The sequence below is a fragment of the Lithobates pipiens genome, unplaced genomic scaffold (genome assembly GCF_037356315.1).
Source record: "Lithobates pipiens isolate NorthernLeopardFrog02 unplaced genomic scaffold, aLitPip1_a1.2 Scaffold_16, whole genome shotgun sequence".
NCBI lineage: Eukaryota > Metazoa > Chordata > Amphibia > Anura > Ranidae > Lithobates > Lithobates pipiens.
The window spans coordinates 84223253-84365108 of NW_027507748.1; the positions used below are offsets into that span (position 1 = coordinate 84223253).

General features: G+C 43.9%; 2 protein-coding genes across 3 annotated transcripts; both read right to left on the reverse strand.

The window, feature by feature from the left end:
- Positions 1 to 2843: 2843 nt before the first annotated feature.
- Positions 2844 to 112793, reverse strand: LOC143981890 (multidrug resistance-associated protein 1-like). 2 transcript variants are annotated; one of them, XM_077480070.1, is made up of 28 exons: positions 112725 to 112793; positions 97549 to 97610; positions 92988 to 93123; positions 91394 to 91521; positions 87745 to 87922; positions 80222 to 80476; positions 77018 to 77083; positions 76237 to 76374; positions 72967 to 73113; positions 65899 to 65983; positions 56246 to 56312; positions 53281 to 53407; positions 47885 to 48061; positions 45164 to 45331; positions 42492 to 42669; positions 35956 to 36031; positions 23429 to 23489; positions 20988 to 21207; positions 17657 to 17811; positions 15897 to 16052; positions 14834 to 15033; positions 13569 to 13695; positions 10341 to 10442; positions 10104 to 10247; positions 8295 to 8453; positions 6561 to 6727; positions 5126 to 5320; positions 2844 to 3937 (listed from the first exon to the last, which is right to left on the reverse strand). In XM_077480070.1, the coding sequence occupies exons 1-28, from the start codon at positions 112770 to 112772 to the stop codon at positions 3814 to 3816; spliced, it is 3846 nt and encodes a 1281-aa protein (XP_077336196.1). In that variant the 5' UTR covers positions 112773 to 112793; the 3' UTR covers positions 2844 to 3813. The 2 variants fall into 2 exon arrangements, with proteins under 2 accessions (XP_077336196.1, XP_077336195.1); XM_077480069.1 differs by lacking the exon at positions 112725 to 112793 and adding an exon at positions 111844 to 112135.
- A 10929-nt stretch (positions 112794 to 123722) lies between these two features.
- RBM11 (RNA binding motif protein 11) lies at positions 123723 to 133491 on the reverse strand. The gene is made up of 5 exons (XM_077480071.1): positions 133343 to 133491; positions 128914 to 129076; positions 127955 to 128033; positions 127080 to 127176; positions 123723 to 124752 (listed from the first exon to the last, which is right to left on the reverse strand). The coding sequence occupies exons 1-5, from the start codon at positions 133436 to 133438 to the stop codon at positions 124408 to 124410; spliced, it is 780 nt and encodes a 259-aa protein (XP_077336197.1). The 5' UTR covers positions 133439 to 133491; the 3' UTR covers positions 123723 to 124407.
- Between the last annotated feature and the right edge of the window lie 8365 nt (positions 133492 to 141856).

The window sequence follows — 141856 nt, forward strand, 5'->3', positions numbered from 1 at the left end:
GACTTTCCCCATCATTACACAGGAATCCCTTCCCCATACTGCCCCCATCATTACACAGGACCCTCATCCCTCCTAGCAGTCTCATCTTGGTAGTGTCCAGAGGATGTCAGGCAAAAACCAGACATACCCTGCCGAACCCTCCGGCAAAGAAGCTCTTCAGCGGGGTGATCTGCAGCTTGTTGGACATAGTGAGGAAAAGGGGACAGTGGGACTGACAGTTGCTCCCCCAACATTCAATTCTGCCCTCATCTCCTGGCTAATAGCCAAATCCACTGAACTATCTGTGAGCAGCATGGGCTCAAGGGGCAGCTGCCTTGGGCCTTACAATAATGACTAGGCAGCTACCCCTTTTGCCCCCCCCCCCCCCCCCCATTAAAGATGGCCCTGGTTGTCACCAGAACCAGTCTCCTCATTTGAAAATTTCCCATCTATTCCTGTTCTGGTGACAACCTAAAACTGGGGATTTTACTTAATTATTCCTGATAACAGTAAAGAGGACAAGTGGGGTTAATCTCATTCATAGGGGCATAGGCAGTGATAAAAACCTAACAGGTGTGCTAATTTCTCTCCACTCTATCCACAAAAAAAAAATTAACACACAGTATCTGGCATTGGCAGTACACATTGAAACACTGACAAGTTCTGTAGAAAAGATAATTTATTGCCATTTTAACAAATGATTTTGTTTGCAGTGACAAATCCCTGAGACAAAGAAAAAAAAATATTTGGGAGTGTTCTTGTTTTGGCCCACACATTACCATACAATTATATCCAGTAATAATTGCTGCATAGATAATGAGCAGACATTTTAAATGCAATGTACAGCAGCGGTACAATTGACACCACCTTATTCCAGGCAGCTACACACTAGTGTAGTACACTCAATTCTCAGTGCCATTTACATACAAGTAGCATATGTGGAGAACAGTGCTGGAGTATACATTTTAATATACATTTTAAAATAGTTTCTATTTCTAGATTTAACCATGTATATTCAGACATGTGCATTGGGGATGTTGTAATTCCTGTATGAGAACACACACAGTACAACGGATGTACCTGCAATAGCATGTCAATAGAGGTCATATTGAATACTATTTCAGGACATATGCAGCCTACAATACATTTCGGGGCCCATTCTCACCATATGTACTGTGAAGTCTTGCCCAAAGCATTCCCAGGGCATAGACAAGGTAATTTGCCTATTAGCCCTAGAAGTTCAGTTAACACCACTGCACTGAAAAAAAATAGAGCTGCACTACTTTTTGTATAATAGATTGTTGTGGTGCAGTACATCACAGCAGGTGAATAAAGATAAATTAAATATCATTCTTTTGACATTTCAATAAAGTTTGGGGAAAAAATAAAAAAATAAGTAACAGTATGATTAATCATTTACAACGCAGCAGCCCGGCTCCCTTCACAGTGCAAACCTGCGGCTGCTGGTGTGTACATGTTCCAATTCCCCTTTTATTTGTAACTGTTGTATTTCCTAAGGAGCTGTAATTGTGTGCAACCATTTTTGAGATCTACAAATCCCTGGCAGACGGCACAGTTCTCAACCGCCATAGCAGCAGCACGATTTGTTTAAGCACATTGGTTAAAGCACATCCCCAGCCAGCTTATTGGACAATTAAAAGGAAGGCAGCACACTGATGAGATATTCACTAAGAAGAACTCATTACCAAAATGATATACCTTAGTTATAGCAATGTAGAAAATAGTTTTGTCTGTATTATATAAAATGATGCAATGTAATAATACATTTAAAAAAAATGTTTTATTACATTTGCAAATGATGCAAGCATATACTATAAATGGTTTTGCAATAAAAAAGTAAGAACAGGATGTTGCTTGCCCCACCTAAAAGTACCATTTCAATTCTGGTTAGATGCCTGATGGGCGAGTCCCTTATTGGCTATGCTGCTTGCCTAGTGACTCTGCCACTCAAAAAACAATCAGATGTCATCTGTCCAGACACTTGCACTACTAGAGGTCTTATGGTGACTATATATATATATATATATATATATATATATATATATATATATATATATATATATATATATATATATATATACGGTACTTCAATAAATGCTGGGTTTCGATTATGATCGATAGCTTTTAATAAGAATTGGTCACCCATTTGATCAATATGGGGAAGTAGATTTCAATGGATAGCTAACATATGATTTTAACTTACAATTGTAAGTTATCAACCACATCTCTGCTTCCTCCGTGTAATCTCATAACCTGATCAATTGTTATACAATTGTAGTCATAAAAAAAAAAAAAGTACCTCTGTGGCAAAGGGATCAATAATTTTCTGCCCTGGCCATTTGAATTAGTTTGAGTAAATCTGATCTAAAATTTAGTCTAAAAGCAATCAAAAGGGCAGTTATGGTTTTTGGATTGCGGATTTGATCGAATCGCAAATTGATTGGCAAAAAAAAAAAATTTAAGTGTGTGGCCACTATTATGGTTCTATTTCACTAGAGTTCAAATAGTGATTTTTCAAAAAATATTATATATATATATATATATATAAAAAATACATGAGCAGATTTTGTATTACTGCCATCAGATAATGGTAGTGTTATCTTTAACATATTTTCATCATGAAAACACATTACTGCCTGGATGGCAGTTCTTTGTATTGGTAAAAATGATCCAGGCACCTGAGCAGATCTCAGTGGAGCAGCATACTAGTAGTACACCGTTTGGAGTGTTTGGAGGTGGAGAAGAAGGAATTTGGGGGGGGGGGGGGGGGGTGCATGAAGAATGCCGCTTTCAAGTACTTAAAAAAAAAGTTTACTTTTAACATTCAATTTTGGAGTAAACCACACTCAGAAGTTCATTAGTTCATGAAAAATTCTCCATTCTGCTCCTTTTCACTTCTCTCGCCACTGTGGTTAAAAATTACCAGCAATTTAACTCTAATAATTAGAAAATAGAACAAACGTTCCTAAAACCAAAGGCTTCAAACAAAATTCTACTAGTGCATGACCAGCTTTAGTCTCCTCTGCAATAAAGGCATCTTCCTTTCTGCCCTATAAAAGATGCTTTAGAATATGCACTTAACTGGGTATGAAGAGCACAGTGTACATTCTTAGCACATCTTGGCGTGAGGAGTTAAGTCATCCTGGCCCAGCCAATCAAGATGGCCAAAGACCTTGAAATTAGAGGCAGCTGGAGAGAGGATGTTGGTGCCAGTCAGGGAGCTCCTAGATGTTGCATCGCTGGGGAGGAGAGGAGTATTGAAGGGTTGAGATCCACTCAAAAGAAGAATCTGGCAATGGCAGAATTTGTGTTTCTCTAGGTACAGTTTTTTCTATGCATGGAGCAGGGTGGCAAATAAGGATCGGCACACACTATGCTGATCAGTTAAGTTTTGTGTTTTGCTCCTTCTCCTCTGGATTCCTTTGGGCTGTTAGAAATCTCCCAGCAAGACTAGCTCCGTCCTCTTGAAGTATCACTGGGATCTCTTGGTTTTATGGTGAGCTGTAGTTCAAATGGTCTGTTCTGGAGACCCAGAACCACCAAAGTCCACCATCACCTGGGTTTCACTTTAAAAGCTTTCCCCTATGACGCTATGAGATGCCATGGAAACAGACCAACATAAAAAATGTAAAGGAATGATATAAACTGAACATAGGAGGAAGGTATTAGGTTCGGCTGGTGTAGAACGAATTGTTCCAGTGTTTATGCTTTTGTGTACCAGAGAAGGAAGCAGATAAAAAAAGCCAGTGCCTGTACAGGGAACATTGTGATCTCTTATGATGTACTGCGTAACAACAATCTCCCATATATCATTTACTGCTCTATGTTCGGGAGTATCCCAGCCTCTGCCACCATCCTGAAGAAGATCCCTTTCTTCTGTATCAGTCGCTGGGGCTCATCAAACTCCACAACTCTGCCTGCTTCCAGAACGAGCACCCTGAAGGAAATAGGATCTTATTAAAGTAAATGTATAATGTCTTCCATTATTAATTATGGTCACAACTAAAAAAAATGGATTTTAAAAATGTTTTCACTTTAAGTTTATTACACAATGCTATATATGATAAATAGGCCAGGGGGTTAAGCTTTATGCTCCTCTAAATGTTTTTTCCAGGCTCTTACATTGATGTAAAGGCCGATATTTACACACATGGAAGTAATACAGATTGGAGCCTCTTATCTGGGGCTGCAGTAAAGCAGGAGAGGATCATAACCTCAGGAGCTGTTATGGGGGATACTGGCAGCCCAGCCCCTCAGTTTGTCCTAGGACAGAAGCCATGTATTAGAATCACTGACAGCTTTTGCATCCCAAATACAGATGCAAGATGTTCTACGTGAAGGTGAACTTATCATTTGAGTGCTAAATGTTCTCATTGGACAGGTTTACGTGGCAATATTTGGGCTCTTCTAGAAAAATTAAAGCAAAGAAATAATCAGAGGCTGACCATAGCTATCAGTTGATTGGCTTTGTTTTCTAAACTACAGTAGATATTGACAGCTGGAATATGGGTGGCTGCCGTGTACCACACAGACTTTAATAATCAGTGGTTTTCTAAATAAACGAGACCCCTAGGGGGAGATTTGCTTAAACCGGAGAGTGCAAAATCTGGTGCAGCTTTTCATAAAAACCAATCAGCTTCCAGGTTTTGTCAAAGCTTAATTGAACAAGCTGAAGTTATTAGCCGATTGGCTACCATGCACAGCTGCACCAGATTTTGCACTCTCCAGTTTTAGTAAATTAACCCTATAGTGTATAAGAATGTTTAGTTTAAAAGGATAAGCATATTCAGGAAGCTAACATGGTACACATCCACCAGTCGCTTATGACAGACGGCAGCGGTGGACCCCCCCCCCCCCAGCCCCCCCGAAACACTCTGAAAAGAACATGGCCATTGGGGGCTCCTCCTGCCTGCCATGTCATTCATTCACAGAGTCCTGTGAAAACTACAAGGTCTGGCAGCCTTTGCAGCTGTCGGTTTACCTGCAAAAAGATGGGCATTTATTTTTATGTTTTTTTTGTTTGTTTTTTAAAAGGTGAATGTATCCTTTAATTCTGATTGGTAAAATTTTCCAGCAAAGGCTGCGCTGACAATTGCTACTTTGTTTTCTTTAATAAAAGACTTACCTTTCACTGTCCATGACGGTGTGCAATCTGTGCGCTATGGTCAGTACAGTGCAATCAATGAATGCATTTCTAATGGTGCTCTGAACCAGATTATCTGTTTCCATATCAATAGAGGCTGTTGCTTCATCTAGAACCAGAATCTTGGTTTTTCGGAGTAAGGCTCGAGCAAGACAGATCAGCTGTCTCTGTCCAACACTGCAATACAAACATTATGATTTACAGCTAATCTCAGAGCATGAAAATACATCCACATTTAAACTACATATACAAGATGTTATACCTTATAAAAGCACTTGTAATTCTGTACAACCGCTTTCGTAAACCAAGCACCCTTTTCAGACAGCACCTTGACCTCCAGTGCAGCAGAACTTGGTCAAGGATACTGGCTCAAAACACTCTGAGCTTGCTTCTAGGGCCATGAACGGGTAACGCTTTATTGCAGTCAGACATACTGCCAAACGTCCCGCCCTGAGGCCACCCTCAAGTCAGAGTGTTTATCGGGAATCAGAATTCTTTATTAATCCCAAAGGGAAATTATTGAAGTAGTGTTAGTAGCGTGTCTGACTGCAATAAAGTTTATTTTACATCAGTGAAATCAGCGTGTGGCCCATTGGTCTCCTGATATTTAGTGCATGGAGCAAGAACATACTTGTAGGCAAGCACCAGAGATACCTTGGACAATGCGGATGATATGGGCACTTGGAGTGGTATTATCCTTCATTGCCTTCTACTCAATGGAGATTTTTTACTTTGATAAGGAAGAAGTTCACAATCAGTGTCAATATTCCCTATGCATAAAATGTTCTGACACAGTTGTAGGCAGGTGCAGTCTGTTCTCTCTACTGTAGGTGGTGCTAGACTGCAGCGACACTGCAATCGAAGGGGAATTCGAGAGGCACATGGTTCCTCTATGGTTTCCTGGGTCACTGGGGAAGCTATCCGATTGGATGCCATGTGACTCTGGCAGCCATTGTGAGTCAGGCAGAGCCTATTTAGGCCGCTGGCTCCCAGGCTTGGTGCGCAGTTTGCATGTGGGTAGTGTAGGGACAGGTCACCTGTCTGGTAGGGACAGTGATTAGCGGCAGGTAGAGGTTCCTGACAAGTAGGAAAAGGATAGGGACACACAACTCTTCCTGGAGTCATCCCGTTTTTGGTACGGACCAACCAAGCTGCATTCCGCCCCTCAAGAGAGATGTCAGCACATCTGAGACTTGCTCTGCTACATGTAAAATTGTTCAATACTTTATTATAATCTTCCATTTCATTGGATTAGGAAGTTCCCTGATGGAAAGCACTCAAGTACAGTAGTTACTCAGAAATTTCTTTCTGTGCGAGCTGGTGAAGAGCTCCAACTCTACAGCAGAGAGGTAAGACAGTGCCAGTGCAGTAAAGCTCTACATACCCTCTACTGCCCTATATAGATCACAGTGTGTACCTGAGGTTCTCTCCTCCCTCGGAGATGTCATGGTAGAGTTTCTTGGAAAGAGATTGCACAAAGTCCTTCAGATGGCACATGTCCAGAGCATTCCAGAGCTCCATATCAGAATGTTTGTCTAACGGATCCAGGTTCATCCGGAGCGTTCCTGAAAATAAAACTGGATCCTGGAAGCAACAAGCACTCAGTCAAATATAATCCAGAACGAAAATCATAAAACAGAAAATGTACTGAAAATAACTGATAGAATCTTAAGCCATCATTTGAATATTAAAACTGATTAGGCTTGGCCTAAATGGTATGTTTGAACTCGTCCCACGAAAAGATTATTGTTGAACTATTCACTAAATTCTATGGAAATATTCACACCATATCCACTTCCACAGTCCTGTGTAAAGGACACTTGGACTGAAAGCATGAGTGCTGCAATTGCTAAACTCCTGAGAATACCTGCTGCCTGGCTGTCCCAGGGCTTCCATACTTTCTGGATGGTGTTTGACAGAAGGGGGGTCATGATGTACTTTGGGGTAGGTTACCATATTTTAAAGTTTAACCCCAGCCTTACCTATATTTCAGTTGCACAGGTTCCTCTCCTGGACTAAAATAGCTTACTCTGATTTCACTGCACACTATGAAATTCTCACAGTGTGCTTCAGGAGCTGCAGCAAGTCATTTAGAGGCTGCTTCTTTTTCATTTAGGATAGTCTGCATGCAAATGCAATCTGCCTAGGAACACCCACTCATTCAGACTGATGTCCACCCAGTAAGACATTATGCATCAGTGCTGAGGGCTCCTGAAGGGAAGGTTATTATTGATTATGGAGGCAGGGTACTGTGACTTTTCATGAAGTACTAAACAGCACTCACAGTCCCGCCCCCTTCCACCAGCTATGATCTGCTTGCTTTACATAGAGAAGCACAAAGACCCAGTGTTAGGGTGCTGATTAAAGGGGAAGGAGGAACTGGGGAAGGAAAACCATAGGAAGTATTAAGGTGGGAAGGCATGTGTCCCAAAGTCTACCTAAAGCCCAAATGTTTCTTTAGTTTAAGACCAAATATGAAATAGCTAAATCCATCCCTGTTGGGTTTTATTTCTCCCTCACCTCCTGTACTGGTGAAAACTGCCAAATGTTTGATTATTCGTCCCTTTGTGGACCAGTAGAGGACGGATGTCTCCAGGAGGGGACAAAGAGCAAAAACTTGACAATGGTTCCAACAATTCTAACACCATCCAAAACTGAAAAGAAAAGTTTTGAGAAGTCTGGTCGGCTAATCTAATTCCCCCCAGAGATTACTGTTCCCTATATTCTAGTAGAAAACAGGCAGGATGCAAATAATGAGATTTCTAAAAACCAATATAGAAAAATACTAAACTGCAACCAATAGCAATTCAAATTGTTTTATGGCAGTTAAAGCGAAACTAAACCCTAACCTTTTCCGCCAAGGAAGCTGCCATCTTTGCCTGTTTGATCTGCAACTGCCATGATGCTGCACATGTTATCAGTTATGACACCAGACATTTGACAGTTTGGTTGACATTACAAGCAAATGTGACAGCGATTCTGGGAATGTAACTGTTTTTTGAAGCTTCTAAATCGTGGGTTTAGTTCCGCTTTAAGAAACGGAATACCAACATCCATCTGGTCTCTATACTGTTTATTCTTCAATTTTTTTTCCTTGTGCCGATTGTCTGTTTAATATAAGATCACATCTATCTTTTTATCATAGACTCACCTGTGGTATAATATTAAATTTGCTCCTTAAATCATGGAGACCGATAGTAGCTATGTCAATTCCATCCACCACAATCTTGCCTCCTGCCCTCTCCACAACACGGAATAAGCAGTTTGTGAGTGTAGATTTCCCAGCTCCTGTTCTCCCAACAATACCAAGCTGAAAAAGAAAACACGTTCAATGATCTCTAACGTTACAATGGCATTGAAAAGCCTAAGACAGACAGTAATGAAGAGAAACTTGCACATTCATAAAGAATAGAATAGCAAGAGCATTCCATATGAAACTGGAGAGCCCATTGGCAGCACCTAGTAATATCCAAATGCCCTCTCATTACTGTCACCCCCCCTCCCCCCAATCTCACTTTTGACAATTATAATCTAACTATACAATCTCTGTGCAATCTCCTTTAAATTTACAGAAATTATGTAATATAAGGCTCTACCTAAACTGTCCAATCATTGTATATCCAGTCAGCAGGCTCCTAAACTACATTGTTGTTGGTATATCTAAAAAGAGATTGTAATGTCTAAGAAAGCGATCCCCAACCTTGTATGGCACCAGAGACCAGTTTCACAGCCATCAATTTTCCCAGGGACCGGGGGGGGGGGGGGGTGCTTGGGGTCGGCAGGACTATTTATGAAGTCTGTCCTCAGCCCACCTTTACAGCACAGACCCCCCTTTGTATCAGTGTCCTCAGTTCCCCTTCACATCACAGCCCCCCCCCCCTACATCACAGTGCCCATTTAATATAATGGGGACTGCTCTGTAAAGGGGGCACTGTAATGTAAAGGGGACCGCACTGTAATGATTAGAGTTCCGTCCCCTTTATTTTACAGTGCCCCTAGCAATTGCAGCCTCCTCCATTGCAGTGCTTGTGCAGTCAGCCCCCCCTCCCCCCTTCCTATCTAACATGACACTTTCCCATCTTATCTGGCTCCCCCGCATAGGACACTTAACTTTGGCAAGGCAAAGGCTGTGATTAGTCCATGTGTCCTCTTCCGACTCCCCTGCCCGTCTGACGATGTCATCCCATCAGCAGGGCAGGAGGAGGGAGGAGCTCTCCATTTTGATCTGCAGCTCCTCCTGCCCCCTGCCCTGCTGATTGGATGACATCAGCCAGGTGGGTGGAGGAGCCAGGAAAGGACACACAGGCATGGCCACAAAGCAGGAGGAGAGCAGCAACTGCGGTCTGTGATAGCCCCGCAGTCACCGCTCATCTCCTTCTGTGCAGCCCTGTCATCAACAGGTGTGGAATGGCACCACTCCACGGCCTGAGGGTTGGGGACCCCTGGTCTAAGTGCGCTTTGCCAGAAAGGAGGCATACTGTGTTAGGTAAAGAGCTCTATAAGTTTTGGTTGGGGGCATTATGTGTAGAAGAGGGGTTATAAGAATTGAGGGTTTCATGTAATGGGGTGAGAATGGTAGTTGCTGGGGGCCATAGGATTTGGGATGCTAGAGCTGATGCAGGAGGTGTGGGATTGACATTCTCTGCCCTGGCTATCATTCCTTATTAGAGCCCAGGTGACTCAGATTATGCTGCTGAAATGATTCTTAATAAAAATGGAAGGGGCTCAGGATTACAATTCAAAATTGCCCTAAAAGTTCACAGGGTCACAGTTAATAGTTGTGACTATTCATTTTTTTGAGTGTGTTTTGCTACAGATAGTGCCACTTTCTCTGGTGCACAGTACAATTTGTGCATCTCCAAGCATGACTAATGAACCACCAATCTTATATTCAAGTATCATTTTGGTGAATGATATCCCCAGTAATAAACTCATTTGAGATAAAAGGCCTTCCAATCACCTTCTCTGTAGTGCGCAGCTGGAAAGTGACATCTCGGAGAGCCAAGTCATAGTCTTCCCGATATCTGGCCTGGTAGTTGGTGAATTCAATCACTCCTTTGTCTGGCCACTCCAAGGGCGGTCTTCTAGCAATAACCCAGGGGGCCTAGAACCAAACAAATATTCATCTATTGAACTCAATTCATTTGAACAAATTCATATATCTTTTCTACACTACAGCAGAGGAGAGATCACTTACCTCTTTCTCCATGTCTTCATATTCACAAACACGTTCTATGGCTACTCCGTTGGTCTCAATCTCACAGGCTTTACGTACCCAGAAATTTAACGTCTGTGTGATCTGTATAGAAGAAGGAAAATTAAGGCATCTATTGAAAGGAAAAATAGTTTGTATTGTCTGTGGTGTACATATTTTTTTTCTCCAAAAGTCTGTCTGAAATCGGACCTGGAATGGTGAATGGAGATACACCGGACTCCTGCTGTGAGCCGCTGCATTCTCAAGTGTGAACCCAGCCTTGAGCTTTGACAAAACAAAAAACCCAGAAGCTGATTTTGCACTCTTCAGTTTTCGTAAATCCACCCCATAGGTTTGTGTAAAGGAAGCATAAAAGTGCACTATTATGCAGCTCTGCAAAGCAGAATGCCGAGCCTCACGCCGGTACAGCTACAAAATGGGGTAGATGGGATTTGCCCATATGCCCGAAGTGTCAAGTACACCAAGGAATGGAGTTGCCCAAAACTAGTGAGATACTGGCAGGAAGTCATCCAAACTTCAAATATATTTCAGGTTCAACTTGATTTAACGCCAGTTACGTGCATTCTAGGTGGACTGACAGAAGAACTTTACTCCCCGACTACGTATATGGCCCTGGTTAGATTACTGCAAGATATTGGTTATCCTCTCATACCTACCTGTCAGCAGTAGATACAACAGGTTTATATATTAAAGGGAATAGAATACATACCTTCACAAGGATACCCCTAATAAATGTAAAAATAAATTGTAAGTGGCTCCCCCTCAGCTCATACTTACTAGACTACAAACGAGAGCGTCATGTCCAGTTTTAGATGAGGTGTCAAATGGACAGGCAGATTGGTGCATTATGTATTTAGGTACAGAGGAGATACATACACTGGGAGAGTTTAGGGGTGAGGGAACGAAACAAAATAGAAAATTCCTTTTATTGTTATTAGTGATGTTTGTTTGGATTTTACTGTTACTCTACCTGAGGTGCAGAATCCACTGTCGAGTTGGTGTGGACTCTATGCTAACAAGTTAAATACTTTGAGACAAACAAATCTTTGATTGTCTACCCATTTTGTATGGAGTCTATACTCGATTGTGTTTTATACCTTTGTACAAAACTTTTTTTTTTTTTTCATAAAAAAAAAAAAAAAACAAAAAAAAAAAAAGAGAGAATGCTGAGCCTGCACAAGCAATAAACAAATATGGTTGCCCCCATTTGCATATAGATTCACAAATTATATACGGAAACAAGGCATTTGAAGACAGTAATCTCCAATCGCTGACCTATAATAAGGCTTACCTATAGGTCCTGTAAATATCTCCTAGACGTGCGCCATTTAGGAGATTACTGTATATGCAGCTGATGTCATCAGCACATGTGCACCCGGGCCGTTCCTTCAGAGTCCTGTACCGTAAACAGCGCTCCCCCACGCATGCGCAGGAGCGATTTCATCCCTGCTCCAGCCTGTCACACAGCCGGAAGTCCGTGGGCCCGGAAAGGAAGATGAATGAAGATGGAAGTAACCTCCAGCAGTGACAGCACATCACTGGAAGGATTTGATTTCAGGTAAGTGTCACATAATGTGCTAGTATGTAACGCTTGCATGCATTATGGCTTTGCCTTGCAGGTCCAAAAAAAAAAAAAATAATTCACCCAGCAGTTTACTAGCACTTTAACATGCATGCATACGCAATGCATGCATTATGGCTTTGCCTAGCAGGTCCAAAAAAAAAAAAAGTCACCCAGCAGTTTACTAGCACTTTAATATGCATTAAAAATTGACATCTAAAACAAAATCAATGACAATTGTATACATCATCATTGAAGATTGTTGACCGTTACATATATCTGGAGAATTTCAACTGGAAATCAGTACAATGCTTTCTGATATAGATTAGCATTTCAGCATTAGCAAGACAATAAGACCAAAATGCAGCTATGCCCCAGCAACCAATCAAGTCCTTAAGGATATAAAAATGGAATTTAGCCCACTGTTAAAGGGAAACGGCAAAACGTTTCTTAGTTTTTCTAAACCAGTCTGTCTCGGATATTACATTCAAAGTGGTGCTCGTTCACAGTGGCAATGCAGGTGGAGGAGGAAGTCAGAGGAACCTAGTACCTCTATAGTTTCCTTAATGACAGAGAGGCAGTGAATGGAGGCTGGCACCCCATGCGACCTTGGCTGCCATCTTGGGTCAGGTAGAGTCTATTTAAGACCTGGGCTCCGGGTTTACCATGCATTTCATGTGTGGCTAGAATGGGTACAGGTCCCCCATCTGTCAAGAGCAATGCTTAGTGTCAAGGAGAGGTTCCAAATGAGTAGGGAAATTGCCAGGAAAAACCATCCTTCATTCAGCCCCTCGAAACAGATGCTGTCGGCATACCTGAGACCTTCTGCTACTTTTCACTGTTACTACCTCTGAGTGCTCCCGGTCGGGTGACTTCCCGCCAGGATTGTTGTATATTGCTGAACTTTATTTTCAATATAGTTTAATTTTCTGTAAATGGACACTGAGTGTCTTGCCACTGCACCACACTGATCCAACCCACAGGTGAAACGCATAAGAATGGGTGGTCCACAGACTTGGCTTTGTAGAATCAGGATAGATACAAGGGAGGCTCAGACAAGCTTCACTGCAGTATTGAAAGATATGAGTGGAGTGTCAGTGCTGAGGCTATAACGTCCAATAAAAAGCCATAAGATCAAAAATCCGGCAACCAAAGCTTTGTTATTGAACTTTATTACTTACAGCAATTGCAACATCATTAGAAATCGAATGCTTAATTTTAGCATAGTTTTTAATGATGTTGCAATTTCTGTAAGTGCTCTTATAAAGGTCCATAACGAAGAAGCTTGGGTTGCCGGCTTTTTGATCTTATGGGTAGAAGTTTTGATGGTCATGGTTTCATCGGCTCTTTCTCAGTCCAGGACCTGATCTCTGGGAGACAATGTGAGCATAGCTTTAGAGTGGAGGATGTTTCCCTATCACCACATTAACCTCACCACATACAGTGAGGAAAGTAGTGAGCTACTGAGGCTAAGCTCACAGTTCACCTTTAAGTACAGGATAACAGAAAGGCTAGAGAATGCTTGGATCTTGCTTTTACTTTCAAAAACCTTTTACAGTCAATGGACACCTTTAGTTTCCATGCTATAATATATTTTTATCACTGTTCAGATGAATCCCCTTCAAACTAAATATATTACCTGTACTTACATTTAGAGCATAGGTGATGGACAATCCCACAGTTCCAGAGGTAATTTCATCACTGCCTTGAATGGCAAACAAAGCAGCAAAGAAAACCATCAGGTTCCCCAGAAATTCCAATCTCACCGCAAGCCACCTATTGACAAACGATGAAACAAAAATTAGTCTAAGGAAAAAGATCCAGTCAGGGCATTGATAAAGGGTCAGTTCATCGTTACCAATTGGTCTGTGGGAGAAAGAAAGCCCCATTGTTGGTGTCAGTGAGAGAAATAGAGCCCCATTGTTGGTGTCAGTGGGAGAAAGAAAGCCCCATTGTTGGTGTCAGTGAGAGAAATAGAGCCCCATTGTTGGTGTCAGTGGGAGAAATAGAGCCCCATTGTTGGTGTCAGTGGGAGAAATAGAGCCCCATTGTTGGTGTCAGTGGGAGAAATAGAGCCCCATTGTTGGTGTCAGTGGGAGAAATAGAGCCCCAATGTTGGCATCAGTAGCAGGAACATTGCCCCAATGTTGGTGTACGTGGGAGGAATAGTGTCTTGTATCAGTGGAAGGAAAATTGCCCAAAGGGCCAGATAAAAGCAAAGAGCAGCATCCGGCCCGGGGGACTGCAGTTTGGAGACCACTGCTCTAGTGTATGTCCAGCTTTAGACATTGCATTTCAAGAGAAGTTAATTTTGAGTCAACTATCAGTTCATCCAAAAAAGCAAATTCTAAGAAAAAAAAAAGTCAGATGAACAATCTTTTCTCATGTCTACTTTTTCCCACCTTATAATAATTGAATGATTGTTCACAATGCAGAAACATATTTACTTGATTGGAAGCATCATTGTGAAATTACCTGACAATATCAAACGTGATTTTTTTTGTTAAAAGAAATCATGATGTCAGAGAATAATGTGACTGTCAACATAACTAAATATACAACGGTCCAAGTCTGTAAGAAGTCCTAAGCCCCGTACACACGGGCCAAATATTGGGTGGTATCAACCAGTTCAAGAGGACTCAGGCAATATTCGGCACGTGTACCACAGGCAGTCCAGCTTCCATCGAAGGGGCAGGACCGAAAAGCTCTGCCAATCGGCATCTGATCAGTAAAGTGTCAGCCTCAGATAATAGCAAAAACCTGATGGAGTACTAAGAAAAAGTCTTGACTGAACACGCACACCTTAAGACATCTAAGGAGTTTCAGACCTTTTTGTCTGACAGGTGGATGCTGCATACACACCCAAGTAGTCATGGAAGGTGAATGCACATTATATCATACCACTCTGTAGTACCTGTTAGAAATTACATTATTGTAGTAGCAGACCAAATTTTCATTCACCGCATCCTTGTTCTGTCCGATGAACCTCTCCTGATGCCCGTAGGCTCTGATAGTCGAAGCCCCTGACAATGTCTCGCTGAAGTGTGAGATGACTGGAGAACGAGAAGCCCCATCGAGTCTGCGGATTTGTCGTGAGCTGGCGATATAATATCTCTGAACACAGGAGAGATCAAACATCAGTGAACTTTCCAATCTGTATATTAAAAAAGAATTAAAGCCTAAGACCCCTTTCACACTGGGGCAGGAGCGGCATTGGCGATAAAACTGCGCTATTTTAGCGCTGCTTTACCGTAGTTTTAGCGGCTTTATAGAAAGGGTTAAAACCACTGCAAATCGCTGCTACGAGACAGTACTTCCATTTAATGAGAATTGTCCCTTGTGCTGAAGGCTGCTCTGTCATTTTCTTCTTCATAAATGAAGGCTGCTCTTTTAAATGGCCATAGACTAATTTGATTCTTGGCTGGTTCAGCAGGGACTGGCAGAGATTTGAACCATGTATGGGCAGGCTGATTGTACTCAAGTTGATTGGATGTTACATGCAATTATTGCTAGCGGCTATTCTAGCAACTAGCAGTAATCACTGTGTTCTCCCGGCGGGGCCAGCTCGAACGTACCAGCACCTGAAGATAATGGCTGGGGGGTTTGGTGGGGGGCAGAGGACTTCGGATTTCACCTAAGAGCAGACAGCAGTAAAGATGAGCTCAGATGGGTTTGGGATAAATGATTCCAGCACAGAATCTGCTGCAGTCTTTACTAAATCAAATAGTCATGTTCTTGCGGAACATCTAAAATTTGGAATCTAAGGTGCTCTGTGACTTGACAGTTAGAAGTGAAATATAAATTGAATAAATCCCTTTTGTTAGAGCTATAGAGGTTGGGCAGAGTCAAGGAAGACAGGTTGTCACAGAGGTCCATTGACTTTCAGATATCATTGGGTTTGTTGCTGCCACGCAATTTATCTTTAATTTAAAAAAAATACAGCTCACCTTATTTTTTACTGGGTGACAAATAGTTACCTGGATGAGAAGGTATAAAAATCCTAGGGGAACAATAGGCACCAAGAACAGCGGGGTGGCACACACAATGACCAGTATAGTGCCCAGCACATCCAGCATACAGTTCAACCATGTCCGTAAATAGTAATGAAAGCGCTCATCTATCATATATATGTCCTAAAAATAAAAGGAGGATAGAAGTTACAGGAAATATCAGAAATAATGTAGAAAAAAAAAAACTTAAATCCAGTTTTTGTATAAATTTTGCATTAAGATCCTCTTACAAGCTGCTTAGTCCGCGGTAATTACTTACAGGTGTGGTCTCTATCCCCATCTTTTTTCTCCAGTATTACCTGGCTTACACCCCGATTGGTGAGTCAGCAATTAGAGGACCGCAGTGTATCTCTGCAACCAGAGTCGCAGCCTTCACATGATAGTGCAGTGTTTCTCAACTCCAGTCCTCAAGGCGCCCCAACAGGTCATGTTTTCAGCTTTTCCATTATTTTGAACAGGTGATTTGATCAGTTTCACTGCTTTAGTAATTACCACAGTAGTTTCATCTGAGGGAAATCCTGGAAACATGACCTGTTGGGGCGCCTTGAGGATTTGAGTCCGCCGGACTTTTCCACCGGATTGTTTGATCGTGTGTACGCGGCATGAAAGTGACAGAAATCTATGAACACTTTTTGCAACAGAAAATCTCCTCTCATTACATGGATTACAAATAAAACCACATGCAATGATACTACAATTCAGGAATGACCCCCAAAGTGGGCGTTACTCCCTTTCATCCTCATTATGGTCTATTTACACTATACTGACATTTTTGGAAAATAAAAAATAAATAAAAAATTGCTGTGAAAGAGGTCGGCGAGCGATTTCACCCAGCAACAGCTACCCAAAACTATTATCGGATTTTGGAGGACTGCCCCTTTAACAAAAATACATGAAGCAATTCAGAATATTTCAGTAGTGTTGCTTGCTGTGATATTTGTTTCCTAATATAGTGTACACATGGTGAGATACTCCGATGGGAAATGTTTGATGTGATCTTGTTGTCGGAAAGTCTGACCGTGTGTATGCTCCAGCGAACATTTTCTGTCGGACTTTCCACACACAAATGTTTCAGAGCAGGTTCTCAAATTTTCCGCCAACAAAACTTGTTGTCGGAAAGTTAGATCTTGTGTACACAAGTCCGTTGCACAAAACTTCACGCATCAAGTTCAAGAATCAAGCAGAAGGAGCCGCACTGGCCATTGAACTTCCTTTCTCGGCTTTTCGTACGTCTTATACATCACCACGTTCTCACGTTCGGAATTTTTGGCCAACATTTGTGTGACCGTGTGCATGCAAGACAAGTATGAGCCAACATCCTTTGGAAAAAAATCCACGGTTTTGTTGTCAGAAATGTTGACAGCATTAGACGCAAGTTTAGAAGCCGCAGCCTGTTTTATGTGCTACATCTAAAAAAACTTTTTTTGTCTTTGCCCATCCTGCTTTGATATTATTATTATGAATAAGCCATGATATCACCATGGCTGACACATAGCACAGAAGGAGAATCTCCTACTTCTTGGGACTCATGAACATCAGTGGCTACATGCAGCTCAACTCCTTAAGGCAGTATTCAACCCAAAAGCAAACTTTATATTGCAGCTCAACAATCCTTAAAATGTGATGGTTGCATTTTTTTTTTTTTTTTTAAGTATAATGTTTTTTCATGAACTTCAATCATATTAGAATAAATGGTTGGGTGGGGTATAACTCTGCCCAGGACTTACCTTAGTGAACCGATTTAATGCTTGACCCATGGGTGTCGTTTCAAAAAACTGAAGAGGTAGGTGTAAGATATTGTCTAACATCTGGTTGTGGAGTGAGCGAGAGGCGCAGATTGTTCCTCTTGTGATCACATACGCACCATAGCAGACAAAAACACCTAAAGCCATCACATAAAATGGAAAATGGTTATGGAACATTTACAATGCCACAAGAGACAAACATTTCTATTTTTAATTACCTGATAGTGTGTATGGGGCTTTAGAGTGACAAACTATCAGATTTTCTGCAGATTTTTCCCTTCAGATTTACCAAAACCATATAATATGAGGTCAAGCCTTAGGAGTTTCAATTTGTATGCAATCAGGCAGGCCCTTCCACTACATGGCTTTGGTAAATCTGAAGATAAAAATCAGCAGAAAATCTGATAGTGTGTATGGGGCTTTAGGCTGCGGTGCAAATTCCAAAAGGGTCCTGTGCATTTTTGGGTCAGGTTTCTGGTACCAATTCAGGCAAAAATGTGGACCTGAATTGCACCAGAGCCAGTGAACAGAAACGCACTGGACCCCACGGCCGCACATGTGAACCCGGCCTAAAGGGCTTTTATACTCAGCAAGAAAGTAGAACATTTCCTTCACCAACGGACCAATGCCAAACAGCAGGAGGGCCTGGGGGGATGAACACATTTCCAAATAGGTTTCCAAAGCCTGATCCATGAGCATGCCAGGGGCATCTGAACTACTTTTTAACACTCATTACCTGGCACTGAGCCATCTACAGTATATTCTGCACACATTTCTTCAATATTTCCAATTACACCTATTTTAAAGGTTGCTTTGCCAGCTAACAATGGCATACACTTAGTTTGTCAACAATGAACATTCCACTGTGCATAAATGTGTTACCATTACACACAAATTTTGTAGCACTCTCCTAGTTAGTGTAGGTTGTTAGGTAAATTTTAGTTCAGCTCCTCTAATCAGTGGAGCAGGGGTTAGTTGTTTTGGTCTGCTCAATGTTTCACAGGCTGCTGATCTGATTACTTCCACCTGCATGCCAGAGGATTCTAGAAAACAAAACAAACAAACAAACACACACACAAACACAAGTGTAGAAAGGCGCCTCTGGATGCAGTAGTTTAGAAATACCGCTTTTAATAATAGATGTAGATTAGCTCACATTTGTAGAAGCATGGTATAATACAGTGACGCATCCCGAGTCCTAAGCAGTATGGATTCCTTGCTGACAACTGACATCTTCCGGCAGATGGAGGACCCCGGTGCCCTATCATATTGTGTCCCCCATCGGATAGTGTCCGCTGTGTACTGTGCATGCGCAGTACACAGCACACACAGATTCCGAAAATAGCCGAAGATGAACGGCGCCTGTGCCATGAGTACAGGTTCTAGCCCCACCATCCAAGTGGACATAGAGTTAGAATAAAAAGAGCCGAGCGCAGCGAGGCCAAGCCCAAAGCATGGCGAGCGAAGCAAGCCCACGAGGGGCCCTCTAATATCGGCAGCCCTATGTCCACTTGGATGGTGGGGCTACCACCTCAGCGCATGGCGCAGGCACCGTACATCTTCTGAGATTTTCGGAAGCTCCTTCTGCTCCGTACTGCACAAGAGCTGCGCCTGCACAGTACGGGGCAGGCAGTATCTGATGGCCGGACTCTATATGCCAGAACACTGGCTCCAGAAAGTGTCCTCAGAGCGAGGCGTGGAACGCACAGGACAGCTTGCTGTGGACGGATGACGTCAAAGCTGGACACGTTTCGAGAGTGTGCGCACTTGGCGATGTAAGAAAGTCGCGCTCCTTTGTCAACAGATTCAAATAGAAACACCATGACTAGACTTTATAGAGGGCTGACCTGGGAAGGTGGGCAGGGTCATGTAACAAGCAAGATATAAGGAGTGTGTATATAAAAACCAAACACCACAATATGAAGCTAAAAACTAAGCGATTATAAAAAAACAGGGCACTTAAAAAAACAATCATATAAGCGGTTCTGGAGATCTGATCTGATTATCATATATAATATAATGTTACCAAAAAAAAAACAAAAAAAAAAAAAAATAACACCCCACACATGGCAGGGGTGATGTGGAAAAAAAAAAAAAATACGTGGCCGGGGTGACATGGGAAAAAAAAAAAAAAAGTAAATGAAAACATGAGATTAAAGCTAAAAAAAAAAAATCATATTTAAGAACAATGAGACTAGGATGTAGTAAATACTACTAAAAACAACCAATAGAAGCGAGAGATAATGCCAAAAGGGTAAAAGCTAATACAAAGGAATATAATACATTTTATATTTTCATAAAATGGTAGAAATTTTGATTCATTTGTTAATTCCGCCAGACGAGAGAACGTCTAAATTATAAAGCCAGAATGTTTCTCTCACACAGCTTTTTAAAATGTTCTGCTGCTGGGAGAGAGTTAGAGATTTGCTTAATCACCCAGACCTGCAGGCCAACCGTAGAATGTTGATGAGCTTGAAAAAATAAATAAAAAAAAAGTGTCTAGGGGCACTATGCGGATTGGTACCACCTTCAATCGCTCTCCTATGTTCTCCGAATCTGACCCTGAGGGCTTGAATAGTCCGGCCTACATAAACTAGGCCTCATGGACAGCTGAGCCCATAAACAAAATCTGAAGAGCAATTGTAAAAGTTCTTCAATTCATAAGTTTTCCCTTTCGTGGTAAAGGACTTTTGACCATGCTGAACGTTTTTGCATAGGGGCTTGCGGCACTGAAACATCCCGGCCAATGGGATAAGAACAGGCTTTTCAGAGGGGTTACATCTAGATTTAATTTTACTAGGAGCCATTTTTGTTTTCAGATTAAGCGCCCTACGGTATGTAACCCTCGGTCTCTCTGGAATGAACGGTTTAAATAATGGATCCTGCAATAGGATGCTCCAATGTCTGTTTGAAGTTACAATGAAAGGTAGTGATAAACCGTGCAGTATAATTATCTGGTTCACGGGATACTTTAGGAGGTGTTCCTTTTTAGATGGTATTGGAAGGCTTGATCAACGTGAGCTTCAGGATAATCTTTATCTTTAAACTTCCTTTTCAGTAACAAACTCTGATAAACATAGTCGCTCTCTCGTACAGTTCTGTCCTTGATTGTTACTGAGCCATCAAGGAGGAGGAAATGTTCTGTGCCTGGCTGCGTGTGCACTAAGTTTGGGGAAAAGGGACAGTCCTAGCCAGTGGTTCCTTCGGGGTGAGCTACATTATAGTGAATATATTTTTTTAAATAACAAAATTGTTAAAATTTACAGCCAACAATAAATTGCACATAATAAAAAAAAAATGATAATGCCTTCACCTTGTAAAAACCCCAGAAGTCCATAGATCCCCAGCCGATTGTTCCTCTGGTCGACCCATTCTGCTGTATCTTTTACTTGCTTGGCCTCTGTTGTCCATCTACTCAGCCACACGTTTTGTCCTATAGCCATAGCATTCTGTCCTATGTAAGCTACTATTGTGAAGGTCACCCAGAACCATCCAAAAGCATGAAGGTATTTCATCACCACTGACATTTTCATCTAGAAAACCAAACAACTATTAACAATTGAACTAGATATAGAGGAGCTAAGAAAAGCAATATTTGCATTTAAATGGCAGGATGACATTGTGTCTAAGACGCTTTAGAATTCCAATATGCCTTCAGACAAGAAATGTCACTGTTGAGGAAAGATTCATGTACTAGTTGTAGACAGGTTGATTAATCTGGGGCCCTACACCAACTGGGCTTGGAGTGCACTTCCTCCTCGCCACTGCACCTGTCAGCAGGGCAGCGGGAACAGTGACGGCTGGTCCATAAGGGGCACCGCCCCCCTAATTTCCATGTGTGGCCCCCTAATCTTTTGCCTGAGGCTCGAATTGGCTTTAAAAGGGTTGGGCTCGGGGGCACAGAGCACTGCACCCCGAGCCCACCCACTTGTGACATTAGTAGATCAGGTATTTGCTATTGTCTTCCGGCTTCTCCTCCTGGCCAATCATAACAGGAAGTGAGTCTTGAGACTGGATTGACCAGGAGAAAAAGCCGGGGAAGCCGAAACCTGGATGGGGTAAGTGCAGACCTGGCAGGGGGTTGTTTGCTGGCAATTTCAGGGGGATAAATGGGGAGTACTTGGAATGGTCAGGGGTGGGTGGTGGGGTCCCCCAGGGTTTTGTCCTGGGACCAATCCTGTTTAATTTATTCATAAACGACCTGGAGGATGGGGTGAACAGCTCAATCTCTATTTGCAGACAACACTAATCTAAGCAGGGCAATAACTTCTCCGCAGGATGTGGAAAGCTTGCAAGGAGATCTGAACAAATTAATGGGGTGGGCAACTACATGACAAATGAGGTTTAATGTAAAATAAATGTAAAATAATGCATTTGGGTGTCAAAATAAATGCAATCTACTCACTAGGGGGAGAACCTCTGGGGAAATCTTGGATGGAAAAGGACCTGGGGGTCCTAGTAGATGATAGGCTCAGGAATGGCATGGAATCCCAAGCTGCTGATAACAAAGTAAACAGAATAATGGCATGTATTAAAAAGGGGATCAACTCCAGAGATAAAACGATAATTCTCCCATTCTACAAGCCACACCTGGAGTATGCTGTCCAGTTCTAAACACCAGTGCTCAGGAAGGATGTGCTGGAAATGGAGCGAGTACAAAGAAGGGCAACAAAGCTAATAAAGGGTCTGGAGGATATTAGTTATGAGGAAAGGTTGCGAGCACTGAACTTATTCTCTCTGGAGAAGAGACACTTGAGAGGGGATACGATTTCAATTTACAAATACCGTACTGGTGACCCCACAATAGAAATAAAACTTTTTTGTGGAAGGGAATTTAGGGGGCATCCTACCAACAGAACAGCCACACTCCTTCATGTGCCTTGTGTGTGTGGATAAAGGAATTGTCTTTTTTATCAGTTAGCCTGTATGGTCATCTATAGTGAGAATTCTTAAAATGATTGGTGGAACCATTATTGACTAGTATACTAGTTCTAGTATAGCTGTGCTTTACAGGGATTGCACTGATTTCTTTTAATAAAATCACATAGCTGGTTATTTGCAGATTATTGGATTTTTCCCAGAGCCACAAGTGCAAAAAAAAAAAATTATATATATATATATATATATATATATATATATATATATTTATAATTTAAAGTCATAGGAGTGATCCATTTACTTACCTCCATTCTCCGATATGACTCAATAGAGTGTATGATGTTTGTGTATATATTTATTATGGTGTATTTATATAGCGACAACAAATTATGGAGTGCTTTACAAATACAGCCACAGACACGTCAGTCCCTGCCCTCAGGGAGCTTACAAACTAAGGCAGTGGTCTGCAAACTGCAGCCCCATGGCCAGATATGGCCCTTTGCTTGCCTTTATGTGGCCCTTGGGCATTATTCTTGACACTGACCCCAACAATGTGGTATAATTCTTGCCACTGACAAATAGGGCACTATTCTGCCCACTAACACCAAAAATTGGGCACTATTCTGCCCATTGACACAAACGATGGGGTACTTTTCTGCCCACTGACACCAATAAGGGGGAATAATTCCTCCCACTGACACCAATAATGGGCACTATTCCTCCCACTAACACCAATAATGAAGCACTGTTTATTCCCACTGGCCCCCCTAACCTTTGAACGACAGTAAACTGGCCCTTTGTTTAGAAAGTTTGGAGATCCCTGATCTAAGGTATTATATGGACTGCAGAAACGTGATCTGAAGATTCAACACTTACACTTCCTGTGGCCACCTTCTCTTTATTCATTCTTGAAACATTTGGCATCTCGAACACGGATCTGGTGAAGACATGGACACGTTTAGTTTCCCATAAACTGGATAAAACTTGTTAAACTACTAAGGATACAACACCCTACCTAAAATATATCTTTACCCAGTATTGGTTTGCTTCCCTTCTATTATCCCTTCCCTTCCATTTTGTGCCTTTTTAATTGTGACCCTTAGGCCTCAGGCACACTGGACGCTTTTACAGCAGCTGTTTTTTTGGCTTCAGACGTTTTTTTCTACAGTTAATAAACTCCACCATCATGTTAACCTATAAGTCCATGCACACATCAGCATTCCCCATCATGTTATCAGCAGTTTTTGGCTGGGGCATTTTTTGGCTTTAAAAAAAAACCCCAAAACTAGTGGGTTCTGAGAGGAGTTTATCAGCCATTTTCAGATGTAAGAATGCTCCAACGTCAAAAAACGATGATAAACGCTCAAAAACGTGGCTCACCAGCGGTTTTTGATCCATAAAAAAATAATAATAAAAAAATGCTAATGCAGAAAAGTGCTAATAAAGGCTAAAAACGCTATTGCAAAAACATTGAAAAACTCACTGCAAAGCTACTGGTGTTTATAACGTTATTTTAACATCCAATGTGCTTGAAGTCTTAAAGTGTTTGACTACTTCAATATAGGGCACATTCACCCCCTTCCTGCCCAGGTAAATTTTCAGCTTTCAGCGCTGTCACACTGAATGACAATTGAGCGGTCATGCAACACTGTACCAAATCAAATTTTTAGAATTTTGTTCACACAAATAGAGATTTATTTTGGTGGTATTTAATCGGCATTGGGTTTTTATTCTTTGCTAAATAAATAAAAAAAAGTAAAAAAAAAAAATAGGATTTTTATAACAGCTTACCTGTAAAATCCTTTTCTTGGAGTACATCATGGGACACAAAGCCATAGGCCGCGTACACACGCGGGGACTGTTCGGCCAACTTTGTCCGCTGAACAGTGTTTCGGCGGACAGTCCGCCCGTGTGTGGGCGTTCAGCGGACAGTTTCAGCGAACAGTCCGCTGAACAAGGTTTTTCGGAATTTCCGAAAAACTGTCCGCTGAAACCTTGTTTCAGCGAACAGTTCCCTCGTGTGTAGGCTTGTTCGACAAACTAAGTTCCGCGCATGCTCAGAAAGGATTTACACGGCGAAAGTTATAATGCAGTGTATAGGACGTCGTATTTTTCGTCCCGTCGTACGTGCCGTTCACGTCATCGCGCACGCTTTCAGCAAACTGTTCGTACGTCGTGTGTGGCCATGTCCGTCCATGCTAATTTTGAGCGGACTGTTTGCCGAAACTGTTTGACGGACAAAGTTGGCCGAACAGTCCCCGCGTGTGTACGCGGCCATAGTGTTTAACTATATAAGCCACCTTTAGTTAATGGACACTGGCACGCCCTAAGACAGGACGTTCACTCCCTATATAAACCCCTCCCATTACTAGGAGTACCTCCGTTTTGTAGCCAAGCATTACATGTGTAACCAAAATAGGGGAGGGACCGCCGTGTCACGATGTACTCCAAGAAAAGGATTTTACAGGTAAGCTGTTATAAAAAATCCTATTTTTTTATCGTACATCACAGGACACAGAGCCATAGTAATAACTATATGGGATGTCCCAGAGCAATGCTATCTTAGGGGAGGGAGACCAACAAAAAACAGAGCGCCATCAGACTTGAGGACTTATACTGCTGCCTGCAGCACACTGTGCCCAAAGGAAATATCCTCATGCCTTTTTACATCCACCTGATAGAATCTAGTGAATGTATGGACTGAAGACCAAGTTGCGGCCTTGCAGATTTGAGCCATGGAGGCTTGGTGATGTACTGCCCATGAAGCACTAATAGCCCTGGTAGAGTGCACCTTGATTTGAAAAGGTGGAATCTTCCTCTTTAAACCATAAGCTTGAACAATTACTTGCCCAATCCACTTAGAAATAGTAGGCTTTCGCTGCTGCCGGTCCTTTTCTGGGACCTTCAGGTAGCACAAACAAAAAAACATTTGTTTTTACAATCTGAGCAGTCGCTTTCAAGTAGATTATTACTGCTCTCACTACATCCAGTGACTCCTCCGTAGAACAGGGTTATGGAAAAAAACGAAGGCAGAACAATATCCTGATTTAGAGGAAAACCAGCCAGCTCTGATAAACTTCTTGCAGAAGATATGGCTACCAGAAAAACTAGCTTCCTTGTCAAAAGGACCAATGGAATATGTTGTATCAGCTCAAAAGGCCGTTTCTGTAATACTGACAGAACCAAATGCAAGTCCCAAGGGTTCAGGGGTGGCTTAATTGGTGGTACCAATAAGGCCAAGACCTGGCCTTTGATAGTAAGAGGTAACAGAAACAGCTGTCAGGCTTTATTGAAATCTATATAGGGTGATCGGTGCTTGTAACTCCCCCTCCGCACCGATCACCCTGACTGTCCAGGTATCGGGTGAAGCATTGGAACATTTGCCTGAGTACAAGTACTCGGGCAAATGCTCGGTATAGGTACCAATACTAATATCGGCACAATCCTACTATATATTGCACCGATTACTGTAAAAAGTTGAGTCTGCGGGACCCGCAGTCACACTCATGGAGCACGCGTCGGACGCACCCACAATGCTGCGTCTTAAAGACCATTAACCACTTAAGGACCGTGTCATGCTGATATAAATCGGCAGCATGGCACGGCTGGACATATCAATGTACGGGTACGTCACATTGATATGTCCAGCCGTGCCATGCTGTGGTTAATGTTATTAAGGAAGACTTTCCAGGTAGTTGACTGTGGTGACCAAGCTCTTGTCTAAGTGGGCTACTGACCTGTCTATCAAGAGCAGGTCATCTAGGTATGCAATAACTGTTCTACCATGAGCCCTTTGGAGACTGTAGAGAGCAGCCACCTGTCCCGAAATTCTTCCTGCCAGACACTTGAGAACTGCAGAAGTCTCTCCCCCTTCCACTTCCACAAGCCGGGGCGATCCTTCATAAAGAGGACTTAGCATTCTGCTTTTTAGGTTTCCTTCCCCAGGACTTCTTCTGTCCCTGAGGTTTACTCCTTGAACCTGATGCTCCCTGGAGATGGAGCCCATTTAAATGAAGGACGTTTATTCCTTTTCTTAATTGGCAAAAGGGTACTTTTTCCACATCAAATTTTCTGGATGTATTTATCCAAATCCTCTCCAAACAGCCGTTCACCGTGAAAAGGAAAATCGGGCAGGAATTGTTTACATGGTGCTTCGGCTGACCAATGTTTCAACCATAACATCCTACGCATATGCACGAGCCCAAGCGTAAGGAGTGAAGCCTGAAGAATAGACTCTCTAATAGCGTCAACAGCAAAGAATAATGCCCCTGGTAACTTGGCTAAATCCCGTGCCTGTTGATCAGGGATGACCTTGAGCACCTGTGTCAACTGGTTCATCACGGATTGACATACACCTATTGCCGCCACTGCAGGTTGAATCACTGAGCCTGCCAAAGAAAATGATTTTTTTTAACAGGAATTCCAATCTTTTATCGATTGGATCCTTAAGCATTTGAGCATCATCTACTGGACAGGTTCAATTATTATTCACAGCAGAAATAGCCACATCATTTGCCGGTATACTCCACTTTTTTGTGAATTTTTCAGTGTAAGTGTAGAGAACTTTTTAGGAGGGAAAAAACGCTTATCTGGGTGATCCCACTCAGAATACATAAGCTGTGCCAGCCATGAATGGACAGGAAAAGTGTGTTTCTCAGCCGACTCATTTAAGGGTCGCTTAAATGTGGAGCGAACCATTTCTGTTAGCGATTGTACCAGTAATTTTTCAGATTGTGAAGCTGAAAAAAGGTTCTTCCCCAATTGATTCCTCGGAGGAGTCATCAGCCTCCTCACAGTCCCCTGAGCGGGTCTCATCCTCTGCCGTCCACTGATCCTCCCCCGCCCACCCATCCTCCTCCGCCCATCCATCCTCTCCCACTCACCCATCCTCCTCCGCCCACTGATTCTCCCCCGCCCACCCATCCTCCTCCGCCCATCCATCCTCCTCCGCCCACTGATCCTCCCCCGCCTACCCATCCTCTGCTTCTGTCATAGAAGGGGACCTATGCCGTTTTCTTACATGCTGGAAAGATGCGGTTAAAGCCGTCAATTTTTCCTCCAACCGGACCAAGGCTGAGAAGAAAACATCCTTAGTAATGTAGACAGGGGCTGAAGTGTTGGAAACAGTAACAACACTTAACAAACCTGATGGCTCACCCTGATCAGCTATCCCTGAATCTTCATGGGGGGCGGCGTGGCTGAGGTGAGACTAAGGGCCTCGAAGCCTGAGGGAGATACCCTTGGTCCCCTCTTTGAGGCACTTCTGAAATGCATAGTCCTAAGCACAAATACTGAGGTACTTACAGGGGAAAACACACCCACTTCTGAGCAATAGTTCAGTAATTGTTACTGCTATTAAACACTCAGCCTGGTGCAGAGTAACTGCGCCTTGGGGCTTGCCTGTGCCCCACACTCATACGGCCAAGTGTGCGTCTGTGTCTCTCCGATAGTCTAAATGACACGGACAATGGAGCTTTTATAAACTAATCCGCCCTGCGCTGTGACGTCCGTGCTAAGCCACGCCCTGACTTCCTAAAAAAAAAAATGTAATTCCCGCCTGCACGGGAGGGAGACAAACAGGGGCACCACACTGATCTACTTCTGGGTCACATATGATCCCCCTGCCCCGGTGGATATGTCTGGAGTGGGGGGGCTGTCTTAATGTACAGGCACCTCTATGAACTGCCCCGAGGTCCTAGGTGCATGAAGGGGTCTTGAATCTTCCTCTCAGTCACTGTTCTGCCAACACTTCCCCTCGCTGTGCATGTCAGGTCAGTGATGTGTCTCTTATATCTCCAGACTCCAACTGTCTGTCCCTCCCCACCTCACTCTCTATCTGGTCCCGCTCTCCTTTCATCCTCACACAGATCCATCTCTGCCAGTGTCTTGTCAAATAGTGTCCCCTGTCGGATAGTGTCCGCTGTGTACTGAGCATGCGCAGTACACAGGACAAGCAGATTCCGAAAATATCCTTAGATGAACGGTGCCTGCGCCATGAGTCCAGGTTCAAGCCCCACCATCCAAGTGGAAATAGAGTTAGAATAAAAAGAGCCGAGCAAAGCGAGGCCGTGCCCGAAGCGTGGCGAGCAAAGCGAGCCCGCGAGGAGCCCTCTAATATGTGCAGCCCTATATCCACTTGGATGGTGGGGCTTATACCTGGACTCACGGCGCAGGCGGCGTTCATCTTCGGAGATTTTCCGAATCTCCTTGTGCTCCGTACTGCGCAAGCGCTGTGCCTGCGCAGTTCAGAGCGGACACTTTTCGATAGGCGGACTGTATCTGCCAGAACACCGGTCACACCGCTTCCCTCTCAGATCCTTGTTAACCCTTCGCTACCTTCTCCCAGCCCTGCTAATTTAGCCTCTTCCCTGGCTGACTGGAATTCTCTTCCTGACACTTTCCCAACAATAGTCACTCAACCAGTTCCCTCACTCCCCTCCCCCCTCCTCCCAGTCTTCTTCTCTGGAGGCACTTCACCTTTACACAGGTGTGTGCCCCCCCCCCCCCCCCATACACAAACATTGCAAAAAGCCAGAATCCATCCCTCTCCAGCCCCTTCACCTCCATCTATTTGCATCTCCTCCCCCTTCCCTAATGTCACCACAAATCCTCCTCCTTCTTCTGTATCCCTATACACACCTGGATCCCACAGTTTCACTCCAGTTCTCCTCTACCCACCCCCATCTCTTACCCACTGCCCCATTCCCCCACCCCCCATCTCTTACCCACTGCCCCATTCCCCCCACCCTCATCTCTTACCCACTGCCCCATTCCCCCATCCCCATCTCTTACCCACTGCCCCATTCCCCCACCCCATCTCGTACCCACCCCCATCTCTTACCCACTGCCCCATTCCCCCCACCCCCATCTCTTACCCACTGCCCCATTCCCCCCACCCCCATCTCTTACCCACTGCCCCATTCCGCCCACCCCCCATCTCTTACCCACTGCCCCATTCCCCCCACCCCCATCTCTTACCCACTGCCCCATTCCCCCCAACCCCCATCTCTTACCCACTGCCCCATTCCCCCCCATTCTTTTCAGGGGCTAAGGAAGAACCCCGAGGTGGGACATCTTATTACTGCTGCTTTTATGGGTGGGATGTGTACTGCGCCAATCACATGGGATGAATAGGAAGGGAGGGTCAGCAGGGATTGGCGCAGTACACATCCCACCCACATAAGCAGCAGCAGGAATAAGATGCTCCACCTCTGGGTTCTTCCTTAACCCCTGCAAAGTGCCAGAAGAGGGTCAGAAACTGTGCAGGAGAAGGTAAGGGGGGGGGGGGTCATTCCAGCCTGCCAGATTAGGTGGAATCTGTAACAGCAACTTCCCTCTCTGCTTGAGGAGACCATATGTGTGGTATACATTACTGCCCCTATACTGTACTCTCCTGCCCCCTGTACTGTGTCTGCTTACCTCCCCCTGTACTGTACCTCCCACCTCTGGACTGTACCCTCCTAACCACTATACTGTGCCTTCCTGCCCCCGTACTGTGCCCACTTGCTCCCCCTGTACTGTACCCTCCTGCAACCAATACTGTACCTTCATGCCCTATCCTTTACCCTCCTGACCCCATACTGTACCCCTACCCCTGTACTGTACCCTCATGCCCTAACCCTGCACTGTACCCTCCTGCCCCCCATATTGTACCCCTACCCCTTTACTGTACCCTCCTGCCCCCATATTTTGCCCCTACCCCTGTACTGTATGCTCCTGCCCCCCAGACTGTACCCTACACTGTACCCTCCCCCCCCATACTGTACCCCTAACCCTATAATGTACCTTCCTGCCCCCGTAATGTTCCTCCTGTATTGTACCTGCCAACCGCTGTACTGTGCCCACTTGCTCACCCTGTACTGTACCCTCCTAACCACTGTACTGTGTCCTCCCTCCCCCCTATACTGTACCTTCCTGCCCCCATGCTGGTCCCCCTGTATTGTACACCCCTAACCACTGTACTGTGCCCTCCTGCACACCGCACCCCCTTCCCCCATCCTGTACTGTACCCTCCTGTTCCACCTGTAATTTGGAAGTTTTGTTGTTTGTGTCTTCTAATAATGATTTAATGATTGTCCTGTATTTTTTGTTAAAATATTGTGGCCTGTTAGGTAGGCTGTATGGGGCCCCATGATATCTAACAGCAGCCCTGGGCATTGCAATGGGGGGGGGGGGGGGGGTGCAATCCACCAGTGAACACAAGCTGCTAAACTGTGACAAGAGAGAGGTGAGCTGAGGGATGTCAGCGTATCTCCCCTGCTCGCCTCCCTTTTTCCTGTCAGTAGTAAAAAGAGAGCGGTTCTCATCTTGTTCGCCCAGCTTGGTGCCCGGTTTGCTTCCCTCCCCATTGGCCACAGTGGTGGAGCATCTTGGGACATGTAGTCCCAGAACAATGTCAGCCCCATTGTTGTCCACAGGCAGCAGACTTCAGCCCCCAGCAAGCATTCTGCTGGGGGAAAGATTTTGAGCCTGAAACCCAGGAAGAAGCTGTGTGAGTGGGTGCTACAGGAAAGAGAGAGGACTGTGCTGGGGGAAGCCAGCGAGAGGGCCACGCTGTACATGCTCCACCAGCGAGAGCGCCACGCTGTACTTGCTCCACCTGCGAGAGGACCACGCTGCTGCCTAGCACCACCAGCAAGAGGGCCACGCTGCTGCCTACCACCACCAGAGTGACTGAGCCACTGCCAGGGTACAGACATACTACCTTACTGACCAGAGTCGCCCTGGGCAACCCAGAGTGAGTGAGCATCCAGCCAGAAGGTTCACTGTTGCAGTTACGCTGGGTCTGGTAAGAGGGCCTGTTGGTCATTATCCATTACTGCTCATAGGGACTGAGCAATTGGAAAGTGCCTAACCTGCTATGCTCTAGGCCTTATTGACCACTGCAAAACATATGCCAACAAGCTTCAATGCTGGGCTGCTGGCCCAAAAATAAGAGGGGGGGGGGGGGTATATATTATGTTTTGCCACACCAGGTGACACCAACCCTAGTGATGCCACTACTTGTGTTGCACACTGCACGAGCTTTGGTCTCAAATGCTCGGCAGCGCTGTAACAAATTCCTGTGAGACCGAACACTGATTCAATGCAGTTAAAGTGAATCAGTGTGACTTGTATCATAGAAGCTGCAAACCAGTCAAGGAGGCAGAACTTTGTTACAGTGGCCACCCAGGAGATTCAAATTCAAGCTCCGTGACAGCAGATCATTGCCTCTCTGTGTGATCCAGGGGCACTGGTAGGCTTGAATTGGTGGGCACTGGTAGGCTACATTTGATGCATTGATCTCTTGTATCATTTCCGCAGTCTCTGTCCATCTCTTGTAATATGTTTGCAGTTTCTGACATTTCTTGTATCATGTATGCAGTCTCTGACAATCTCTTGTAATAGGTTTGGAGTCTCTGACCATCTCTTGTATTATGTCTGCAGTCTCTGACCATCTCCAGGTAGTATGTCTGGGGGCTCTTTATAACAGACTCACTAACAGACACCCTCTCTGTGTCCATTAGAGAGACCCCCTCCAGGTCCCATTAGTGTACTCTCTTCCTGTATTTTGTTTAAGAAATCATGGGAGGATCCTAGGGTAACAATTACTCCTTAGGGGAGCATGTTTGAGTCATTGCCATAGAAATATTTGTAAAGGGGAGACGTTAGTAAGATTAGTAAGATGACCAGGCCCATGTGGGGGGCGCCAAAAATATTTCTGCACCCAGGCGTCTGTGACCCTGGGATCGGCCCTCTCCAAACCTCTTACCGGTGGCTAGGATGGATAGCTGGAGGAAGCCATGCAGCTTCTGCTGACACAGAGCAAAATCTGAAAGCATGGCAACAGGTACGTGCTCTTTACAGGCCTCCACTTACCTCAGACATCCCAACCTGCAAAAACTAATTTCAGGGAGGTGGTTAACTAATTTCAGGGAGGTGGCGCCTCGCGCCGCAACACTCCCCCCCTCCCCCGGCAAAATATTTTTTAAATTACCTTTTAATATGTTTCCACAGTGCTTCTAGGGAAGGGGGTGGGTGGTATGTGGCAGTGGATGGTGTCAGTAGTTTTTATTTTTAAAAATTGTTTTTTTTACAATTTAATATGTTTCTTAATTTTTTTTTTCGCAATGCTTTTTGGGGGGATGGGGTTGAAGCAGTGGACAGTGTTGGTAGGGCAGTTACACTTTTTAATTTTTTAGAATTTTTTAAACATTTTTTTAAATATTTTTTGGGGGGCTTTGGTGAGATGTCAGTATATACACTTGTTCATTTTTTTTACTTCAAAGCAGATATATAATCTCTGCTCTGAAATAAAGTAAAATACATAACAAATATATATGTGTGTGTGTGCGCGTGCATGTATATATGTATGTGTGTGCGCGTATATATATATATATATATATATATATATATATATATATATATATATATATATATATATATATATATACACACACATATACAGTATATATATTCTTAGGAAAACGGAGACTCAACACAAGAAGTGTGTTCTAACGTTTCAGAATTCTCCCATTAAAAACAATGCAATTTGGTCCACCACAAAATGGCCACCAGCCGGAGCCCTAATTACAAGGACAAATTGTTTAGTGTTGATGGGGATGCAAGGAGTGGAAGCTGTTTGCAGAGATGTCTGTGGGGACAGAGTCGGTCTTCACAGCTGTTCCCCGCACCGATCATTCCCAGGAGATCGGGAGACGCTTGCGGGTGTGCGGGAGCCGCTGCAGAAATGCGGAAGTCTCCTGCACCTTGCAGTAATACCTTATCCCATCGCAGGATTCTGTGGTACAACCAAACAGACCCAATCTTCACCCATCACGGCGGGCTCCGTTAAAAAACCTTCAAGGACTGGTGTCCCTTTTTATCGGGGTTCCACTGCCCTGGACCTGTATAGCACCCTGGCAGTAAGCTTTATGCCACTGCAATCTGACCAAAGCACTGAATCCCAGAGTCCAGCTCTCAAAGAGAAGCATTACAGGCAAAACCTTGTTTCTTCTGCCACAAGGCCCGGGTACCAACCACTTTGTCCTCAATGGCACTTTGGATTGTTCCGGTTGCAAAGGCTTACTCCAGGAATATTCCAGTGGAGCCTCTGCACAGCACATCTTTACTCGTAACCACCACCTAAGACACTGGTGAAAAAACTGAGATACTCCCAGTAATGGAAGGGTTATATAGGGAGTGAACTTCCTGTCTTAGGGTGTGTCCATCACCTAAAGGTGGCCTATAACCCATATAGTTATAACTATGGCTCTGTGTCCTGTGATGTATGATAAAGAAAGTTATGATAACGTTTTTATTTTTTGCTAAATCAATTAAAAAAGACCATAAATTATAAAAAAAAAAAAAAAAGTTTTTCTTTTGTTTCTGTTATAAAATTTAGCAAATAAAAATTCTTTCTTCATGCATTTAGGTCAAAATATATTCTGCTACATTGGGATTGGTTGTTTAAAGGGAAAGGAAAAATGCTCCCCTGCAGTGGGGCTGCCCCAGCACTGCAAGAGTTGCAGTAAATGCTCATTTATTTCTAAAGGGGCAGCAAAAAGCAGTTTTACTTACCGGTTTCTCCACTCCCCCAGAAGTCAGTGCTCCCCTCTGCTCCCTTACATTCCAACAGTGCACTGTCCCTCAGCATCCTCATGTCTACTGCAGGGCTATGGGCACTGCATTGGAATTGATTACATCAGAGCACCCGTGACTTCCAGAACATGGAGAAGCAGAGGCTGTGGAGACCAATCTTCAAGCCTGAAAGGAGCTTGCAGCAGAGGAGAATCAGGTAAGTTGAGCCCCTTTCACATGGTCCCCGATGAGCAGACGGATGACAGGCCTGTCTCCGCTCATTGTGCAGGGACGGACCTGTCAGAGCCCTGCTCTCTATGGGAAGATTGGATGAAGAGGGACAGCATGGATGTCAGCTGATCTTGTTGGATCGGATGGCAGGTGTTGGTGGTCATCCACCCGCTCGGCTCTGCTCAGCAGGTAATCAGCAGAAAGATCCCCTACTGAACAAAACAGAGTCTGCCCCATGTGATAAGGGCCTTACAGCAAAAACTGTTTTTTCCCTATTGGGATAAAGGTTTTAAATAAATAAAAGCTGATCAATTTGAGCACTCCTGCCAGTGTTAAAAGGTTTGTCTCACCCCTGTAACTGCAAAAGAGCATGTTCTGATAAAAAAAAACAAAAAAAAAAAAACAAAACAACGGACTTAGGGCCGGTTCACACAGCGAGCCGCGGCGAGGCGTCTCCGACTTACCTCGCCGCGACTTGCGGGGAGCTCAGCGGCGACTTGCAGAGGACTTCTGCATAGAAGTCAATGCAAGTCGCCCCCGAAGTCGCCCCGAAGTAGTACAGGAACCTTTTTTCTGAGTCGGAGCGACTCGAGTCGCTCCTCTCAGAACGGTTCCATAGTACTGAATGGGGGCGACTTGCGGGAGCGAGGCGAGGCGAGCCATGTCGCCTCGCCTCGCGTCGCAGTGTGAACCGGCCCTTAATGGCTGGATAACCAGATAAAACCAAAAACAAACCCTAAAAAAAGGAAAATAAATGTAGTCATCACATCTAAGAATTGATAAGGTGCAATATAGTAAATGTTTTCTTCTGGGTTTACTACTGCTTTAGCTGTTTGTATCAAACTATATTTCTACTTACATATTGGGGGTTATTTACGAAAGGCAAATCCACTTTGCACTAAAAGTGCACTTGGAAGTAAAGTCACTGTAGATCTGAGGGGGACACGCAAGGAAAATAAAAAACAGCATTTTAGCTTGCACATGATTGGATGATAAAATCAGCAGAGCTTCCTCCTTTTTTTTTTTCAGATCTACCCCTCAGATCTACAGCGACTGCACTTCTAAAGCTGCGTACACACAGGCGGACTGTATGGCCTACTTAGTCCGCCGAAACACATTTCAGCGGACAGTCCGCTCGTGTGTGGGCTTCAGCGGACTTTTTCAGCGTGCAGTCTGGCGTACTAAGTATTTCGGATTTTTTGAAATTCTGTCCGTCATACTTTGGTTCCAGCGGACAATCCGCTCGTCAGTAGGCTAGTTCGACGGACTAAGAATGGCGCATGCTCAGAAAGGATTTACACGGCGAAAGGTTGCATTACTGTGTATTGGACTTCCTATTTCTAGTCCTGTCGTACGTGCTGTACACGTCATCGCGCAAGCTTTCGACGGACTGTTTGTGCATCCGTGTGTGGTCAAGTCCGTTCATTCGAAAGTAGGACGGACTGTCCGTCGGATTGTATGACGGACTAAGTAGGCCATACAGTCCGCCCGTGTGTACGCGGCTTAAGTGCACTTGTAGTGCAAAGTGGATTTGCCTTTCATACATAATCCCCCCATTGTGTATTTATTTCTCTTGTAAATAAACTGGATTATCTTCCAGATGGAAGTCTTACCTGTCTTTTTGAGCCAGATTATCCGGGGCTTGCCTCTGATCGGTCTTGACATTTTTGGTTTCTTTTAGAAGATTTGCTAATAGAAAATTAATTTTTGTTATATAATGTATCTCGTTTAAATCAAAAAAACTCCAGCTAAAAAACATCAAGATAAAAATAAATAGCACATCAAAAATAAAACAAAACCAGCCTTGGCCCCTTTCGCACAGGGCGGAATCTGTTTTCATCAGGTTTGCTCAGCGGGGGATGTGTCCACTGATCCCTTGCTGAGCAGAGTGGAGCAGGCAGATAACCGGTCCGTGTCTGCTCCGCTTATGTAGAGCGGACACAGCCCGCTCTGCTCTATGGGCAGTCAGATGTAATCGCTAGCTTGGGTATTCTATGCAAAGTGAACTTTCACCACATTCCATTGTAAAGCGAACAGTTGCCTTTAGTAATTCAACCCCATTCACGGCTTCCTAAGTATGCCCCTATGTGATTTGACATGAATTTGATCCTACGCAATGGGGTTGAATTACTAAAGGCAACTGTTCACTTTACAATGGAATGTGGTGAAAGTTCACTTTGCATAGAATACCGGAGCACGTAGAAGGGAAAAAAAACTGTATGTTTGTTTGCACATGACTGGATGATGGAAGTCATCAGAGCTGCTTCTTTTTTTTACCAAGAGAAAAAAAGGGAAATTCCCTTAAAGTGAACAGCCTATTTGCTTTTTAGTAAATAAACCCCAATTTTTTGACTTTGGTGGGGAAAGGGGGTATTGCACATCCTTCAGTCTGCTACTGGATGGGTTTTAACTTGCTTTTTAGCTAAGCTGGAAGTGTTACTTGTTCATTATGGTACCCAGCAAACATTTATTGGAATCCTGGATAAATAGGTGAAGTGTTTCAATCCATGCAGAGTAGTCCCATTTAGATGGACATTAAAACAGGACATTTTTAAAAACAGCGATAATATAGGTACAAAACACATATACCTGTGAACTTATTAAAAATGAGAACTATAGTATCCAAAATGAGTATGAAAAGCATCACACATCAGCCATATGGACAGTCGTCAAATATACAACCCATAACCATGTTTAAAGTTAGCCAGTTAGGAGAGAGTGGGGGCGGGGTCTGAATGGATACACAGAGCTGTAGCTTGGCTCGGGTGCCCCCATAGCAAGCTGCTTGCTGTGGTGCCACCCAAAAGGCTTGTCTGCCTCCCCTCCACTGCCACATTTGGCACCTTTTGGGGGGTGGGGGGGGGAGGGGGTGACGACTCCTCTTCAATAACAAAAAACGTTCCAATACACTATGCATCTATATTAACCACTTAAGCCCCGGACCAATTTGCAGCCAAAGGACCAGGCCCCTTTTTGCGATTCGGCACTGCGTCGCTTTAACCGACAATTGCACGGTCGTGCGACGTGGCTTCCAAACAAAAATCAGCGTCCTTTTTTTCCCACAAATAAAGCTTTCTTTTGGTGGTATTTGATCACCTCTGCGGGTTTTATTTTTTGCGCTATAAACAAAAATAGAGCGACAATTTAGAAAAAAAATTCAATATTTTTACTTTTTGCTATAATAAATATCCCCAAAAAATATACCAGTATATAAAAAAAAATTTCCTCAGTTTAGGCCGATAAGTATTCTTCTACATATTTTTGGTAAAAAAAAAAAAAAAAATATCGCAATTTACGATTATTGATTAGTTTGCGCAAAAGTTATAGCGTTTACAAAATAGGGGATAGTTTTATAGCATTTTTTTTTTTTTTTTTTTTTTTACTAGTAATCTACCTGAAGCGGTTAAACACAGAATTCTTCATCATAACAGGACAGTCCATATATCTCTGCTCCGTATAGAGGTAGTGTAATGCCTTTTATATAATTATTCAATAAATTAAATAGTACTTGGCTCTATAATACAACAAACATGACCCAGCTGAATATACAACCAGTAATAATTGTGCAAACATAGTAATGAAGGAACAAAGACATAACAGGTTCCACCACTATCTCAGCATTGACAGTCATGGCCAGGGTTTGTTTTATTTTTTTAAAGCTAGATTTTTCACATTATCTTTTTATTCACTGTACAGCATTATAGAGAAAAGTTTAGATCAGATAATACACTATAGGGATAGCATAGTTGATGTCTAGTAACCATAGTTTAACTCTTACCAATATAAGGGTGCTGCACCACTGAAGATGTCAACAAATGTTTTTATTTTATTCCTCCCCCTTTCCCTCTTTCACAAATGCTAAAACTTGTAATTCTGTCTTCTGCCTTTTCTTTATTTTTTTTTGAACTGCAAAGCGGCATTTCTGGATTTCCAGCCTAGGCCGGACCTCAATACCTCCTCGGATAGCTACATCACAGCAATCCCAGGAGGTAGTGTAATAAGCTGCTATTGTGCGGCATATGTTGCACGCACGGAAATCCCACCGTGTGGGTGCATTTGTGCAGTCAGTCTCTAAATACCTACAGTGCCTTGAAAAAAGTATTTATACCCTTCGAAATTTTCCACATTTTGTCATTTTACAACCAAAAACATAAATTTATTTTTTGGGGATTTTATGTGATAGACCAACACAAAGTGGCACATAATTATGACGTGGAAGGAAAATAATAAATGGTTTTCATTTTTTTTTACAAATAAATATGTGAAAAGTGTGGTGTGCATTTGTATTCCACCCCCGAGTCAATACTTTGTAGAACCACCTTTTGCTCCAATTACAACTGCAAGTCTTTTTGGGGATGTCTCTACCAGCTTTGCACACCTAGAGAGTGAAAATTTTGCCCATTCTTCTTTGCAAAATAGCTCCATCTTGGTCAGATTGGACGTAGAGCGTCTTCTAACTTCTAACACACATGGATATGCTTTGATCTAAACCATTCCATTGTAGCTCTGGCTGGAAGTTTAGGGTTGTTGTCCTGCTGGAAGGTGAACCTTCGCCCCAGTCTCAGGTATTTTGCAGACTCTAACAGGTTTTCTTCTAAGATTGCCCTGTATTTGGCTCCATCCATCTTTCCATCAACTCTGATCAGCTTTCCTGTCCCTGCTGAAGAAAAGCATCCCCATAACATGATTCTGCCACCACCATGTTTCACAGTGGGGATGGTGTGTTCAGGGTGATGTGCAGTGTTAGTTTTCCGCCACACATAGAGTTTTGCTTTTAGGCCAAAAAGTTTAATTTTGGTCTCATCTGACCAGAGCACCTTCTTCCACATGTTTGCTGTGTCCCCCACATGGCTTCTCGCAAACTGCAAACTGGACTTCTTATCCACTTCCCGACCAGCGCACGACGATGTACGTCGACAGAATGGCACGGGCAGGCATATTGGCGTACATTTACGTCCAATATTCGATGCCGCCCTGCCATCGGGAGCGCGCCACCGGCGGCGCGCTCCCGCGCTGGTCGGGACCCCCGTGAGTCCGGTCGCGGGACCCGCAGACTCGATCGCCGCGGGCATCCCCGCGATCGTCTCACGGAGCGGCCGAATGGAGGAAATGCTGTATAAACAACATTTTTCCATTCTGCCTAGCAACTAGTGACGCTGATCTCTGCTCCATGTGATTGGAGCAGAGATCAGTGTACACTAAATGAAAGCCCAACCCCCCCACAGTTAGTAACACACCCCTAGGAACACTTAACCCCTACACTGCCACCCACTGGTTAACCCTTTCACTGCCAGTGTCATTTACACAGGATTCACTGCATTAATATAGCAGTGATTACTGTATAAATGACAATGGTCCCAAAAATGTGTCAAAAATGTCCGATGAGTCCCCGACAATGTCGCAGTCACAATAAAAATCGCAGATCGCCACCATTACTAGTAAAAAAAAAAAAATAATAAAAAATTATTAATAAAAATGCTATAAAACTATCCCTATTTTGTAAACACTATAACTTTTGCGCAAACCAATCAATAATCGCTTATTGCGATTTTTTTTACCAAAAATATGTAGAAGAATACGTATCGGCCTAAATTGAGGGAAAAAAATGTTTTTTTATATATTTTTGGGGGATATTTATTATAACAAAAAGTAAAAAATAATGCGTTTTTTTCAAAATTGTCGCTCTATTTTTGTTTATAGCGCAAAAAATAAAAACCGCAGGGGTGATCAAATACCACCAAAAGAAAGCTCTATTTGTGGGAAAAAAAGGACGTCAGTTTTGTTTGAGAGCCACGTCGCACGACCGCGCAATTGTCAGTTAAAGCGACGCAGTGCCGAATCGCAAAAAGTGGTCTGGTCTTTGACCAGCAAATTGGTCCGGTCTGAAAGTGGTTAAAGTGGAAGTAAACTCCCCTATCGTTTTCAGCCAAGGAAACTGCCATCTTTGCCTCTGTTTAATCTTCAACTGCTATGGTGCTGCACATGTGATTCGTTATGACACCAGCCATTGGATGGTTTGATAGTTTGGCTGAGAGCACAGCCAATGTGCAGTTAGCATTCCCGGCATACCTTTTTTTTTTTTAACAGATTTGTGGCATGCACGACTAATAGTTGTCCTGTGGACAGACTCTCCCATCTGAATTGTGGATCCCTTCAGCTCCTACAGAGTTACCATGGACCCCTTAGCTGCTTCTCTGATGAATGCTCTATTTGCCCGGCCTTTCAGTTTAGGTGGACGGCCATGTCTTGGTAGGTTTGCAGTTGTACCATACTCCTTCCACTTTTGCATGATGGATTGAACATTGCTCTGTGAGATGTTCAAAGCTTGGGATATTTTGATTTTTTTTTATAACCTAACCCTGCTTTACATTTCTCCACAACTTTATCCCTGACCTGTCTGGTATGTTCCTTGGCCTTCATGATGGTGTTTATTCATTAAGGTTCTCCATCAGACCTTTGAGGGCTTCATAGAACAGCTGTATTTATACTGAGATTAAATTACACACAGGTGGACTCTGGTTCCACTAGATTTTAGTTAGGGGTATCAGAGTAAAGGGGGCTGAATACAAATGCACACCACACTTTTCAGATATTTGTTTGTAAAAAATGTTGAAAACCATTTATCATTTTTCTTCTAATTCACAATTACGTGCCACTTTGTGTTGGTCTATCACATAAAATCCCAATAAAATACATTTACGTTTTTGGTTGTAACATGACAAAATGTGGAATATTTCAAGAGGTATGAATACTTTTCAAGGTACTGTACATTCATTCTGTGTGAACTAGCCAGCTAGGCTAGGCCTTTCCTCCAAGGGGAGAACCTGAATGCAGCCCTTCTACTACATTCTGGGTTTTCTCCTGGTCCAACCAACCACTAAGTCCCTCCCATTTTCTAAAAACCTCTCTCCACCTACAGTGGATGCCGCTGATATTGTGTCAATCTTGCCACTGTTAGCGGCGAGATTGACACCCGCGAGCCATGTCGCAGGAGCCAGCGCCGAGCTATGTCTCTCCTCCCACTCGCAGCCCCCAATACATTCCTATGGATGCGCGGCATCTCGTGGGGCTGAGAGCGCGAGAAGCACAGCTCGCATCGGTGATCCCATTGCGCTGGAAACACAATATCGGCGGCACTTACTGTACAAGGTGGGTTTCACAATGAAAGGGAAGTAACCCCTTCCTAAAAATATAGTAACACCATGTGTATCTACCTCATCAGAATTTCTATTTGCTTTAATTTGTACATCATAAATCTTTATCGTTCAAACCGGTCACAATTGCATTATTGGATGCCTGGCATATAGTGTGTATTCACAGTCGCAACTTAGAAAATATACACTGGGACTGTATGTATGTACACAGTATTGGGTAGCCTGCCTTTACATGCACATGAACTTTAAGGGCATCCCAGTCTTAGTCTGTAGGGTTCTGTATTGAGTTGGTCCACCCTTTGCAGTTATAACCAGCGATATCTCTTCTGGGAAGGCTGTCCACAAGGTTTAGGCATGTTTATGGGAATGTTTGACCATTATTCCAGAAGCGCATTTGTGAGGTCAGGCACTGATGTGGATGTGAAGGCCTGGCTCGCAGTCTCCACTCTAATTCATCCCAAAGGTGTTCTATCAGGTTGAGATCAGAATTCTGTGCAAGTCAGTCAAATTCCTCCACCCCAAACTCGCTCATCCATGTCTTTATGGACCTTGCTTTGTGCAGTGGTCCGAATATTTTGGTGGAGTGGGGATAATGGTGTGGGGTTGTTTTTCAGGGGTTGGGCTTGGCCCCTTAGTTCCAGTGAAGGGATTCTTAAGAGGAACGGAGACAGTTCTTGTCCAACATCAGTGCCTGACCTCACAAATGTGCTTCTGGAAGAATGGTCAAACATTCCCATAGACACACTCCTAAACCTTGTGGACAGCCTTCCCAGAAGAGTTGAAGCTGTTATAGCTGCAAAGGGTGGGCCAACTGAATATTGATCCCTATGGACTAAGACTGGGATGCTATTAAAGTTCATGTGTGTGTAAAGGCAGGCGTCCCAATATTTTGGACAACATAGTTTTACGTATGTATGTCACATAACTAAATTCTTCTTTGCCAAAGCAGAGAAAACATTGATCTTTGCCAGATAAAAATATATATCTGTACTTACAGGGTTTTTCATTTAGATTCTCCTGTGCCCCAGAGGTTTGGATTAAGTCTGCTAAGTCCTGCCGTTTGGAGATCAGGTCTGTATAATTGCCAGCCTGAGTTATCCTGCCATCTTCCATGACAATAATGACATCCACTAGAGGAAGAACGGTGAGGCTGTGTGTCACCAGGATCCTTGTCTACACAAAGACATTAGCTTCCAGTTAGCATTTAATACAAAGGAATACTGCAACAAATGAACATGACAACATTTTATACATACTATATAGCTAGAATTTGCATTTGACTGGCAGGATCACTTCCTCTGGGGCCTTTTAATAAAGGTGGAATAAAACAGCTGTCCTAGATTCACCCAGTAAGAGGCTCAGGCTACTGCTAGTAATCATAAATATAGAAGAGACCTAGAACTCCAATCTAATAGAAATGCAAATTCATGTTTTAAAATATTAAGCCTCTGACATAACCAACTGACATTTTTATCTTTATTCTATGTTTGTGTCCTGTCCATATATTGTGCACTGCATAGGCGTCGCCAGGGGGGGGGGGGGGGTGGCTATTGGGGCTGTAGCCCTGAAACTGAGGCTCATAGCTCAGAGTCTCTTGCCGCAGGGTCCCTGCCTAACCAGCGGGTCTAGGCTGCAGCGGGCAGGCTGCATTAAAGGTGGAGGAGAGACGAGCGGGCGGACGTGACATGTCTCTCCGCCCGCTCCACGTCACCACTCTTCCACCCTCACAGCCGGGCCACTTCAATGTGGAAGCGATGTGCAGCGGGGAGCAGAGAGATGACATCATCTCTCACTGCCCACCACACATCAGCGCTCTTCTGCCCTCACAGCGGGCCTCTTCAATGTCGGAAGTGCGGCGGGGAGCAGAGAGATTACATCATCTTTCACTGCCTGCCCTGCATCTCCGCTCTCCTGCTCTCACTAAATGGACCAGTGCTGCCAGCCTGCCACCAATGCAGCGACAATGAACATTTAGTGGTACTGGCTGGCATGGCAAGTGACAATCCACTTCAGTTGACAAGTGACAACCCACATCTTGTGGCAGGTGACGTGGCAAGTGACAATCTGCAAATGGTGGCAGGTGACGTTTCAATCTGCAAATGGTGGCAGGTGATGTGGCAAGTGACAATCCACATCTGGTGACGGTGGCAAGTTAAAAAGCTGCTTCTAGTGACAGGCGATGGTGGCAAGTGACATGCTGAATCTCGTGGCAGGAGATGTGGCAAGTGACACGCCCAGGGCTCCCACTGATTCTGCATTATGGCGAGTTGAACCACTTCTTTATATATTAGAATGTAACAATAGAAACGATGTGCTTCGATCACCATATCAACCATGGTGCCATGATGATTGAAATGCCAACACCAGCCTTTGCCTGTGAAAAATTGCCTACCACCGGCGTGTCGACAATGTCATGCATTTTAACCACTTACCGACCGCCCGCCGTGGTTTGACGGTGGCAGTATGGCTCCCCTGCGCAAATGTCCACAGCTGTACTGTGGCCGTTTTAAGGGGTATAGGGGGGCACGCATGCCCACCACGTCAATTAGGAGCTGATGCGCATGCCTGGTAGCCGTTATGTTTACCGGGCGTGATCGCTCCTGACAGAGCCAGAACGGGGAGTAGAGACAGATCGTGTGTTCCTAGTATTTACTCAGTCCCATCCCACCACAGTTAGAACACACACCGAGGGAACACATTTAACCCCTTGATCGCTCATAGTGTTATCCCCTTCCCTGCCAGTGACATGTATACAGTAGTCATTGGCTATTTATAGCTCTGATCGCTGTATAAATGTCAGTGGTCACAAAAAAGTGTCAAAAGTGTCTGATCTGTCTGCCAAAATGTCGCAGTCCCCCTAAAAATTGCTGATCGTCACCATTACTAGTAAAAAATAAAAATGCCATAAATTTATCCCCTATTTTGTAGATCCTATAACTTTCGCGCAAACCAATCAATATACGCTTATTGCGATTTTTTGGGTAAAAAAAATGTACAAGAATACATATTGGCCTAAACTGATGAAGAAATTCGTTTTTTTTTTTAAATTGGGGATATTTATTATAGCAAAAAGTACAAAATATTGTGTTTTTTTTTCAAAATTGACGCTCTTTTTTTGTTTATAGCGCAAAAAATAAAAGCCGCAGAGGTGATCAAATACCACCAAAAGAAAGCTCTATTTGTGGGAAAAAAATAACATTTTGTTTGGGTATAGCGTCACACGACCATGCAATTGTCAGTTAAAGCGACGCAGTGCCATATCGCAAAAAATGGCCTAGTCAGGAAGGGGGCAAATTGTTCTGGGGCTGAAGTAGTTAAAAATGTGTGCTGTCATTGAGAATGTTAATCAACTCTGTGCATTGGGGGGTCTCTAGGCCCCAGCAAGGTCTAAATCTAACCCTACACATGCAGCCCACCATTTAAATGCCCAGAGAGGGCAAACCTGGAAGAAGGTTGGGTGAAGATGGAAGCGCTGGGAGCAATGACAGCTCAGTGCTGGAGGGCTCTGTTTAAAAGGCAAGTCTGACATCATGTGCTAGCATGTGATACATAATAACACATTATGGCACAAACCTGCAGGGGGCCCTTTAAAAAAAAAAAAAAAAAAAAAAAAAAAAAAAAAGCATTACCGTTTTAATGTCTTAAACCAAATATCATTCTAACCAACCTTATTTTTCAGCAGCCCATTCTGTCCAATAACTTTATCAAACAGATGTTTCCCAACGTGAACATCCACAGCAGACAAGGGGTCATCTAACAGATAGATGTCTGCATTGCTATACACAGCTCTCGCCAGACTGACTCGCTGTTTCTGACCGCCGCTTAAGTTCACGCCCTGAATACATACAAAAGACAAAAGTACAGATACGTTATCACATTCTACAAGTTCCCAGAATCTTAATGCATTCTCTTATAACTGAAATTCAGTCTAATTTTTGCCATTACTGGCTCATACTAATTATATGTTTAAATGAAACACTACCATTTTCATAACATACCTTATTTTAGATCCTGTGATGTCATCACCGGTCTCTGTGCTTCCCTATGCAATGTCGGCAGACTATAGCTAAAGAAAGGGGCCTGCCAGGGTACTATACATAGCTTTCTGATATTATCAGAGCACTCTGCCCCACTATTCCTTCCTAGAGCTCTCAGTCCTGATGCAATCAGTTGGAATTATGGAAATATCAAACGGCTTTGCCAGTTAGATGTCAGTCTGGAGAAACGGGCATTCCTAAGCAGGGGGTATTTGAATGTAGACTGCCCTAGGTACTGCGCACATGTGATGATGAGCCTCCATGACTGAGAGAACTAAAATCCAATGAATGAAAGGGACAGCAAGGCTGCTATTGCTGATTGCTGCAGCTTTGAATGCACACTTTGAGAAGCTCACAGTGTGCAGAGAATATAAGATAGAAACAGCATATGTTCCCCCTTGACAGCAGCAGATGCCACCCCCCACCCTTCTTCCACAGACATTTGCAGAAGCCCCCTGCTAATCGACCTTGGTAGAACAAGTGTTTGGCAATTCTTTTTGCAAGCTGCTATTTTTTTCTCTAGGGTTAGAGGTAGATGTACATTAGAACTGCACAATTAATCACCAAGAATTGTTATCACAATCTTGACTAAAGTGTTTCACAATTCTTTCTATGCAAATAATTCTCTCTGCTCTTCTGAAGCCACAGCCCTCAAAAGAAAGAAAGAGAAAAACTGGGCAGTCTGCCAAGAATCAAAACATTCTTTATCAGTTGAACTCAAGTATAAACATTGTAACAATTTGTCAATGGAATAGACTTTGTGTGTAAGGCCTCTTTCACACGGGACAGATCCGTAATGATCCGCCCGTGATGATCCACTTGCTCAGCAGGAATCGCTACGTTTATCCCCGCTGAGCTGGCGAATGACAGGGCGGTCCCTGCACACTGTGCAGGGAGCGCCCTGTTAGCTCTCCGCTCTCCTCTATGGAGGATCGGATGAACACGGACCGTCTGTCCGTGTTCATCCGATCCGCTCTGCAGATGGATAGAAAACTAGGATTTTCTTCCGTCTGCAGAATCGGACCATTGCGGAGACAGACGATATCGGGTGTCTGCGGATGTTCATTGCTTTCTCAGCAATCATATTATAACTGAATGTTTAATTGCCATCTGATATGGATAGTATTTGGAATATAGTAGTAAGTGCGAGCGTTGTACTTACTACTATAGTCCAGATCAATATATGTCTATCGATGTGCTAGCTGCTATATAGAGATTATATATATATATATATATATATATATATATATATATATATATATATATATATATATATATATATATATATATATATATATATATATATATACACACACACACAATATATGGATAGTATTTAAAACTGAATTCCAGGAATTCAGTAACTTTTCAAAAAGTGCAGGCACATTATGAGTTAAATCCAATTAGGAGCATGTCACCTCTGGGACTTATCTCTAATACTTATATGTGACAGGTTTTTTTGCACTCCCGGCAGATACACTCAGAGCTGTGAGAGGACAGAAGCACACACAGCAGCTCTGCGTGCCCCGCCCCTCTGCTGCCTATTCACAGAAGCCTTTGTATTTAGTGAATTAATTCACACAATACAAAGTCTTCTGTGAATGGGCAGAAGGAGGGGAATGTTTGGCATGCACTTGAAGGAACTGAGTATACAGTGATCAGTGTCGGAGCTCTGGAAGTTATTCCCTGGGAGCACTAAACCGGTCAGATGTAAATAACATAATAAAACCCATATAATACAGCGCTATTCTCAAATTCAAATATTGAAAAAACCTAAAAAAATGGAAAATTGAAAATTAGGAAAAATTTGTGAAAAAAATAGATAAATATGTGCTTGGCAATGAGCGGTGTGGCCGTAGGAATATACCAGCTACTGGAACAGAGTGCTTAAAGGGATACATCCTCCATGCAGTTCAAGTCCAGAAGGAGTGATTTAACAGTGGCGATATTAGATCTCTGAGATGGGATCAGTGTAGCTGGTAAGCGTCAGTATTGTTGGTGGTGGAAAGCCCTTTCCTGCAACTTTGGTGACACTCTTTTCATTGGTGTGGTGTGACAAATCACGGTGGAGACGACAAGCAGAAATGTTGTCTAGTGGGAAATGGACTAATATCTTGAACATTTTGCATATTTATTTTTTGTCATTTTTCTGGATTTTTGGATTTATTTATTAATTATTTTTATATGTTTTTTGCACGATCAATTTATTTATATTTATAACACATAGGATTGAATCATTATAGCGCAGCTTTTTTGAAAAAATAAAAAAAGATGTAAATAACAGACATAAGTCTACGAGGCAGCAGGTGCCTCCTTGGACTTAACTCCATGGTATGCATGTATAGTCTCACCCTCTCTCCAATTTCAGTTTGGTCTCCATGTGGTAAGAGCTCCAGATCAGGAAGGAGGGCACAGGCTTCTAGGACTCTCTCATAATACGGTTTATTGAAGGCTTGTCCAAACAGAATGTTCTCCTCAAACAATGCATTCTGTATCCATGCTTGCTGCGATACATAGGCCACAGAGCCCTGTTTGTGGAGAAAAAGAAATATTGAACTGGAACATCACCACTAAGTGTACATCAAGTGTCTGACTTTCCCCATAGGAGAATACAGAATAATATGTAGACCAGGGGTGTTCAACCCATGGCCCGCATGTAGCACCAGAGAGTTTAACATATGGCCCGGGCCCGTCTGGAGGGACACTTGGGGATGCTGTGCAACCACAGCAGCCACAGTGGCCATCACAGACAAGCCCAGCCCTTGCACATCTGTAGGGACACCAGGGATGCCATGTAAGCGTGGCAGCCTGCAATGATGTCTGGAGGGATGCCAGGGCTGCCATGTTTGCAATAGCACCAGCAGCAGGGAACTCGGGGACCCCAGGTAAGTAAATGCTGCATGGCTGGATCTAGGGGGTGGTTGGGTGGGCTGTGCCATCCACACATCACATACATAGGCTACATTCACACTGGTGAATAGGGCTGGTGAGAATTGTAGCAGCGGTTTCTCCTGTGGCTCTCGGATGGTAGGTATGGCTGCCGGCCCCATTCACTATAATGACAGTTCGTTGGCTCTCTGCACAGCCAGCAATTACCTGCGGTGATCACAGATGTACTTTGTCTCTCTGCACAGCCGTGGGTAATCGTTGGATGTGCTGAGACCTGTGAATAGGTGCGGCTTCCTGAAAACTGTCATTATAGTGAACGGGGTCGGCGGCCACAACTACCAGCTGACAGTCGAAGGCGGAACTGCTCATCAGGTATCCTTATTGTTTAGCAAAAACAAATCAAATCTCACACTATCTTTATGTCCTCTTACTTTTATAATAAAAAATATTACAAAAAAGTTTTATTACTGAGGTACATTATCTATATCAGTGATCTTAACTTGTGATCTGCCCAGGGGCGCCCCGTGCATTGTGGGAGCATGGGCGCCACCAGGGCTCAAGTCCTACGGGAACGCATGGGAACAGAGTTCCTGTACTTTTTCCTCAACAGGAACTCATTTCCCGTTAGCAGCCGAGTCCTGCAAGACTTTGAAGTATGCAAGCTGTGTGGCAGGTGCTACACCAGCAGCCGCCGACACAGCTCGCAATAGTAAGTGGCGCACACCAGGGGTGGACTGACTATTCAGGCATTGCCAGTAGGGGGCCCCATGACAGCTTCCTCTTCGATCTACCTGTCAATCACAGCTAGCTGTTGGGTAGATCAGGTCCCTGCTGCTAAGAGATTGTATTTAGTCAGACCTCTCATGATGTGCTCCACGAAGCCAGCCCCTCCTGATTTTCTGTCTCCTCATCCCCCCCCCCCCCCCCAAGTCTCCTGCATACTTGCTCTGTGTGTCCCGCTGAATCCCCCCCTCCTCTATCTTCAGTGCCATATGATGAGAGAACCCAGAGGAGGAGCACAGCTATTCTGCTCACAGGACATGAAGGGAGAGAGGTGAGCTGAGGGAGGAACATCAGTTTGGGGTGGTAAGCTGAGCACAATACCTGACAAAGTTTAATGCCAGGAGGGAAGTTTATGTGGAAATATGTGAAGGTTTGGAATAGCAGCGAGTGTGTGGTGGAGCCCTGCAGAGTTTGCAGCCCCCCAAGCTAACATACATCTCCTAAGCAGGAACACATCACTATCTCCCTAAGCATTCTGTCCAGATAATGTGCAGTTAATTTATTACCTTTCCGTTTAACCCTGTGTTATCCAAACTCTGTTCAATGAAAAGTGTAAACTCACCACATGAACACTCTATATACAAAATAACATTCCCCAATAAAGATCAGAACATGATGTTCACATTTGCATGGAAGCACAATCGAATGAATGCTGATTATTCAGAGAATTACCGTATTTATTTTTATTGAGGATTGTTTTTTTTAATGTACTAACAGTTAAGCTTCATACACACAATACGAAAATTGGATGAAAAATACCACTTTTGAAGTGTTCGTGCATATGAGCGTATCATTTTTTTTTTGTTTTGGTGGGGGAGTGGATCTTGGGTGGGAGTTCCCACACTTTTTTCCCCAGGACTTGACCCTTGGGCGCCACCCCCCCCCCCCCAAATCCCTGTCACTGCCTCCCTATCCATGTGCCCGGCCCCTTTCAGGACGCTGGACACATGGAGTTGTATACTCCTGACATTATGGGTGGAAGCAAGTGGAATACAGGGGACAGTGGGTGGATGCTATAAGGGGTGGGGCTTATGAGACGTGGGAAGGGTCAACAAGGAACGGCAGGGTCTGGTGCCCCCCATCCTAAAATTTCACCAGCCGTCACTGGATCTGCCAGACTTTTTCTGCTCGGCAATCTTTTTGTTGTGTATTTTAAGTGCGGCCCAAGACAATTCCTCTTCTTCCACTGTGGCCCAGTAAGATCAAAAGGTTGGACATCCCTGACATAGACGTAACAGAACAATTTCAGGCATAGTATATTTTTACATTTTTCCAGCTTGGACCAATGTAGCTATTTATATACCATAACATGGACGATGCCTCGGAAAGCTGGAAATCACAACCACTACCCCAGTGATCTCCACCTGCTTCAAGTCATGTGCTGAGCAGCTTGATGCACTGTAAACTCGGAAGGTAGGCCGCTTGGCATGGGCACCATTCATAAAATGCTTTACAACGCAAAGTGTTCTCTAAGGCCGCGTACACACGCGCGGACTGTTTGCCCAACCTTGTTCGTCAAACAGTTTCGGCAAACAGTCCGCTCAAAATTTGCATGAGCGGACTTGCCCACACACGAGCGGACTGTTTCAGCAAACTGTTTGCCAAACAGTTCGCTCAACTTTTGAAATGAACGGACTCGCCCACGTAAGGAGGAGGCAAATCCACCCATTTCGAGCGCGTGTACAGGTAGGCGGGGCCCGCGAAGGAGACGTCGCGGGCTCCGCCGCCTGGAATGGGCTTAAAGGGGAACCCCAACGCCGAAAAAAATTGGCGTGGGGGTTCCCCCAAAGTCCACACCAGACCCTTGTCCGAGCACGCTACCCGGCCGGCCAGGAAAGGGGGGCGAGCGAGCGCGCCCCCCCTCCTGAGCCGTACCAGGCCGCGTGCCCTCAACATGGGGGGTGCCTTGGGGAAGGGGGGGCCGCGCGGCCCCCCCACCCCAAAGCACCTTGTCCCCATGTTGATGAGGACAAGGGCCTCTTCCCGACAACCCTGGCCGTTGGTTGTCGGGGTCTGCGGGCGGGGGGCTTATCGGAATCCGGGAGCCCCCTTTAAGAAGGGGGCCCCCGGATACCGGCCCCCCACCCTATGTGAATGAGTATGGGGTACAATGTACCCCTACCCATTCACCTGTGAAATAAAGTACAAAAAAAAACACAACACAGGGAAAAAATATTTTATTGCACAGCTCTGGGGGGTCTTCCGTCTTCGGGGGTCTTCTCGCCGGACTCCTCCGCTATCTGTGTGTAGCTCTTTTACTAGCGGAGGAGTCCGGCTTTCTTCCTCCCCGCCGCCGGCCTCTTCTCCCGACTTCGGGGGTCTTGTCCCCCTCTTCGGTTCTTCTGCCGGGCCACCGCGCCTTCTTGTAGCTCTTTTACAGGCGGTGGCCCGGTCTTCTGTCGCCGCTGCCTTCCGTTCTTCTGTCGCCGCCTTCGGTTCTTCTGCCGGGCCACCGCCTGTAAAAGAGCTACAAGAAGGCGCGGTGGCCCGGCAGAAGAACCGAAGGCGGCGACAGAAGAACGGAAGGCAGCGGCGACAGAAGACCGGGCCACCGCCTGTAAAAGAGCTTTTGTCTTCTGTCGCCGCTGTCGTCGCCGCCGCCGCCGCCTTCCGTTCTTGTTCTTCTTCTTGTTCTTCTTCTTCTTCCCCAGGAGATGTTGACTCGACGAGCTCTCCGGCCGGAATGCCAGAGCCGCGCTGTGCGGTCACTTATATAGTGACAATGGGGCGGTGTCACATGGTATATGTCACATGGGTTGGTCACATGGTGACCCCGCCCCCTCACGATGTCATAGTCCCCATGTGACATCAACCCATGTGACCAACCCATGTGACATATACCATGTGACACCGCCCCATTGTCACTATATAAGTGACCGCACAGCGCGGCTCTGGCATTCCGGCCGGAGAGCTCGTCGAGTCAACATCTCCAGGAGAAGAAGAAGAAGAACAAGAAGAAGAACAAGAACGGAAGGCGGCGGCGGCGGCGGCGACGACAGCGGCGACAGAAGACCGGGCCACCGCCTGTAAAAGAGCTACAAGAAGGCGCGGTGGCCCGGCAGAAGAACCGAAGAGGGGGACAAGACCCCCGAAGTCGGGAGAAGAGGCCGGCGGCGGGGAGGAAGAAAGCCGGACTCCTCCGCTAGTAAAAGAGCTACACACAGATAGCGGAGGAGTCCGGCGAGAAGACCCCCGAAGACGGAAGACCCCCCGGAGCTGTGCAATAAAATATTTTTTCCCCGTGTTGTGTTTTTTTTTGTACTTTATTTCACAGGTGAATGGGTAGGGGTACATTGTACCCCATACTCATTCACATAGGGTGGGGGGCCGGTATCCGGGGGCCCCCTTCTTAAAGGGGGCTCCCGGATTCCGATAAGCCCCCCGCCCGCAGACCCCGACAACCAACGGCCAGGGTTGTCGGGAAGAGGCCCTTGTCCTCATCAACATGGGGACAAGGTGCTTTGGGGTGGGGGGGGGGCCGCGCGGCCCCCCCTTCCCCAAGGCACCCCCCCATGTTGAGGGCACGCGGCCTGGTACGGCTCAGGAGGGGGGGCGCGCTCGCTCGCCCCCCTTTCCTGGCCGGCCGGGTAGCGTGCTCGGACAAGGGTCTGGTGTGGACTTTGGGGGAACCCCCACGCCGATTTTTTTCGGCGTTGGGGTTCCCCTTTAAGCCCATTCCAGGCGGCGGAGCCCGCGACGTCTCCTTCGCGGGCCCCGCCTACCTGTACACGCGCTCGAAATGGGCGGACTTTCCGAGCGGGAACAGTCCGCTCATTTCGAAAGTACAGCGGACAGGCCCACACACGGGCGGACTGTTCGCTCAAACACAGTTTCAGCGGACAGTTTTTCGGAATTTCCGAAAGACTTTGTCCGTCCAACTGTCCGCTGAAACTGTCCGCTGAAAGCCCACACACGAGCGGACTGTCCGCCCAAACACTGTTCAGCGGACAAGGTTGGGCGAACAGTCCGCCCGTGTGTACGCGGCCTAATTGAACATGGTGGAGTGCATAAATCCACCGCCCCGCCTCACCACCTAACATTGTAAATCACAGAAGTTATGTATTCATGGTCTTACTTTTCTCTGAATAGTCCCCTCCAATTTGTTCATCTCTCCTAGAATTGCAGAGAGCAAGGATGACTTTCCAGATCCAACTTGGCCAACAACAGCAACCAACGAGCCTTCTGGAATTTTTATGTGGAGACTAGGTAAACAAATAAATGGTACAATGTATTAGCATCACCATTAGGCCTCAGTAAGTACTGTATATGCTGTTTTAACCTGGACTTGGCATAGTTCACTATTAAGAGTTAGTAGGTGTATACAGTTGTATCCTGGACTTGGCACAATTTAGAGGAAATGGTTAAAAAACTATGCTTTTGAACATAGGAGCCTGAGCACAGCTAAGCATTTTGACTCAGTAAGTACTGTATATACCATTGCACCTTGGATTAGGCACATACCGGTTGTTCAACCGCCCCAAAGATGCTTCTAATGTCCCGCAAGCACACCGCCCAGGTGTGAAAGCACCCATTGCAGAAAATAGGATGCAGTTTTCAGTCGCTTTACAGGTGCTATTTCTAGCGCTAAAACGCCTGAAAACTGCCTTGGTGTGAAAGGGGTCTAACAATGAACTGTTGATATCCGCTTGCTCAGTGGGGATCGCTCCGTCGATCCTCGCTGAGCAGGAAGACAGGTCTGTCCCTACACACTGCGCAGGGATGGACCTGTCAGAGCGGCGCTCTCCCCTATGGGAGAACAGATGATGACGGACCGTGGTGCCCGTCATCATCCAATCTGATGACGGATGGAAAAGTAGGTTTTTCCTCCGTCACACTTTTTCGGATCGGAGCGGGTCACCGCTGACATCCGACGCTCCATAGAGGTCTATGGAGCATCCGTTCAGGTCCGCCTGAAAAACTGACAGGCGGACCTGAACGGATTGGCCATGTGAAAGAGCCCTTAGAAAGAAATAGTTAAATCTGTTTGTTTTTTTTTGTGATAAAAAAACAGTTGATATTTTTAGGAATTTAGAGCTGTCTTGTTTACTCAAGAGACTATTTAGCCCTCCCTGTTATTATCTTGTACTACAAGTCAATTAATGCCTATGATGTCAATAAGAAAACAGTGGAAATGTGCATAGGACAATAAGCATGGCTGAATCACTTAAAGCATTTGTTAACCTAAAAAAATTAATTGATTCTGTTCCTTTAAAGCATGTTATACAGCACAGTACTTGTGCTGGGAAATTTGGCCCCCTGTATCACCTACAAAACCTGGCTGGGCCTGCCAGTTTCTGCCCTCCCCTGTAAACTGACCACGGTGTATTATGGCTGCTGAGCCCTGACATCGTGGTCAGTTTACATGCCTATCTGCAGCTCTCCTGTGTCTCTCTCTGTCCTCCACCCCCCTCCCCACCCTGCCCGTCTGCTCCTGTGTCAGTGCCTGCCCCCTCACCTCCTGCTGCAAAAGTTACTTTAAATGTTTTATACCATTTTCTTTGTTTAATAATCCTCTGTGCCTCTGAGTCTCACGTGACCCACCACCTCTATCCTCCTTGCCTCCTAAATGACATCGGCACGGGTTTCTGGGCCCTGCCCACTGCAGCTGTCAGACAGGGAAAACAGAGAGGTGGCGGTTCACATGAGCGCCGAGTGGCACTCTGAGATAAGGTAAAGAACAGCTTATTTTTTTTAAAAAGAACAGACACAGGGGCACAAAGAATTATTAAACGGAGAGAATGGTATAAAGTGGCTTAACAACAACTTTAAGTTGTAAACATCAGACATAAAATATGAACAAAACATTACCCTGCAATGTGTGTACTTGTTGCAATTAAAAGCACCTAAAAACACTAATCACTTCTGACAAGTTTTCCTGACGCCAAGAGAAAAATGGTGACAGAGGAGGGACCTCCAGAAGATTGACAGCCTCAGCTCTGTCCCTATGATCTGTGAGGGGGGGGGGGGGGGAGTCTCTTCCCACCAATCAGCTCTTAGAGCTCTCCTCACTGAACTCTGCAGAGTGTGACTTTAGCTCTCCGCCCACTTTTATTTTCAGACAAGCTTAGAAATTCAGCACTTTGATTGGATGTAGAGAAGAAAAGACTGCAGATAGACTTGTACAGCTTATGTTAGGAAGGTTTGTTTCATCTCTGTGTAACACCTGAGGATAGCCCCCTCACTGGGTATTACAATCACTGTAAGGCAGCCATAGATGGATCAAAATTTGGCCAGTTCAACATACTGAAATTTTGATCCAACTAAGACCCCATACACACTATACAATTTTTGTTGTCAGATTTCCTTTAGAGTTACCAAAACCATGTAGTGCAAGCACCTTAATTGCATTCCTAAGGTTTGACCTCATATTATATGGTAGTGGTAAATTTGAAGGAAAAAAATCTACAGGAAATTGGATAGTGTGTATCCAGCTTAAGAGCAGGCTGGTTGTACAAAAGTCTCTCAATCGACTTCTGTGCAACCAGCTGGTTGAAAATTTTTTGCTCGATCAGTGCCACAGGCTGCAGCCAGCAATGCTGATGAGCGTTATCTGATGGGAGGAATGTCTCCAAACAAAAGTTCTGCAGGAGGGATTCCCCCATCCAACTCAAATGTGTGAATGAGGGAATCAACTTGTTTTCATTAGTTCAACCTTCTGGCAGAACAGAAGAAAACAAATCATGTATGGGTCTGTCTTAGTCCACAAAATGTCTGTATGTTTAGGTTTAACTGATAAGCCAAGCTCTCTGCCAGTCACCATTGTACTGGGGGGACTTCTATCCACAAAGATCCCAGATGGAGCGTGCTCCAGTACAAGACATCAAGGCATACACTGCATATATGTGGATAGCTGCCATAAATGGAAAAAGTGGTGTCAGTTTTAGAAAATCATGTCTGGCAGTTGACGAAAATGCAAAGGTAATTTTAAATTACATTTATTGATAAAAGGGCTTGAGTAACAATTACACTGTATATTATAGCCACTTTTTTAGGTAAAGAAGAATATTCCTTCTGCCAACAATGCATGACAATTTTCTTACTCTTTCAAGATGGGAGTACCATTTGTTTCCCACTGGAAGGAAGCAGCGCTAAATCCAACCGCATGATCTGTAATTATCAAAGATGGAAACAGCATACTTTATTAAAGAGAAAAAAAAAGAACCCAGACAAAATTCTTACTTTGCATATGTCATTAGGGCACATGCCAAAATCACCTAATCATATCACATCCTTATTATTGGTGTATTTTATGTGTGGCCCAAGACCATTCCTCTTCTTCCAATGTGGCCCAGGAAGGTAAAAAAGGTTTGGCACCCCTACATTAGAGCCTGGCTCCAAGTGAAGCAGGTAAATAAACTTTTGACAAAACATTTGTGCAAACTGTGTTGTCTGGCAAGAGTTTAGAAAATTTATTTAGAACATGGAACATGGATCCCTTGACAATCAACCAGACCAAGTCACCGAGCTCCAGCTTGGTCATGAACCCAGACTGCTGATTTTATAATAAACAAGCAGCAGTGCACTAAGGAGGTCTATTCTATGGTCACTCTTGTCATGTTCCCGGTCAGCATATGTGCACAGCAGCTGAATGGCTCTTAGTACTGGCCCTCCCTCTCCTTCCTTTAGTTGTATTTAAAACGCATGAACATTTTTAATAGATACATAATGTTGTGGAAATTTTATTATGTGTGTTTTATAGATTGTCATCTGTTGAATCTGGACCAGCGGTAAACCCGGCAGTATGAAAACCTGCTCATGGGCTTGGAGACGTGTTCTCTGTGTGTGTGGGTGTTTGCTTGTTTGTAAGTATCAAGCGCAATGTTAGAGAAGCATATTATATCTCTGTTGTGGCTACGATATCCCTTTTGGATACATATCTGCTTTAATAAGAGGACATTGATATCTGCCTTGTTAATATACCCGTACCATATATTGACAACGGCAGTAGCAATGTCCCCACAGATCTTCTCAAGCCTGTAAGAACAAGTAGAATGATCTTATTAGATACTGGTTACTCTAAGCAGTATTGAGTGGGCTCCATGCTGACCAAAGTAGTGGATGTGGCTGAGCAGGGGGTATTGTACATGTACAAGTGGATGAGACATGCACTTCTCCCTCCCACTCCTGTGGATGCCCTCCCCTTTAGTGTTATTTCCTGTGTGGTCATTTTGCATGGAGGATGCGATTGGCTGTTGGGACCATGACTTCCTGTTTGTCATTTCTTTTTGTTGGCCATGAATAAAAACCAAGTGGCTGTGCTCAGAAGAGGCAGTCGAGTGATGGAGCTAAGAACATGATGACGGTGACTATGTCTGTTTACTAGGGGAAATGTGGGAGACACAGGTTTATTGAGATGCATTATACTAAAATGCTGAAAGGGCACTTAGTAGCGCAGGAGACATGGTTTGCGCATAGTGTAAAGCAAAATCTCCACGTCAATAACTACATTAAAAAGGAAATATATTAATATATTTATGGGTTTCTGTTTTATTTGTTGGCTTCTCCATATTTATGAGATCTTTTCAAGTTCAGATGTTTTTAAATCGGCCACAAGAGGCAGTAGAGTAGATTAGCCACTATGGTTAATTGTCTCCATGCTTCATAACTATTGAGATAAGTTATCATCACAGGCAGTGCATTGTGCTTAGTGGGTTGATAACTCATAGATTTCCGTTGTATTAATGGTTAGTAGAGCAAAATCACTGTGTGCATTGTAAAGCAGGCAGCAGTACCTGCATATGTATTAAACAAATATTGCTCTCATCAAGTGCATATATCATTAAAAACTATACAAACAAACAAGGTTTTTAAAAGATTGATATCGCTTTTACATTAAGCTAAGAGCTTTTATATGCATAGTAGATATTATCAAAATCTGCAAAAATGTTTTGGCTTCAGGTGCACTTTAACCTCTTGTTGGCCACGGAACTCATATGTGGTGAGAGGGATTGTGGGCTTTTGCCCACATGATTGCAAATACAGCATGGGTCCATGGGGGCTGAGGTCCCTGTGCTGAAAGCACACTCCCTGCATACTTCCAGCACAGCGGCCGAGCTATCGGTGACACCGTGTCTTGACCATGTACCCACTGGGAAGGCCAATCTCAGTGATCATGTGATTTAGAAGTCTGTCCCACCTCTCAAGGTTTAAGACCCACCTAAATGGGCTGGTGGGAGGAGGTGGCAAGGGGTTAAAGGATAAGTGCAATTTTAAACAAGTGAGTTTATGTTTTTTTGCCACCCTCCTCTGACCCCCCCTTCTCCATCCACAGATGGCTACTTTTCCTGATCAGACACCTGCAACCTCTGGTGTCCGTTTACATCCAGTGCTGCAAGTCTCACTGTCTTGGCTGCACCTGTAGGCATGATCAGGACATTGAGACTTGTGCTACTGCATGTAAACAAACACCAGAGGTTTCAGCTGTCTGATCAGTATAAGTAGGCATCTGTGAATGGAAAGGTTGGGGTAGATTAGGTCGGAGGAAGGTGGCAAAAAGGAGAAGTTAAAAGGCCAGCGGCCCTTGGATAAATGTAAGTGTGCATCTGTAAAGGGGGAGAGATGGTTGGGTCAGGTCAACTAATAAGGCAAAACGAATAAACATTACTAAAATTGGAGCACTCAGAATCTGGTGCAGCTGTGTATAGTAGCCAATCAGCTTCTAACTTCAGCTTGTTCAGTTAAGCTTCGACTATAAAACCTGGAAGAAGACTGGATTCTGTGTAGAGCTGCACCAATTTTTGCACGTTCCTGTTTTAGTAAATCTCACCCAATACATCTTAAGTCGGACATACATGGATGGAAATGCAAGAACTGGCCGAATTCCAATCCATGTATGGGCTGGCTGTACATGTGGTGGTGTTGTGATAGGGCGGAGCTGGAAATCGTGACGTCACCAGAATGCGTGGCTGCCATAGGAATTATGGGGATTGCAGTTTATGTTGGCATTATTCTCCTTGGAGTCTTGTAAGTGTTTTTTTTTTATTATTTTTTTAAATGTTTATTCGGTTTTACAAACAAACAAAAATCACATAACATAGCCGGATAGCTTTACAGATACATAAATCTGCATAATAAAGCAGCCAACAATACAAGTACACCAGTTAAGCAATTCAACTTTGCAACCCTTGGGTGACAATCAGTTATAGTGGGTGAGACGAATGGTAAGAAATAACAAAAATAAAACAAACAGCAGCACAGTTAAAGGTTCAAGTCGTCAAGGAGGCTTGAAGTTAGCAGGATCTCCACATGAAAGTAGTTTAAGCCTACCCAGAGATCCAGTTAGGTTGTGTCGGAGATACCATTCCGTGTAGCGAAATGGTTGCATGGCCCTCTGAAGGTCAGAGTGTGGCAGTGTGGCCTCCATGTATTTGCGCCACCTCGCAAAAAAGTGGCGGGTAGGTTTAGGATTCCTGGTAATGGTATCCAGTCTCTCCAGGTAGAAGAGTGATTCAATGGCCTTTTGAACCATGGGTAGTGAAGGTGGTGTCTTGGAGATCCAGGTTTGCATAATGGTCCTGCGGGCAACAAGGAGGGCCAGTTGGGCCCATTGAGAAACTGGGGTCCAACTCTGGTCTCCCGACGGAGCGGTTTGAGGAACATAGCCAAAAAGGCAAAGCGCGATCTCTCTCGGAATCCGTTGGTGAGAGACAGAGCCAACATAGGTAGTCACTGCGGTCCAGAAGTTTTCAATGGCAGGACAGTCCCACAGACGATGTAGCAACGTGGGGTGAGGCTCAGAACACCAAGGACATATTTTCAAGTTACCATTATCCTTATCTAAGTACACAGGGTAATATGCTCTGTGAAGTATCTTGAATTGTGTCTCGCGCCATGTTTCAGAAAGGGTAAGTTTCCGTACTCGCCTGTATCCATCTAATATTTTATCTGGAATATCGTCATCTCGCAAAAGGGTTGCCCACTGCCGGAATGGGGTGAGATGATATTTGTCGGTTTGGTGTTGGATGAGATAGGAATAAAGGTTGGTTATCGAATATTCCCCGGAGGCCACTACGGTATCAATGAAAGACTTCTGAAAAGGGTCCGTCTGCAGACCACAATGGGAGCTCAAGTAAGCAATCAGCTGACCGTAGTAAAAAAGATGGGTCGGTGGAAGCGAAAATTCCTGAGATAGGACTGTGAACGATTTAAACTTGCGAGAACCAGTTTCATAAACAGCTTTGGTAGACGTGAGACCCCTTATTCTCCACTGCTCAAAGATTGCATGTAGGGTGGATGGGAGAAACATGGGATTCCCCTGAATAGGAATATGACTCGAGATGGAGGTCGGCAAGCCCAGTAGTTTGCGGGTCTCCCTCCAGGCAACGACAGTGTCTCTGATCAGCAGGTTAGATTTAAGATGAGGCGGCAATGCGTGCAGTTTGGAGTGAAGAATTGCTGCTAATGAGTACGGAGAAGCCATAGCTCCTTCCAGTCGTACATTGCAATACCTAGAGTTGCCCGATAACCAGTCCAGACCCTGACGTAATAGGCATGCAAGGTTATAAAAGCGAAGATTGGGCACCCCAGCCCCGCCGTCGGTCTTCGGGAGGCATAGTTTATGTAGAGCTATACGTGCTCTCTTACGAGACCACAGAAAGGCCGATAGTGCCTTGTATATTTTCTGGACGTCTGCGTGTTTTAGCAGAAGGGGTATAGTCTGCATGGGATATAGCAGTCTAGCAAATGATATCATTTTAAACAAATGGCATCTCCCGAAGAGCGAAATAGGCAGGGCTGTCCATAAATCTAATTCCTGTACAATTTTCGATATAAGTGGGGGGTAACTCAACCCATACAATGAGGTCGGTTCTCGTCCGATGTGTATGCCTAGGTACGTGATATGATGTTTGGCTATAGTGAATGGGGATTGATGTGTCCATTTATGGGACATTCTGGGGTTCAGGGGCAATATTTCACTCTTGTCAAAATTAACTCCTGAAATCCTGAGCAGTTTTGAAAAGTGGAAAGGATTCCCTGTAACTTGGCAAAGTCGGAGGCGGGATCAGTGGTGAACAACAGGATATCGTCCGCAAAAAGAGCGGATCGCAGCGTGTGCTGACCTATCGGTAGACCACTGATCCCATCCCCCGAATTAAGCCATCTAGATAGAGGTTCAATCGCTAGATTAAATAATAGCGGCGACAGTGGGCACCCCTGTCTGGTTCCCTTGGATAAAGGTATGGAATCTGACATGAAATCAGGGGTGACCAGTCGAGCTGTGGGGGAGGAGTACATCCGTTGTATAAATTGCATAAACTGGCCTTGAAAGCCAAATTGCTCTAGCACCCTGAACAACCAAGTTAGACTAACGTTATCGAAAGCTTTTTCCGCGTCTAAAGAAATTATTGCTACGTCTTGCGTGGGGTGGTTTTTGGCATAGTGAAGGGCCAATAGAACTTTACGAATATTAAGGGTAGCGGAACGTCCAGACACAAAACCTGATTGGGCCGGGTGGAGCAGCGAGGGGAGAAATTTGGCTAGTCTAGCAGCAATTATTTTGGATAAAATTTTTGCGTCCACATTAATAAGTGAAATCGGGCGATACGATCCAGGCATAGTGGGATCTTTACCTTTTTTTGAAATAAGTTTTATGTAAGCATGTCAACCCGTGGGCAAATAAGGCCCACCCTGCCACATGCCCGCATAAACATGTTGGAGGGTATCCGGTAGGTACTCCACTGTGGATTTGTAGAATTCCGCCGAGTAGCCATCCGGACCAGGCGCTTTGGCCGTGGACATGGACGAGATAGTATGTTTAATCTCCTCAAGAGTAATGGGGGCATTAAGGACAGTGAGGTGTTCGTCTTGCAGCGTCCGTAAATTAATGGTGGACAGAAAGGCGTCCGCAAAGTCCACGTTAGTCGAGTCAGCTTTGTATAGAGTAGAGTAATAGTTGGTGATAATGGCATTGATCCTATCTTTGTCTAAGGTCACTGAGCCGTCTACATCTCGCATGGAATGGATGCGAGTGGGTCTTCTGGGTCCCGCGCATAATATCGCAAGGAGTTTGCCTGATTTGTTCCCATATCTGTGAAAGCACAGTTTGGAGTAAGCCAGTTGAGCCAACTCCTGTTGCTCAGCCCAAAGGTCAAACGCCCTTTTGGCTTGAGTCCAGCTCTGAATATGCTCCAGCGTATGGTGCAGAAGCAGGCGCTCGTGAGCTGCATTAAGCATTTTACTAGTGGCTTCATACTGACTTCTATTGTGTTTTTTCAGTTGCGTGGTGTACGATATTATCCTGCCTCTCATGAAGGCTTTACCCGTTTCCCAAAACAAGTTAGGATCCGAGATATGTGCGCTATTGGTGGTCGTGTAATCAGTCCACGCAGTCCAAAGCATGTCTTGAAAGTCCGGGCTGTCGGCCAGATAGGAGGGAAACCTCCACATCTTCGGCCCTCATGGGGTTCCCGTGAGCAATAAATGCACTACCACCGAACTGTGGTCCGATATCCTGGCATCCAGTATGTCTGAATCCCTTATGAATGGCGTCAAGGCGGGTGAGGCAAAAAAATAATCTATGCGCGAAAAGGATTGGTGCGGTGGAGAGAAAAAGGTATATTCTTGGCTAGTCGGGTGTTGTAGTCGCCATATATCAGTGTAGTGTATGGATGTCAGGGCTTGGGCTAATGGAGTAGGTTTGGGCGCATTGGAAGTCAGAGGAGTCCCCCTACTGGTACCAGTCTTGGAACGGTCAGTTATGGTGGACATCACTGAGTTGAGGTCTCCTCCAACTAAATGATGTGAATCAGGGACGGCTAAAATCCATTGAACTACTTCCTGGTAGAAGGGCGTGCCCGGTGAGTTAGGGGCGTAAACATTGGTGATGGCCATGGGGGTTGAGTCAAGTAGCACCTGCACTGTCACCTTACGTCCCTCAGTGTCAGCTCTAACAGATACTATTTCATGCGAAAGGTGTTTATGTATTAATATGGCAACACCAGCCTTGCGTCCAGCAGCCGGTGAGCCATATACCTCACCAACCCATAATTTGCGTAGCCGTTGCAAGTCCTCCGTCGTGAGGTGAGTCTCCTGCAGTAAGGCTATGTCTGCTCGGAGGCGTTTCAAGTGCCTCAGTACAGCCATGCGTTTACACGGAGATCGAAGCCCCTTGACATTCCATGAGATAACTTTCACGTCACGTCCACCAGCGGTCGATGTAACAATAAAGTTAGCTGGGCAGAAATGCTAGTGGTCAGTGCAGGGACAGTCTTGCTGTGCTCAAGCGTCCCCGCGATCGTATGTCTCCATACATAGTCCTCAGTCCCCAAGGGGGTTATAGCTACATTAGGCATCTGTATCTGGTGTACAATGGTAAAAACTAGATAACTAAGCATAGATAAAAAACACAATGTGTGTGGAAACATCCTAACATATATGAACTTTCCTTTTTTCCACATGAGTCACAACTTTCAGACTCGGCTACCAGCCCCGTCCCGCCCCTCCCCTGGTGACAGTGAAGGGGCCATAAGGAGAGACATATTAAATCGGAGAAAAGGAATGAAAACAGAGATGATAAAAAGCTAAAACAAAAAATACACTGGGCAGCGGGAGAACCTAGTACCCCTACAGGAGTACATGACTGGGTTCGACGGGGGGGAGAAGCATGAGACCCCCACTCTAGGGAGGTCGTATATGCTAGTAACTAAGATCCACGTTCGTGGGGGATATGTAGAGGGTGAGTGAGCCGAGGTGAAAGCTGCGATCCCCACGTAGACAATATGCAAAACTTTTTAGCAAATAACAGTGTCAGTAAAAGTGGCAACAACAAGGCAACCTGTAATGGACATAGCCTCTGCTTATAGAAGCAAAAGCAAAAACAAAAGTAAAATTAGAAGCAAAAGTAAAAATCAAAAATCAAAGGAGGGCTGGCGTCATACTGCTGCCGTTGGGAGACCGGGCATCCCGACGGCAACCCTTCGGGTCCATAGTCTAGGTTGGTGACATCCAGAAGGATCGAATAGAGAGAGGGGGAGATCTCAAGTGAACGTAAAACCTCACCACATGTCTATCCCAGAGTCAGTGGAACGGAAAATTCGTCAGCGGTGACCCAAACGATCATCCTTGGGCGTGACTCTGATGTGCTTGTGCGGAGGGTTAGTGGGACTGCGGTGAGACTTAGAAGGCATAGCAGATTTGCTCCCGGAGTATGGAGAAGATGCGTCAGGCACGTTCGAATGTTCCATAGCAGAGCCCAGAGATTCAACGTATCGTTCGGCTTCTCCCGGCGTGGTGAAGGTGAGCTGATCCACTTCGTTAGTTTGGAGGCGTAGCGTGGCCGGATACGACAAGGAGAACTTGACACGAAGGTTGTAAAGGGCGGTGCACACCGGGGAGAAGGCCTTGCGTCTGTGCATAACGTCCACAGAATAGTCAGCAAAAAGGAGCAGTTTAACCCCATCGATCACTAACGAACGTGAGCTACGAAACTTTTCCATAATTGCCGTCTTGTCGGCGTAGTTTAGATACTTAACGATGACGTGCCGGGGCTTGGAGCGTGTTTCAGACGGCTGACCGATACGATGCGCCCGTTCGATCGTGCACGGCGTGCGGAGGCCCAGTTGTTCGGGGATCATTATGGCGCATAGAACTGAGAGTTGGGCCGAGGAAACCGATTCCGGAAGACCTATAATGCGGAGGTTGTTCCTCCTGGATCTATTCTCCAAATCGTCCAGTTTCTCCCAGATCTCTTTATGGGTGTGAAGGACCCTATTTAGCGCAGCAGACGCACCTGCAGATTAGTCTTCCAGGGCCGAGATACGATCCTCTGTCTGTTGGAGTCTCTGGGCCTGGGCCCGTACTTCCAGGTGAAGTTGCTCCAGCCCTCTGTTGACTGCCGCTTCTACGGTAGCTGCGAGTGTGGGACCCAGCAAGAGGACAACCGCATGTGCTATGCCCTCAGGCGACGCCGGGTCTGTCTGCAGTGGCGCCGCTGAATTCGGAGAGTCCGAAGGCAGTAGGGCCTGGTCTGGAAGGTGCGGCGCGGCCGCCATGTTGGCCGCGTGTGCCTCTTCCGCAGGAGGGAGCCCCGCCGAGGCTGCTTTAGCGTAGGATCGCTCTACGAAACGATCCATGAGGGGTCACCCGACTGCCGGTGAAGTATAGGTTCTCCCCGAGGCCCGTAGCAGTAATTAGGGCAGTATTTGCGAGGAGGGACGCGGGAGCTGAGGGTGATCACCTCCTCCTCATGTGGCACCGGAACCGGAAGTCTTTGTAAGTGTTTTTAACTGCGTTTAAATAAAATTACCACAATAATTTTACACCAGGCAATCACAACAGTGATAACTGGTTGCCATATGATTTCCTGATGAATGTGGGCTGTATATCTGAGCATACTGGTATTGGACCAATAGTTATATTGAGCGTGGTTTAACGCCTCAAGAGATTGAGAGTCAGACTATTTCTGGTAAGCACATACAGTATATATGCTTTGGTGTATGGAGCACTGGGTGTCCACTTATGAAAGTATCTGAAGAGCACAGATAGTGGAAAGAGGAATTTACAACTTTTGGAAACAAATTTTCACTGCTACATAAACTTTTCTAGTTTAACCTTTCACCAATGTATGGATTTTACATGATGGTTTATTTAAAGTGTATTCCTCTTTTCAGATGTCCTGCTTCACATTCAAATATAAGCAATGTAAAAAAAGACTAAAGCCTCTTCTACAAAATACTTCCTTTTAAAACGTACTTACTTCCTTTATAATTGGTTTCAATGTTTTCTGGGACGAGTTCTTCACCACAAAGAAAATTTTCCAATCGTACCAGAGAAACTTTAGTCTAGAAAATATAAGCAGTCATTTATTTATGAGACGTCTAGGAATGTGGTACATACAGATTACACCATACAAAAAGGCCGATTCATGACAATTACAGCTAATAGGAACCAGTCAGCTGTTTACTTCTATTTTCCAGAGAGATTCACAAACATGTTAGCCTAAATATCATTGGTTACCCTTTCCTCCAATGTCTGTAAATCAGTCATAACCAGATGTACACAGAAAGTTTGTAGTGATCTTTGAGGTCCACTTTAAGAAAATGTACTCCGCATGTCTAACGCTAGATACAGTATACACATACGCAATCTTCCAGCAATTTCCTTGGAGTGCACAAAGCAACCTATTGAACTAATAAGATCCCCAAGAGTTTATACTAAAATTGTGAAATGATTGACACTGTTGGAGGTGGATTGCTTTAAACGGTTTGCTCTTTCCCTGCAAACATAGTTTGGATGAAAGTGGTCAAACTGGTCTAGAAATTGCTGTGAATATGGCCAGCATTATATAATTGAAAATCTTGTTGCTTTCAGTCATTTTTACCAAAAAAAATATTTCCAGGTCTCAGTTTGTGAAGAAATGCTAAAGGTAAGAAAAAAGGGCAGCGCTGGGCTTTGGATCCACAACTACTTTGCATAGCGGTTCCTGGGAGGGCCGGGAAGCATTGTTCACCTGGATCTACGCAGAGTCCAGATCACAAAGCTCAAGGTTATGATGGAATGTCACTGAATATGCCCTAGAGCAGGGCTAGTAAAATAAAGAGGTCCGGTCAGTAAAATTTTCTTGGAGCAGAGGTACAAATGTTGTTTAAATTGCAGCCTCCACTTTTTTTTATCACAGTCCCCTTCTTACATCATTGTCTTCAGTTCACCCTGCACATCACAATCCCTTCACATCAGTGTCTCCCCGTTTATGTCATAGTTTCCCGGTCCACTTTAAAGTCCCTCCTCCCTTTAGTTCACAGTCCCCCTACGCGTCACAGTTCCTCTTTCATGTCAATGTAACCTACCCCCTTTAGCCCCCCTTTACAGCAGTGTCTTGAGCCCCCTTTATAGCAGTGTCCTGAGATCCCCTTTAAAAGAGTGTCCAGAGCCCCCTTTATAGCAGTGTCCTGAGATCCCCTTTAAAGGAGTGTCCAGAGCCCCCTTTATAACAGTGTCCTCCTTCCCCCTTTATAACAATGTCCTAAACCCCACTTTACAGCTGTGTCCTGAGCCTCGCTTTATAGCAGGTCAACCTTCCCTTTCATCTGACACGTTTCACACCACTATTAGCTATGATTAAGCACCGGTAAGTGGTGTGAAACGTGTCAACTTATTTTTATCCAAAGTTTGTATGGACTATGTTTTCAATAAAAGTATTTATTTGGAGTGCGGCCATCCGGACATTTTATGCTCACATGCATCTTGCATACTGAGCCGACACCCTACTTGCCAGGGGAGGTGTTAGTTTGGAAGTGCTACTTGGAGTGGTGCATCGCTTGCTTACACAGCAGGACTGGTGCAAGGATTTTTGACACCCTAGGCGAGACCTCATTTTGCCACCCCCCTTGACTCCACCCCCTTTACCCTGCCCATGTAGACCCCATCTTTTTAATAAAGCGCCCATAAAACGCAGCCCACCGGTGCCCATCAAATGCAGCCTCACCAGCGCCCATCAAATGCAGCCTCACCAGCGCCCATCAAATGCAGCCTCAGCAGTGCCCATCAAATGCAGCCTACCAGGGACCATCAATGAATGTTTGCTTGCTTCCTTTCACTTGGGAGTATAGTTGCAATGTGCGAAAAGAGCAGCGGCTGCCTGCTGAGACTTAGTTGCTTGCTGCAGAGAAAAGAGAGTAGGAACACCAGTGGCTAGACACCCTAGGCGGCTGCCTAGTTTGCCTAGTGGTAGCACCGGTAGCACCGGTAGCACCGGCCATAGTATGAAACCCTCAATGATTTTTTGTTTAACACACTGAGCACAGTAAAATAAACATTTCCCAGTAAATTATTTGCTAAAATTCCTACCCCAAAAAGAAAAAAAACTGATTGCTATAACTGCTTGTATAACTACAATGTGAGTTGGAGCTTGGCTTCAATTTGTTAGTGTCTAAATCTGCTTGTACATCAAACACTCTCCCCTCCCCGAGACTGACAAGGCTGCTATCCAAAAGTTGCCCCTGTGCTCCTTCATCCAGAGTGGAGGCATTTTAATACAGGTGTGTTACTGGACAGATCACCAGGTGAAAACAGAGGGGGAAAAGGCCTAAAAAAGAAAACAAATGCAGCCACCACATTTAATAGCAAGTGGCACCATAACACTTTTATTTTGTGTTTAATACTGCTTAATATCAGCTTCTGAAAGTTCTTTAAAAAAACTGGAGGTTTTATATCACTTTAAGGTGTACACCATATGTAAAAATGTATGCTACCAATGTTGTGTCTGCACATATTTGTTTGCTATACAAATCTTTATACCTACAGAAGCTGAATTTTACAATCATTGGACATGAATACACAGATTTTCTTGCCGTTTTTGCCTATATGATCATTAGTATATGCTGCATAAGTATTTGAGCACTTAAATGAAAAGTCACATGGGTTTGATGTAGTTTTTTTCTGGACATCAGTATATCCTCATGTCTCTGGGATCCAGGTTTGAATAGTAAATCATCAGTGCCCTGATTACAATAAAGACCCATGAGTGCCACCAATCAGTGCCCATTACTGGTGCCAGTCAGTGCTGCCTTTTAGTGCCCATCAATTTCCATCAGTGCTGATAGGTGCCACATCAGTGAAGGAGAAAAATTACTTATTTACAAAAGTTACTGACAGAAACCTTTTTTTTAAAAGTTTGACTTTTTTCTTTTTTTTTAGTAAATTTTTTTTTAACCACTTGCCGACCGCCTCACGCCGATGTACGTCGGCAGAATGGCACGGGCAGGCATAAGCACGTACATGTACGTGATTTGCCTCCCGCGGGTCGGGGGCCCGATCGGGCCCCCGCCCGGTGCCTGCGGCGGTCGGTTTTCGTTCGGGAGCGATCCCGGACGAGGGGACGGCCATTCATTCATGGCCACCCCCTCGCGATCGCTCCCGACGAATGGAAATCCCCGGTGACATCACTTCCTCTCCTGTAATGTAAACACAGGAGAGGAAGTGATGTATTCTCTCCTCCGTGTCGGTATTTTTCGTTCCGACACGGAGGAGAGCGGATCAGTGAGTTGCACCAACACATCCCACACACAGTAGAACATGCCAGGCACACTCACACCCCCCCTTTACCCCCCGATCACCCCCCCAATTACCCCTGCCCCCCCAGTCACAGTGACACCAATGTCATTTTTTTTTTTTTTTTTTTTTTTTTTTGCATTGGTGTCATTTGTGACTGTAATAACTGTTAGGGCAGTTAGGGTTAGCCCCCTTTAGTTCTAATGTACCCCCCTAACCCCCCCAATAAAGGTTTAACCCCGTGATCACCCCCCGTCGCCAGTGTCACTAAGGCTGGGTTCACATTGCAGCGGTTTATGAGAACGAATGTGATTCGCACCGCACTGCAGTGCAAATCACATCCGATCTCTGTGCGATTCGAGTTCAGCCATTCGCCGCACCCGCCGCACCCGCCACACCCGCCGCACCCGCCGCAAATTCGCACGGGACCCTTTTTTTGGCCCGCAGCAGAATCGGATCGCATGGGTGTTCACACCATGCGATCCGAGTTTGCAGATCGCACTGCGATATGCGAACTGATCTGGGGGTGTCAGTAACATTTCACTGACACTCCCAGCAGTTCGCATAGGGCAGTGTGAACTGCCGCCGGGAGGCATGCGATGCGGGAACCCGCCGCGGATTCGCGGCGTTTCCGCATCGCTCCAGTGTGAACCCAGCCTAATAAGCGATCATTTTTCTGATCGCCGTATTAGTGTCACAGGTGACGCTAGTTAGGCAGGTAGGTATTTAGGTTCGCCGCAGCTTTTTATAGCGCTAGGGACCCCCATATACTACCGCATAAAGCCCCCTGATTGCCCCCTAGTTAACCCTTTCACCAGTGATCACCATATAACTGTTACAGGTGACGCTGGTTGGTTAGTTATTTTTTTATAGTTTCAGGGCACCCGCCATTTATTACCTAATAAAGGTTTAACCCCCTGATCACCCGGCAGGTGTCATTTGTGACTAATAACTGTTAGGGCAGTTAGGGTTAGCCCCCTTTAGTTCTAAGGTACCCCCCTAACCCCCCCAATAAAGGTTTAACCCCGTGATCACCCCCCGTCGCCAGTGTCACTAAGGCTGGGTTCACATTGCAGCGGTTTATGAGAACGGATGTGATTCGCACCGCACTGCAGTGCAAATCACATCCGATCTCTGTGCGATTCGAGTTCAGCTATACAGATAGTATGGCTGAATTCGTGTCGCACCCGCCGCACCCGCCGCAAACTCGCACGGGACCCTTTTTTTGGTCCGCAGCAGAATCGGATCGCATGGGTGTTCACACCATGCGATCCAAGTTTGCAGATCGCACTGCGATATGCGAACTGATCTGGGGGTGTCATTAACATTTCACTGACACTCCCAGCAGTTCGCATAGGGCAGTGTGAACTGCCGCCGGGAGGCATGCGATGCGGGAACCCGCCGCGCATTCGTGGCGTTCCCGCATCGCTCCAGTGTGAACCCAGCCTAATAAGCGATCGTTTTTCTGATCGCTGTATTAGTGTCACAGGTGACGCTAGTTAGGCAGGTAGGTATTTAGGTTCGCCGCAGCTTTTTATAGCGCCAGGGACCCCCATATACTACCGCATAAAGCCCCCTGATTGCCCCCTAGTTAACCCTTTCACCAGTGATCACCATATAACTGTTACAGGTGACGCTGGTTGGTTAGTTATTTTTTTATAGTTTCAGGGCACCCGCCATTTATTACCTAGTCTCACTAGTGTACCCCTAAATTTAGGGGTGTCTACTTTCTAAAATGGGGTCATTTGGGGGGGGGGGGTTTGTGCCATCTTGGCATTTTATGGCCTTCAAAACTGTAACGCCCTTAGAAAGCCTGAAGGCGGTGCTTGGTTTTTGGGGCCCCGTACGCGGCTAGGCTCCCAAAAAGTCCCACATATGTGGTATCCCCGTACTCAGGAGAAGCAGCAGAATTTATTTTGGGGTGTCATTTCACATATGCCCATGGCATGCGTGAGCAATATATCATTTAGTGACAACTTTGTGAAAAAAAAAAAAAGTTTGTAATTTTCCCGCAACTTGTGGCAAAATATAAAATATTCCATGGACTCAACATGCCTCTCAGCAAATAGCTTGGGGTGTCTACTTTCTAAAATGGGGTCATTTGTGGGGGTTTTGTGCCATCTTGGCATTTTATGGCCTTCAAAACTGTAATAGGTAGTGAGAAGTGAACTCAAAAAATTACGCCCTTAGAAAGCCTGAAGGCGGTGCTTGGTTTTCGGGGCCCCGTACGCGGCTAGGCTCCCAAAAAGTCCCACATATGTGGTATCCCCGTACTCAGGAGAAGCAGCAGAATTTATTTTGGGGTGTCATTTCACATATGCCCATGGCATGCATGAGCAATATATCATTTAGTGACAACTTTGTGAAAAAAAAAAAAAAAAAAAAAAAGTTTGTAATTTTCCCGCAACTTGTGGCAAAATATAAAATATTCCATGGACTCAACATGCCTCTCAGCAAATAGCTTGGGGTGTCTACTTTCTAAAATGGGGTCATTTGTGGGGGTTTTGTGCCATCTTGGCATTTTATGGCCTTCAAAACTGTAATAGGTAGTGAGGCGTGAAATCAAAAATTTACGCCCTTAGAAAGCCTGAAGGCGGTGCTTGGTTTTCGGGGCCCTGTACGCGGCTAGGCTCCCAAAAAGTCCCACATATGTGGTATCCCCGTACTCAGGAGAAGCAGCAGAATTTATTTTGGGGTGTCATTTCACATACGCCCATAGCATGTGTGAGCAATATATCATTTAGTGACAACTTTGTGTAAAAAAAAAAAAAAAATTTTTTTTTTGTCATTATTCAATCGCTTGAGGCAAAAAAATAAAATATTCAATGGGCTCAACATGCCTCTTATCAATTTCCTTAGGGGGTCTACTTTCCAAAATGGGGTCATTTGGGGGGGTTTTGTACTGCCCTGTCATTTTAGCACCTCAAGAAATGAGATAGGCAGTCGTAAACTAAAAGCTGCGTAAATTCCAGAAAACGTACCTTAGTTTGTAGATGTGACAACTTTTGCGCAAACCAATAAATATACAATTATTGACTTTTTTTTTACCAAAGACATGTGGCTGAATACATTTTGGCCTAAATGTATGACTAAAATTGAGTTTATTGGATTTTTCTAATAACAAAAAGTAGAAAATATCATTTTTTTTCAAAATTTGCGGTCTTTTTACGTTTATATCGCAAAAAATAAAAATCGCAGAGGCAATCAAATACCATCAAAAGAAAGCTCTATTTGTGGGAAGAAAAGGACGCAAATTTTGTTTGGGTACAACATTGCATGACCGCGCAATTACCAGTTAAAGCAGCGCAGTGCCAAAGTGTAAAAAGACCTCTGGTCATTTACCAGCAAAATGGTCCGGTCTGAAAGTGGTTAAAACCCAGCCGTGATTAAATACCCCCAAAAGAAAGCGCTGTGTGAAGAAAATGATTTAAAATGAATATGGGTACAGTGTTGCATGACCACGCAATTGTCATTCAAAGTGCGACAGTGCTGAAAGCTGAAAAATGGCATGGGCAGGAAGGGCGTGAAAGCGCCAAGTATTGGGGTGGTTAAATAGCCTTTTAAATAAAAAAAAGGGGTGATATAGTAATGAGGGAGGCGTGGTCTACAGAAGAAAAACACGCCCTGTGATGCAGTAAGTGGTCACATGATGTTACAGGATATCAGGGCTCAGAATGCATTTTTTTAAATTTTGAACCGATAGTTGCCGATTCAAAGCTGCCATGGACTAGGCAAGTGAGAGAGATTTAATGCAAAGCAAAAGGAATATACTGACCTGCACTACTGATGAGATGACTGTAGGAAGATCAAACAATGGAAGTCGCAGGATGTTAAAGAGAGATATTGTTGTAAAAACCTTTGATGCCGTCAGAACGTTATCTTCATTGATCAGGAAATATACTCCAAATGTAGCAATGGAGACCTTGACAATAAAAGAAGGCAAACATTGTGTGTTATATAGATTGTATACCCTGTGAAAAATGTAGAAAAAAAAGAATCCTAATAAAGCTCGACTGTAAAATACATTAAAAATAATGTGATATTTGTAGAATTGCAGAAGAGGGGGGTTTCTTTGTATATTCAACTGTTAAAAAAAAAAAAAAAAATGTATTTCGTTCTGTATTAAGTAGGTGGGACATATGGGGGCAGAGGAGAACTCCGGGTTTACTTTCACATTAAAGTGTTACTAAACCCAGTAATATGAAAATAGTTCATGCTGGGGGGCAGGCAGGATCTAGGGGGCAAATCGGTCTGGCACCCCCATAAAGCAGCTGCACTGCTGCCAATATGACAATATCGCAGTGGTGTCCCTATGGGGGCGAGGTGCTGAGCAATCAGAATGCCTCTTCTGCTGAGAGTTACAGATGTAGGTGATGCCGTGGGGCTTTTAAATCCCTGGACTTGTGAAGCGGCGTCCTGACAGTGGGGGATTGCAGGACACTGGAACGGGGGACTGGGGAGGGTGTCCAGTGAACTTACACTTTAATGTCATGCTGAGAACCAAGGGAGGCAGAGGAGGGGAGGGCTGTGCTGTGTACACAGTGGATGATCCTCACTGCTCTCTACCTAGCACCCCCTCCATCAGTCCTCTTCATCTGACATTGACACTGCTGACATGGATCTCAGGGGATTCCTATCTGGGTGACCCGGGATGTGTCCCTCCATAGGAGAAGAATGTAGGATGCCTGGCTCTGGTATGTGCTGCCAGGGGCGTAACTATAGGGGGTGCAGCAGTTGCGACCGCAACTGGGCCCTGTGATGCAGGGGGCCCATGCAGCCCCCTCTACATATGGCCGGCAGCAGCATAGGCAGCTAGGGGTACCAGTGCACCATGCACAGGGGTGGCTGGAGGTGGAGGGTGACTAGCAGAGCTCCATGCTCAACTATCGCACTGGCTGCTCTTTAGTTGTGCATTCCCCGCATGACCTGTGTCCTCGGCCGGCTCCTTAGAGTACCCTTCTCCTGCTCTGCCCTCCCTGAGTCTGGCCCACACTGCACTGCATACTTCTCCCAGGTAAACAAATTTTAAGCACACAGATGCAGTGCAGCCCTATGAGAGCCCCCCGGAGGACACTGCAGGCTTTTCTGCCAGCCCCCCTCCTCCTCGTCATACACAGATGATGAAAGGTCTTTCTGGGAGATATCCTGATCGCCCGTCCAGCACACTGGATGGAGCCCAGACCAACATGGATGAGTGAGCCGCCTGCAGCTTGGTCATGGTGAGTGAGAGGACCCCATCCCCCACACACCATTACATACCCCCTCCATCTCCCCCTGGGGACAGGGACCCCTTCTCACGTGGGGACAGTAACTTAATCTGCCCTGGAGAAAAGGACCTCATCTCTTCTGGGGACGGGGACCCCATCCTGCCTAGGGCCAATGGGGCACTTAAAAATTTTAAAAAAATAATTAAAAAAAACTGCTGATACCAGTGGTGGAACTACAGGGCTCACAAAGGTCACACCTGTGACCACGCCCTGGAGTTCCACCGCCGGTCTCGGAGGGAAGGGCCCTGGCTGAGGTTCAGGGGGGCCCTTCATGGTTTCTTGCATCGGGGCCCTGAAGGTTCTAGTTACGCCACTGTGTGCTGCTATACTACGTGGGCTCTCCCCTGCCTATCATGAATAATACCCTGTGACCGACACCTCTCTGTTGGGATCTTCCAGGACTGGGAGTGATGGGAAAGTCATGATCCCATTCCCTCTCCCCTCCATCATCCTGGAGAAGAGTATAGGGAGGACTCAGCACACCTGCAGCCTTCCCCACACCGACCATGGCTGCAGCTATAGCTAACTCTCATATCCCACAGAAGATGCAGGCTAGGGAAGAAGCCAATCCGGAGAAAATCAGGTCAGTGTGTGACAGACTACTCACACGTTACACATCCTTCCATACTTCTGGCCCCCCATCCACCCTTCCCTCGTTCAGTTCATTCCTCCATCCATAAATCTGTCCATTTATTCACTCCTACTTCCATCCATCCATACATCCCTCCTTTCCTTTCTGATGACCATACAATTAGACTGTACAATCACCATAAAGCTGACCCAACACAAAAAAATAATAATTTGTCCCCCTCTTAATACGTACCTGGGTTGTATGTTGTTTGTATGTAAAAAGTAATAAAAAATTATTTGATTAAAAAAATAAAAATAAAAAAATCAGATTTGACATTCTCATTTAGATGTAAATTAGAGGGTGCAAAAGTTTAGTCAGGCCTAGGGCAGCACAAAACCTAAATACACCACTGCTGCTGGGCTGCATGCTCGGATATAGAGCTAATATGGATTTTGGGGGGATCCCATGCCATCTAAAAAAATTGCTGTGGGGTTCCTCTCAAAATGCATACCAGACCCAAAAGGACCCCACACATCTTGTTCAAGATTTTATTATTGCTGACAATTATTTTGTTTACATTCAGCTGTCAGCAGGAACCCCGCTGACAGCTGATGACTTATCGGTTGTTAATGACAAGACGGCCACCTGCTCCTTAACAACTAACAACTGGCTATTCACAGTTTGTTAAAGAGAAAAAAAACTGCATGCAAAAACGCATCAAAATTGCATGTTCTAAAACACAATACCTTGGAAAGCTGCATCATCAACCGCATAGATCCAAACCTAGCCTTACGCAGCCAATGCCTTTTTTATTGATCTAGGCACAGTAACCGATCAATCATCATAAATAGTCATCTTCTATTTTCTGGCTGGAGCCAAAGCCTGGTAAGGGAGAAAGTATTCTACATACTCAGAAGTGTAACGTGCATGCAGTGGCCGGGGAGCAGAGATGCTGCAGGTTTTTCGACATACAGATCATCAGAAAGGGAAGTATGTTACTGCTTCTTTTACAGGTGGCCTATTGAGTCAAAGTGACCCTAAGGTACCCGGGTAACTTTATGATATGGCTGGTGGCCATCAATTACGACACAGCAGTGCTTTCAGCCATGCCACAATAAATAAACCCACAAGTCTCTTTTTTATCAGTCATATTCAAATAGACATCCTTACAGCTACAATACAGTGACAACACAACAGTATGGCTTACCAGGAAAGGAATGCAAGTGAGTGTCAGCATAGAAAATGTGGTCAGATATCCAGAAGATTTTAGCACATCCATTTCCTTCTCCCTAATTTCACCGACTTTCCTCTGATAGGATGGCTCCCAGGCATACAGCTTCAGAATCTGAAAACATTGTACAGAATTCATATGAATACCATAACACGTAACAGAAGGCGGTACAAGAATCTATGGTGGGGAATTGGTCTTAACCTCTCCTCTGTTACTGTTTGACCACATGCACACTGTATTCTCTGGGACGTCTTTTCTCCTACAGAAGTTTAGCAGCAAAAAAAGTGTTTTGTTTATGTGCTTTAATGTGCATTCATGTATCTGCCGTTAAAGCATTCTATTGGCCAGAATTTGAATTTATTCTGGCCATTAGAATGTATTAGCGTGTAAGTGCACAAAAACGCGCCCAGCGACGCATGTTTGGGCACTTTTGAGCAATGTTTATGCTCAAATGCTCCTCTCCTGAATGTGGGTTTTTTTCTGCCTCTAGTGTGCACCTATAGTATACATGGGCACAAAGGCCAACAAAACAATCGTGAACGCCTGTAAAAAGCAGCGTTTTATTGTGCAAGTGTGCCTGGGCCCTTATTTTATTCTTTGAAAGACAATGCAATTTTTTTCTTTAAATAAAATATAGTTGAAATAAGGACATTTCACGGGAACCCTTTCAAGACAGTCTCAAGTGAGCGAAAAAGGGATCCCGCAAAGTCCCAAAACCATAGCCTGTGATGCCTATTTTCCTAAATGTTACACTTACCTTTATTCCATGCAGGATTTCATTCAGTAACTTGATGCGTAGATCTTTACTCTTCAAATGGCTTTTCTGTAAGGAGAGAAAAGATGTTATACCTGTAGATGTAATCTGAAACTAATTAGTAGCATTTGAAAACCACTAAAGGGTATGTTAAAGCGGAGTTCCACCCAAAAAATTAAACTTCCGCTTTAAGTACTTGTGACCCCTTGACATGCTGCATTTGATGTAATTTTTTATTTTTGTGGGGGGGGGGGGGGCTTTACCCAGTTTTGACAGGCACGAGATCCCACTTCCTCCCCTGGCTCCATGGCAGAAGGAAGTTCACCTCTCCCCCCTCCCTCCCTGCAATCTTCCAGCCAATCACAGCGCGACTTCATGCGCTCGCATCGCTGGACCGTGGCATGGGTGTCTGTTTATTAAAAGTCAGCAGCTACACTTTTTGTAGCTGCTGACTTTTAAATGGGTAGAACACCGCTTTAACCCAATGAGGAACTCTTTGCTCCCTTTTCCACTGTTAACTATATCATTAGAAAGTGTTTTGTTGTACAGGATCTGTTGGATGGGTACAACAAATACTGAATGTTGATTCTCCATATTATGAAGAGGAGGGGGAGGCGCCTGGTAGACCAAACACACTTCCTGCCTTGGGGTGACAACGCTGCTCCTTCATAAATGCAGTACAGAAAGTGAGAGTGTTGTCCTTTAGCCACCGCATCTGCACTCTTTTATTATATTTTTCTCCACGTTTGTGTCACCTGCGCTATATACTGTAAGTCTTAGTTCACTTTGTAGGGTGTGGGTCTTCAGGCCTAGCCTACAGAGTTCTAACTTCTAAGGGGAGGATGTGTGGCCCTTAGGTTTCTTCCTTCCCTGCCTTGGGGGGGGGGGGGGATCTCTTTGGGAGAGCCCCTCACCTTCTATTCGTTGGTTGGTTTCAGCTGACAATGAGGAGTGGGGTCTGCCGGGCATTTTAGCTAGGTGGACCTAAGTGTGCCTTGCTCCTGTCAGGCGTTTTCTGCCTTGGGGATCAGGGAAGGGTTCTTCCTCTTCAGGAAGGGACCATATGACACAACCTACGTGCACTTTTTTATGTGTATTCACATACACTTTTTGGTTATTTTTTGGTGTTTTGTTTTTGCACACCCCACCATGGGCTTGAAGCAAAAAACTAAATAGTGTTGTCACCCTAGGACAGGAAATGTGTTACTGGCAGGATCATCAGGTGAAATTAAAAGGGGAAAAAAGCCTGAAAAAAGAAAAATGGATGTAGCCATCACATCTAAGGACTGGTAAGCTTCAATAAATTAAAGAGGCCATAAAGGTTTTTTTTAAAAATAATTAAGTGATAAACATGTTATACTTACCTGCTCTGTGCAATGATATTCTAGGCTCCTCCTCTTCCCAGCGTGACACCATAGGAAGTCACTTCCACTGACACACACATCTTGGCCCCACCCTCCTGTTCCCCCCTCACAGGATCTTATTGACAGCAGCAGGGGGCAGTGAGGTAAGTATACAGAGGAGGTGAGTGAGTGATACAACTAGTGAGGCATATTTTACCATAATGCAGATAATACATATTAATGGTTGTAAACCCTTACATATACTCCTTAAAGTGACTGGCCTCAGGTGATACACAGATATGAAACAACTCCTCCTACATAAGTTGTACAGTGAGGGAAAAAGTATTTGATCCCTGATGATTTTGTACATTTGCCCACTGACAAAGAAATGATCAGTCTATAATTTTAATAGTAGGTTTATTTTAACAGTGAGAGACAGAACAACAACACAAATATTCAGAAAGACACATTTCAAACAAGTTATAAATTGATTTGCATTTTAATGAGTAAAATAAGTATTTGATCCCCTATCAATCAGCAAGATTACTGCCTCCCAGGTGTCATCTATACAGGCAACGAGCTGAGATTAGGAGCACTCCTAATCTCAGCTTCTTACCTGTATAAAAGACACCTATCCACAGAAGTAATCAATCAGATTCCAATCTCTCCACCCTGACCAAGACCAAAGAGCTGTCCAAGGATGTCAGGGACAAGATTGTAGACCTACACAAGGCTGGAATGGGCCATAAGACCACGCTAAGCAGCTTGGTAAGAGATTGACAACATTTGGTGCGATGATTTGCAAATGGAAGAAAAATGGAACACAAAATACCTGTCAATCTCTCTTGGTCTGGGGCTCCATGCAAGATCTCACCTTGTGGAGTTTCCATGAGAATGGTGAGGAATCTTGTCAATGATCTCAAGGCAGCTGGGACCATAGTCAACAAGAAAACAATTTGTAACACACTATCCCGTAAAGGACTGAAATCCTGCAGCGCCCACAGGGTCCCCCTGCTCAAAAAAGCACATGTACAGGCCCATCTGAAGTTTGCTAATCAACATCTGAATAATTCAGAGGAGAACTGGGTGAAAGTGTTGTGGTCAGAGGAGACCAAAATCAAGCTCTTTGGCATCAACTCCACTCGCCGTATTTGGAGGAGGAGGAATTCTGCCTATGACCCCAAGAACACCATCTCCACCGTCAAACATGGAGGTGGAAACATTATGCTTTGGGGGTGTTTTTCTGCTAAGGGGACAGGACAACTTCACAGCATCAAAGGGACAATGGACGGGGCCATGCACCATCAAGTGGCACAAAATCCCTCCTGGGATGTGTGCAAACCTGGTGGCCAACTACAAGAATTGTCTGACCTCAGTGATTGCCAACAAGGGTTTTGCCACCAAGAACTAAGTCATGTTTTGCGAAGGGGTCAAATATTTATTTCACTCATTAAAATGCAAATCAATTTATAAATTTTTTTTTTAAATGCATTTTTCTGGATTTTTGTTGTTGTTATTCTGTCTCTCAGTGTTAAAATAAACCTACGATTAAAATTATAGACTGATCATTTCTTTGTCAGTGGGAAACATACAAAATTTGCATGGGATCAAATAATTTTTTTTCTCTCACTGTACCTGTTTAAAGGGCTGTAGAGTAGAGATGGCTGCAGATAAAGTACAGAATGTATACAGCTTGTCTGATCTTTCAGAAAACAGGGAGTGGGGAGCTGAAGTTAGAGCTATACTCCGCAGAGCTCAGTGAGTATGCTCAACTGCAAGGGAACTATTTTTTTCAGCTTTAAAAGTTGCATGTTGTGTTGACACCAATCCAATAACCCTCCAAATAAATATATTTTTACAGTACCTTCAGCTGTTTCACTTTCCCGGCAATATAAGCATTCAAAGGTATGACCAGGATCAGCACAGCCACACCAGCCAGCACTGACGGCCCGAGCTCCTGCCACAGGAAGATGATGGCCATGAGGATCTGGAATGGGGCCGACCACAGCAGATTAATGTTCACTGTCAGGTCCATGAGCTGCTGGGCATCCGAAGACATCAAATTGACCAATTCCCCCGTTGTAAATTTCCTCCGAGTAGAGCTAGCCAAGTTTAAGGACTGGAAAGAAAGTTACAAAATATATCTTAACAAAACATCTCCAAAGAGTTAAAAAAAATTGTATTTAAAATGTCTGAAATGGAACACACCTCTACTAACTTCATTATATTAAACCAATGCAATTTTCTAAAAATAACTAGCTGGGAGATAAAGCATAGACTCATTTCCATGAGCAAATATTTGCTGTATTAATGCAATCTTTTTAATATTACTCACATTTTTTTTTACAAATTTCCAGTTCTTTTTTGTTCCTTTATTAAAATGGAACTAAAAGCAAAACTTTTTGTCCCCTTTCTAAAACTAGTAAGGGAGGGTTATAACCCCTGTCAGTTTATTTTGCCCTCTTTGCTCCATTGGGGAGATTTCCCTTCACTTCTTGTCCCATAGCCAAAACAGGAAAATGAGAGGAAATCTCTTCAAAGTAAAAGAATCCTGATGTGCCACCAGGGTCACCAGAACTGTCCCCATTGGAAGATTTCTCTTCTATTCCTGATCTGGGGACAACCCAAAATTTGGGATTTTCTTTCACTTCCACTTGCAGTGATAGCAATAAACAGGGGTTGTAATTTCTCTCAATTCTATCCAATGTTAAAAAAAAAAGTTTTGTTTTCAGTTATAATTTATGTATGTCTATATTAACATTTATTAATATTATACAGGTTTTATATAGCACCAACTGTTTGCAAAATGCTTAAAGAGGTAGTAAGCCCGCTGAAATGTTTTATTTTTTTTCATGCCTGCAAGGGAAAAGGCATAATGAGCTAGTATGCACGGCATACTAGCTCATTTTGAAATACTTACCTTAGAACGAGGCCCCGACATCTCACCCGATACACGCTGAAGGAGCTGGCTGACATGTTCCCTCTGCGTTTCTTCCGGATATCGCAGCTCCGGCGCTGTGAGTGGCGGCGTTTTCGTGCGAGAGATTTATTTCCGGCAGGGTCCGGCGTCTGCCGGGCTTCCAGCCGAGAAACACCTGTGCGCATGTGCCGCTGCAATCAGCGGCTCATTGCCAGGGGAATATCTCCTAAACCATACAGGTTTAGGAGATATTTTTTTTTAACCTACAGGTAAACCTTATTATAGACTTACCTGTAAGTAAAAGTGAAAAAAAAGACTATACAACCGCTTTAACAAAAAAAGGCAGACATTACAGTTACATTACAATTTAGTACAAGAGGAATCAGAGGACCCTGCTCGTTAGAGCTTACAATCTAAAAAGGAAGGGTCAATTTATATAATGCGTAATTTTGACATCATGCAATGATATTTTAGGTTATGGTTTATTCTGAGTTAAAAGCACCAACACCTGACTATAGGTGAATGTATTTATTTTTTATTTTTTACCACTAGATGGTGCTATACAGCACCCAGACTCAATCCCCCATGGTATTTCCTAGTCATTGATGAGAAAAGCTTGCTGGAATGGGTGTTAGAATACTGTTAAAACAGTATAGGCATAAAAAAACACCGCTTTTACAGGTGTTCAACATTTTTTTTTTTTAATTAAGCCTTTAAATGAATGTGTTAGCTTATATGACCATGCACATTTGGCATTTAGAGACATTAAAAAATGCACCAAAGATGCGCAAACTGTTGGCGCTATATAAATCCTGAATAATAAATAATAATATTTGGAGAAGAACTTATGAGCATGAATCATATATGTGCATAAACACTTGCATATGCATTTAATTTATTAATGTATTTATTACAATGCCTAGAATAAATGAATATTCTGGACAGTAGAAAGAATTTACGCTCATAAACTTCTTAATACCATATACTATTAAACGCACACCAATATATACATTTTTCTGCCATCTCTTGGTAGAATGATGCAGTGTAGATTGGCATATTTTAATATGCCCGGGTGCATGAATCCTATGGTGCCATAATATTAAAGCAATCAGAAAGCCCTCACTCTTATCAGTGCATAGGAAAATAAAACCTTCTTAAAGCATAAGTATTCATACGTCTCATTCCATCACATATCCCAAAAATAAGAGGGTTATTCCTCAGTTCAGGACAATGGCAGAACCACGTAAATCATTTCTTTCTGTTCCCGTGGCCAGATGGACATCCAGAACTGCTGATGTATAGTGCAAATATATCCTAATATTATAGAGCCATTTATTCCACTTTCATGCTGATCCTGTAGCAGATCCGGCTGGAAGGAAAACCGGACAATGTAGAACTCAGGCCTTTTCTGACACTTTTTGCTTTCATGTGAGAATCAGTATTTTTTTGCTAGAATATTACTTAGAACCCCAAACATTATACATTTTTTTTTAAAGCAGAGGCCCTAGAGAATATAAGTATGGGTGTTGCATTTTTTACGTCACACGGTATTTGCGCAGCAGTTTTTTCGAATGCAATTTTTTTTTTTGGACAAAAAAATAATTTTAAACGCACAAAAACCCAATAAAATACCCAAAATGTTTGGTAAAATACTGTAAAAAAAATTATGTTATGCCAATTTAATAGATACCAAACGTGTCCATAGGCAATGTTTTAAAACCCTTTACAGGTACCACTTTGGATTTATACAGGAGGTCTGGTACTAGAATTATTGCTCTACATCTGATGTTTTTGCGGTGATACCTCACATATGTGGTCCAATTGCTGTTTACATATGCATGTGGGAACTACATATGTGTGTGGGCACAGGGGTGCTTTAAAATTTGTATTATTTATCTTTTTTTTTTTTTTACACTGTCCCTTTAATTTTTTTATCACTTTTATTATCTCAGGGAATATACCATATTTCTTGTGATAGCACTAGGCAGTGAGAAATACTCTTTACTGTGAGATCTCTTAAAAAGCTTTGGACCATAACAGGAAAAACTGGAAGTGATGAGCTGCTCCTCGCTACTGTTTTCTCAGACCATAATCGGGGCCATTCCTGTCCATGGTCAGCCGGATCTATGGTCAGCCACCAGCTGCACACTCAGGTCTCCTGATGGGGCGGGAGAGCCGTGGAAGGTGGTGTGGGGCAGGAAAAGGTTGTAAAAGGAATTCAGCAGCTAATTAGCCGCTAGGATTGCTTTTACAAGAAAGCTGACTGCCGGCTGCAAAAGCAACACTACTCAAAGTCCAGCGAAGTACCGGTACGTCGCTGGTCGGCAAGTGGTTAACCTGCAGTACTAATTTCATTTACTTTTTGGGAGCACACTGTTGCCCTACAGTGAACCCATTACAAATCTGGGCAATTTGAATGGGGCACTCTTGGACAGCAGAACTGTCTAGAGAGGTTCCTGAAGCCAAAGGCACATTTTTAAGGCTAGCGATGCCAGAGAGGGTACGGGACCAACATGGGACAGGGACATGGAACTAAAATTCCTCTTTAAGGCCTTACATATTTTAAGAAGTTACAGAAACATCTTTTTAGGAAAAGTTGTAAAGTCTCATGGTTTTTCACCTTAATGCATTCAGGTGAAAAGCTGATCGTTCCAGTGGCGAGCACGAGCCCAGCAGCTCCAGCCACTGTATCTGTCCTCATTGGATAGATTGATAGCAGCAGGAGCCATTGGCTCCCACTGCTGTCAATCAAATCCAGTGACACAAGAGTGAGGGGTGGGGCCAAGTCCTGCTGTCTGTGTCAATGAATGTAGCAGCTGGACTTGTGAGCACGCCTGCACAGGTGCTCCCAGGGCAAGTGGCTCTCTGTGGGGGCACCCGATGAAGAGGAGGGGCCAGGGGCACCGCCGGGGGACCCAAGAAGAACAAACCTTTACAATCACTTTAACTAAATTAATAAAAGCTGATCATTTTAAGCACTCTGTCAGTGGTAAATGGTTTGTCTCAAACCCCTTACTGCCACTTTTGCTGTCAGTGCTACAGCCTGTCAGTGCTCAGACCATACGCTGCACACTGCATCAAATTGGTCTGCATGGCTGTCATCACAGAAGGAAGCCTCAAAACTTCACAAGAAAGCTCGCAAACAGTTTGCTGAAAACCAGCAGACTAAGGACATGTATAACTGGAACCATTACTGCATGCGCAGTACACAGGACACACAGATTATGAAAATATCCGAAGATGAACGGCACCTGCGCTGTGAGTCCAGGTTCTAGCCCCACCATCCAAGTGGACAGAGAGTTAGAATAAAAAGAGCCGAGCGCAGCGAGGCCATGCCGGAAGCTTGGCGAGCGAATCGAGCCCGCAAGGGGCCCTCTAATATTTGCAGCCCTATGTCCACTTGGATAGTGGGGCTAGCACCTTGACTCACGGCGCAGGCGCCTTTCATCTTCGGAGATTTTCCGAATCTCCTTCTGCTCCGTACTGCGCAAGCACTGCGCCTGCGCAGTACGGGGCGGACACTATCCGATGGACGGACGATATATGGCAGAACACCGGCACTGGGGAGCTACAGTTCATTGAGGGAACCATGAATGCCAATATATACTGTGACATACTGAAGCAGAACATGATCCCCTCCCTTCGGAGATTGGGCCACAGGACAGTATTCCAACATAATGAACCCAAACACACCTCCAAGACGAGTACTGCCTTGCTAAACAAGCTGAGGGACTGACCAAGCATGTCTCCAGACCTAAACCCTATTGAGAATCTGTGGGGCCTCCTCAAACGAAAGGTGGAGGAGCACAAGGTCTCTAATATTCACCAGCTCCGTAATGTCATCATGGAGGAGTGGAAGTGAACTCCATGCCCTCTAAGAGGATTAAAGAATTGCTGGAAAATAATGATGGCCACACAAAATTTTGACACTTTGTACATTTTCACTTAGGGGTGTACTCACTTTTGTTGCCAGTGGTTTAGACAATAATTGGCTGTGTGTTGAGTTATTTTGAGGGAACAGCAAATTTACACTGTTATACAAGCTGTACACTCACTAATCAGTACTATTACATTGTAGCAAAGTGTAATTTCTTCAGTGTTGTCACATGAAAAGATATAATAAAATATTTACAAAAATGTGAAGGGTGTATTCACTTTTGTGAGATACTGTATATATAATTTCTTTTTATTTTTTTGCCTTTAGTACCACTTTAAATTTAAAGTGAGCAGATGAATCAGGAATAAACAGACATACAATTAACAATTATACACCGATGACACCCAATTCTATCTGTGTACTCCTCACCTCACTCCTTCAGTCTCCTCTCACATTACTAACAGACATATCTGCATGGATGACGCACCACTTCCTTAAACTAAATATCTCTAAAACTGAGCTATTAATATTCTCCCTGCACATGCCCCTCTCCATGACTTCCATTAAGATCAACAATGCAACTATCAGGCCCTCCCCTCACGCCAGGGCACTAGGTGTAACCCTAGACTCTGACTTGTCATTTCAGCCTCAAATCCAATCGTTGTCAAAAGTTTGTAGAAATCACCTCCGTAACATCTCTAAAATTCGCCCATTTTTAACAAATGAAACCACCAAGCTCCTCATTCACTCCCTTGTTATCTCTCACCTTGACTATTGCAACTCCCTTCTCATTGGCCTGCCTCTCCATAGGCTCCACCCCTTTTCAGTCTATCATGAATGCTGCCAGACTTATCCACCTTACCAACCGCTCAGTGTCTGCCAACCCTCTCCTCCAATCCCTACACTGGCTCCCAATCACCCAGCGAATTAAATTCAAAATACTAACCACAACATGCAAAGCCATTCACAACTCTGCCCCGAGCTCCATCACCATTCTTGTCTCCAAATATCACCCAAATCGTCCCCTCCGCTCTACTCAAGACCTCCTACTCTGAAGATCTCTCGTCTCCTCCTCCCATGCTCTTCTCCAGGATTTCTCCAGGGCCTCTCCCATCCTCTGGAACTCGCTACCTCCACCTGTCCGGCTATCCTCTGCTCTTGCTACCTTCAGGCGATCCCTGAAAACTCATCTATTCAGGGAAGCCTATTGCGTTTTTAACTAATCTTTTACCACTTCCATCAGCTCATTGCCCACAGTTACAACCTTTTTGTACCAATTGCCCCACCCTATTGGATTGTAAGCGCTTCTGAGCAGGGCCCTCGTAATCCTCTTGTATTTTATTGTATTATAACTGTATTGTCTCACTTTTTATATTGTAAATCGCTGAGTAAAATGTTGGCGCTATATAAATCCTGTATAATAATAATAATAATGAGAAAAGGCAAATTTAGCATATTAGCTATACTTCCTTTTTAGTGATATACAATATTTATCTGGGTTTTTTTTACAGGGAAAGCTCAGGGTAACTTTTAACTCCAGCCCAAATGTAAAACAAACCGAATAGTAGCTCTTGTCGTTTTTTCAGCGGTCGGCAAGCCCAAGTTTGTGCAACCCTCAGTCAGGTACAATATTGGTATTGCCAAGCCCAGCATGTTATATAATTGTATTGCAATAAAAATACCACAAAACATTAATGATTAATTTCTATGTTAACTATCAGATGCAGTAGTCAGGAGTTTACAATGACTCGGTAACCTACATGGGCGTGTCACACTTCACTGAACCCTCTGAACCTTTTTAATGAGCTACCTTGTAGGTATTTACTTAATAATCTACAAAATAATTCAGAAATGGCCATGCACAAAGTACAATATATCAGATCAGGAATGTTTTGTTTGATTTATGAAAATAAATTAGTTGTTATTACATTTTGAATTGTCTTTATTAAAGACCAACTCCAGGCAGTGTGTATTTAAAAGTGGGGTATGCCTGTACTTGTGGGAAGTAAGGCCCAGGATTTGGGCCTCATGCACACAGACGTATAGCAGCTCCTGTGTGCTAAAGTGTAAAATCCCAGACGTTTACCTGTACATGCCTCATAGAGCCACCAATAAAAGTGAATGACTGTACTTAGCCATGCTGGGGTAAATGTCAATTGCTTCTGCACATAGAGAAACACTGTCAGTGCATGCGTGGGTCAACTCTGATCCTGAAACAATTGGCGTTTATCTGAACATTGCCACCCAGAGCCATTAACTTGTACTGGTGGCGGTACGAAGCAGAGGCTGCATCTGGGGATTCTATACTTTAGTAAACAGATGCTGCTACACATCCATATGAATAAGGCCTTAACAAGGCCTCTTTCTGAAAGTTCAAACTCACTCTTGCTGCCAGGGAGCAATTCTCTCTAGCCCACTGGACGTATCATAAGCAATTTCATTTATTGGTCTATGGCTGCAGAAACCGCTTGCATTGAAGGGTCTGAAGGTTCATACAGGAGGGTGAATATGAGAAATGGGAAAATGTCTTACAAATGTTTTGTTCAGCTTTTCTGTATCTGATATGCATTTGCATGTGTTTGCATTTTACCTTTTTATAGATCATTCCAATAAGAGATGTTTTACATTTTACTGCAGTCAGCATGTTGTAACGTTGGTATAGTTGTAGGATTATAGTTTGCAGAATTGTGACTATGAGAAGAGACACAGCAAACATATAGCCAGTCCTGGCATCCCCCGTCTGCTGCTCGCAGAAAGTTATCATCTGCCTGCAAGAGAAAAGACAATAAAATACTTAGCTGGTTGTGAACTCCAGGCAGAAGGTGATGGAAGAGCCTGGGCAATGCATGGAAGAGCGGGGCTTCTGGGCACAGCAAGGAAGAGTGGGGATCCTGGGCAAAGGATAGAAAAGTGGGGCTCCTGGGACACAGCAAGGAAGAGTGGGGCTCCCGGAACACAGCAAGGAAGAGTGGGGATCCTGGGCAAAGGATAGAAAAGTGGGGCTCCCGGAACACAGCGAGGAAGAGTGGGGCTCCCGGAACACAGCAAGGAAGAGTGGGGCTCCCAGGACACAGCAAGGGAGAGTGGGGCTCCCAGGACACAGCAAGGGAGAGTGGGGCTCCCAGGACACAGCAAGGGAGAGTGGGGATTTCGGGACACAGCAAGGGAGAGTGGGGATTTCGGGACACAGCAAGGGAGAGTGGGGATCCCGGGACACAGCAAGGGAGAGTGGGGATCCCGGGACACAGCAAGGGAGAGTGGGGATCCCGGGACACAGCAAGGGAGAGTGGGGATCCCGGGACACAGCAAGGGAGAGTGGGGATCCCGGGACACAGCGAGGGAGAGTGGGGCTCCAGGGCAATGCATACAAAAGGGGGTCCTGAGTGTTGCTGTGTAGGGGATTGCAAAGGCTTAATATCGGTATGAATTCAGTTACTTACACTAGTTACATTTAAAAAAAAAATGATACACACACACACACACACACACACACACACACACACACACTATATTCACTGCAGAATAATGTAATTGCTGCATTTAAATTACAGGGAATAATTGACTGCTTTATAAATAAGCTCCAACATAAAGGATTTATACACACAGGCATCGCCACTGTAGAAATGAACATATCCCGTCTTTATTCTATAAAATATCTGTATTATATGATTTTTGTTGCCCCTATAGGTCTCAGAATAATTTTAGTTGGCTTTCACTGTAATGTTTTTTTTCCTACATATCTCTGATTAAGGGGATAGTGGCTAAATACAGTCCTTGAATTGGTTAATCACACAATAAACCATTCAGGTCAAATAATGAGTCGGCCTTTCTTCCCCCCAGGCCAAGTTACAGTTGACATATAGAATTTTAATGAATAAAATGAGTCAGCATTTCTTCCTCTCTGGGCCACAAGCTGATCCAGTGATGGACTTGGGTACAACCACCATGTCAGATTTTTTCCATAGCAGACGGTCCCTGCCGCTGAACCAGCTGAATTCGGATTCATGTATAGCTGGCCTAACTTGTGGCCTAGAGAGGAAGAAATGCTGACTAATTTTATTCATTAAAATTCTTTAGGTCAACTGTAACTCAGCCTGGGGGGGGGGGAAGAAATGCCGACTCATGTTTTGACCTGTATGGCTTATTGTGTGATTAACCAATTCAAGGACTGTGATTAGCCGCTATCCCCTTAAGCAGAGATATGTCAGAAAAAAAACATTTCAGTGAAAGCCAACTAAACGTATCCTGAGACCTATAGAGGCAACAACATTCATATAATAAAGATATTTATAGAATAAAGATGGGGCGCTGATTTCTACAGGGGTGATGCCTGTGTGTATAAATACTGGATATTGGAGCTCATTTATAAAGCAGTCAATGTTACATTCACCAAACATTCACAGATAGTGAATCATTCCCTGTAATTTAAAACACACGCAGCAATTAAATTAATCTGCAGGGAATATTTGTTGAATGTCACATTTACTGATTTTTCTAAATATATCCCCAGAACTTGTTCCCAATGCAGTGTTTAAAAGCGGACCTTCAGTTATTTTTTTTAATCTTTCCATTTATTAAATCTTCTGCCCTTGTTGTTTTAACTTTGGATAGTAAAATAATTTTTTTCTGCCAGTAAATCCCTTATACAGCCCACTTTCTGTTTCTTGTCTGGTCATCAGCCTAGGCTTATGACATCATGCACAGCTCTCTCTCTCACTCTTGTGAGAGTTTGCCAGGAAGAGAGAGGGGGGGGGGGGTGAGTCATAAGAGGGCCAATGAGAGCTGCAGAGCTGGAGGTGTGCCTCTGTGTGTCTGTGTAAACCTAGGAAGTGAACAGGCAGCAGCTTCAGCAGCCCACAGTTGAAATGGATACAGCCAGACCCAGTGAAGGGAGATTTCTGAAGCATATTTGGCAAGTACAGAATCACAGTATATATAAAATAATATGCAAAGTGGTTGGAGGGAAGCTGTTTTTATTACATGACCAGACTGCAGTTCCAAGTTGGCTATACATGGATCGAAATTTGTTCAGTTCAGCAGGGACTGATCAAAAATTTAAATGTGTATATGGCCACTGATCTACCAACTTCTTTTCAACCACCCCATCAGATTTTATCTGCTCGATCAGCATTGCAGGCTATTATTATTATAGGAGATTTTTCTGAGTGGGTTTTAGTGGTGTCACTGGAGTTGGCGTCACCCGGTGCCACAAAACATGGTGTCACTCCCTTCCCTCCACCAACTATAGACCACCCTCCTTCAGTACATACCCCCCCTCTCCACTGTGTATAGACCCCCCCCCCCCTCAGTACAGACCCCCTCTCCACTAAGTATAGACTCCCCTCTACACTAAGTATAGACCACTCTCTTTAGTACAGAACCCCCTCCCTCAGTACACATCCCCCCTCCTCCAGTATAGACCCCCTCCCTCAGTACAGACCTCTCATCCACCAAGTATAGTCCCCCCTGTAGTACAGACCCCCTCCCTCAGTACAGACCCCCCCATCCACTAAGTATAGACCCCCCATCCAACGAGTCTAGTCTCGCCTCCATCAGTACAGAACCCCCCCCCCCTCCACTTAGTATAGACCCCCTCCCTCAATACAGACCCCCCTGCATCAATATAAACCCCCTCTTCAGTGCAGACCCCTTCTCCATTTTTTCTAGTAGGGAGGTGGGGGGGGGTCAGATGTGGGGCGCTTTGGGAGGGGAGAGGGCTTGTGCTCTTGTGGGAGGTTGGATTTCCAATCCAACCCCCACTTCTAGCATAGTCCTCTCCCCTCCCAAAGTGCCCCCCCCCCCCAGCACATATCCTCTTATCCCCCTCACAATCACACCTCCATCCTCGGTCACCGCCCCCCTCTATGTAGATGTAAACAGCCAAGGAGGGGGAGGCAGCTTCAGCCCACTCTGCTGTGTGATACAGCGGGCCAGCCGGTGAGAGACACAGATCAGTGTCTCAGTGGTGCGGTGTTAGCAGTTCAGCTGCTGACAGGTGTCACTCCTCTGGTGGGTGTCACCCTAGTGAGGCCCGCACCCCCATAGTGACACCACCCAACAGGCACTGAGCAGTGTGCCTGTTGGGCTGCATAGTTGTATCTAGATACCCAGTGCAACTTCTATAACAAGTTTAACATTTCTGTAATTTAAGCTCCACTTCAAAATGAGCCAATAACTGGATTAAGATAATTGGGGGGAAAAAAAATGAAACCTCATTTTATGAGTTCCAACTCACTCACTTTAAAATCTGAGGGCTGGTAAAGGCCAAGAGATCTGCCACTACTTTCATCAGAGCCACATAGATCAGAGAAAATCTGAAGGTGCTCCATAACGCTCTCAGTAATGACGGCTTTCTGGAACTGGAATCCTGGGAAAATAGCACAATGTAAACATTAATTTAGCATTGCATATTGGAATAAAGTGAGAGAAAACATCTTAAAAATAAAAATAAAATAAAAATAAAAAGCAAATATTCATATTTTATAAACATGCACAATAGTTTTCATTCTTGGACAATATGTCTTACCCATGCATTTTAATTTGATGATCATTTACATATTTAAAGAAGAACTATAATAATGGGAGAGAAGCGATACACATTCTTCAGTTCTTCTTGGTACACACAGTAATTGTGCAGTTTTTGAAGGAACTCAGCAGGTAGGTTGTTCATCTTTTGTCTTCTGTGGATGTCAGTTGCCTCATCCTTCCGTCTCTTCATGTGATCCCAGACGGACCTGGTGATTTTGAGATCAGGGCTTTTTGGGGACCAAACCATAACTTCCAGGACTCCTTGTTTTTTTTTTTTTTTTTTTTTTTACACTGAATATAGTTCTTAATGATATTGGCTGCAAGTTTGGGGTCATTGGTCTGCTGCAGAATTAATTTGGGGCCAATCACACACCTCCCTGATGGTATGACAAGATGGATAAGTATCTACCTGTATTTCTCAGTATTGAGGACACCAATGATCCTGACCAAATCTCCAACACCACTTGCAGAAACACAGCCTCAAACTTACAAAGAACCTCCACCATGCTTAACTGTTGCCTGTAGACACTCATTGTACCGCTCTCCATCCCCTCATGAACAAATTGCCTCCTGCTACAGCCATACTCGTCTGTTTCAAAATTTGGACTCATCATGGGCTCCAGAGTCCAGAGCCCCAGCTGCCATTTTCTGCACCCAATTCCTATGTTTTCATGCACAGGACATAAAAACAAGCCCAAGCGGTTTAACTATGCATGATAACATAAGAACTGGGGTGCAAAAAAAATGCAGCAGGTGCTCTGGACTGTGGAGTTAAAATCTGAAATATTTGTCTGTAGCAGGAGGCATTAAATAATTGACTTGTTCTTTCATACTTATATAGTGGCTTCCCCTGCTCCAGTTTTATACTTACCTGTCAACAATCTATCGAGATATCGAGTGCACATGCACCGAGTAGCAGGGTGTTACAGGGGGGGGGGGGTCAGATGCAGAACCTTTACCAGAGCTGGTCTTCTCGAGGTGTGAGAACTATGTCATTCGGTACACAGAAAACAGAGTGGTCCTCTGCAGTGGGCTTCAGTCGGCCCTCTTTAGGAGGCCTGTACCTATTAAAGATATAGGACTCCCATATTCCTGTAAGATTTGTTGGCCATTTTGACAGAGCTATTTTATAACTATATATACACAAATTGCATAACTAGTTCCAAATCTCATGAATGAGGACAGATAACATGTTCCTTATTAACCAGTAACTAGCTGTACTGGAAGGACAGAGCTGCAGTGCAGTTATTATGTCTTGTATATGGCCTATGGTAATTGTGATATGCAGAATTCCTTTTTTGTTACCTTCTTGCCTTGTGGCACTATTTCTTTCCTCCAGTTTTTTTCTATTGCAGGGTAAATAACATAAGACGAATCAGCTTCATTTAGCTCAATCAGATCTTCTCTTTCCAGTGGTTTCTTATAACCAAGTGTTATTATCCTATTAAAATATTAAAATAGAAATAATTAGGACATTATTATTACTTGGAGAGCCACCTACACATTTAAGAAGACAGATTAACGTGCATAGTGCAGTTATAGATATCAACTAGAAAAACTATTATATTTGAATCAAAGGGTCAGTTTGCCAGTTAGGACAAATAAAAAAGGGAAATTATAATCGTTTTCCGATTTATTTATTTATTTTTTTATATTTCCTATTTCTTTTTCTTTAAGTTGATGTTTTCGATTTCTTTTTATGAATTTGTATGATGTGTTATTTTACAAATCAGTACTGTGTATGCATGCCGATGTGTTTGCAAAGCATGCTGGGCTTTCTTATTACAAAGCCCAGTAATACCTTAAGGCTGAGCTCACACTATTGCGAATTGGATGCACACTTCTCAGCATCTAATTCGCATAGCAGGAGATTGTGACTGGCTCTCTATGGAGCCGGTTCACACATCTCCACAGCGGCTCTGGTGCGAATTGCACAGGAGTCCTGTGCGTCTTTTGGTCCATTTCAGGTCTGAATTAAGTCCAAAATCTGAAGTCGGACCTGAGATGGTGAATGTAGACGTACCGGACTCCTGCTGTGAGCCACTGCGTACTCCAGTGTGAACCCAGCCTTAGGCTCTTAAGACAGCCATCGATGGATCGAAATTTGGTCAGTTCAGCAAGGACCGGTTGAATATTGATTCATATATGGGCAGGCTGGTTGTACAGAAGTCAAACTCTCGATTGACTTCTGTACAACCAGCCTGTTGGAATATTTGTGCTCGATCATTGCCGCCAGCTATAGCCAGTGGTGCTGATTAGTGTATTCTGACAGCAGGGAGCTCTCCACACTGTAGAGAATACAATAGCTCCATGGGATGGATTCCCCCATCCGCATTGAATGTATGGATGGGGTGGAATCAATTCTTTCATTCAATTCTTTCATATGAACGAAAGAAAATTTAATCATGTATGGCCTGCCTTAGACTTTTTACTAAATTTACTAAAACTGCAGAGTGCAAAATCTGGTGCAGATGTGCATAGAAACCAATCAGCTTACAGTTTTTTTGGTCAAAGCTTAATTGAACAAGCTGAAGTTAGAAGCTGATTGGCTACCATATACATCTGCACCAGATTTTGCCCTCTCCAGTTTTAGTAAATCAACCCCACTGCGATAATCCACTAGATATAATGTTGTCCTCCTTGAGACACTGAGTTCTCTATCCTGCACTACTGTTGCTCTCGGAGACTTGCATGCCACCTGCTGACCGCAGATAGTAAATATTTATTTGCTATATTTCATGTTTACTGATTAAAGATAAATTTAAAAAAATATTATTACTGAACATCTTAAATAGAAGAAAAAAAATTAACATTCTACTGATTCTCTTTAGGAAATAGGATAAACATTTTTTTTTTTTAATTCCCGTGATTTCTCCCTATGCAGCATTCACAAAAATGATGCAACCCCAGATATTTTCCCCAAAATATAGTCAAATCCCTCAGACTTACTGTAACGCAGTGGGCTAGTTAAGCCTAAAAGCAAAGCTCTGTTTTAGTTTAGTTGTGTTCCTTTCAATGAAACACGACAACAGAGGCAGGAAAAATAGATTCTGTTTGTGCAAGTCATTAAAATAACATTAAGATAAGCCAGTCGGATGGCATTAGGAATTAGTGGTAGACACTCACACAATAAGAGAACAGATGTCATTCGGGACATACAAGGTATTAGTTGGGACCCTGGGGGTAAATGAGGAGGAGGCTTATTTTTTATTTTATTTACTTCACTTAAAAAAAAAAGAAAAACAACTTTTTTTTTCTCTGTAGCAACATATTACTTTAAATATCGGTCTAATGCTCAATGTTATCAACAACCTACCTATTCAGTTGCAGGAGCCCATATATCCCCAACATGCCATGTAACCACAATGCAGAGACTCACTCCTTTTTATGTGCATCATCCCTTTCCACTCTCTAAAAGTGGTCTTCAGTGGATGCTTTTCAGTGGCATTTGACAAGCAGCGGAGGGGCAATATGTTGCTTCCTCACTGCCTGTTTAAGCTGTGTAAATGCTAACCCACCACAGTTGCAGGGTTGCTACAGAATATGACATACAGTTTAATGTTTGCCGAGCGGCTGCATGTCTTTGTTTAGGTGGTTAGTCAGGGGGAGGTAAAACCATGGATCAAACTCCTGCTTTTATTACCCCCTGGCTACCCACCTAAATAAGGGCATGAAGTCATTCAGGGCTGTACACATACTGCGGGCACGATGTGTGCACAGTAAAACATTAAAAAACATGGTGTGTTTCTGAGGCAGAACAGTCATCAAAAGTGACCCATTTAAAAGGTGAATGGGGCCGCATTGCAATAGCATGTATAGTTGGGAGTGTGGTGATGCGGCATTTACAGAGTTAAAACAGGAGGTGATCTATTGCCTCTTTACCGCCTGTCAAACTCCACTTTTTATTTATTTATTTTCCGCATTTAACCATTTTCGGACCACCCACGTACATGTACTGTGGCAGGGCAGCCTGGGTGTGCAAAATCACGTACCTGTACGTGATTTTGTGCATGCGGTTTAGGGGGCACGCGCGCACTGCTCCCACTGCTATTGGACACAGCGGCAGCCAATCAGAAGGTCCGGGGGCTGCAATGGCTGCCGCGACCCACTGTTCGTTAATAGGAGAGACGGATGAGCGGTGTGCCAATGTAAACAAAGCAAACCGCTGATCTGTCAGGGAGGAAAAGCGAGAGATCATGTTTCAGCTAAGCTGAATTACGATCTCTCTTTTCCTCCAGTGAATCCACCCCCCCCCCCCCCACCACAGTTAGAAACACCTACCAGGGAACACATATAACCCCTTGATTATCCCCTAGTGTTAACCCCTTTGCTGCCAATGTCCTTTATACAGGGATCAGTGCATTCTTTTTTTTAGCACTGATCACTGTACTGGTGTCACTGGTCCCCAAAAAAAGTGTCTCTTAGTGTAAGATTTGTCCGCCGCAATGTCGCAACCCCCGAAAAAATAAAATCGCAGATCGCCGCCATTACCAGTAAAAGAAATAAAACAAAATAAAAGTCCCTAAATCTATTTTGTAGTTTGTAGATGCTATAACTTTTGCGCAACCAATCAATATACGCTTATTGGTATTTTTTTTTTTTTACCAAAAATATGTAGCTGAATACAAATTTGCCTAAGTTGATGAAGATCTGTGGGTCTCCACGGGGAGTGATATGATGCAGATGGAGGAGATGCTGGCAATATAAAGCTTAAAAATCTAAAGATAAAAGATATAAAGATAAAGCTTTGTGGTATGTCTGGATGGATTTTTCCACTTCCGACGCCCTTAAAGCTCTGTTATAAAATATAAAATTATGAATATAAATGATCCTTTTTACTTTTTTACTTTTTTTTTCTGCTCCTAGCACAAATGTACACCTGCATGGCAACGAGAAACACTCAAGACTCCTTTCTCTACTTTTCTATAGTCTTCCCCCAGACTCATTCGTGGACGCTCATCTCTTTCTTTATTTACTTCCTTTCCTTATTCCTCTTCTTCTTTTCTCCCTGCTAATTTACTAACACATGACTAACCATTTGCTTTCTTTTTCTTCTCTTTCGACCCTCTTACCTGACAAGTCTACATACTGATATTCTTTGATCTATGCTTGCTTATAGTTTATGATTATACAACCGCATATCCTAGCCCTAACCGATTTCGGGGTCAAAATATCTATGTCATAACTCTGAACCACTAATGTACACCTTGTACTGTTTTTTCATGTGAAATTAAATTATATATTTACCTCTAAATTGATGAAGATTTATTTTATTTATTTATTTTTATGTATTATAGCAGAAAGTAAAAAATACTGTTTTTTTTTTTTTTTCAAAATTGTCGGCCTTTTTTGTTTATAGCGCAAAGGTGAACAAATACCACCTAAATAAAGCACTGTTAGAAAAAAAAGGACCTCATTTATATTTGGGTACAGCGCCGCATCGCAAAAAAATGGCCTGGTCAGGAAATGGGTAAAGCTTTCCAGGGCTGAAGTGGTTAATAGAGGTTGTACTAAAATGTATGAATAAATATTATATAACTTTAGAGGATAATCAGAAAATAAATATTTGTAAAGTAAATTCCTATTTTAGTAATCCTAAAAAAAAGAAAACTGTCAGCTATCAGCATGGTTTCCCTAACAGGCACACAACTTGGAGAAAGTTGCTTTGCACTCCACCACTGTCAGTGATCTTTTAAGACTGAGAACTTTTCTTTAATAAGGTTGATAAATGTAACTTTATTTTTTATTTTTTTGCTGTACTAGAAGAATGAGTTTTATAGGACTGAGCATGATGAACACTCATTGTTTCAAAAATGTTGATCAATATACCCCAATGTATCACTTTTATGATGAAAAATACCCATACCTGCTGTACCAGGAATATGTCACCCTGCTGAAAAATGATACTTTGTTTTCTGGATTTTCATTCTGTACAGAAAAATAGAAAGGTTCAAGTCAGTATAAGCGATAATTACAGTTTGTTTTTGTTTTTTTTAATTGTTGATGTTGCTACACTGCATACAAAAGCCAAATCTAACACTGATATTAAAATAAAACGAGTTGGTGCAGTTTGTGCCAATCTTTAACCAAGCCTGCCACTTAGTTTCTTTTTTTTGGGGAATCTCAGAACTTCAGAAATCTGGGGCACAGCAACCAGAACTGTCATTGTCAAACTGTGGTCTGTCCGTTCCCAAACAACGGGGCTCCCAGCTGCCAACAAAGTGTGATGAATGACCTTAAAGGGATTGTAAACCCTCACAGCTTTGTGTAGCATACTAGCTCATTATGTAATACTCACCTGAGATCGAGGCCTTGGCTGCGGTGCCCGTACACAGCACCAGCCAGCGACATCAATCCCAGGGATTACGTCCAGGTATCGCGGCTCTGGCACTGTGATTGGCCACAGCCGCGATGACGTCACTGACGTCGCATGCGTGGGAGCCACCGCTAATGGCACACTCACTGAAGCAAAGGGCACGTACTTGCCATTGCTTCAGTTTGCTTCAGTGCGCATGTGCCGATGATGTCGGCACATGCAAATACAGGGGATATCTCCTAAACCGTTCAGGTTTAGGATATATCCTGGGTAGCTACAGGTAAGCCTTATTATAAGTGGAAAGATGAAAAAATTACTGAAGGTTTACTTTAAGGTTCAGTATTGCTTTATTAAGCGCCATGGGCAAATGGATTTTTAATCTGTGATGCAAGTTTCCTGTTTATATTTCCACAAAACTTTATTGAATGTCACCATTCTGTTCACTGGAATTGCGATGGTTCTCATTGCAATTCCAGTGTAAATAGTTACCTGTGTAGCTTCAATGTATCTAGTGTGACCAAGACCTCAATTATTAGTAATCAGGGTAAAGTTAATGAGGTGGACATAAGGACAGCAATGTCCAGCCAGTAATCTGCTGTCATCAGACCCGTCTGACTAGCACATCTCTAGCCAGGAACCAGATACCGGCAGATATAGGCAGCTATAGGTGGGTACTGCAAACAGGTTATATTACTACCTGACAGTCTCATTCAGAGGACAGGAAGCCATGTTTCCAGGCTATTTCTGAAATGTATCCACCATGTACACCATTCTAAGTTACAAGACAATGCAGGAGCAAACCATTTATTTAAAGTGACACTAAAATGTATATACCACTGTGTATACACCATGAAAATCATGGAGGGCCACAAAGTGAGGAGCCAATTTGACACATACTGTAACACTGCAGTTAATGCTAAAAGCACTCATTCTCTTGAAAAGCTATTGACATCCTACATGCCCAGTGTAGCATCAGTAACTCCACAACCACACCAAAAACACAACCACAGGTGCATTTTTTATGCATTTTGCTGCATTTTTCATGGGGTTTCCATTCATTTTAATAGGGAGGTACATTTTTAGTGCAGTTTTTTTTACCACACCAATCATGCACCAAAAATGCAGCAAGCAAGATTTTACAAAACGTAGGGGACCCACAACTGGTCAGTGTGAAGAGTTCCATAGGCTTTTATGGCCATATGTTTTTCAGACTCTTTTGTTAACGCAAAAGCAGAAGAAAAAACGGATCCCTGTGAAATCAGCCTGACTGATTTACCAGAACTACAGTATGTACTATGAGCACCTAACTAATTTATCAAATCAAATTGTATTCAGTCAGACAGACTTACTACATAGTTATGGGTAGGTCTAACTAATGTGTACAATCTGATTGAGATTGTAAAAAAGTATTTACTCAGCCACCAATTGTGTTCTCCCACTTAGAAAGATGAGAGAGGCCTGTAATTGTCATCATAGGTATACCTCAACTATAAGAGACAAAATGTTAAAACACATCCAGATAATCACATTGTCTGATTTTTGAAAGAATTTATTTGCAAATTATGGTGGAAAATTATTTGGTCACCTACAATCAAGCAAGATTTCTGGCTCTCACAGACCTGTATCTTCTACTTTAAGAGGCTCCTCTGTCCTCCACTCATTACCTGTATTAATGGCAACTGTTTGAACTTTATCTGTATATCTTTATCTGTTTATCGTTATCTGCATAAAAGACACCTGTTCACAACCTCAAACAGTCACACTCCAAACTCCACTATGGTGAAGACCAAAGAGCTGTCGAAGGACACCAGAAACAAAATTGTAGACCTGCACCAGGCTGGGAAGACTGAATCTGCAATAGGCAAGCAGCTTGGTGTGAAGAAATCAATTATGGGAACAATAATTAGAAAATGGAAGGCATAAAGACCACTGATAATCTCCCTCGATCTGGGGCTCCATGCAAGATCTCACCCTGTGGGGTCAAAATGATCACAAGAACAGTGAGCAAAAATCCCAGAACCACACGGTGGGGACCTAGTGAATGACCTGCAGAGAGCTGGGACCAACGTAACAAAGGCTATCATCAGTAACACACTATGCTGCTCGGGACTCAGATCCTGCAGTGCCAGACCTGTCCCCCTGCTTAAGCCAGTACATGTCCGGGCCCGTCTGAGGTTTGCTAGAGAGCATTTGGATGATCCAGAAAAGGATTGGGAGAATGTCATATAGTCAGATGAAACCAAAGTAGAACTGTTTGGTAGAAACACAACTTGTGTTTGGAGGAGAGAATGCTGAGTTGCAACCAAAGAACACCATACCTACTGTGAAGCATGGGGGTGGCAACATTATGCTTTGGGGCTGTTTCTCTGCAAAGGGAACAGGACAACTGATCCGTATACATGAAAGAATGAATGGAGCCATGTAGCATGAGATTTTGAGTGCAAACCTCCTCCCATCAGCAAGGGCATTGAAGATGAAACGTGTCTGGGTCTTTGAGCATAACAATGATCCCAAACACACCGCCCGGGCAACGAAGGAGTGACTTCATAAGAAGCATGTCAAGGTCCTGTAGTGGCCTAGCCAGTCTCCAGATCTCAACCCCATAGAAAACCTTTGGAGGGAGTTGAAAGTCCGTGCTGCCCAGCGACAGCCCCAAAACATCACTGCTCTAGAGGAGATCTGCATGGAGGAATGGGCCAACATACCAGCAACAGTGTGTGACAACCTTGTGAAGACTTACAGAAAACGTTTGACCTCTGTCATTACCAAGAAAGGATATATAACAAAGTATTGAGATGAACTTTTGATATTGACCAAATACTTATTTATTGCAAATAAATTCTTTCAAAAATGAGACAATGTGATTGTCTGGATTTGTTTCCACATTTTGTCTCTCATAGTTGAGGTATACCTATAATGACAATTACAGGCCTCTCTCATCTTTTTAAGTGGGAGAACTTGCACAATTGGTGGCTGACTAAATACTTTTTTGCCCCACTGTAATCACTTGACCACTTTACCTCCTGAGATCCAAGGGATCGTTACCTCATGTGATAGATGCATTTTTTTGTGAGTCATGTCCTTCAGAACTGCAGTTTAAAGCGGAGGTCCACCCTAAAGTGGACCTTCCGCTCATCGGAACCCTCCCCCCCTCCGGTGCCACAATCGGCACCTTTCAGGGGGGAGGGGGGTGCAGTTACCTGGATAATCCAGGTAACTGCACCCACTTCCGGGATAGCTCTCTGCGGAAAGGAGCGTAACGTACGCCCCTTTCCGCAAGTGCCCGCCCCTTCCCGCAAGTGCCCCGCTGCCTGCTGGGAAACACACAGATCCCAGAGGCAGCGGGGAGCGTCCTTATTGCGCAGCGCGATTCGCGCATGCGCAGTAGGGAACCGGGAAATGAAGCCGAAAGGCTCGATTTCCTGATTCCCATACCCAAGATGGAGGCGACAGGACCCAACAGGCGACCTAGAGATCGGCTTCGGGTGCCGACATCGCGGGCGCGCTGGACAGGTAAGTGTCACTATTTTAAAAGTCAGCAGCTGCAGTATTTGTAGCTGCTGGCTTTTAAAAAAAAAAAAAAAGTGGACTCCCGCTTTAAGGGCACGGCAGCCCACCTTTATTAGGCAAAAGATGTGGCAATGTACCTTTTTGTGTCCATCTTTAGGGGGGCCCCTTCAAGGGGGAGTGGAAATAATCAATCTCCCATGGTTCTCCTTCTTCCCATAGCCACTAACTACCCTGCGTTAAGCTCCACCTCAGCCATTTAGGAGATCCTGCAAAGAAGGAAATTAAATAGTCCTCCTTCCTGAAGAGATATTAAAAGAGCAAAACAATTAAATGGGCCATGAAGTGGATCCTGCCTATAGGCTGGCTGTACACAAGTTGGTTGATAAATCGACTTGTGTACAACCAGTCGGCCATAGATAGATCTAAATTCAGCTGGTCCCTATTAAACTGGATGAATTTCGGTCCATTCATGGCCGGCTTAAGAGATGAAGGCTACTGAGCTGACAGAATTGTCTGCCCACCAACATGCAGGAAAAAAGTACTGGGAAATGGTTCAGATTACAGCAGCGTTTCTCAACTCCAGTACCCCAACAGGTCATGTTTTCAGGATTTCCCTCAGATGAAACAGCTGTGGTAATTACTAAAGGCAGTAAAACTGATCATATCACCTGTGCAAAATAACAGCAAGCCTGAAAACATGACCTGCTGGGGCACCTTGAGGACTGGAGTTGAGAAACACTGGGTTTCGGTATGTAATATCATGAAAATCTGTAATCTGTTGGATGTGAAACCTTCCTCTTTTAATTCTTAAGGGGTCCTAGATGGATTTGGATAAACTGGGGGGGGGGGGGCATGGGTAAATATAAAGTATCTGAGGGCCAGTTGACACCAAATACAGTCTAGTGTTTTTCTGTATCAAAAACGTCGGTAAAGTAGGTTACATGGTTTCCAATGGCATAGTTCATACCAGTGCAGTCAGTTCCAGGGCATTCCAGTTCCAGAAAAAAAAATGAATAACATGATGCATTTTTCCTGCACCGGAATATGCTAAAACACATAAAAAATGCATTAAAAATGCACTGGACCTTAGTACAGTGAGAAAAAACAGGGGATAAAAAGCACCTGGGATGCATCCAGAAAAGCATTAAAACCACACTGGAAAGTGGCAAAAACACGTTAAAAATGTGCAAGCAGAAACACATCTGGAACGGATCTGGAGTGTGTTTTTTGGTGTGAACCAGCCCTTAGACAACTGACCTCAACTGGTACTGTTGTCCATAACAAACAATCAGATTTTATCTTTCATTTTTTCCAAACAGCTTAGATATTGACAAATTAAAAGCGGATTGGCTGCATTCCAGCTGAGATAGAGCTGGTCTCAGACACTTTTTGTTAAAGTGGTTGTACACCTCAGACATGGAATTATGAACAAAGCATATCCCTCTATAGTGTGCACTTGTCTCAATTAGGAGTCATTTCTCTCTGCTGCTTCTTTCCTCTGCTATCAGCATAAATCACTTCTGACAAGTTTTCCTTACACCAAGAGAAAAAAAAGTGAGGAAGCTCCAGCACACAGCCTGTGATTGACAGCCTTAGCTCTGTTCCTGTTTGTTGTGTGAAGGGGGTGTTCCCCTTCCCTCCAATCAGCTCTCAGAATCTCCTCACTGAGCTCTGCAGAGTGTAACTTCAGCTCTCCGCCCCCTTTTCTCTGACAGCTCAGACAAGCGTTATAAATTCTGGACTTTGAACGGATGTAGAGAAGAGAATATTGCAGATAAACTGGTACAACTTATGTAGGATAATTTGCTTCATCTCTGTGTATCATCTGAGGCTATTCACTTCACTGGGTATATGTACAGTGGGGAAAATTATTATTTGATCCACTTCAGATTTTGTAAGTTTGCCCACTTACAAAGAAATGAAGGGTCTATAATTTTTATCTTTATGTATTTTAAATCAAAGAGACAGACTATCAACCAAAAATCCAGAAAAAAAAAACACATGATACAAATGTTATAAATTGAGTTGCAGTTCAGTGAGTTAAGCTGGCCATACACCATACAATTTTCTTATTCAATTTCCTTTAGATTTAACTTCAACTGTGTGGTACAAGGGCCTGTCTGATTGCACACAAATTGAAAGTGTTTAGCTTTGACCTCATATTATATGGTTTTGGTAAATCTAAAGGAAATCTATAGAAGAATATTGTATAATGTATGGCCAGCATAAAATAAGCATTTGATCCCCAAGCAAAACATGAGTACTTGGAGAAACCCTTGTTAGCAAGTACAGAGGTAGGACGTTTCTTGTAGTTGGTTACCAGCTTTGCACACATCTCAGGAGGGATTTAGCTTCACTCTTCTTTACAGATCTTCTCCAAATCCTTAAGGTTAATTGGCTGTCGCTTGGCAACTTGAAGTTTCAGCTCCCTCCATACATTTTCTGTATGATTAAGGTCTGGAGACTGGCTAGGCCAATCCATTACCTTAATGTGCTTCTTTTTGAGCCACTCCTTTGTTGCCTTGGCAATACATTTTGGGTCATTGTCATGCTGGAAGACCCATCAATGACCCATCTTCACTGTTCTGGCTGAGGGAAGAAGGTTCTCATCCAAGATTTTACTATACATGGCCCCATCCATTGGCCCCTCAATGTGGCAAAGTCAGCCTGTATCTTTAGCAGAGAAACAGCCCCAAAGCATAATGTTTCCGCCTCTGTGCTTGACTGTAGGGATGGTGTTCTTTTGGGTCATAGTCAGCATTTTCCTTCCTTCCACTGAGTCAAGTTAATGCCAAACAGCTTAATTTTTTGACCATAGCCCTTTCTCCCAATCCTTCTCTGAATCATTTAGATGTTTATTGGCAGACTTCAGGTGGGCCTGCACATGTGCCTTCTTGAGGAGGGGGACCCTGCGGACGTTACAGGATTTCAATCCATGGCGGCATATTGTGTTACCAAATGGTTTGTTTGGAGACTGTGGTCTCAACAGCCTTGAGATCATTCACAAGCTCCTCCCGTATAATTTTGGACTGATCCCTCACTTTTTTCATGATCATCCTTACCCCATGAGGCGAAATCTTGAATCTCTCCAACAGTTGTCTCCTTCTCACCAAGCTTCTTGCTGATGGTCTTGTAGCCCAATCCAGTCTTGTGCAGGTCTACAATCTTGTCTCTGATGTCCTTTGACAGCTCTTTGGTCTTGCCCATGATGGTGAGGTTTGAATGGGAGAAAGATTCTATAGACAGATGTCTTTTATACACATAACGAGTTATCGTTAGGAGCACCTTCTTAAATTTGTGTACCACATGAGCACATACAGTGGTGTGAAAAAGTGTTTGCCCCCTTCCTCATTTCCTGTTCCTTTGCATGTTTGTCACACTTAAGTGTTTCGGAACATCAAACCAATTTAAACAATAGTCAAGGACAACACAAGTAAACACAAAATGCAATTTGTAAATGAAGGTGTTTATTATTAAAGGTGAAAAAAAATCCAAACCATCGTGGCCCTGTGTGAAAAAGTGATTGCCCCCTAAACCTAATAACTGGTTGGGCCACCCTTAGCAGCAACAACTGCAACCAAGCGTTTGCGATAACGTGCAATGAGGCTTTTACAGCGTCCTGGAGGAATTTTGGCCCACTCATCTTTGCAGAATTGTCCTAATTCAGTTACATTAGAGGGTTTTCGAGCATGAACGGCCTTTTTAAGGTCATACCACAACATCTCAATAGGATTCAGGTCAGGACTTTGGCTAGGCCACTCCAAAGTCTTCATTTTGTTTTTCTTCAGCCATTCGGTGGTGGACTTGCTGGTGTGTTTAGGATCATTGTCCTGCTGCAGAACCCAAGTTCGTTTCAGCTTGAGTACACGAACAGATGGTCGGACATTCTCCTTCAGGATCTCTTGGTAGACAGCAGAATTCATAGTTCCTTTTATCACGGCAAGTCTTCCAGGTCCTGAAGCAGCAAAACAGCCCCAGACCATCACACTACCACCACCATATTTTACTGTTGGTATAATGTTCTTTTTATGAAATGCAGTGTTCCTTCTACGCCAGATATACTTGGACACACACTTTCCAAAGAGTTCCACTTTTGTCTCATCGGTCCACAGAATGTTGTCCCAAAAGTCTTGGGGATCATCAAGATGTGTTGTGGAGAAATTGAGACGAGCTTTGATGTTCTTTTTGCTCAGCAGTGGTTTTCTCCTTGGAACTCTGCCATGCAGGCCATTTTTGCCCAGTCTTTTCCTGATGGTGGAGGCATGAACGCTGACCTTAACTGAGGCAAGTGAGGCCTGCAGTTCCTTGGACGTTGTTGTGGGGTCTTTTGTGACCTCTTGGATGAGTCGTCGCTGCGCTCTTGGGGTAATTTTGGGCGGCCGGCCACTCCTGGGAAGGTTCACCACTGTTCCATGTCTTCGCCATTTGTGGATAATGGCTCTCACTGTGGTTCGCTGGATTCCCAAAGCTTTAGAAATGGCTTTATAACCCTTTCCAGACTGATAGATCTCAATTACTTTCCTTTCTCAATTGTTCCTGAATTTCTTCTGGTGGACCTTACTGTGTCAAGCAGCTCCTATTTAAGTGATGCCTTGATTGTGAACAGGTGTGGCAATAATCAGGCCTGGGTGTGGCTAGAGAAATTGAACTCAGGTGTGGACAACCACAGTTATAGTATGTTTTAACAAGGGGGGTAATCACTTTTTCACACAGGGCCATGATGGTTTGGATTTTTTTTCACCTTTAATAATAAACACCTTCATTTACAAATATGCATTTTGTGTTTACTTGTGTTGTCCTTGACTATTGTTTAAATTGGTTTGATGTTCCGAAACACTTAAGTGTGACAAACATGCAAAGGAACAGGAAATGAGGAAGGGGGCAAACACTTTTTCACACCACTGTACTGTAGCCAGAACTATTGTTGGTTGGTAGGGGATCAAATACTACCGTAATATTACTCACTGAACTGCAACTCAATTTATAACATTTGTATTGTGGGGTTTTTTTTCTGGATTTTTGGTTGATATTCCTACTCCATAATATAAAATACCCCTATGATAAAAATGACAGACCCTTAATTTTTTTGTAAGTGGGCAAACTTACAAAATCTGCAGAGGGTCAAATAATTATTTTCCCCACTGTAAGGGTGTACAGCCAGTTTAACTGTGCCCATTGTATCTACCCACACAACAGAAAGCCAGCTTTGTGTAAGGAAGCTTGTATTATCAGCACACCACAGCGGCTATGGCAGTGGGTGTGACATGTCAATGGATACTAGAAGGTGTCACCGGAGACTTGTAAAGTGACTCCTTTGGGATAGGTCATGGTAATTAGATATAAATATAAAACATTATTATTTACATAACCATAGAGCGAGGATCACAGCAAACAAATGTGGTACTTGGTTTCTATAGGGTTTGGTAAGGACCTCTCTAAACCCCACCAAATGCAATGTAATGTGTATTCAATGTATACTGTAAATATCTGTATATTGTATAATGTCAACAAATACAGAATTCTGAAGGTGTCAGACAAGCACATGGTGTCACGCTGCACCGAGTCATTGTTGTGAAATCAGAAATCGTAGAAGACGGAGTCATTAGAAACTGATGTCTCTACTTGCAGTTACTCTACATTGCCTAAAATAAGGCATTTGGGGTAAAATGACACAGCAATGCCTTTAAACAGGAGACTACACAACTAAAATCTCATACACAGACAATGCGTGGTCATTGGTAGAAGTTTCTATGGGAATAATGGAAAATTAAAGCCCAAATGTGGGAATTTTTAAAATAATAAATGAGCCTCCAAGCAGTAATTCAAATAAAAGAGCAGCTCAGGCAGCAAAACGTACCTTCAATCCAGTGCTGTACCCCTACAGTACTTCTTTGTCTCCAGAAGATGTCCTCAGTTTTCCAGGTATAGCGACACCCAGTATCATACATCCCAGAGGGTAAGGATGAGCTCAGGCGTGCTCCACGTGCAGAGCCCGCGAGGAAGTCGGTGCAGCACTAATCACAGGCAGTGAGATAATGCCCGATCTCTGCAGCCGCACATCGGGGAATGTCTCACTGCCTGTGATTAGCGCAGTGCTGCACCGACTTCCTGGCGGGCTCTGCACGTGGAGCTTGCGAACACGCCTGAGCTCAACCTTACCAGAGGGCCAACGGACATACTAAAAATACAGGGAAGCATGGCCCCATCTGCAGAGGTGAATACTTTTAAAAGGCACTGTACTTTTTCTCTTTTGTGACCCAGAATCAGCTTATATTGGGCTATTGCCCACTGTCAGCTGGCATAGCACAGCCGATTCAGGCTCTGGAAGGATCCCAACAATATTGTCGGGATTGACCTGGCTGCCTGATTGACAGCTAGTTCTACCTTCCAGAACGCAGCGTGATAGTAGAGTAGTGATTTCTAATGCCGCTTACACACGACCGTTTTTTCTGTCAGAATAAACTCTGACGGGTTTTCTGATGGAGTTCTGATGAAGTTCCACTGAAACGATCTTGCCTACACACGATCAAACCAAAGTCCGATCGTCTAGAATGTGGTGATGTACAACATGTACGACAGGACTAGAAAAAGGAAATGTTCTATTTCTAGGTCAGTCAGAATTTTCGAGAAAAAAAAAAAAAAACGTCGGATGAGGCCCACACATGATCGGTAAATCCAATGAAAAGATTCCGTCTGATTTTTTCTGCCGGAAAGTCCGACCGGGTGTACAAGGCATAACAACTTTAAGTAATAAAAGCTACTTTATTCGCTTTTAGACGATCCCTGAAAACACTTCTCTTCAGAGAAGCCTACCCCTCCCACACCTAACTGTATTTTCATTTTATCCATCAGCTCATCCCCCACAGTTATTACCTTTTGTTTCAACTTAACCCTCCCTTCTAGATTGTAAGCTCTAACAAGCAGGGCCCTCTGATCCCTCCTGTATTGATTTGTATTGTAAGTGTACTGTCTGCCCTCATATTGTAAAGTGCTGCACAAACTGTTGGCGCTATATAAGTCCTGAATAATAATAATAATAATAATAATACGTCTCCAGCCTATGATTGTCCCCTGAGGCACGACCCCAGTCTCCAACAACATCTATAGCCTATTTACAGTCTCTGACCATCTCTTGTATCATGTCTGCAGTCTCTGACCATCTCTTGTACTATGTCTGCAGTCTCTGACCATCTCTTGTACTATGTCTGCAATCTCTGGCCATCTCTTGTACCATGTCTGTATTCTTGGGCCATCTCTTGTACCATGTCTGCACTCTCTGACCATCTCTTCTATCATGTCTGCACTCTCTGACCATCTCTTATATAATGTCTGCAGTCTCTGACCATCTCTTGTACCATGTCCGCACTCTCTGACCATCTCTTGTATCATGTCTGCAGTCTCTGACGAGCTCTTGTACCATGTCCGCACTCTCTGACCATCTCTTGTATCATGTCTGCAGTCTCTGACCATCTCTTGTACCATGTCTGCAGTCTCTGACCATCTTTTGCACCATGGTTGCAATCTCTGGCCATCTCTTGTACCATGTCTGTATTCTTGGGCCATCTCTTGCACCACTTCTGCAGTCTCTGACCATCGCATGTACCATTCTGTAGCCTCTGACCATCTCTTTCACTATGTCTGTAATCTGTTTCCATCTTTTGTATCAAGTTCATAATCTCTGACCCTCTCTTGTATCATGCACATTGCAATTTTGAAAGAACCCATAAAGTGCAGTGGCTACCCTTTAATAAATACTGTATATTTTGCTATCCATTAATAAATATAATGTATTATACATTAGTACCACCACAGTGGCTAAGTGGTGAGCACTTCTGCCTTGCAACACTAGGGTTGTCACTTCAAATCCCAACCATTGCACTACCTCCATGGAGTTTGCATGTTCTCCCTGTGCCTGTGTGGGTTTCCTCCCATACTCCAAAGTCACGAGGGCAGGTTAATTAGCTTCTGTCAAAATTGGCCCTAGTATGCGTATGTATGATTGCGAGTTATGGACCTGAGATTGTAAGCTCCTTGAGGGCAGGGACTGATAGGAATGTAAAATATATACACTATACTGTCAAAAGTATTGGGGCACCTGCCTTTACATGCACATGAACTTTAATGACATCCAATTAACGGGTTCAACATTGAGTTGGCCCTTCCTTTGCAACTATAACTGCTTTAACTTTTATAGGAACGTTTGACCATTCTTTCAGAAGTGCATTTGTGAGGTCAGGCACTCAAGTGGACGAGAAGGCCTGACTTGCAGTCTTTGCTCTAACTCATCCCAAAGGTGTTCTATCGGGTTGAGGTCAGGACTCTGTGCAGGCCAGTCAAGATCCTCCACCCCAAACTCGCTCATCTATGTCTTTATGGACCTTGCTTTGCTCGCACGGACAGTTTATAAATATGATCTGAAGATCTCACGGCCATTACACTGAAATATCTCCCTCCCAGATTCACCAGCTCGGAGGTGGAGAATCTGGGAGAGAAGTATATATATATATACACACCCACACTCATACACAAACACATGAATATATATATATTTCCTTAGTTATCACCTGTCTGAAAGCATGTAATTACATGTTATTTTAAACTTTAGGTTCACCTTTTGAACTCGGCAGCACCGCAATCTCACAATATCTCATGAGATCACAGGCAGACCACCCACTTTTACACTGATCTCGGCTTTTTTCAGAGGAAACACTTCTCTGTTCTCCCTCAGAGAACTGAAATTCTCAGCTTCATAAACCAGCTGCAGAGGAGATAATTTTCCTCCAAGAACTGAACTGAGAAAAAAAGTCTCCATTTAATAAACAAACATACACCTATGTGTGCAGACGCACTCACACCTGTCTGTTGCCATTCATGAGCAAGCTCTGCACTGGGGGTGCCCCCCGATCTCACAGCTGAATCAACTGTAGAGGACGGTCCTGGCACTTGCTGGACTTTCTTCTTCACAAATGCAGTGGAAACGTTTTTATATGGGATTAAGTTAATTTCCACGGCAAAGAGGGACATTGCAATTAATTGTATTTCATCAGATCACTCTCCATAACATTCTGGAATATATGCAAAATTACCATCATAAATATGGAGGCAGCAGTTTGTGAAAGTTAAAAATAAGGAAATATGTGGCGCTACCAACCCTGCTCTACTACAGCGCTATATTGGCCAATGATGGTATATATTTGAGGCTGGACGTATGAGGAGAAGTGGTGGAAGTGGCATCTATATATGTACAGCGCTATAATGGTATATGTCTGAGGTGAGAGGCTGGGGGAAACTGGTGGTGCACAAGCTGAGCCCTGAATTATTGGTGGACTGTCACTCATTAGAAGTTATTGCTACTTTTTCACTGCATGGACTTTTCTTTATGGTCACCATTTACCATTGGAGTTGGCACTGCATTGATCATTAAGCTATTATATTATATTATATTATATTATATTATAATATATCACTTATGGACTTTCCTTTTACATTTGCACTTATGTGAATATTGTTATTTTATACATATTTATATTATATATTTTGCATTATATTTACCTTATTTATTGATTGCACTGTTTGTATATATCGCACAGAATACCTTCTAAGTGAGGTTAATATTTTTGCACCTTTTTCTGCACTTTTTTTGCAGTATTTGCACTATTGTAAAATCTTTTTCTATTTATTTATTTTTATTTATTGCTTCTATTAGTAGAGCAGGGTTGGTAGCGCCACATATTTTCCTATTTTTATTTTACGTGTATTGGTGTAGAGATCACTGCTTATGTTGGCAGCTTCCTATTATTAGTTAGTAGGATCATTGGCTGGGTGGAGCGCATTAGCACTTTTTGTTTCTAGTTTGTGAAAGTTAATATTTGTGTCATTCTGAAAACTTTTGGCCACAGCTGTATTCTGTATCTTCTGTATATTGGAAGTTTACAGATCATGTTGATAAAATGTAAAATAAATATTTTTTGTGATCCAGAATAATATAATCAGAGCCCCCCCCCCCCATGCAGTGGATGTAAAATCCTCTCCCTCCATCTGGTCCTATGACAGATGTAGGGATCAGAGTCACACATTGATCATCACTGCAATGTGTGACTCTGATTATCATTACAGTGTATGACTCTGATTATGACTACAGAGTCATACATTGATACATTGTAGTGATGATCAGAGTCACACATTGTAGTGATGATCAGAGTCACACATTGTAGTGATGATCAGAGTCACACATTGTAGTGATGATCAGAGTCACACATTGATACATTGTAGTGATGATCAGAGTCACACATTGATACATTGTAGTGATGATAGAGAATCTGATGGTTGCATTACCTTCCCATTGGCGGAGATCCTCTGGTAGGTCGCACTGCTTCCAATGAAGGCTCTCAGCATTGTAGTATGATTGGTGATCACAGAGGAGATGGTGTACTCGGTGACACCATACAGATCAGTACAGACTCCTCTCTACCACCCCCGAGCACTGTCCCCATACACACAGCTCTCCTGTACAGCGCCCTCTGGTGTCTCCGCACTCCTCTTCCGGCTGCATTCATTCACAAAGAGCGGCTCTCTCTACACTACAATAACAAAGTGACGGCCAATCACAAAATGCGCTAATGACAGCCAGCCAACCAAGAGTACAGGCAGTGACTGACAGCAGCCAATAGCATTCTTAAAGCAGTGACATTGGTGACACTGGCCACGCCCGCTCCAGGAAGCCAGGGCGCAGTACAGAGTAGCGGGGATAGGAGTATGGAGAAGGGGGCGGTGACCGCTGTAGGTTGTCACATTGAAGCACGTTGTAGTCATCACTGTATTGCGGTGGGAGGAGCTCTGGGTGGAAGTCTCAGTCTGGCCCGCACACTATATCTGCATGGAGGGTGCATGTTCTCTCACTGCTTGCTGTGATAATGCAGCTCTGCTACACATCCCATCATCCTGGGGCCACAGATAGAGGAATTGTAATTGCACTTGGAATGGATGAAGACATTGGGTTCTGGGATGGGAGGGGCTGCAGGCTGAAGAGGATTAACTCTTTGACTCCCTGTTTGTATGATATGCCCTTGGATGATCTAGGATGTGTAGCCTGGTCTGCTGGGGGATTTTACAATAACCTGTGGGGGGGCATCCTGGGAGTTAATGTGGCTCTGGCCGCAGGCATTGTAAATGATGATGGAGGGATCAGGGTGTTCATCCCCTAGGACAGGGCTCACCTTGTTGGGCTGCGGGTCCAGAAGAAGCTGAGCATCGGAGCAAACCATGGATGTGCCTGTCAGCTCTGCATTGTGTGCCCACCAACCAGCCTGCTTAGTGATGTCATTAGCCCCCTCCCCCCACCATAAATTATTTTCGCAAGATCAGCACATAGACAAGGGAGGGTCACTTTACCAGATTTAGGGAGCTTCAAGTTTGGCCCCTGACATCACTAAAGGGCCACACATAATGTGCAAGTAATAGAATTCTACAGAAAGCTGTCAGATACTGCAGACATTGTGTATGGGGATAATCAGAGACTACAGGCATGCTTGTGAGATGATTAGAGACTCTGAACATGCTCCAGGTCTAGGAGATGATCAAGACTGTGAACTGCTGGTCAGACTGCTAAAATGTTCTATGGAATGACTAGAGACTGATAGCATGCTTGTGAGATGACTGGAGACTGTGAACATGCTGTAGGAGATCATTAGAAACTATGAACTGCTGGTCAGAGACTGCCAATAGGTTGTAGGAGATGATCAGAGACTGCAGACATGTTGTTGGAGATGATCAGAGACTGCAGACATGTTGTTGGAGATGATCAGAGACTGCAGACATGCTGTGTAGGAGATGATCAGAGACTGCAGACATGCTGTGTAGGAGATGATCAGAGACTGCAGACATGCTGTGTAGGAGATGATCAGAGACTGCAGACATGCTGTGTAGGAGATGATCAGAGACTGCAGACATGCTGTGTAGGAGATGATCAGAGACTGCAGACATGTTGTTGGAGATGATCAGAGACTGCAGACATGCTGTGTAGGAGATGATCAGAGACTGCAGATACTGTGCAGGAGATGTTACAAAAGAAAACTGAGAGCGGACTTTAACACTTGCATATTGGAGACAATAAGAACATATCTTTTAAAAATACTGTCATTTGAGCACCATTGAAAGTAATGGAGATCACAAGGGCATCCCGCGATTAGCAGCAATTCGGAATTGTGGGTGGAATCATATCGATTCCGCCCGCGATCTGGAATGCCATAGTGTGAATGGAGCCTTAAAGCAAAATTAAACCCCCCTATCCTTTTCAGGCAAAGAAGCTGCCATCTTAGTCTCTCTTTGATCTGCAACTGTCATGGTGCTACACATGTGATTAGTTATGACACCAGACATTTGATGGTTTGACAGTTTGGTTAAAAGCACAAACAAATGTGACAGTTATGCCGCGTACACACGTAGCCAACTATCCGACGGACTTAGTCTGGCGGACTTCCCGCCAGACTGTCCGTCGGACTTTCCGAACGGGCTACTTGCCCACACACGGCCCTTTTTCAGCGGACTAATACGGCGTACTAAGTCCGCCGTACTATCTGCCCTACTTTTGAAATGAACGGATTCGCCCACACACGCGGAGGAAAGTCTGCTCATTTCGAGCTCGTCTCCAGGTAGGCGGGGCCCGCGAAGGAGACGTCGCAAGCTCCGTCACTTGGTATGGACTTAAAGGGGAACCCCAACGCCGAAAAAAAATCGGCGTGGGGGTCCCCCCCAGGTCCACGTCAGACCCTTGTCCGAGCACGCTGGCCGGCCAGGAAAGGGGGGGACGAGCGAGCGGCCCCCCCTCCTGAGCCGTACCAGGCCTCGTGCCCTCAACATGGGGGGTGCCTTGGGGAAGGGGGGCCGCGCGGCCCCCCCACCCCAAAGCACCTTGTCCCCATGTTGATGAGGACAAGGGCCTCTTCCCGACAACCCTGGCCGTTGATTGTCGGGGTCTGCGGGCGAGGGGCTTATCGGAATACGGGAGCCCCCTTTAATAAGGGGGTCCCCGGATACCGGCCCCCCACCCTATGTGAATGAGTATGGGGTACAATGTACCCCTACCCATTCACCTGTGAAAAAAGTACAAAAAAAAAACAACACAGGGTAAAAATAGTTTATTACACAGCTCCGGGGGTCTTCCGTCTTCGGGGGTCTTTTCGCCGGATTCCTCCGCTATCTTCTTCTAGCTGTTTTGCTAGCGGAGGAGCCCGGCTTGCTTCCTCACCGCCGCCCTTCTTCCGACTTTGGGGGTCTTGTCCCCCTCTTCGGTTCTTCTGCCGGGCCACCGCGCCTTCTTATAGCTCTTTTACAGGCGCTGGCCCGGTCTTCTGTCGCCGCTGTCCCTTCCCCAAGGCACCCCCCATGTTGAGGGCACGTGGCCTGGTACGGCTCAGGAGGAGGGGGGGGGGCGCTCGCTCGCTCGTCCCCCCCTTTCCTGGCTGGCCGGGTAGCGTGCTCGGACAAGGGTCTGATGTGGACCTGGGGGGAACCCCCACGCTGATTTTTTTCGGCGTTGGGGTTCCCCTTTAAGTCCATACCAGGTGGCGGGGCCAGCGACGTCTCCTTCGCGGTCTCCGCCTACCTGGAGACCCGCTCGAAATGAGCAGACTTTTCTCCAGGCGGGAAAAGTCAGTTCATTTCAAAAGTACGGCGGACTGGCACACACGGCCGGATTGTCCGCCGAAATGCAAGTCCGGCGGGAAGATTGGAGTGCAAAACTACTTTCTAAGTCCGCCGTACTTTCGGGTCAAAAAAGTATGCTGGAGGCTACACACGGGGGGGTTGTCCGGCGGACTTCAGTTTGCCGGACTTTTCCCACCCGATTGTTTGATCGTGTGTACGCGGCATTACATTCCCAGCATGCCAGGAACTAAACAGTTTTTTTTAAAACCATTAAATTGATGTGTTTAGTTCCACTTTACCAAATTTACCAAAACCATATAATATGAGGACAAACCTTAGGAGTTCCAATGTGTATGCAATCAGGCAGGCCCTTCTACTACATGGTTTTGGTAAATCTGAAGGAAAAACTCAGCAGATAATCTGATAGTGTGTATGGGGCTTTAGAAGAACATCAGTGAGAATTCTAGTGACATACTGTACATACAAATGTTCATCAAGAAACCCATTTCACATCAAGAGTATACGAGGATCAATGAGCTTCTGACTTCCATCCTCCAATGATGTGCAAGCAAGAATGCTGTTTTTTCCCCCTGCATGTAATTGGGTATTCTTTGTAAAGTGAAGCTTTACATCATGTACTAAGCTCTGTAGCAACTTGCACAGTCTATTTGCCTTAAAGTGGAGTTCCACCCAAAAGTGGAATTTGGCATCTTTGACGAGTACCCTGCCCCCACCTCTGGGAGACCGGGCCACAGCGAATTACGTCACAGCTTGGCTCCGTCCTCCTTCCCCCACCGCCGGGCCAATAAGAGAGAGCAGCGATGCCTCGCGCATGTGCAGTAGGGACCTGGCGCAAAATTGTAATGCTTCCCTACCGGGTTCCCTTACCAGCAATGGCGGCAACAGCACCCGACAGTTGATAGAAACATCAGATGCAGTGCTGACATTGCTGGACTCCAAGACAGGTCCTATTATTAAAACTCATCAGCTGCTGGCTTTTAATTTTTACAGGGGTGGACGGACCTCCGCTTTAAAGTAGAACTATACGCACAACCTTTTTTTTATTATTTTGGATACATTTAAGGTTATAACTCTTGTCAGTTTTTTTTTTTTCATTGGATGATTTCCCCTCTATTACTTTTCTGGGAATCCCCCAACATTTGGGATTTTCAGGATCGCATGTGATATTTAGGTAAAATGGGCAGGGAATTGGTCAGGCTCCAGAAGAATCCAGGGGCAAAAAAAGGTGTCCATTTAGGATGAGTCCAGGGGTCCAGGAGCAGGGAAGAAGTCCAGGAAAAGGAAAGATGCCTGGCTAGGGATGAGTACAGGTCAGGGAAGGGCCTTGGCTCGGGATGAGTCCAATGACCCAGCTTAAGATGGGTCCAGGAGCAAGGAAGATCAAAGACTTTTCCTGTTTACACCGTGATCAGCCGTGATTGGACACAGCTGATCACGTGGTAAAGAGCCTCTGTCTGAGGCTCTTTACCCAGATCAGTGGAGTGATGTCTCAGACTGACACACCACTCCACCGACCTGGCTCAAAATTAGTCCAGGGTCTTGGCTCCAGGGATTAGAAAAGGTGCCTAATTCAGGATGAGTCTAGGGCAGGAAAGGTGCCTTGCTTAGGTTGAATTCAGAGGCCTGGGTCGTGATGCTTTCAGAGCCCACTGGTAGTGTAGGAGCTTATCTTAGTGGTAGTGTAGTGGTTTGTCTCTGTGACAGCATAAGGGCCCATCTCAGTAGCAGTGTATATGCCAACATGGTGGCAGCGTAGAACCCACCTCCATTTCAGTAATGGGGGCCTGGCTTGGTGGCAGCATAGGGACCCATGATGGTTGAAGGCATGGGGCTTGGCTTGGTGGTAGGCAAGAGATCCAACTTGATGACAATAGGGGCTCAAGAAGAATACAGAAGCCCATCTCTTGGTAGTAGAGGGACATGACACATTGACAAAAGAGGGGGTGCACCTTGGTGGCAGTTGAAGGCCCCATCTCAAGAGGAATTCAGGGGCCCATGTTCATATCAGTAGAGAGATATTGCAATATAATTATTGTTTTTACATATATATATTGCTGTTAATAGAGGGAGTGATGAGGTCTTTACATATTTATTTTACATATAAAATGATATAGGCAAAATTAGATTGCACTATAAAAGGGTGTTTTTATATATATATTTGACCACTAGAGGGAGTAAAGGAGGTGATATACAGTATATTAGTTATATAGTTAATGTTTTTTTAATATAATTTCACTTATATAACTATGTGTTTTGGAATAGTTTTATCATCGTCTTCCATAAGGTATTTTACTTGGTATAGGGGTGGGTTTGCAGTGTGAGAGGTAGTGTTCTTGTTAAAACAGGAAAACTGAATACGCAAACCCCACGCTATTATTAATAAAAAATACACTACGATAAAAAATCTAAAACTGTAAAAGAGGAGCTATCACTCCATAGTGCGATCACCACACTAATATCAATAAATGTATACCTACTAACACAGAAGTAATTCTTAATATAAAATGACCAAATATAGACTCAAAAAGTGCATATAAAAAACAAAGCTCATAAAATTACTAAATCATCATAATTCAAGTGCAGAAAAAAGTAAGGAAGATGAAAACAATTCCATACATCATACAATTGGGTTGTAAGTAAAAAAACAAAAACCGGAGAACAGTCCCATATATCATCCAATTTCATGTGCCATAAAGTGAAGGTAAATCTTCCACCAAAGAGTATCAAACATGTGCCCACAATCTGGTGTTTCTTAACCTGATTAGATAGACCCCTAAAAACAATCAAAGTAGCTCTTGCATAAAAAGGCTGAGAGATCTATGCAAAGAAGAGCCAATAGTGTAATATTGCCAGCAACTTTTTAACCCCTTGGAGCTGGTGTCTTACTTGTCCCCTAAGGGTTTTAGTATGCTGGTGGGTGGGGCTTAGGCTGGGATTGGCTGTCACATGATAGGACAGCTCTTCCGTTAGCCGCTGTTAACTGTACCGGGGGCGTGCTCTCTACACAGCTCTATTTGCACTAATGCACCCAAATAGGCCCCCCCTACATATTTGCTTGCAGACAGTGCCAAGGAGATAATAAAATAGGGGTAACACTCTCAATGCACAAAGACACAGAGGAAAGGGACCAGACGCCATCTTTCTAAGCTGACAGACCCACACGGTGTATATGCATGCTGTGAATAGATACTTGTATTAGGCTGTACCTTTAATGACAGGGCATTTCTTGGGGCCACGTAGGAGAAAAGGGTGAAAAGATTTTGGTTAACATCACAATGATCTCTCATCTATGCAAGACAAAAATGAATGAAATATTAAAAGTAAATTTTTAAATGTAAGCAGTGGAAGCATCTAAATCTGACCTAACAGCCTCTTGCAGTTCCTTGGCAGCAGGGCTGGCATGTAAGAGGATGAAAAGGCACAAGGGGCATTCGGATAGGTGGTGATAATTGCTGCGCTGCTTCTACTTTCACTGCCCACTCACAGTTGGGTTCAGAATAGTCTGAGCTCAGAGACAGGGAGTTTAATGATGTTGGATGTCAGACTGAGGACAACTAGTGACAGAAAACAAGTACTACCAGGAACAGCTCTAGATTGAAGTTATATTAAACAAGTAATCTTGCGCAGTAATACATTATTATAAACAATAATATAATATAAATGTGCTAAATTGGTGTACTAAATCAAGTCCCAAAAACATCTAATCCACATGGTTCATGCTAGAGGTGTCTCTAATATGTATTCATTTTGTGCCTTCACACAACTCTTCTGAAAGCACATAACTCTCACCTTAACCACTTCAATACCGGGCACTTAGACACCTTCCCACCCAGGCCAATTTTCAGCTTTCAGCACTGTAACAAATTCTTTTATCGTTTTGTTCCCACAAATAGAGCTTTCTTTTGTTGGTATTTGATCACCTCTGTGATTTTTATTTTTTGTGTAACAAATAAAAAAAGACAGAAAATTTTGAAAAAAAAAAAAAACAAGTTCCTTTGTTTCTGTTAAATTTTTTGTAAATAAGTTTTCTTCTTCAATGACGGGCACCGATGAGGTGCCACTGATGGGCACTGATGGGTGGCACTGATAGTTGGCGCTGATGACACTGATGGGTGGCATTGCTGGGCATTAGTAATTGTATCTGTTACTTTATGGTGCCAGTCAGTGCCCATTTGTGGGCACATGTGGATGGCCATGGGGCACATACCTGGCCATCCACATCTTCCCTGGTGGTCCTGTGGGGTAGCGCAGACCCCCCACCCGTCAGGAGAGCCACCGATCGGCTCTCCTCTACTCACTGTCAGTCGCGAGTGAGGAAAACAACTTTCCTGTTTACATCGTGATCAACCGTGATTGGACACAGCTGATCACGTGGTAAAGAGCCTCTGTCTGAGGCTCTTTACCCAGGTCAGAGGAGCAACGTCTCAGACTGACCGATCACAGCTATGCGTGTCCCCATGGGCAAGCAGCAGCTGTTATCTTGAAAGACATCATATGACGCTCAGTCAGGATAACTGAACCACCGTCCGGCCATCATTTTGTTATAGGCTGGGTGGGAAGTGGTTAAACCAGTGACTATCCAGCCTCAAATTATAAAGGAATATCCAGCCTTCAAATATATCACTCTTACTGGTAAATTCACACCTTCCTGAAACCCATAGGGTAAACCAGTGTCCAGACTCCAAAACACCAGACTTTAAACTGCTACCAAATCTCTGTAGGCTCCAGTTGGAATAGGAATCAAAAAGAAAGAGAATGCCCTCCATAGTGTAGTAAATTCAAATAAAGGTATATTTATTCCAAATAAGTGGACACTTACATAAAATATGCTTAAGAATGCATAGGAATAAAAAAACAAACACACTTCACTTCCAGTCCACGTCTGTCTCTGACCATGCCCTACGCATTACGTCACAACACATGACTTCATCAGGGGCCACATGTTTTGACGTAGGACATGGCCGGAGACTGACGTGAACTGGAAATTAAGTGAGAAGGCACTCAAACGCTGTGTTTTTACTACTATGCATTTTTAAAGCTTTTTGATTCCTATTTCAACTGGAGCCTATAGAGATTTGGTAGCAGTTTAAAGTCTGGTGTTTTGGAGTCCAGATGCTGGTTTACCCTATGGGTTTCAGGAAGGCTCAATTAAATGAGTAAGAGGATCCCGGAGTGATATATTTGAAGACTGGATATTCACTGATTTAGGGCGAGAGTTCTTAGAGTATATAACTGTTGTGTGAAGGCACAAAACGAATACATATTAGAGACACCTCTAGCCACTTTTTGAGATGTGTTGTTTACAGGTTAAAAACATTTGAGTTTGCTAGAAAATTACTTAGAAAAAAAAAATCTATAATGTTTGGGGGTTCTAACACCCTAGGGAATAAAATGGCGATCATTGCAATGCTTTCTGTCACACCGTATTTGCACAGCGGTCTTAAGCCCCATACACACATCAGATTTTCTCCTTCAGATTTACCAAAACCATAGAATATGAGGTCAAACCTTAGGAGTTTCAATTTGTATGCAATCAGGCAGGCCCTTACACTACATGGTTTTGGTAAATCTGCAGACAAAAATTAGCAGAAAATCTGATGTGTGAGTCTGTGAGTGTGTATGGGGCTTTACAAGCGCACTTTTTTTGGAAAAAAAACACTTTTTTAATAAAAAAAATAAGACAACAGTAAAGTTAGCCCAATTTTTTTTTATATTGTGAAAGATAATGTTATGACGAGTAAATTGATACCCAATATGTCACGCTTTAAAATTGCACCCGCAAGTGGAATAGCGACAAACTTTTAACCTTAAAAATCTCCATAGGCGAAGTTTAGAAAATTCTACAGGTTGCACGTTTTAAGTTACAGAGGAGGTCTAGGGCTAGAATTATTGCTCTCGCTCTACCGATCTTGGCGATACATCACATGTGTGGTTTGAACACCATTTTCATATGCGGGCACTACTCGTTACGTATGCATTTGTTTCTGCGCGCGAGCTCGGCGCTCTTATCGGGGCCCTCTCCCGCCGCCAATAAAAGTGAAAAGTGAGACCACTCCTATCAGAAACCAAGCCGTCGGTCAAAGAAGAGGAAACTGGGGTTATGGCAGCTAGCTGATGCCATAACAAACATATTCCTCTTCAAACTTAGAACGTACATTGGCATGCGGCGGTCCTGAAGTGGCTAGAATGAAGAACCATGTGGATTAGATGTTTTTGGGACTTGATTTGGTACACCAAGTTTGCACATTTATATTATATTATTGTTTGAAAGATCACTTGGTAGCATGAAAGACTTGCACCTTTAGCCTAGATTGAAGTTGAATATTGCAGCAAAAGCTGCTTTTTTCAGTTTATCTTTAAATTGGCTACTAAATATGCTTTCAGTAATCACTTAAGGACTGTTCATGATTACCTAGTAACATGTTCATATGACACACATCTTTTAATATTTAGGCACAGCTCGAACAGGTGAAAACACTACAGACTGTGGGTTAAAGGACATAGTCACTTTTAGTGACGTTGTTCTTTAATGATTCCCACTTCATTGTAAGCCACAACTTTAAAAATTCACCTTTAGCCCCTCTACAAAAAAAAAAAAAAAAAAAAAAAAAAAAAAAAGGGGGGGGGGGGGTAGGTAACAGCAGGCAACAAGACTTGATCATATTTTTTGTAAAAACACTCTAGTTTTCGCCCAACTCCGGGCAAAAAAAGAACAAAAAAAAAAAAAAAAAATTTGCTTGCAGTTAGGCTGTGCCAGTACTGCAAGGGTAACATGCTTGTTTTGTCCAGAGGATAGGAGAAAACGTATCCGATCCCCCACTCCACTGGCAATTGGTGCTCCCCCCATGATCCTGCAGTGGACTGTTCCTGATGGCTTCACGTCCAAAGCAGGTCTATGGGCTTGATGATGTCAGGAACAGTCCACTGCACAAGACCCCAGGGGGACAGGATCAGGTAAGTATATTCACGTTCTCCAATGCCCTAGACAAAAATGAGCAGTTAACCCTTGCAGTGTGGGCACAGCCTCACAAGGGGAAACTGTTTAACTGGAGTTAGGCTTTAAAGGATAAGTTCTGCTTTTATTATTTTATCCTACAGTAGCCTGCAAAGCATTGAACCCACAATTGGTGAATCATGGGAGCAATGTCAGGCTCCTGCACACTCTCCCTCCAACTTTCTGCCTGTACCTGTATGGGCCCTTAGATGGAAAGCTGGAGGAAGTTTCTTCATTCACTGATCTCTGAATGAATGATGTAGCAATTTGAAATGAGTCAGTGGATGTGGTGAAGATGACCCGATGTGAGGGGGGGGGGAAAGAAACATAATTATAGGTGTAACAAGTTCCTTAAAGGCAAAACGTACATTTTAGTGCCCACAAACACATTTTTTTTGTAAAATATAAAAGATTTGATAGCATTGCATAAATAGATGCGAAATATAAAACCTAAAAATTGCCGGTGCTCACAAAACAGTCTGCACAGCTTATCAATTGAGAGTCAGTGAATGATGACCCTGATATTATTGGTCTCACTCTAGCTTGCATGACAATATGTATGGCACAATGATGATTTATGGTTGTAAATTGTGTGTATTAAGGGGTGGTGGGGCTTTTATTAAAAAAAGAAAAAAAAAAAAGAAGTTATTTATGTTTTTAACTTAAAGCGGAGTTCCACTTGCATTTTTTCACTCCTCACCACATAGCACTAAATGTGCTTCCTTAAAATGAATTGCCAATTTATTTTTATGTTAACTTACCTGATTTATGCCTATATCTAATTTCACTTCCTCCCCTAGGAGGCCGCGGCACCGTACGTCATTTCCGGTTTTGCATTGGCTCCTGGGAGATCTTGGCATGGCGCCTACGGAAATTCTTGGCCAGCTTGGCATTGCACGGCTCCAGTAACATTTAACATTGGTGTCTATGGAAACTCTTGATCAGCTTGGCATGACTGTGCCATGCCAGCCCGACCAAAATTGCATGACACACGGAATCCAGGAAGAAGGACACGGACTTTAGATGCCCACACTGGAGATGGCCGTTCTGTGCAGAAACTTCACAAAGTAAGAAAACATAGCTGCACAGATGGAAAATTGGGCATAGTTTACGGCTTACCTTTGTTACATTGCACGAGTATTCTAGGGGTATCTGTATCTTAAAATTCATATTTCAGCCAGAACTCTATTTTTTTTTTTAAGCAAAGGGAAAAAACTAGAAAGAAGAACGAAAACCAGGGGTAAAGAGATGCCTGAGGGCTTTGGAGTCGAAGTGCTAAATGCCTGCAGTCACTATTGCCCCCTATTCTGCTGTATTATCATTGTCCAATGAGCAAACCACTAACACTAGATATTTTAAAGCTCAACAGGACATAGTGGTGTCAATGTCCTGGCTGTGTGCTGTGGTAGAGCTGCGCGCGCTCGCGCTCGCACACACACACACACACACACACACACACACGATTGAATAGGAAAATATTTTGACAGTACAGTTTGGGTATATCTAATTCACCTGTTTGGTTAGCAGTTTTGATTAAGGAATTAAGACCAGCATATAAGATATTTAAATTTATTAATTAGTTTGAAACTTTCAAAAATGTAAAACACATAATAGTTAGTTATCTAAGGAAGGGTATATCATATACACACGCACACACAAACTTTGGCCAAGGCCCACTAGCAGCAACTGTATAAGTGCATCAACTACAGAGAAATATGTTCTCACGGGTGGTCAGGGGGGTCTGTACTTGCAACATTGTGCTTAGTGATATAAGCATCAAATTAAAGTGCATGTTCTGAGTAATGCATCGCAGAGTAGCAACATGTCAAGGATCTAACTATACCCATAGCAGTCTATGCAACCTCTGGGGGAGATGGAAGCACATGGGGCCCCAGCACTGCCTGGCTACAAGGTTATTTATACAGGTAACTATAGCATTTGGCAAATACGTTCAGATAAAGGCTTTTTTTTTTTTTTTTTTTAATGAACGCAATTTATAATTTATTAAATAGGATTAGGCAGGCACATGGCCCAAAATTGCACAGTTAAAGCCTGGATTCCTTTTGAGAATAGACTCATCTCAGCAGTAGGAACTTTACACATTGCATATGGCAGCAGAAGAGATCTATTGGGGGGGCCCGGGTGTTCAGAAAGCTCATGTGTTCAATAAGCACACATCATTTTGTTGCCCTCAGAAGCATAATAGATTGTCCGGGTCACTTTAACCAATTCCCAGTGGCCTATTTAGTGCAATACAGCAAGTTCTTTTTTTTCTTTGCTCTAAGCCTTCTTTGTCTTTTACTAGGGTTGGATTCCTGAAGACTTTTTTCGGAGCCATCGCTGTCTCTGCTCTCCACAGTTCTCTTACGATTTTGAGGCCCGGTTTCACACTGGCTGATTCTGCAGTCCCAAGCCATCACTGGATCCCAGCTGGAAGAACGTGGATCAAAACTGCAGCTTGCCTGAGGGTCAGGATATGGAATCATTGAGGTCTGCTTGTTCCATGGAAAGAACTGTTCATAGCCTTGCTGCTCTGGAGCCATCCAACCACATGCAGGATTTTGTACAGTGAAGTACTGGTTCATCTATAGGCGTGGGAAAAATAAACCAAGTTATGACAGGCTCATACTGACGCTAACATTTTGAGATCTTGTTCCTCTAAAAAAACATCTAGGCAGAAGGGTAAAGCCACAACCCAGCTGTCAATCCGCTATTAGCCGAACGGGAAGGTCTTAAAGTTGTATTTTAATGCTGTTTTTTTTCTCTCCCCTTTTCTTTGTTCCCGATTCTATAGAGCTGGCTAACTATGCAAAAAGCTGCCACTAGTGCCTGCAATAATTTTATGATCTTTTTATCGGACTATTACAGATGTTATATGGACTTCTTGTATAAAACTACTACTTAACCGTTGTGCCTTTCAGTGCATATATACAGGCAGTCCCCGAGTTACAAACATCCAACTTACATATGTACAGAGGACGACAAGAAGAGAGAGGAAATCTAAGCCTTATGCTGCGTACACACGATCGGAATTCGACGGAAAAAGCTCCGATGGTTTTCCCATCGGAATTCCACTCAAACTGTCTTGCCTACACACGGTCACAAAAAATTTCGACTGCCAAGAACATGGTGACGTACAATGCGTACGACGGAACTAGAAAAAGGAAGTTCAATACACAGTAGCCAATAGCTTCCATCTCATAGTTGAATCTGAGCATGCGTGAGTTTTGGCATATCGGAATTTCCGATAGAAAGTTTTTCCATTGGGAAAATTGACAACATGCTATCAAATTTTTGCTGGCAGGAATTTGGCCAGCTAAATTCCGATGGAGCATACACACAGTGACATTTTCCAATGAAAAGCTCTCATCGGTCATTTGCTGGTCGAAATTCCGACCGTGGGTACGCAGCATAAGGGAAATTCACTCCTGTAAGAGCTACCATGGAAAAAAAAAAAAAAAATTGGGTATTGACAATTTTGGGTTGTTGTGGAAACCAGTATTGGTGATTAAAGCTTCAGTGAAGCTGAAGCTTTATCACCAATACTGGTTTCCACAACAACCCAAAATTGTCAATACCCAATTTCACAGGGACAGAAAGGGAGGTGAAATGTTCTGAACAGGGGCAGACAGCAAAAAAGTTAGACCATTTAAAAAAAATAAAAATAAAAAGGGGGGGGGGGGGGCGCAAGGGAAGTGTACCTGTTCCAACTCACGAACAAACCTACAGAACCTATGTTGTTTGTAACCCAGGGACTGCCTGTAGTTGGCTAAATGTAGATACCAGAGTGCGATTGTGAAGGAGAATCATTCTGAAAAGAATCATTCTGAAAAGACTAGTCACTAGTGGTATACCCCAGGGCTTTGTACTAGGTATTTAATTTGTTTGTAAGTGATGTAATTAAAAGGTTTGGTGGGCAAGGCATTTGTTTTTGCCCTGATAACAAAGGTAAGCAATAGGGTTGATATTCCTGAAGGAGTTTATGAAATAGGATTTTGTAGGGCTTGTAGCACCGCTGGAGGCTGCAGAATCTCCCCACCGGCACTCAGAACATGGGGGCAGGTGTCTGAATGCACCAATCCAACCCGATATAGTCATGGTGTGTATATGCGTGGCCTCAGCCCTCTGATGCGCTTCCCCCCACGGGCCAGTATTTAAATGCAATATTACACTTATGGGAATATTATATATATATATATATATATATATATATATATATATATATATATATATATATATATATATATATATATAAGGACTCATGTGCTAGGACATTTGCAGTCTTTTATATGCCCGGCATTGAATGCCTTGAATCCCCAGAAGCCACAGCTGTTGTGCATATCCTGCCACACAAGTGTAGTCATGTAAATGACCAGGTGTTTACCCATGCATATATGTATATAAAGTTTTTAGTGAATGCAATACTGTCCATGTGCAGGAGGCCGAAGGGTGTCAGCAGGCAGTGGCAAAATTACCAGGGTCGCAAAGGTGGCACTTGCGACCGGGCCCCGACATTCCGCCACCCACCATGCCCCCCCCCCTAAAGACGGCAGGAAGGGCGCCCACTGCAGAAAATGTGAAAATAAGTACACCGGGATTAGTGGGCCCTTCATGGATTCTTGCACCAGGATTCTGAAGGTTCTAGTTACACCTCTGTTAGAAGGGCGCACAAACAAACACACACACACACACACACACACGTTTTACGATGGGGATCCCAATTACATGCATAAAGACATATCTAAGAATTAAAAAATAAAATGTATTTTTTTTTTTTATATAAAACACACCACCATCATGCATTCAGTTTTTTTATTTTTTTTTTTTTTTTTTTTTTTTTTTTTTAGTTCAATCAGGCACACTCAGGTGATCCATGTGTTAAAACATTTAGTAAATGCTATTCATGGCTTACCATTCCTTGAAAATAGGCATATGCCTGAGAGAAGAAGCTGCTGTTAACAGGAGGTGCAGGATTAGAAGATTCAAAGTTTCCTCCAGATACAGGCATTCTGTGCAGAAAGAAACAGAACACAGTTATGCCCTGAACACACGGTCGGACTTTCCGAAGACAAAATCCATCGGATTTTGGCCCAAACTTGTCTTGCGTACACACAGTCGCACAAAGTTGTTGGAAAATCCGATCATTCCGAACAATGGGACTATAAATGGTCCAGTAGCCAATAGCTTTCATCTCGTAATTTATTGTGAGCATGTGTGGCCCATTGTCCATCAGAATTGGCTACACATGATCAGAATTTAAACGATTTTGTTGTGGGAAAAGTTTTGATCCAACTCTCAAACTTTGTGTTGGAAGTCCGACAGAAAAAGTCCGATGGACCCCACACACGATCAGATTTTCCGTCGGAAAGTCTGACCGTGTATACAGGGCATAAGAATGTAATAGCATATGAAACTACATTCCGCATGAAAAAAAATAAAACAAAGATACTCCCCTACATGGCTGCAGCATCAATCTGAGCTGCAGCTGTCCCCTGCCAGCTCTACACTGAGAGCTGAGCGATCAAAGATAACTGATTGCTCAGTTCTCTGATCCGCTCTGAGCACAGAGTAGTGACTTAGTCACCATAAGAGAATCAAAAGGACCCCCCAGTACATTGGGACTTTATGGGCAAACTCAAATAAGTTACTATAAAAAGTTTATTCAAAAAACACAGATAAAAACATTGGTGCATACATCACGATAAATATAACAAAGCATAATACATATACTGCAATGCATAACAAATATGCTAAAATGTCACCAAGCAATACAACACAGATTCTCACCCGTAGTCTGGAGGATTCCTGGCAAAGCTGTTTTCGGGTCCCTGGAAAACGCTATCCGACTCAGATGAGAGTGAACTCCCTGTTTTTAAAGAAAATAAAAGGAATTTATAACCATTTAAAAAGGATGTATACTGTAGGTGTAGAGATCAGATTAAAGTGAACCTGTCCTGACACAAAATTACATCAACCAACACTTTCACATAATAAATAACAATTTTATATAGCGCCAACAGTTGTGAAAGGGAGAAAATACAAAGAGGGCCCTGCTCAGACGAGCTTACAATCGAATAGGGTGGGGCAAGTGGTACAAAAAGGTTGTAACTGTGGGGAATGAGCTGGTGGAAGTGATAGATTTGGAGGCGTGATAGGGTTCCCTGAAAAGATGAGCCCCGGCCAAGTATTGAGTGCATACTGTACTGTACATGGAAAAACACTTTTCAGTAAACCAACATTTCCATATTCAATTTTTTTATTGGTCTTATATAAAATATTCAGATTTTCTGAGATACTGCATTTTGGGTTTTCACTAGCTGTAAGCCATAAAGAAAAGAAAGTCAGAAAGAAATGCATACAAAGTGTATATATATATATATATATATATATATATATATATATATATATATATATATATATATATATATATATATATATATATATATATATATATATACACACACTTTTTGAATTGAATTACTTAAAAATATAATTATTTGTTTGTACTGAAATGTTCTACAGTTTCAGAGGTCAGTATAAATGAAAGAAAAAAGTGGCCAATATAGGAGGTGGATACCGTCCTACAATGCCACGTAAGAACGAAAAAAAGCGGCATGTTCAAAGCAAGTGTAAATATATAGCCTTATATTTTATTCTTTGCCATCTGTTTTTCAGCTTTGATCCATGGAAACACAGGGCCTTAAAACGCAGGTACCACTTTCTGGCAGTCTGCCTGTCAAACTCACCTATTCTATACTGTAGTTTAATGGGCCGGCCATACAGGCGAATGCCATTCAGTAATGCTATGGCATATGGCACAGACTCTGTATGCTGGAAGCAGACAAACCCAAATGACTTGGAGTTGCCTTCTTTATCTGTAACAATGGTCACTCTGCGCAACGGTCCTGCCTGCAAAACAGAAAAAGCGATAGGTAAAGCGCACACAGATCTACGAACATTCAGCATGTGTATCTATACAACAATGTGAGACTATATCAGAAAGGGGCACAGAGGAGGCTTCTGTGGTTTAACAATTAGCAGCATACATCTTGTGCTATCAACTGTTGAAAACAAAATTACTTTTAAATAAATGTTTATAAATCAAGCCCAGAATCACATTAACCCTAATAATTAGAATGCAAGGGCTAAATGCTTGTTATGTGCGTTATTACCTGGCTCTGCGCTCCGGCTCCGTGCTTCTCCCCAAAGCTCTGGTCTATGGGCAGAGCCTTGGCATCATGTACAATGTGCGGTTATGTAGCCTGTATTGTGTGCAGGAGAACAACCATAGCAGGGAGCAGAGGAGGCCACAGGAGACCAGATGCAAAGATCGAGGGAACCTGCTGGAGCGGGGAGTCACTAATACAACCTCTTCTACAACCCATTACACATAAAAGGCCAAGTTCACCTTTCTGGACATGTTACAACTAGAGATGCACCGAAATGTCATCGGTTGAAAAAGTGTTTTCGGCATTTTGCAGACGAAGAAGTAAAAAAGGTGGCGATAATGGCACCGAAAACACATGCGATTTTGCCACGATTTTACTGTGCTTATGGTGCGTTTTCATAGGTCATGTGACTCAAAAATCATCAACTTAACGCGTGCATTATTGATGCATTCTTGCTGCATATTCAGCGCATTTCAACAGGGAGGTGCAATTTTGGTGATTTTTTTTGTTGTTTTTTAAACAGACCAAAAATATAGCAAGCATGATTTTTAACACCACAACAGAAGCGCAATGGACGAGTGTTTTGTTATCTTTTTTTTTTTTGAAAGCGCATGATTAGAGCCAGAGGCTCACATTTCATCAGGTTCTATTGGCCACAGCTTGGTGCAGTGCAGTAGATTGCATCGCACCACGCCCTGCAAAGTCCCAACACATCTGGTGTGAAGGGCCCACAAAGGATTTTTAGATATTTAAAGGCTAACTCCACCTTTAAGACCATGTTACAGCCATAGGGTATCAGACAGACTGGATAGAATTCGGGGGTTCTTCTCCCCAGCAGCAGGTGTCAGATTATAAAATCAGCGCGGCTGTGGGGGGGGGGGGGATGGGGGGGCCTCTGTCTGTCCAGCTGTGTCATTCACAGAGACCTGGCAGGCGGACTTGTAGTTCTCAGCCTCGGTTCACACAGTGCAGGAAATGCAGAGATTCCAGCTAATTCATATACCACATAGTTGGGGGGGGGGGGGCACAGCGTGCTGCGGGCATCAATAGAAAGAATAGAAACACCCCAAAAACCAGATTGCATGGGTATAAAATTAGGGTTGCCATCTCATCCTTTAAACCTGAACACATATGAATGACACAGGTTCTGAGGCTAATTTAATGCAGATAAGGCACCAAGCGAGTTTAATTACCACCTTGTTACACAGGTTCTGTGGCAGATTATATGTTCGGGTTTAAAGGGATGAGGTGACAACCCTAGTATAAATGCTGATGCGATTTGGTACCAGTGCGAAAAAAATAAATAAAAAAAAATAAAATAAAAAAGCAGACAACCTTTTTGAGGCGGATTTGGTGCGATTTGAGCCCCTCAAAATGAATGGGGATTTGCACAGAAATGCGATGCGATTCACAATATGAACCTAAGCTCAGTGTAACACAAGGGTGGTGATCACGTAGGGTAGATTACATGGGGACAGAGAGCTGCTGGAGTGCTTTGCCACTCCGGCCATTGTCACTGATCTCTCCTCTCCCCTGAATCCGGCACTGGGGAGATCACATGACTGGACTGAAGAAGCCCCCTAAGAATAGGGAAGTATAAGCAGCTTCCTTCCACAGTACATGTGTCAAACACAAGGCCCATGGGCCCGAATCCGGCCCGCCAGGCCATTTCATGTGGCACCTTCACCTTTTCTCCAGCGACCCTCTTGCTTATGCCTCAGCATCAGGGAAGAATACAGAATACCCCCTCCAGATCCTGAGCTTCTCCGTGAAGAGGCTCATCTCTCCCCTTACCCCCTTTCCAGCAGTTGGCAGAAGAGAGGAGGACAGAAATCCTCCTACAGATCCTGCGCCTCTCTGTGCAGCCACAATACCCCATCGTCTGTGCATTCAGCGACTACAGCTCTCCTCAGGTCCTCCTCCAGACCCGGCACTTTCTGCTTCCCAGCTCCACCTCCTGCCCATCAGCAGCACAAGGTAAGGGGGGGCACTGTGATGTCAGGGAGGGCGGGGGACTCATGACTTCTGATGGTGGGGGGCTTGAAACCTGATTTAAGGTGGGGGTGGGGATACTCTGGACATCTAGTCGTACAGATACAACCTGGCCCTTTGAGGGCAACATAGGTGTGCGCAGCCTATTGCATTAGGGTGTGCTCCCCAAAGCTCAAACGTATACATTTTTCTGCAGCCTTAGCTGCATGGGGCAGTGAATGAATGTGCAGTGCTCTGTGCTGAATGGCTTCCTGTTCATTCACAAATGGAAGCATAGTAAACATTGTTTACTATGCTTCAGTTATGAATGGACACATTGAGCAAGTGTGTTCATTTAGAATGGGACGGGGCCAGTAAAATTACATATTCACTAGCCCCTTCCCATACTCACCATCCTGAAACATCCCCTGCAGCAGCCGAGGGGGGGGGGGGGGATGTTTGAGGGAAAGACAGCAGCACTGTGGAGCCAACACAGGGTGGGGGAGGAGCCCGGGCACTAGGGGGGAAATCGGCAACACACATAGCGATTAAAGCGGAGGTCCGCCCACCGCTGCAAAAATTAAAAGCCAGCAGCTGCACATACTGCAGCTACCGACTTTTACTAATCGAAATTCTGGATTCCAGAGATGTGGGCACTGCAGCTGATGTTTCCATCAGCTGTCGCGTGTGTGTGCACACTTGCATTGCGAGTAAGGGGACCCAGCAGTGTCATGCCAGCAGGGCTGTCTTTAATATTGATTGGACCCTGGACAAAACTTTTCTTGGGGCCCCCCCCCCAATACAATAAATAGCAGTTAGACTCAAAAATCAGTTTACTGAATCAGATCAGGCAGCAATTGTGATTGTTTACCAGAGGTTACAGTGTATCATTACCACTCACTGGTTGCTAGAGGTTACACCACACATTTAGACTGGATTCACATCTATGCACTTTTTGTATTTCGCCGATTTGCACTGAAGATCGTGTTTCATAGGAAACCATGTTAAATGGACTGTAATGCAAATCTGCAAAATGCACTAAAACTGCATATGTGTGAATCCAGCCTTATGGCTCACTGATTAGTTGCTAGAATTTAAAGCACACGATTCCTGCTTGTTGATTGGTTGCTAGAGATTACTGTGGATATAATCTCAGGGGGGGGGGCATGATATACAGACGAATGCCGTTGCTATTTACATGTAAACACAGGGTCTTCAGGTGAGTCATCTGTACACAACAATAGGGCAGAGCTGGGCAGCGTTAGTACCAGCACTTCACACTGAGATACCGGGACACAGCACTGGACTAAAACCTCAAGGGGCGAGGGAATTTAAACCAGGATAGTTGGCAAGTATGAGGCAGCTGCTTTGGGTCCCACAACAATGACAGGGCGCAGGGCAGCTGCCCCTTTCGCCCTGCCTTAAAAACGGCCCTGCATGCCAGGGAACCCTACTGCAAATGCACGGGGCTCTGCTCTTCTCTCCTACTGGCCCAGCGACGGGGGGGGGGGGGGGGGGGGGAGTAGGGCTTTGAGTGGAGCTCCGCTGTAAAAAAGGTGTGCGCACGCCTATGGAGGGCAACCATAATGCTGATACAGCCCGACACCCCTGATCTACAGGTTAGTTAGTATAGGATTTAGAAGAGGAAGGGTGCAGGTTTACGCTTTTATTCGAGAAGAAAAAAAAAAAAAAAAAAAAAAAGGGGGAAGGAGGAGGAGAAGGGAGGGGGTGAAAGGAGATGGATATATATATATAAAATTGTTTGGAAACAATAATTAGTAATCAGCATCAAATAATAGAACCATACACAGTTCAGAAAATTCAAAAAACAGTTGCTAGTTGACAGCAGTTTGGCAGATGACATTGCAACAAAATAACATCTGATAAAAAAAAAGCAAACAAAAACAAAAATATACAAATGCTGTCCTTAGATGTGTAAACATTTCCATTGAGAATGAATACAAGAAGTATAATGACATCTTCCCCACCCACAAAATATACAGCAGCCCCCCTGATTCCTCTGTCCAGTCATCACCTGCAGGAAAAGCTCATACAGGATCTCCTCCTTCACTTTGTAATCCAAATTTCCCACCCAGAGGGTCCGGTCAGCCTCAGCCTGTCTGTTCAGCATGATCAGTCACTGCAGACTGCTTACATCTCTCCCCAGCTGCACTCACATGCATAGACACAGCACCTGTCACTAGAGGCCACACAGGAAACATCACTTATGTAGAACTCAGCAGCCATTTTTGCAGAGACCAACACACACATATTGGGGATCAGAGGGCTCCAATGTTTTCAGTAAAGGCCCATACACACGATCAGAAAATCAGAAGTAAAACTTTGTCCGATGAACAATCTGCCAATTTTCTGATCATTAGTATGGTGCTTTCGACAGCTACGTCGGAATTATCGGAAGATAAAAGTTGGATGTGTAGGCTCTAAAAAATTTTTGTCGGATGTGAACTCAACGTCCAATTTTTGTTTATTTTGTTTGTTTTGTTTTGACCTCGCCTATTCGCCACCACTGCCCTCCCTATCCATGCCTATGGCAAGGGTGGGTGGGGGGTGTGTTTTTTGAAGCACCTGATTAGAGCCAGAGGCTCTAATAGGCTTCAAAATAGGGTGGGCTCAGGACGCAGAGCATTGCGTCTGGGGCCCTACCAGTTGTGTTGCAACAGCGAATGAATATGGAACACTGATCCTCCTCCTGGCCAAACGGGAAGTGGGTCTGATATCTGTCACATGATTGGCTGAAAGGACAGGCGATCCTATTGGATGCCTAGGAGAAGAGGAGGAGACGCACGCGAGGAGAAAACATAGGAGCCACTGCCCAATGCCCGCTGCTGCCTGATGTGCCAGTTGATGCCCGATCCCCACCACTGCCCGATGTGCCCGCTGTTGTCCGATCCCCACCGCTGCCCGATGTGCCCGCTGATGCCTGATCTCCACCGATGCCTGATGTGCACGCCGATGCCTGATCCCCACCACTGCCCAATGTGCCTGCTGATGCCTGATCCCCACCGCTGCCAATGTGCCCGCCAATGCCCGATCCCTACCACCTCCCAATGTGCCCGCCGATACCCAATCCCCACTGCTGCCCAATGTGCCCGCTGATGCCCGATCCCCACCGCTGCCCAATGTGCCCTCTGATTCCCAATCCCCACCGCTGCCTGATGTGGCCACCGATGCCTGATCTCCACCACTGGACGATAAGCCCACCCCTGCCCGATCCCCGCTGCTGCCCAATGCGCCCGCCACCTAGATGGAGTAAGTGACAGTGGACTGGCAGACAGCAAGAGGGGGTGGGTTTGAGGTGCCACAGGGGGGGTGGTTGCCCCCCCCAAACAAATACCACCAACTACCACTGGTTCCAGCCCCCTCTTTACTCCATCCAAAACAAAAAATTTTGCCCTTAGACAGTGATGGACAAAAGAAGGATGGAAGGATTGGGGTCCAACAGTTGTCAGCTATGTGATGGGAATTGCTGTGCCTGTACCTCCTGTACTGCAGACAGCAAGTACCAGGTAGACTCACCTCTAGTGCTGCAATTTTCTACATAGTAACCAGATGATTATCCTCTTCTTAAAGAGGTCGTCTCAGTCTGAGGAATGAAATGTATGCTTGGCTTGTCATATCTAATTATCTGATGTTCTGTTGGGTCGGTCGTATCACACAATACTTGTCAATTAATTACAGTTTAATTTTTGCTTCCATTTTAAGCATTAAAATGCAATCCTTTGTAGTTGGATTGTCGGCAGTGAACATCTGTTCACAATACAGAGGGTGATCCTCAGGGGTCTGGGTGTAGCAGTGCCTCATCTCTCCTGTGTATGGCACTGTAAATAGAGCGCTGCCAAGACACCCACCGTAATCATGTAATCTGCCGTGTTTATTTTTCAGGTTGGTTAAATACTGTGTGACACTGACACATGCATTTATATTATTACATTTAACTATAAAATATTGTTTTTGCCTCTTTGAAAATATTAGCACTTAGCCCTGGTTCACATTTGATGCTACTACTTCCCTTGAAATTGCGCAATTTCAAAGTAGCAGGTCATCGCGATTTCAGGTGCTACTTGGCTGACGTCTGTGCCACTTCATGCACAGATGTCTCTGCAAGTTGCAACTGAAATAAAAAAAAATAGCGCCGGAACCTTTTTTTCTTCAAATTGGTGCAGGACCGCAAAGTCAGAGTCGCACCGATTTGAACGGTTCCATTGCCGACAATAGGGTGCGACTTGTCATGCGATTTGGAACTGTCAATTCGTGTGACAAGTCACACTGGTGTGAACAGGGGCTTAAAGGATTAGTTCACCTTCATCAAAACAGTGCCTATGCAGAAAGGGAATATCTGTAGATGAAATCATCTGTGCATCTTTGACCAAAGTTGAATAATGTCCTTGCTATAGGTGTAGACCAGGGGTAGGGAACCTATGGCTCTCGAGGCAGATGTGGCTCTTTTGATGGGTGCATCTGGCTCTCACCTCTCAATCTGCGGATTGCGTGGTGTGCTGATCTGTGGATTGAGCCCATAGGAAAGGCCGCAGCTTCGGCCTAGCTCTGGAGCTGCAGCCATCTTGGTACACCCGGCGGCGGCCTAGGTGAGCGGCAAGCTGACGTCATCATCACCCGCCTCAACTGCTCGTGGATCTGCCTGTGTAGTGGTAAGCAAGCAGACAATCGTAGGGGAGATGTGGATATTACAGTGGGGGAGATGACGTGGATATTACAGTTATAATTGAAATTAGTCAATCAATTAAAAAAAAAAAATAGTTTTAAACATATTGTATGGCTCTCGTGGAATTACATTTTAAAATATGTGGCGTTCGTGGCTCTCTCAGCCAAAAGGTTCCCTACCCCTGGTGTAGACCATTTATATACCTCATGAAGCCTGACTGAAAAACTCCTAGGGTGTTGCTAAGGATGTTGCTAAGATAAGCTTAGCTGTTAGACCTGGTTAACACCTATACAGTTTGCTTTTGATCCATTTCTGCAGTGCTTTTTGCAATGTGTTTTGCATGTGTGTTTTTTGAACCAAAAACAACACAAGCAAGTCGCCCAGTGAAAATGTATGTATATTCGTTCTGTGCAAATGGGGCAAAAAAAAAAAAAAAAGATATTAGACTATTTCCTGTGCTGATCAAACCATTTTCTTTGATTTTAAATGGAAAATATCACATGTTGCAAACAGGTGGCACTATATAATTTCTACGATTCTTAGCACCATCTAGTGGACAAATATGGATTTTTTGGCTCAGTCACACAAAATTAATGTATATTACTTTCACTGCGTGAGTTGCACATATCCTCTTAATCTTTCAATAACTCCACATATTTTTTAAGTTGTCCTCCTTCCCAGCCACTCTCTCCCTCTCCCCTTTCCATCTACAGAGTATAAGAAAAACTTTGTATAGACCTCAGACCAGTGCGTCCCTGCTCCCCCCTCCTTCTCCTGTGTGTGTGTGTACAGATTCAGAGCAGAGGAGGATGAGGCTCTGATCCACTGACACTCTGCTGAAACAGGATTCCATCGGGACTCAGGGAGACACATTAGATGGTGAGCACACTTGTCAGTCTCGGTGCAGTCCAGTGTGAATGAAGTGTCTGGGTCTGGGGCAGATGAAAACCTGTACACATCATTCAATAACCGGACTGTCCGGGAGAAAGCCGGACAGGTGGCAATCCTACCTGCGTGGCCTGTCTCACCCTCCCATGAGGTCTGGCTAATAGTGGCCATACACAATGCTATAAAATGATTGATCTAAATTTATTGACTGCATAACGCTACACTTTTCAGACATTTATTTGTAAAAAAACATCTATTGTTTTCTTTACACTTCACTTATGTGCCACTTTGTGTTGGTCTTTCACATAAAATACCAATAAAATTTACTTTTTGGTTGTAACATGACAAAATGTGGAATATTTCAAGGGGTACGAATACTTTTTCAAGGCAATGTAGATGCCAACTGTCCCAAATTTGCCAGTTTGTGCCTTTGTGCCACGTACCTGATAGGAGACTGAGATGACCAGGGGGCAGCCTCTCTTGTATCCCCTGTCCAAGAAACCCTGAAGGTGAGACGCTTATAGAGGGTGCAAAAAGAACAGGAGGAACACGGATGCCAGAGGATGTAGAAGGACACGTGAGCCTCTACCCGTATAAATAATTAAAAAATGATAAAGGTACCATCATCCTAGATTCAGTATTTGGGGAAAAAATCCCTTGGTTTTCTTGTTTTTCATGTTTGTGTACCCCTTTACACCATTGAAACAACACAGGCTATTATAAACAAATTTGTACATACTATATCTTGTTTTTTTTTTAGCAATTATTGATATACTGGTATACCCACATGCTAGACCCCATGTGCCCGCCATGAGGGGAGCCCTTGTGACATCCCTGTCTTGACTGCGGTCCTTGTGCTGGTTCCTCTTGGGTAAGCAAATCGGTGACTATTTCCCCCCTTACTACAATTCATTGACATATTGCTATAATGTTACTTTTGTTTTGTTGTAGATGATAATATATATCTCCTGAAGAAGCGGCTCCCACCGCGAAACATGTGGAGGATATACAGTACATTGAGAATTTATATGTCCTTACAAAATATGTCTGAGGATTTCATGTGACCTGTTAGATTTTTTTGTATAGTACATTAATTGATGATGTTATCATTAATTGCTGGTTTATCAGAACTGTGGATCTTTGTCCTTATAACACTTTTTTATAAATAAAATGTATATATTTTTACCTCGTTCAATGTTTGTGTATCGAGATAATCCATTACTCTTTCCCAGGGCTTTTTTTCCTCAGAGAAAAGGTGCAGGAACGCCTCCTTTTCTCCACCCCTACCCACCTCCGAGCACCGTTTCTTGGTTCCACCTACCCACCTCCCATGCTGCCCTTTTAGAGAATACAAAACCAAGTATTCTGTGCTGATCAGTAATTTGTATGGAATGTGTTAATGATAACAGAAAGCGTGGTAAAATAGGTCCTGTCAGGAAAGGTTCCCTCCGCTGGTAATAGCGATCATTTAGCGTGCAGTACTGAGATCCAACAGCAGGTGTCTCCTGGCAGTTTTGAGCTGTCAGAAGAGCTTTTCCCTGCTGGAATTATGTCATCTTTGGATCGCAGTACTGGCATCCACCAGCGGAGGGATCTTGGCAGTGTGGAGCAGGTATTACCTTCTGCAATCAGAAGTCACATGACTGATAGCAGCCATAGTATAAATACCCGGCAAGTGCACACACACCTTGCCCTGGTATTGTCCTTGTCTGCAGCCTGGTTGCCCGTTGCCCGTTGCCCGTTGCCCGTTGCCCGTTGCCCGTTGCCCGTTGCCCGTTGCCCGTTACCCTGAACCATGATTACTGAATTCTGCCTGTTGTACCTGTGATCCTGTCTATTCCTGCATCCCTGGAACCTTGTCCTGCAACCTGATCCCCCCTATCTGCTGACCTCCTGTTTATAACCCTGGCGTGGCTTGACTACGATTCTGGTACTCCTTTTTGCTGCATATGCTGGTTTGTTTGTTTATCATCACTGTTTGGTTGTTCAGTTTGTTCAGTCAGTTTGTATTGGTGGTGTGTTCACATTTATATGCATTTACTTTAATAAACTTACTTTTGCCTATTTATGTCTGGTTCACTCTGTTGCAGTCACACAGTTCTGGTCACATCTAGTTTATGACAGGTCCACTGTAGCCAGTAACAATAGAGCCCCCTCCAGCAACAATGGACTCCCCCCCCCCAAAACAATGGATCACCCGATACAGAACCCCCCAGCAGCAACAACAGATCTCCTCACAGCCAGCATCAATAGACTCTCCAGCAGCCAGCAACAATAGACCCATCCCTCAACCGTGGATGTCTCCCAGCAAACACTGACCCCCAAGCAATATAAGACCCAGTCCCAGCAACAATAGCTTCCCACCAGCAACAATAGACCCCCCCCTGCAAAAATAGATCCCCCAGCAACCAGCATCAATAGACCATGTAGCACACCCCAGCACCCTTTACCATTACATATAGTCAGTGCTGGAGGCGCCACAACTGCGTTCCCCCGCGTTCCTGCTGAAAAAAGCCCTGCTCTTTCCACTGGGTGCCAGTGGATGTCATTTTCAGAACCCCCAATGGGAGATGCTGACCAGGAAGATCTAGCGGAATGTGCAAGCAGGAGTCTCAGGCAAATAGTCAGTAGTAGAATCAGTTGTTAGAGTGGAACTCTGGTGTGTCTGAAAGTTCAGGATGGCAGCTCTAACTGATGGTGTAAGTAGGCGTATAGCAGGGCTATGCATAGAAGCTGGCAGCTGCATCAGTAAGTAATCAAGCAGGCACTGACAATGGTATAAAGCAGAATCAGAGGCAGAACCAATTGCCATCAGAAGTCACCAAATTATTAAATAGAGTCCACCTGTGTGTAATGTATTCTCAGTATAAATACAGCTGTTCTGTGATGCCTTCAGAGGTTTGTTAGAGAACCTTAGTGAACAAACAGCATCTTAAAGGCCAAAAAACACACCAGACAGGTCAGGGATAAAGTTCATACAAAATTCATACAAAATGAATCAGGAAAATACTGCATTATGGGCACCAGATGGAGCTGACGATCATAGTAAATAAGTATTTATGTCAGAGATGCACTGAAATTTCGGTGGCCGAAACATAACAGGCGAAAATGATGCGTTCGCCATTTCGCCTATAGAGAATAAGGTGCCGAAAACGCAAGCAATTTTACCATGATTTTACTGTGCTTTTGGTGTGTTTTTCATGGGTCATGTGACTCAAAAACCGCATAAAAAATGTAACACAGGTGCTTTATTGATGCGTTCTTTATGCATTTTCAATGCATTTTAATGGGGAGGTGCGTTTTGGTGCATTTTTTTAACTGTCCAAAAATTCACCAATGGGTGACGGACCATTGTGAAGACATACATAGAATTTAAAGGGATGCATTTTTCATGTGCTTTCTTGTGCTAAAGGTGCCGATAATATATTCTTATTAACCACTTCAGCCCCGGACCATTTGGCTGCCCAAAGACCAGAGCGTTTTTTGTGATTCGTTACTTTAACTGTCAATTGCGCGGTCGTGCGATCTGGCTCCCAAACAAAATTGATGTCCTTTTTTTACCCACAAATAGAGCTTTCTTTTGGTGGTATTTGATCACCTCTGCGGTTTTTATTTTTTGCCCTAATAAACAAAAAATCAACAATTTTGAAAAAAACACAATATTTTTTTACTTTATAAATATATAAAAAAAAGTTTTGTTCCTCAGTTTAGGCCAATAATTATTCTTCTACATATTTTTGGTAAAAAAAAAAATCGCAATAAGCGTTTATTGATTGGTTTGCGCAAAAGTTATAGCGTCTACAAAAAAGGGTATGGATTTATGACATTTTTATTAATATATACATTTTTTTTTATTGGTAATGGCGGCGATCTGCGACTTTTATCATGACTGTGACATTATGGCGGACACATCGCACACTTTTGGTGCTATTTTGGGACCATTCACATTTATACAGCGATCTATTCAATTAAAAATGCACTGATTACTGTGTAAATGTGACTGGCAGTGAAGGCGTTAACCACTAGTGGGCGATGCAGGGGATAAGTGTGTCCTAGGGAGTGATTCTAATTGTGGGGGGGAGCTGTGTGTGACACGTCACTGATCACCGCCCCCGATTACAGGGAGCTATGATCAGCGACAGTGTCATTAGGCAGAACGGGGAAATGCTTGTTTACATTAGCATTTCCCCGTTCTTCCTCTCCACGAGACGATTTCGGGTATCCCCGCTGACATCGAGTCCGCGGGACCCGCGATCACACTCACAGAGCTTGTGGCGGGGTCTCGTGTGACCACACGGCGGCAAATTTAAAGGGACGTACCTGTACGCCCATTTGCCTGTCCGTGCCATTCTGCCGACGTAAATGTTACATGCGGCGGTCCGCAAGCAGTTAATTTAAATTCATGATATTAATAAAAAAAAGTAGAATAGTACACAATTTTATATATATATATATATATATATATATATATATATAATTATTATTTTTTTTTAACTATCATTTTTGATTTCGGCTAAAAGCATCCTGAATTTTTGGTACCAAAATTTCCATTCAGTACACCTCTAATTTATGTTTATCTGCTCCATCTAGATGCCATAATGTAGTATTGTCCTGATTCCCTTGTACAGGACATCAGGAATGGTCCTGGATGTCAGGTATATACCCCCAGTATATGAGTTGTGGTCCTTTTTAAGGGGGATAGTTTAACCACTTCAGCCCCGGAATGATTTACCCCCTTCCTGACCAGGCCATTTTTTGTGATTAGCCACTGCGTTGTTTTAACTGACAATTGCGTGGTCGTGTGACGCTGTACCCAAACAAAATTTTTTTCACACAAATAGAGCTTTCTTTTGGTGGTATTTTTGGCTATAAACAAAAAAAAGACTGACAATTTTGAAAAAAAAAACAACAATTTTTTTTACTTTTTGCTATAATAAATACCCCTCTATACACCTATATATATATATATATATATAT

What these genes read in the sequence shown, in the direction of transcription:
- LOC143981890 (XM_077480069.1), bottom strand. Translation starts at nt 111,903, where the DNA reads ATGCTGAGAGCCTTCATTGGAAGCAGTGCGACCTACCAGAGGATCTCC. An exon ending in TCATCTCATCAGTAGTGCAG is followed by an intron (nt 65,984 to 72,966) that starts GTCAGTATATTC and finishes TATATTTTCTAG; the next exon opens with ACTAAAGTTTCTCTGGTACG. An exon ending in ATGAAGACATGGAGAAAGAG is followed by an intron (nt 10,248 to 10,340) that starts GTAAGTGATCTC and finishes GTTTGGTTCTAG; the next exon opens with GCCCCCTGGGTTATTGCTAG.
- RBM11 (XM_077480071.1), bottom strand. Translation starts at nt 133,438, where the DNA reads ATGCTGAACAGACAGGCTGAGGCTGACCGGACCCTCTGGGTGGGAAAT. An exon ending in TAAACTACAGTATAGAATAG is followed by an intron (nt 128,034 to 128,913) that starts GTGAGTTTGACA and finishes CTTTAAAAACAG; the next exon opens with GGAGTTCACTCTCATCTGAG. An exon ending in ATGCCTATTTTCAAGGAATG is followed by an intron (nt 124,753 to 127,079) that starts GTAAGCCATGAA and finishes CCACGCCTATAG; the next exon opens with ATGAACCAGTACTTCACTGT.